At 45.7% G+C, this 114649-nt stretch overlaps 1 protein-coding gene across 3 annotated transcripts; it reads left to right on the top strand.

Annotated features, from left to right (window-relative positions):
* The first annotated feature begins 54795 nt into the window (after positions 1-54795).
* map3k1 (mitogen-activated protein kinase kinase kinase 1, E3 ubiquitin protein ligase) lies at positions 54796-114414 on the top strand. Of its 3 annotated transcripts, none has more exons than XM_046290550.1 (20): positions 54796-55308; positions 86277-86427; positions 87094-87312; positions 87533-87733; positions 91169-91285; positions 91692-91843; positions 95643-95767; positions 97140-97221; positions 99382-99550; positions 99758-100012; positions 101968-102089; positions 103091-103182; positions 103434-103626; positions 104709-106119; positions 107101-107253; positions 107608-107770; positions 108446-108577; positions 109742-109884; positions 110927-111058; positions 111429-114414. In XM_046290550.1, the coding sequence occupies exons 1-20, from the start codon at positions 54815-54817 to the stop codon at positions 111576-111578; spliced, it is 4656 nt and encodes a 1551-aa protein (XP_046146506.1). In that variant the 5' UTR covers positions 54796-54814; the 3' UTR covers positions 111579-114414. The 3 variants fall into 3 exon arrangements, with proteins under 3 accessions (XP_046146506.1, XP_046146507.1, XP_046146508.1); XM_046290551.1 differs by having other exon boundaries at positions 95646-95767; XM_046290552.1 differs by lacking the exon at positions 54796-55308 and adding an exon at positions 78247-78480.
* Positions 114415-114649: the final 235 nt, after the last annotated feature.

The raw sequence follows: 114649 nt of genomic DNA on the forward strand, positions 1-114649 counted from the left end.
CATCCCGTTCCATCGACCTGTTCACCTGAACCCTTTCATCCCCCTCCATCGACCTGTTCACCTGAACCCTTTCATCCCCCTCCATCGACCTGTTCACCTGAACCCTTTCATCCCCCTCCATCGACCTGTTCACCTGAACCCTTTCATTCCCCTCCATCGACCTGTTCACCTGGACCCTTTCATCCCCCTCCATCGACCTGTTCACCTGAACCCTTTCATCCCCTTCCATCGACCTGTTCACCTGGACCCTCGTTCCTTTGGAACTGCTTGACTGATGGAATCTGCTACTGATTAAAGAGCACTGAGGCCTTTTGTGTTAGTTTTTTTCTAATAGCCCTTCTGTATTCTAATAGTCCTTCTGTATTCTAATGGCTCTTCTGTATTCCAATGTCTCTTCTGTATTCTAATAGTCCTTCTGTATTCTAATAGCCTGTCTGTATTCTAATAACCCTTCTGTATTCTAATAGTCCTTCTGTATTCTAATTGGCCTTCTGTATTCTAATGTCTCTTCTGTATTCTAATGTCTCTTCTGTATTCTAATAGCCCTTCTGTATTTTAACAGGCCTTCTGTATTCTAATAGTCCTTCTGTATTCTAATGGACCTTCTGTATTCCAATAGTCATTCTGTATTCGAATGTCTCTCTTCTGTATTCTAATAGTCATTCTGTATTCTAATGGCCCTTCTGTATTCTAATGGCTCTTCTGTATTCTAATGGCTCTTCTGTATTCTAATAGTCCTTCTGTATTCTAATAGCCCTTCTGTATTCTAATAGCCCTTCTGTATTCTAATAGTCCTTCTGTATTCTAATGGTCTAATAGTCCTTCTGTATTCTAATGGGCCTTCTGTATTCTAATGGACATTCTGTATTCTAATAGTCCTTCTGTATTCTAATGTCTCTTCTGTATTCTAATAGTCTAATAGTCCTTCTGTATTCAAATCGCCCTTCTGTATTCCTTCTGTATTCTATAGTCCTAATAGTCCTTCTGTATTCTAATAGTCCTTCTGTATTCTGATAGTCCTGTATTCTATAGTTCTTCTGTATTCTAATAGTCCTTCTGTATTCAAATCGCCCTTCTGTATTCTAACAGCCCTTCCTCCCAAGACGAAGAAGAAATTGATGTACACTCGTTTTACATGACCTGAACCAAAGCTGCCATTTTTGTGATTTGTGAAGCCAGAGAAAGAGGGGGAGGGAGCGTGGGTGAGGCACGGGGGAGAAATAAAGGGGGAGGGAGTGTGGACAAGGCATGTAGGAGAAAGAAAGGGGGAGGGAGTGTGGACAAGGCATGGAGGAGAAAGAAAGTTGGAGGGAGTGTGGACGAGGCATGGAGGAGAAAGAAAGGGGGAGGGAGTGTGGACGAGGCATGGAGGAGAAAGAAAGGGGAGGGAGCGTGGACGAGGCATGGAGGAGAAAGAAAGGGGGAGGGAGCGTGGACGAGGCGTGGAGGAGAAAGAAAGGGGGAGGGAGTGTGGACGAGGCATGGAGGAGAAAGAAAGGGGGAGGGAGTGTGGACGAGGCATGGATGAGAAAGAAAGGGGGAGGGAGTGTGGACGAGGCATGGATGAGAAAGAAAGGGGGAGAGAGTGTGGACGAGGCATGGAGGAGAAAGAAAGGGGGAGGGAGCGTGGGTGAGGCATGGAGGAGAAAGAAAGGGAGAGAGAGTGTGGACGAGGCATGGAGGAGAAAGAAAGGGGGAGGGAGTGTGGACGAGGCATGGAGGAGAAAGAAAGGGGAGGGAGTGTGGACGCGGCATGGAGGAGAAAGAAAGGGGGAGGGAGCGTGGGTGAGGCATGGAGGAGAATGAAAGGGGGAGAGAGTGTGGACGAGGCATGGAGGAGAAAGAAATGGGGAGGGAGCGTGGACGAGGCATGGAGGAGAAAGAAAGGGGGAGAGAGTGTGGGTGAGGCATGGAGGAGAAAGAGAGGGAGAAAGAGTGTGGACGTGGCATGGAGGAGAAAGAAAGGGGGAGGGAGCGTGGGTGAGGCATGGAGGAGAAAGAAAGGCGAGAGAGTGTGGACGAGGCATGGAGGAGAAGGAAAAGGGGGAGGGAGCGTGGGTGAGGCATGGAGGAGAAGGAAAAGGGGGAGGGAGTGTGGGTGAGGCATGGAGGAGAAAGAAAGGGGGAGAGAGTGTGGACGAGGCATGGAGGAGAAAGAAAAGGGGGAGGGAGCGTGGGTGAGGCATGGAGGAGAAAGAAAGGGGGAGGGAGTGTGGATGAGGCATGGAGGAGAAACAGAGGGAGAAAGAGTGTGGACGCGGCATGGAGGAGAAAGAAAGGGGAGGGAGCGTGGGTGAGGCATGGAGGAGAAAGAAAGGGGGAGAGAGTGTGGACGAGGCATGGAGGAGAAGGAAAAGGGGGAGGGAGCGTGGGTGAGGCATGGAGGAGAAGGAAAAGGGGGAGGGAGCGTGGGTGAGACATGGAGGAGAAAGAAAGGGGGAGAGAGTGTGGACGAGGCATGGAGGAGAAAGAAAAGGGGGAGGGAGCGTGGGTGAGGCATGGAGGAGAAAGAAAGGGGGAGGGAGTGTGGACGAGGCATGGAGGAGAAAGAAAGGGGGAGAGAGTGTGGACGAGGCATGGAGGAGAAAGAAAGGGGGAGAGAGTGTTGTCGAGGCATGGAGGAGAAAGAAAGGTGGAGGGAGCGTGGGTGAGGCATGGAGGAGAAAGAAAGGGGGAGAGAGTGTGGACGAGGCATGGAGGAGAAAGAAAAGGGGGAGGGAGCGTGGGTGAGGCATGGAGGAGAAAGAAAGGGGGAGGGAGTGTGGACGAGGCATGGAGGAGAAAGAAAGGGGGAGAGAGTGTGGACGAGGCATGGAGGAGAAAGAAAGGGGGAGAGAGTGTTGTCGAGGCATGGAGGAGAAAGAAAGGTGGAGGGAGCGTGGGTGAGGCATGGAGGAAAAAGAAAGGGGGAGAGAGTGTGGACGAGGCATGGAGGAGAAAGAAAGGGGGAGGGAGCGTGGGTGAGGCATGGAGGAGAAAGAAAGGGGGAGGGAGTGTGGACGAGGCATGGAGGAGAAAGAAAGGGGGAGAGAGTGTGGACGAGGCATGGAGGAGAAAGAAAGGGGGAGAGAGTGTTGTCGAGGCATGGAGGAGAAAGAAAGGTGGAGGGAGCGTGGGTGAGGCATGGAGGAGAAAGAAAGGGGGAGAGAGTGTGGACGAGGCATGGAGGAGAAAGAAAGGGGGAGGGAGCGTGGGTGAGGCATGGAGGAGAAAGAAAGGGGGAGAGAGTGTGGACGAGGCATGGAGGAGAAAGAAAGGGGGAGAGAGTGTGGACGAGGCATGGAGGAGAAAGAAAGGGGGAGTGTGGACGCGGCATGGAGGAGAAAGAAAGGAAAATACAAAAGAGGGCCATTTTCCCTCTGCAGTAAACTTTGATTTGCAGTCATCAGAGGGTTGGACAAAGGCGGCATAGTGGAGAATAGAGTAGAGAGAGAGAGAGCAGAGAACAGAGAACAGAGAAAGAGAGAGAGAGAGAGAGAGAGAGCGGGGGAGAGAGAGAGAGAGAGCGAGAGAGAGAGAGAGAGAGAGAGAGAGAGAGAGAGAGAGAGAGAGAGAGAGAGAGAGAGAGAGAGAGAGAGAGAGAGAGAGAGAGAGAGAGAGAAATAGACAGACAGACAAATAGACAGACAGACAGACAGACAGACAGACAGACAGACAGACAGACAGACAGACAGACAGACAGACAGACAGACAGACAGACAGACAGACAGACAGACAGACAGACAGACAGACAGACAGACAGACAGACAGAGACACACACAGACAGAAAGACAGAGACAGAGACAGAGACAGACAGAGAGAGAGAGAGTGAGAGAGAGAAATAGACAGAGACAGAGAGACAGAGACAGAGAGAGAGACACACACAGACAGACAGATAGAGAGAGAGACACACAGACAGAGAGACAGAGAGAGAGAGAGAGAGAGAGAGAGAGAGAGAGAGAGAGAGAGAGAGAGAGAGAGAGTGAGAGAGAAATAGACAGAGAGACAGATAGAGACAACATCAACACAACATCAGTACAACATCAACACAACATCAGTACAACATCAGTACAACATCAACACAACATCAGTACAACATCAACACAACATCAACACAACATCAGCACAACATCAACACAACATCAACACAACATCAGCACAACATCAACACAACATCAGTACAACATCAACACAACATCAGTACAACATCAACACAACATCAACACAACATCAGTACAACATCAGCACAACATCAGTACAACATCAACACAACATCAGTACAACATCAGTACAACATCAGTACAACATCAGTACAACATCAGTACAACATCAGTACAACATCAGCACAACATCAGTACAACATCAGTACAACATCAACACAACATCAGTACAACATCAGTACAACATCAGCACAACATCAGTACAACATCAGTACAACATCAGCACAACATCAGTACAACATCAGTACAACATCAGCACAACATCAGTACAACATCAGTACAACATCAGCACAACATCAGTACAACATCAGTACAACATCAGCACAACATCAGCACAACATCAGTACAACATCAGTACAACATCAGCACAACATCAGTACAACATCAGTACAACATCAGTACAACATCAGCACAACATCAGTACAACATCAGTACAACATCAGCACAACATCAGTACAACATCAGTACAACATCAGCACAACATCAGTACAACATCAGTACAACATCAGCACAACATCAGTACAACATCAGTACAACATCAGCACAACATCAGCACAACATCAGTACAACATCAGTACAACATCAGCACAACATCAGTACAACATCAGTACAACATCAGCACAACATCAGTACAACATCAGCACAACATCAGTACAACATCAGTACAACATCAGCACAACATCAGCACAACATCAGTACAACATCAACACAACATCAGCACAACATCAGCACAACATCAGTACAACATACAACATCAGCACAACATCAGCACAACATCAGCACAACATCAGCACAACATCAGTACAACATCAACACAACATCAGCACAACATCAGCACAACATCAGTACAACATCAGCACAACATCAGCACATAGAGTAAATTCAAAACAATCAAAGATGACTCAAAAAAAGTCCATTGTGACTTTTCTATGGATGTTCACATCATTTATTTGCCATGATAATATAATCGTCTGGCATCCCATTAGTTCTCTATTGCCAGTCAGTCCTAAGGTGTGGTTTTTGTCTATGGTGTGACAGAACATGACTGGCTTCATCAGTGCCTGGTTCAATCCCAAATGGCACCCTATTCCCTATGTAGTGCACTACTTTTAACCAGTAGGAATTAGGGTGACGTTTGTGACCCACCCTGCTTGTCTATTATGCTGTAGCACGCATCCCCAAACACTCCAGTCTTATGGATAAGAGCCAATGTAAACAGTCAAACCAGTCTGCAAGCAAACAGTCTGATCTGGTAGAACGACAGGGACAAACCGCCCACGGCACTGTGGACACCTACGCCCAAAGTAGAAAAATACACAAATGGTGTCTGATGAAGACTCGCCAAGGCAATAACCACTTCTGATTGTCTTTTGTCTGGACTTGAGATGCCAATTTTAACAGACTTGGGTAAAGCCTAAAGTATATATTTGAATGAATGTGAACACAGCATGGATTTCGTAAAAGTGTTTGTTCCTACTGCTTTGCTTTATGTTTGCCTCAATGTCTAATATTATTATACTTGAGTATTGGGTTTTCCATATTAAATACTTTACAGCGTGCTGACAAATACTGACGTGGTTCAAGATAAACATTTGTATCATTTCAATGTTTGCCCCACCTGGTGGTCATGAACAGTACAGCAGTTTGTTGTGCACTTAATAGGATTTGTACCAATGCACTACTTAAGGTTGATAAGCTACCATGTTTTGACCTCAAAGGAAAATTGTCTTTAGACATTGACCTTTCAAGGTTCACCTCGAGAGAGGTTAAAGTTTTCGTAAAGATATACCGCCTAAAAAAAATGTAATTGTTTGATGGTTTATTCAGGTGGCATTTAGACACTTCTTTTATAAGCCAATTGTTATATTCTGGTGTCTGTTACTGTGTGTTGCCTTGTGTTCCCAGCCTCTATCATTAGAAACATTCTGTAACTGTGTGTTGCCTTGTGTTCCCAGCCTCTATCATTAGAAACATTCTGTTACTGTGTGTTGCCTTGTGTTCCCAGCCTCTATCATTAGAAACATTCTGTTACTGTGTGTTGCCTTGTGTTCCCAGCCTCTATCATTAGAAACATTCTGTAACTGTGTGTTGCCTTGTGTTCCCAGCCTCTATCATTAGAAACATTCTGTTACTGTGTGTTGCCTTGTGTTCCCAGCCTCTATCATTAGAAACATTCTGTTACTGTGTGTTGCCTTGTGTTCCCAGCCTCTATCATTAGAAACATTCTGTTACTGTGTGTTGCCTTGTGTTCCCAGCCTCTATCATTAGAAACATTCTGTTACTGTGTGTTGCCTTCTGTTCCAAGCCTCTATCATTAGAAACATTCTGTTACTGTGTGTTGCCTTGTGTTCCCAGACCTTTCACTCTGACCTCTCCTGACCTTTCACTCTGACCTCTCCTGACCATTCACTCTGACCTCTCCTGACCTTTAACTCTGACCTCTCCTGACCTTTCACTCTGGCCCTCTCCTGACCTTTCACTCTGACCTCTCCTGAACTTTCACTCTGACCTCTCCTGACCTTTCACTCTGGCCCTCTCCTGACCTTTCACTCTGACCCCTCCTGACCTTTCACTCTGGCCTCTCCTGACCTTTCACTCTGGCCCTCTCCTGACCTTTCACTCTGACCTCTCCTGACCTTTCACTCTGACCTCTCCTGACCTTTCACTCTGACCTCTCCTGACCTTTCACTCTGACCTCTCCTGATCTTTCACTCTGACCTCTCCTGACCTTTCACTCTGACCTCTCCTGAGCTTTCACTCTGGCCTCACCTGACCTTTCACTCTGGCCAGATCCCAAAAATATTAAACTTTTATTTTCTTATTTTTCTCTTGTTAATATGCAATGGTGGCTTGCTTCACAGCTGGACAAATAAGAGCGCTTTGTGTTCGGTGGGAACCCAGATTTTTCGCAGTTATTCATCAACATCCCATAAAACCAGGGCAGGTGTTGTGTTTCAGGCCGAGGGGTAACGACATGATTTTAATTTTCCTGTAATAGCAAAGTGGAAGCAAACATGTCAATCTTGAAAAAGCAATACCACTCCTGTGTCCCAAATGGCACCCTATTCCATATATAGTGCACTACTTTTGATCAGGGCCCACAGGGCTCCCATAGGTTTCTGGTCAAAAGTAGTGCACTACCTCCCATAGGGCTCTGGTCAAAAGTAGTGCACTGCCTCCCATAGGGCTCTGGTCAAAAGTAGTGCACTATACAGGGTATAGGGTTCCACTTGGGACTCATTCCAAAGCATATTATGGTCGGGCATTGGGCTGAATGAAAACAGAGACTGAATGAGGAGGTGATAACAGCTTTTTAACAGTCACTTGGACATACAGTAGCAATCACTGTTCATAGTTTTAATGAAAAATGAGGTCAAGTCTCTATGGGCTATAGTAGGGTAGTAGAGTAACCAGGCTGGGGAATTTTTTTTATTTTAACCTTTATTTTACTAGGCAAGTCAGTTAAAGAACAAATTCTTATTTTCAATGACAGCCTAGGGACAGTGGGTTAACTGCCTATTCAGGGGCAGAACGACATATTTTGTACCTTGTCAGCTCGGAGATTTGAACTTGCAACCTTCTGGATACTAGTCCAATGCTCTAACCACTAGGCTACGCTGCCGCCCCAGACGAGCGGCAGGGTAGCCTGGTTTCAAGGAGAAAACCAATAGCATACTACTGTACTAGTGTACTTGGTACAAAGTATCATTCCTGTCTGGCGGGTCGGAGATATCAGAGACCTTGGGAACGAGACACTGACCCTGAGCACAGTAGGAATCACAACACTGTCAGTGCACGTGATTTTGGCGGACACACAAACATGTGGCGAGACTTCTTTTCAAGCCTAATATTACTGCTCTACACAGAGAGGTGTTTACTCTTCTATCTAAAATTTTACAGATTATAAAAATTCAAGCTCAAATATGGAGCAGCAAACATATAGCCACTAGATATCACAGACTTCACTTTGAAGCACGACCACAGCTTGATATCTTGAGACATCCTGAGTACCGCTGGGGGCGGGGTGGTTGCAGCCCTCGTGGCACAGTGGCGTCGGATCATTTCCTGTGGGACTGGGGCACTAGGCATCAGCCTGGCTCCGATTGGCCGCTCTCTCCAGACAACTACCCGGGGCACATACTGAGGGCCAGATGGCACAACAACAGGGGAAAGAAGCGCAAACGTATCTCTTAACCCGTTGCTGGAGCAAACTTACTGGAAAACAGCTTTCGCCCTCTCTATAGGAAAGGCTTCTGCTCATCCCATAACAGACATGGGTTGAAATAGTGAAACAGTCAAACAGTGAAATCTTTCAGATACTTTAAGGGGTTGACTTGAGCCACCCCGGAGGGCGTGTTGGGCGTGTTTACACTTAGGGGACAATTCCATTGGTTCCATTTGCACCAGGCAAAACCAGTCAAGCAGCTTAAGTGTGGCATTATTATCTCAAAGTAGTGTGTACGTAAGCCTATTGTCTTGATGTATCTGGATACCCAGAGAGAGGAGAGTCACGCTGTCCAAAATACCTTTATTGAGCGATGGGCAAGTTGAATGATGCCTCACATTGGAGGTGGCTCTTCAAAGTACCATTTGAACATTGTTTACAGGTGTTGGGGGGGTAGAAGGAATGTGTTATATCGTGTTGGTGAGTCCACCATAGAGACAACAACGGCATGTTGTTTATGCTGAAGGGTAGGGAGGAGGATAACAGAAAGCACAGCCGTCTTTAGTGGTCTATGTGAAAGAGTTCAGGATCAAAGGATTTGTGTATCCTTTTTCAGAAATAATATGTTACCATGGAAACCCCTTCTTTTTAATAGGCCAAAGCATCTACAGGGTATGGCTGGGTCTCACATTACCATGACAGCCACTTGAACTAGGTATGTGGTGGAATTTTTATGAATAATAAGCTACTTGGAGAAACGTCGGAATGTGACATTTTGGTTGTTGGTATCCTTTTGGGTTTACTGTAAGATTATTATATTGGCTTCTAAATCAACCCACAATTGTGCACCATAATACATGTCGGATGTGCTTTTCAGTTATGTACCAAGTTGGTCCCTCAGGTCCTCTGGCACTGGTCTTTTAACCATCCCAAAGCCCAGGACCAAGAGGCATGGAGAGGCAGCCTTTAGTTACTATGCCTCCAGCCTCTGGAACAGCCTGCCAGAGAACCTGAGGGGGACCAAGAGGCATGGAGAGGCAGCCTTTAGTTACTATGCCTCCAGCCTCTGGAACAGCCTGCCAGAGAACCTGAGGGGGACCAAGAGGCATGGAGAGGCAGCCTTTAGTTACTATGCCTCCAGCCCTGGAATAGCCTGCCAGAGAACCTGAGGGGGGCCGAAACTGTAGACATATTTACAAGAGATCGTAAAGAGACCTTAAAACACACCTTCTTAGCTTTGCTTTTCCTTTTAGTTGTTCAGTTTTTGTCATTCTTTCATAAATCTTATGTTTGTTTGTTGTGTAGTAAATATTTCAGATTTTATTTTCATTGTTTTTTTATATTTTTCCTGTGAAGAACATTGTGTTTCATTCCATGTCTGAAATGTGCTGAATAAATAAAGCGTGATTTGATTTGATTAAACACATCCCGTTGAGGTTTGAACATACCCCAGGTAAGTAAGTCATGAGAAATCCTTGAATTGTCTGTTTTTTTTGTTGTTGTCTGTGTTACAGTGCATTCGGAAAGTATTCAGATCCCTTGACTTTTTCCACATTTTGTTACGTTAAAGACTTATTCTAAAATGGATTAAATAAATAAACATACTCATAAATCTACACACAATACACCATAATGTCAAAGCGAAAACAGGTTTTTAGACATTTTTGCAAATGTATTACAAATAAAAAACATAATTACATAAGTATTCAGACCCTTTGCTATGACACCCGAAATTGAGCTCAGGTGCATCCTGTTTCCATTGATCATCCTTGAGATGTTTCAACAACTTGATTGTAGTCCACCTGTGGTCAATTCAATTGATCAAACATGATTTGACAAGGCACACACATGTCTATATAAGGTCCCACAGTTGATAGTGCATGTCAAAAAACCAAGCCATGAGGTCAAAGGAAGTGACCGTAGAGCTCCGAGACAGGATTGTGTCAAGGCACAGATCTGGGGAAAGCTACCAAAACATTTTTGCAGCATCGAAGGTCCCCAAGAACACAGTGGCCTCCATCATTCTTAAATGGAAGAAGTTTGGAAACACCAAGACCAATTCTAGAGCTGGCCGCCCGGCCAAACTGAGCAATGGGGGAGAAGGGCCTTGGTCAGGGAGGTGACCAAGAACCCGGTTGTCACTCTGACAGAGCTCTGGTCTGACGAAACCAAGATTGAACTCTTTGGCCTGAATGCCAAGTGTCACGTCTGGAGGAAACCTGGCAGTATCCCTACAGTGAAGCATGGTAGTGTCAGCATCATGCTGTGGGGAGGTTTTTCAGTGGCAGGGACTGGAAGACAAGTCAGGTTTGAAGGAAAGATAAATGGAGTAAAGTACAGAGAGATCCTTGATGAAAACAGTCTCCAGAGTGCTCAGACTGGGGCGAAGGTTCACCTACCAACAGGACAACGACCCAAGGCACACAGCCAAGACAACGCAGGGATGGCTTCGGGACAAGTCTCTGAATGTCCTTGAGTGGCTCAGCCAGAGCCTGGACTTGGACCCAATCGAACACCCCATCCAATTTGCAGAGAAGAATGGGAGAAACTCCCCAAATACAGGTGTGCCAAGCTTGTAGCATCATACCCAAGAAGACTTGAGGCTGTAATCGCTGCCAAAGGTGCTTCAACAAAGTACTAAGTAAAGGGTCTGAATACTGTAAATGTGATATTTTAGTTTTTTTATATAAATGTCAAACATTTATAGCCACACTCTGTAGCATAATATAAAACAAAAAACATATTTCTTATTGGAAGTTCAGATAGTAGTACCTCCCCGTTTCACTCTATTCTGAACCGTTTCGTCCACTTTGTGCCTAATAAAGGCAGGGTGCTGGTTCAAGGCAGGATGCTGGTTCGAGGCAGGGTGCTGGTTCAAGGCAGGATGCTGGTTAGAGGCAGGGTGCTGGTTCAAGGCAGGGTGCTGGTTCAAGGCAGGGAGCTGGTTCAAGGCAGGTTGCTGGTTCAAGGCAGGGTGCTGGTTCAAGGCAGACTGCTGGTTCAAGGCAGGGTGCTGGTTCAAGGCAGGGTGCTGGTTCGAGGCAGGGTGCTGGTTCAAGACAGGGAGCTGGTTCAAGACAGGGAGGTGGTTCAAGGCAGGGAGCTGGTTCAAGGCAGGGTGCTGGTTCAAGACAGGGAGCTGGTTAAAGACAGGGAGCTGGTTCAAGGCATGGTGCTGATTCAAGGCAGGGTGCTGGTTCAAGACAGGGAGCTGGTTCAAGGCAGGATGCTGGTTCGAGGCAGGGAGCTGGTTCGAGACAGGATGCTGTTTCGAGGCAGGGTGCTGGTTCAAGGCAGGGTGCTGGTTCAAGACAGGGAGCTGGTTCAAGACAGGGAGGTGGTTCAAGGCAGGGTGCTGGTTCAAGACAGGGAGCTGGTTCAAGACAGGGAGCTGGTTCGAGGCATGATGCTGGTTCGAGGCAGGGAGCTGGTTCAAGGCAGGATGCTGTTTCGAGGCAGGGTGCTGGTTCAAGGCAGGGTGCTGGTTCAAGACAGGGAGCTGGTTCAAGGCAGGGAGGTAGTTCAAGACAGCGAGATGGTTCAAGACAGGGAGCTGGTTCAAGACAGGGAGCTGGTTCAAGGCAGGGAGCTGGTTCAAGGCAGGGTGCTGGTTCAAGGCAGGGAGCTGGTTCAAGGCAGGGTGCTGGTTCAAGGCAGGGTGCTGGTTCAAGGCATGGTGCTGGTTCAAAGCATGGTGCTGGTTCAAGGCAGGGTGCTGGTTCAAGGCAGGGTGCTGGTTCAAGATAGGGAGCTGGTTCAAGGCAGGGTGCTGGTTCAAGGCATGGTGCTGGTTCAAGGCATGGTGCTGGTTCGAGGCAGGGTGCTGGTTCAAGGCAGGGTGCTGGTTCAAGGCAGTGCTACTGTTCCTTCATGACCTTTATAATTACTAGACTGAGACTGAGAGAGAGAGAGAGAGAGAGAGAAAGACAGCGGGGGAGGGATAAAGGGGGGAGAGAGGGGGGAGAGGGAGGCAGAGAGAGAGAGTCACAACTCACAGCCACTCACCACCACACGAACTGCCAAGGCAGAACACACACAGATACTTGGCCACTACACAAAACAGCAAATGTGGAAGCTCCTGTGGTCTCAAGGGAACATGAAGCCCCAAATCAAAATTCACCATAGTCATGAGTCTTCCAACCATCTCCTACACTCAATGTTATGATCTCTTATGTATTTTTTTTCAGTATTTTCTTAAAACTGCATTGTTGGCTAAGAGCTTGTAAGTAAGTATTTCACTGTAAGGTGAACCTGTTGTATTCGGCACATGTGACAAATAAAATGTGATTTGATTTGATACGGTAATAGAATGGAATAATAGAATGCTCCAACACATACCATTGTTGGTTGGTGACAATGTTGTGGAGATCCGTTTGGAGCTAAATCTGTAGCTACTGCACCTATAAAATGTGTTTTACTTTCCCTACATTGTCAAAATAAAGCAGCAGGCCAGTGGCCAAAATTAGTCACGGGCTGTCATATTGACGTTATATTCAGGTTAACAAAAGGTTTTCTGGAAGTTAAGACGTCAGGTAACGAGTTTACAACCCTCATGATACCAGGGAAAGACGTATTTAGGTTATTAATCTGGTCAGAACAACCAGTTGGTCAGAACAACCAGTTGAAGAGGTCTTAAAAGAAAATCTAATGATGAAACGACCCGAGCTGATCATAAAATATGTCATAATGACGTCTTTTCAACCGGTTTTGCCTGCTGGGATTTGATCAATAACTAACTAACTGATAGACATTCTATTTGGTGCAGGATTTCCTAATAGAGAGGAAATGTGCATCGCTTCTGTCTGCCCCCTTTTTCCTGTGTCCAGGAAGAAATCAAAAGAGTGCGTGCGTCACTTATCCCCCCCCCCTCCACCCAGATGAAGCATTGAGGTCTGCTACCGGACATCTGGGAAGGCCACATGGTATGTTCAGACATCGCTGGGTTTCAAACATCCTCACTTGTGAAGACCTTTCTCCTCTCCTACGGAAAAGGACATCTACGACACAATCGCAACATACACTACTACTCACTTCCTGTTTTTTTTGTTTGAGGGATTTATCTTTACTACTTGATGAACGTTTGAAGTGAAGTTCTGCTAGGCTAGTTGATAGAAATTGAACTAGTTTTCTCAGAGTGGAGTCAAGCCAAGCTGCGCTGGTTAAGATTTGCATGAGACATCGATTTGTCAGCACTTTTATGCTGAGGGCTGTGCTCTTTTGCCACTTTGCCGAAATGAGAGACTTTTTTCTGACGAAAACACCTGTGAGAGAGGCATATTTGAGAGAATATACATGAAATTCGACAGTATTTAATCTTTAAAACTGAGCATGAACCCGTTCCTCCACTCATCCCCTGAAAGGACTCTATAAAGTCTAATCAAAATTCCCCTAGAAGGTGATAGACAAGATCTTTTCATAAATCAAGTCAACACATCTAGTGAGTAATACACCATCTTTGTATTGCCTGGATCTGGTAAACAATTTCCTGATATTATGATCCTCTCATCATTAGCCTGATCAGATCTGTTTGTGCTATCATGACTGTTTAGCGTGATAAGGAATCGACATGATATGACAAACATATCTGGGACCAGGCTAGTCATGCATGAGTGGACATTCAGAAACCCTGTCCAAAGCATGCCCGGGCAGATGACACCATAACTTGTTCAGCCACGTGTATTACCATTCTCCCCTTTCCTCTGTAATGATTATGTTTTTTGATATTAATATATCCCTAACCCATGTTGTTTTATTGGGAAAAAGCATTAATATTTTTTTTTTACATTGTTTACTCAGTTTTACACACAAATCACACACAATTAGACAACACTATATATATATATATATATATATATATATTATATACTCAACAAAAAAAATAACAAAAAAACAAGACAAAGCTATAATGATACCATACTTTAGACAAGTTAAATACACACTGAGCAGAAGTATACTGTTATGTTCCCCAGCAAGAACAGAAAGGGGAACTAACAAAGAGTCACTGACCAACAACCAAAGTGAAACAGGTGGGGTTTTAGGAGAGGTTCTGAAAGACACTCGTGGGGGTGTCCACTGAAAGTTGCCTAGCAACAGCAACTGGGACCTTAAAGACACCCACCATGAGACCCACTAAATTTACCCAAGAAGAGGCAAACAAAATTAAAACCCACACCAAACTTAAAGACAGGAAGCAAACAGACATGGTGGAGCAAAACAAAAACAGGGAAGATCAGACAAAGGAATGTTTTTCTAGAAATCAAGTAGGGAGAGCCAACTAAAGGTGTTGACTCTCCACATCTCTCAAGACAACTGGAGAACTCGGCCAGCCATTCTTAAATAGCATCTGGGCCAGCAGAGGTGATACACCTTCCCACTAACAACATGGCAACCAGCACTGGGGTAACACATATTGACTAACGAGGTGACACCAATCGGTGCACCCCATATGCTAACGTGCTAACATCCAACCTCAAAATATAAATGGAAAAACCAAAGCCTGTAACAGCACAAGGAATATTATAACATTCTAAAATGTTTTTAAACACATTTCTATTTCTTGAAAGGAAAATAAATGTATTCTATTTATAGGGTGATCCTCGTAGGAATATACCCACACTACCAAAACAACCCATCACTAAGGGTTGTCTACGGACACTGTACAATATGTCTTTGTCCACTGTATGTGTCTTTGAGATGACCCCTGACAACATCAACCCGGACCCCAGGGTTGGATGTTTGCACCTCAGCCACTCATGTGGCACAGTGGAGTGGTAGGGTGCCTCTTTTGAACCTCTGAAGAATAGATGGGCTTGATAGATGGTCTCATAAAGCTTGGATCCCCTGGGAACCAACAGATTGTAAAAAAAAGGAGGGAAAACCTACTCCGACTAGAGGAGACAGTGAGAGAATCAGAGAGACAGAGAAACAGACAGAGATAGAAAGGGAGAAAAAGAGCGAGAGTGAGAGAGTGATAGAATTAGAGAGAGAGAGAGACAGAGAGAGCGAGACAGAGACAGAGAGAGAGAGACAGCGAGAGAGGGACAGAGAGACAGAGAGAGAGAGACAGAGAGAGTGAGACAGAGAGAGAGAGAGAGAGAGAGAGAGAGAGAGTGAGAGAGGGACAGAGAGACAGACACAGAGAGAGCGAGACAGAGACAGAGACAGCGAGAGAGGGACAGAGAGACAGAGAGAGAGACAGAGAGACAGAGAGAGAGAGAGACAGAGAGAGAGAGACAGAGAGAGCGAGACAGCGAGAGAGGTACAGAGAGACAGAGAGAGAAAGAGAGAGAGAGAGAGACAGAGAGCAAAGTTCCTTCCTTATATGTACCAGAGTTGCATGAAGGCATGCTTGTGATGTAAGCTCCAACATGTTGCTGTGGCTAGACACTGGATTCTTAGTTTTCTTTGGAAATGTTGAGATTCCACAAAATAGGCCAAGTAGAGTGGCACACTCTGTTAAAGTCTTGCAGTCTACTGAGAAAAAACATTAGCCTCGTTTAATATAGCCACTACTAAGGAAACATGAGAGCACGCATGCACCCAAAATGGCACCCTATTCCCTAAATAGTACACTACTTTCGACTGGGGCCCTCTGGTCAAAAGTAGTGCACTATATAGGGAATAGGGTGCCATTTGGGATGCACACCAAATATCTGCCTATCTGTTATCTCTCTTTTTGGACTAGAATGACTTCCTGGATTCCCAGGACTTTGGTGCTGTGAACATTCTCAAACTCCAACTTTCCTACTTAGTCCAGGGAAAGACAGAAATGTTCCTTCCTTCATTGTGTAAATGACAGGAAATATTGCAGGATGGGTAGTTTCTGCTACGTGAGGTAATAGCTGTTTCAGTCTATGAAGGAAACAATGTTTTGAAGCCATTCTCATTGGGAGGAATCATTTTGGCAAACCATTAGATTAGATATAGAATGAACTGTTTCTTTTAAGCTCAATGTAATTATGACCTTGCAACTGTAATAGACGCCACGCTGCTTGCTTAACGTGTACCGCAGCCTACTGTGACCATGCAGCCTACTGTGACCATGCAGCCTACTGTGACCATGCAGCCTACTGTGACCATGCAGCCTTCTGTGACCATGCAACCTACTGTGACCATGCAACCTACTGTGACCATGCAACCTACTGTGGCCATGCAACCTACTGTGACCATGCAGCCTACTGTGACCATGCAACCTACTGTGACCATGCAGCCTACTGTGACCATGCAGCCTACTGTGACCATGCAGCCTACTGTGACCATGCAACCTACTGTGACCATGCAGCCTACTGTGACCATGCAACCTACTGTGACCATGCAACCTACTGTGACCATGCAGCCTACTGTGACCATGCAGCCTACTGTGACCATGCAGCCTTCTGTGACCATGCAACCTACTGTGACCATGCAACCTACTGTGACCATGCAACCTACTGTGACCATGCAGCCTACTGTGACCATGCAGCCTACTGTGGCCATGCAACCTACTGTGACCATGCAGCCTACTGTGACCATGCAACCTACTGTGACCATGCAGCCTACTGTGACCATGCAGCCTACTGTGACCATGCAGCCTACTGTGACCATGCAACCTACTGTGACCATGCAGCCTACTGTGACCATGCAACCTACTGTGACCATGCAACCTACTGTGACCATGCAGCCTACTGTGACCATGCAGCCTACTGTGACCATGTAGCCTACTGTGACCATGCAGCCTACTGTGACCATGCAGCCTACTGTGACCATGTAGCCTACTGTGACCATGTAGCCTACTGTGACCATGCAACCTACTGTGACCATGTAGCCTACTGTGACCATGCATACCATATTTCAGATGTTTTTCAAGGTATTGGTCTTATGCACTACAATTGGTCCCAGTCAATGGGTGGTTGTGGGATACATTATGTAAACTACCCCATATACTCTTAGAAAAAAGGGTTCAAATCCAATTGTATTTGTCACATGCACCGAATACAACAGGTGTAGACTGTACCGTGAAATGCTTACTTACCAGCCCTTAACCAACAAAAGTAATAAAAATAAAATAGGAAATAGTAAGACAATAAAATAACAATAACGAGGCTAAATACAAGTCAATGTGCAGGGGTAGGAGGTAGTTTGAGGAAATGAAGGTAATATGTACATGTAGGTAGGGGTAGAAGTGACTAGACAATCAGGATAGATAATAAACAGAGTAGCAGCAGTGTACGTGAAGAGCGTGAAAGAGTGGTAGTTTTATGACCAGTATCTCTAATTTGGCTTATTGTTGGAGGATCAAGCAAGGCATTTACTGTTACATTTTATAGTGGTCCGCACTCTGGATTAGAGAACTCTCTGGATTAGAGAACTCTGTGGATTAGAGAACTCTGTGGATTATAGAACTCTTTGGATTAGAGAACTCTGTGGATTAGAGAACTGTGGATTAGAGAACTCTGTGGATTATAGAACTCTGTGGGTTACAGAACTCTCTGGATTAGAGAACTCTGTGGATTATAGAACTGTGTGGATTATAGAACTGTGTGGGTTACAGAACTCTGTGGATTAGAGAAATATGTGGGTTACAGAACTCTCTGGATTAGAGAACTCTGTGGATTAGAGAACTCTGTGGGTTACAGAACTCTCTGGATTAGAGAACTCTGTGGATTAGAGAACTCTGTGGATTAGAGAACTCTGTGGATTATAGAACTGTGTGGGTTACAGAACTCTGTGGATTAGAGAACTCTGTGGGTTACAGAACTCTCTGGATTAGAGAACTCTGTGGATTAGAGAACTCTGTGGGTTACAGAACTCTCTGGATTAGAGAACTCTGTGGATTAGAGAACTCTGTGGATTAGAGAACTCTGTGGATTATAGAACTATTTGGGTTACAGAACTCTTTGGGTTTACAGGACTCTGTGGGTTACAGAACTCTATGGATTACAGAAATCTGCAGGTTACAGAACTATGTGCATTACAGAACTCAAGGAAAATACAAATCTTTAGTGGCATTAGATGCACAGGTACAAGCTCCACCACAGTGCAAACAAGTGATGATGTCATACAAAAAATGCCAATTTGGACCTTATTATAGCTCTGGAAAAATCCTTATTTTGCATCTCCGATGGCACCCTATTCCCTACATAGTGCATGGGTCCTGGTCAAAAGTAGTGCACTGCATAGGGAATAAAGTGCCATTTGGGACACAAATTAAGCTGTTGTTGGGGAGAAAACATAGCAGTTGAAGATTAGTTTGTCAGACTAATCGCCATGCAAAGCCCTCAGAGCCAGCCAAAACAACATGGTGTCTGTCTGAGGGGATGGAGTCTGAATCTGCATCCCAAATGGCACCCTATTCCCTATGCAGTGCACTATTCCCTCATTAGTGGTCAAAAGTAGCGCACTATATAGCGAATAGGATGCCATTTGGGCCGTATCCTGAGGATGGACAGGACTTGACTGACTGCTGGGTTTAAATCCTATTAATTGTTCTGCTGGGAATAAGGGCATTAGCTTTTAGTCCATTGGCTGACAAAACTCACATAGTCATGTGGTTGAGAAACGGCTTTTTGCAGAATAAGCACAACCTAATTCTGTAATGAGTCTGTTGCTCTCCCAGTCATGTTATTTTCATCAGTGCATGGCGGCTGGAGGTTTAGTCACCTTTCAGACAGGATTTGGAATATTCATTTCATTTGGTTTTAATAGAGAGCTGTGTTATACATCCTGTAACATTTGAAGGTACTTTATTTAGACTTTATTTGAAGTTGGACTCCACAGGACAGCCTAGTGGTTAGAACGTTTGACTAGTAATCCGGAAGGTTGCAAGTTCAAACCCCCGAGCTGACAAGGTACAAATCTGTCGTTCTGCCCCTGAACAGGCAGTTAACCCACTGTTCCTAGACCAGTTAACCCACTGTTCCTAGACCAGTTAACCCACTGTTCATAGACCAGTTAACCCACTGTTCCTAGACCAGTTAACCCACTGTTCCTAGACCAGTTAACCCACTGTTCCTAGACCAGTTAACCCACTGTTCCTAGGCCGTCATTAAAAATAAGAATTTGTTCTTGACTGACTTGCCTAGTTAAATAAAGGTCAAATAAATATAAATAAAAAATAACCCATAGGTTCAGCATTCATAATCAGTAGTACAATTTATGTCAATGATCGCAAGTTATTTTGGAAACACATTCTATGAAGGGAGTATATATGACACATTAATAACACCTTGACCTTCACCTGTCAACCTTTATAACATATATATGTAACATCCACGTCATATATGACATAAATGTAGAACCAGTGTGTCAGATTATTCATCATTTTCTTTCAAATTAAAGTCCCCCATTAAGCGCAAAAAAAAACAGATGATCACTAGCAAGCTCTAAGACAAAGGTCAGTTCCTGTTAGATATTTCTACGGTCTGGGGCTAAATCCGTTTCTATCTGCATGCTACCTCCCTTAGACAGTCGCTACATTCATGTCTGCCTGGTGAATACATTAAGGCTGACACAACATTTATGATGGTGTTATGAACTCTTTATGTCAGATGTTATGAATGTGTTATGTATAGCCATTTCAAACGTTTCCTTCACAGCTTCTACCCCCCTCCCCAAGCCATAAGACTGCTGAACGATTAATCCAATGACCACCCGGACTTTTGATTTACCCCCTCACCCCCCTCTTGTTTTTACACTGCTGCTACTTGCTGCTTATTATCTATGCATAGTCACTTTACCCCTGCCTGCATGTACAAATGACCTCAACTAACTTGGGGGGGGGGGGGGGTAGGCCAGATTATGAGTGTTTTGAGGAGTGAAGGAACCATGCTGTACTAGGCACCGGACTGCACCAAAAACCCCAGGTGGGAGGAGACACAAGCCAGTCTCTCTGACATTAGCCTCCCCTCACCTCCCCTCCCCTGCAGGATGCAGCCGGCGTCTCCCTCTTAGCAATTCAGCACTTTCCTCTTTCTACCCTACTTCCAACCTGGACTCAGGGGTAGACATAACAAATTAAGTGTTAAACCAGGTCACTCCATTTAGTATGATATGTATGTTATGTATTAATTTGAGGATGTCCATCATCCATTACATATGATATGTTACGGATTGCAGTTCGTACAATATATTATGAATTTGCAAAATGTATGAAATGTTACGAATACAAATGTGTTGTTACTAACGTTAGCTAAGCTAGGGGTTAGGGGTTAAGGTTTGGGTTAGGTGTTAGGATGAAATGGTTAAGGTTAAGGTTAGGGGAAGGGTTAGCTAACATGCTAAGTAGTTGTAAAGTAGCTAAAAAGTAGTAAGTAGTTGCAAAGTTAAGTTGCTAGATTGGGTTGCTAGACAAAACATTCTTGTTATGCACACACCCATCCAACCCAACCAACCACCTGTCACTGTCATGTATTGTCTTATATTGTCTTGTCATTTTGCTTTTCCCTCTGTTCGTTTTCCCCCTGCTGGTCTTTTTAGGTTCGTTCCCCTTTTTCTCTCTCCCTTCCTCTCTCTCTTCTCTCTATCGTTCCGTTCCTGCTCCCGGCTGTTCCTATTCCCCTAATCAATCATTTAGTCTTCCCACACCTGTTCCCTATCTTTTTCCCTGATTAGAGTCCCTATTTCTCCCCTTGTTTTCCGTTCCTGCCCTGTCGGATCCTTGTCTATTGTTCACCGTGCTGTGTCTGTGTATCGCCCTGTCGTGTCGTGTTTCCCTCAGATGCTGCGTGGTGAGCAGGTGTCTGAGTCTGCTACGTTCAAGTGCCTTCCCGAGGCAACCTGCAGTTCATGATCGAGTCTCCAGTCTGTTCTCGTCATTACGAGTGGAATTGTGCTTTATGATTGTATATTTACTTTACTGGATTAAAGACTCTGTTTTCGCCAAGTCGCTTTTGGGTCCTCATTCACCTGCATAACAGAAGGATCCGACCAAGAATGGACCCAGCGACTATGGATTCTCTCTACTCTACTCTCGAGTTCCAGGGAGCGATGCTCGGCAGACACGAGCAGGAATTGTCTGCTGCTCGGCATGCCGTTGAGACCCTGGCCGCTCAGGTCTCCGACCTCTCAGGACAGTATCAGAGTCTTCGTCTCGTGCCACCAGCTACTTCCGGGTCTTCCGAGCCTCCGGAACCTAGGGTTATAAACCCACCATGTTATTCTGGGCAGCCCACTGAGTGCCGCTCCTTTCTCACCCAGTGTGATATAGTGTTCTCTCTCCAACCCAACACATACTCAAGAGAGAGAGCTCGGATTGCCTACGTCATATCACTCCTTACTGGTCGGGCTCGGCAGTGGGGCACAGCTATCTGGGAGGCAAGCGCTGAGTGTACTAACAATTATCTGAACTTTAAAGAGGAGATGATAAGGGTTTTTGATCGCTCAGTTTTTGGGAAAGAAGCTTCCTGGTCCCTGTCTTCCCTATGTCAAGGTAATCGATCCATAACGGATTACTCTATAGAGTTTCGCACTCTTGCTGCCTCCAGTAACTGGAACGAGCAGGCGTTGCTCGCTCGTTTTCTGGAGGGACTCCACGCTAAGGTTAAGGATGAGATTCTCTCTCGGGAGGTTCCATCCAGCGTGGATTCTTTGATTGAACTCGCTATTCGCATTGAACGACGGGTAGATCTTCGTCACCGAGCTCATAGAAGAGAGCTCGCGTTAACTGTGTCTCCCCTCTCTCCGACACTACCGTCTTTCCCCACTGACTCAGGTGTTGAGCCCATGCAGCTGGGGGTATTCGCATCTCGACTAAGGAGAGGGAACGGAGAATCACCAACCGCCTCTGTCTCTATTGCGGTTCCGCTGGTCATTTTGTCATTTCATGTCCAGTTAAAGGCCAGAGCTCATCAGTAAGCGGAGGGCGACTGATAAGCGCTACTAGACGGTCCTCTCCGTCAAGTACCTGTACTACCTTACCGGTCCATCTACGCTGGACCGGATCGGCAGCTTCCTGCAGTGCATTAATAGACTCTGGGGCGGAGGGCTGTTTTATGGACGAAGTCTGGGCTCGGGAACATGACATTCCTCTCAGACAGTTAGGGGAGCCCACGGTCATGTTTGCCTTGGATGGTAGTCCTCTCCCCAGTATATTATATGAAACATTACCTTTAACCCTCACTGTATCTGGTAACCATAGTGAGACCATTTCTTTTTTGATTTTTTTGTTCACCTTTTACACCTGTTGTTTTGGGTCATCCCTGGCTAGTGTGTCATAATCCTTCTTTTGATTGGTCTAGTAATTCTATCCTTTCCTGGAACGTTTCTTGTCATGTGAAGTGTTTGTCTGCTATTTCTCCTGTTTGTTCTGTCCCCACTTCTCAGGAGGAACCTGGTGATTTGACAGGAGTGCCGGAGGAGTATCATGGTCTGCGCACGGTCTTCAGTCGGTCCGGAACCAACTCCCTTCCTCCTCACCGGTCGTATGATTGTTGTCCTGATCTCTTCAAGAAGCGTTTTGCATCCGCTCCTATCCTTGTTGCACCTGACGTCACTAAACCGTTTATTGTTGAGGTTGACGCGTCGGGGGTGGGCGTGGGAGCCATTCTGTCCCAGCGCTCCGATACTGACGATGGGGACAGTGCGTATTTTTCTCATCGCCTGTCACCGTCGGAACGTAACTATGATGTGGCTAACCGCGAACTGCTCGCCATCCGTTTAGCCCTAGGCAAATGGCGACAGTGGTTGGAGGGGGCGACCGTTCCTTTTGTCGTTTGGACTGACCAAAAGAACCTTGAGTACATCCGTTCTGCCAAACGACTGAATGCGCGTCATGCTCGTTGGGCGTTGTTTTTCGCTCGTTTCGAATTCGTTATTTCTTATTGCCCGGGTACTAAGAACACCAAGCCTCATGCTTTATCCCGTCTCTTTAGTTCTTCTGTGGCTTCTACCGATCCCGAGGGGATCCTTCCTGTTGGGCGTGTTGTCGGGTTGACTGTCTGGGGAATTGAGAGACAGGTTAAGCAAGCACTCACGCACACTGCGTCGCCGCGCGCTTGCCATAGTAACCTTCTTTTCGTTCCTGTTTCTACTCGTCTGGCTGTTCTTCAGTGGGCTCACTCTGCCAAGTTAGCTGGCCATCCCGGCGTTCGGGGTACGCTTGCTTCTATTCGCCAGCGGTTTTGGTGGCCTACTCAGGAGCGTGACATGCGCCGTTTCGTGGCTGCGTGTTCGGACTGCGCGCAGAAGAAGTCTGGTAATTTTTTTTCTGCTTCTGCTCCTGGTCTTGCTGGGTCTCAGTCTGTTCCCTGCCATCGCATCTCTCCTGTTCTTGTTCCTGCCCTTGCTGTGTCTCAGTCTGTCCCTAGTTGTTACTCTCCTGGCCTGTTTGGTCCTGTTTGCTCTAAAGCTTTCAGTTCTCTACCCGTGTCTCATTTTTTTTTTTAGAGTAGTACCCTAGTTTCCCTTTCGTTTTTCCGTTACGGTCCTGAGGAGAGGAGTTGGGTTCTTTCTCGGGACGTGCTGGACCGTTTGTGATCTATGATTTCCTCCGTTGCCGCCAGTGTTCCTCCTCGAGAGCGCCAGGAGGCGCTCGGTGAGTGGGGGGGTACTGTCATGTATTGTCTTATATTGTCTTGTCATTTTGCTTTTCCCTCTGTTCGTTTTCCCCCTGCTGGTCTTTTTAGGTTCGTTCCCCTTTTTCTCTCTCCCTTCCTCTCTCTCTTCTCTCTATCGTTCCGTTCCTGCTCCCAGCTGTTCCTATTCCCCTAATCAATCATTTAGTCTTCCCACACCTGTTCCCTATCTTTTTCCCTGATTAGAGTCCCTATTTCTCCCCTTGTTTTCCGTTCCTGCCCTGTCGGATCCTTGTCTATTGTTCACCGTGCTGTGTCTGTGTATCGCCCTGTCGTGTCGTGTTTCCCTCAGATGCTGCGTGGTGAGCAGGTGTCTGAGTCTGCTACGTTCAAGTGCCTTCCCGAGGCAACCTGCAGTTCATGATCGAGTCTCCAGTCTGTTCTCGTCATTACGAGTGGAATTGTGCTTTATGATTGTATATTTACTTTACTGGATTAAAGACTCTGTTTTCGCCAAGTCGCTTTTGGGTCCTCATTCACCTGCATAACAGTCACGCTTTGGTCTTAGTATTTTGTGTTTTATTTATTGATTTGGTCAGGCCAGGGTGTGACATGGGTTATTGTGGTGTGTTTTTGTCTTGGGGTTTTGTGGGGTGTCTAATTAGTCTATGGCTGCCTGAGGCGGTTCTCAATCAGAGTCAGGTGATTATCGTTGTCTCTGATTGGGAACCATATTTAGGCAGCCATATTCTGTGAGTGTTTCGTGGGTGATTGTTCCTGTCTTTGTGTTTGCACCAGATGGGGCTGTTTCGGTTTTCACTTTTCATTATTTTGTAGTTTCTGCTTGTATTGTTTTTTCCTTCATTAAAATTATATTATGAATCATCATCACGCTGCATTTTGATCCGATCCTTGTTCTACCTCTTCATCAGAGGAGGAGATAGAAGAACGCCGATACACCACCCTACTTTCATTTTTCCCTTAATCAACCTTCTGTCATATGTAACCATTCCAAACATAACATATCATAAGAATTTGAGTGTCCTGGATTTACATTACTATATTACGTCTAGTCTATGAGACCAGGCTGCTCCTTCACTTCTCTGGGAACAATACTCCCTGTTTACCATATACAGAAGCTACATTAGAATAATATGACCTGTTTACCACATAGAGTACATTTGAATAATGCTCTAGTATACCTCAATGTAGTTGTAAATGAGAACTTGTTCTCAACTAGCCTACCTGGTTAAATAAAGGTGAAATAAAATAAGTAGCTAAATTAGGACTGTAAATTTAAAACATTACTAGAAATGTATAATGATAATGTCATTGCAGCTCAAAGTGCTTTAACAAAAAGAAAACTGGAAAATGTAATAATCTAAACTGTTCAATAGACTTGATGGGTTGTAAAAAAAAATTAAAAGAAGCTTATTTGTCTTGTTAAATACCAGGTAAATAGCATCTGAAATATAATTGTGAAGTAAAACTTCTGGAACAGATCTAAGTTTCCTAGGCCCAGTACAGTGTGTAACCTCTGTGGAACAGAGAGGAGGTAGTGTAGTTTACCACTGAACCTATGAGGAACAGAGAGGAGGTAGTGTAGTTTACCACTGAACCTATGAGGAACAGAGAGGAGGTAGTGTAGTTTACCACTGAACCTCTGTGGAACAGAGAGGAGGTAGTGTAGTTTACCACTGAACCTCTGAGGAACAGAGAGGAGGTAGTGTAGTTTACCACTGAACCTCTGAGGAACAGAGAGGAGGTAGTGTAGTTTACCACTGAACCTCTGAGGAACAGAGAGGAGGTAGTGTAGTTTTACCACTGAACCTCTGAGGAACAGAGAGGAGGTAGTGTAGTTTACCACTGAACCTCTGAGGAACAGAGAGGAGGTAGTGTAGTTTACCACTGAACCAATGAGGAACAGAGAGGAGGTAGTGTAGTCTACCACTGAACCTCTGAGGAACAGAGAGGAGGTAGTGTGTGTTACTGCTGAACCTCTGAGGAACAGAGAGGAGGTAGTGTAGTTTACCACTGAACCTCTGAGGAACAGAGAGGAGGTAGTGTAGTTTACCACTGAACCTCTGAGGAACAGAGAGGAGGTAGTGTAGTTTACCACTGAACCTCTGAGGAACAGAGAGGAGGTAGTGTAGTTTACCACTGAACCTATGAGGAACAGAGAGGAGGTAGTGTAGTTTACCACTGAACCTCTGTGGAACAGAGAGGAGGTAGTGTAGTTTACCACTGAACCACTGAGGAACAGAGAGGAGGTAGTGTAGTTTACCACTGAACCTCTGAGGAACAGAGAGGAGGTAGTGAACCTCTAGTTTACCACTGAACCTCTGAGGAACAGAGAGGAGGTAGTGTAGTTTACCACTGAACCTCTGAGGAACAGAGAGGAGGTAGTGTAGTTTACCACTGAACCTCTGAGGAACAGAGAGGAGGTAGTGTAGTTTACCACTGAACCAATGAGGAACAGAGAGGAGGTAGTGTAGTCTACCACTGAACCTCTGAGGAACAGAGAGGAGGTAGTGTGTGTTACTGCTGAACCTCTGAGGAACAGAGAGGAGGTAGTGTAGTTTACCACTGAACCTCTGAGGAACAGAGAGGAGGTAGTGTAGTTTACCACTGAACCTCTGAGGAACAGAGAGGAGGTAGTGTAGTTTACCACTGAACCTCTGAGGAACAGAGAGAGGAGGTAGTGTAGTTTACCACTGAACCTCTGAGGAACAGAGAGGAGGTAGTGTAGTTTACCACTGAACCTCTGAGGAACAGAGAGGAGGTAGTGTAGTCTACCACTGAACCTCTGAAGAACAGAGAGGAGGTAGTGTAGTTTACCACTGAACCTCTGAGGAACAGAGAGGAGGTAGTGTAGTTTACCACTGAACCTCTGTGGAACAGAGAGGAGGTAGTGTAGTTTACCACTGAACCTCTGAGGAACAGAGAGGAGGTAGTGTAGTTTACCACTGAACCAATGAGGAACAGAGAGGAGGTAGTGTAGTCTACCACTGAACCTCTGAGGAACAGAGAGGAGGTAGTGTGTGTTACTGCTGAACCTCTGAGGAACAGAGAGGAGGTAGTGTAGTTTACCACTGAACCTCTGAGGAACAGAGAGGAGGTAGTGTAGTTTACCACTGAACCTCTGAGGAACAGAGAGGAGGTAGTGTAGTTTACCACTGAACCTCTGAGGAACAGAGGAGGTAGGTAGTAGTGTAGTTTACCACTGAACCTCTGAGGAACAGAGAGGAGGTAGTGTGTGTTACTGCTGAACCTCTGAGGAACAGAGAGGAGGTAGTGTAGTTTACCACTGAACCTCTGAGGAACAGAGAGGAGGTAGTGTAGTTTACCACTGAACCTCTGAGGAACAGAGAGGAGGTAGTGTAGTTTACCACTGAACCTCTGAGGAACAGAGAGGAGGTAGTGTGTGTTACTGCTGAACCTCTGAGGAACAGAGAGGAGGTAGTGTAGTTTACCACTGAACCTCTGAGGAACAGAGAGGAGGTAGTGTAGTAAGTTTACCACTGAACCTCTGAGGAACAGAGAGGAGGTAGTGTAGTTTACACACTGAACCTCTGAGGAACAGAGAGGAGGTAGTGTAGTTTACCACTGAACCAATGAGGAACAGAGAGGAGGTAGTGTAGTTTACCACTGAACCTCTGAGGAACAGAGAGGAGGTAATGTAGTTTACCACTGAACCTCTGTGGAACAGAGAGGAGGTAGTGTAGTTTACCACTGAACCTCTGAGGAACAGAGAGGAGGTAGTGTAGTTTACCACTGAACCTCTGAGGAACAGAGAGGAGGTAGTGTAGTTTACCACTGAACCAATGAGGAACAGAGAGGAGGTAGTGTAGTTTACCACTGAACCTCTGAAGAACAGAGAGGAGGTAGTGTAGTTTACCACTGAACCTCTGAGGAACAGAGAGGAGGTAGTGTAGTTTACCACTGAACCTCTGAGGAACAGAGAGGAGGTAGTGTAGTTTACCACTGAACCAATGAGGAACAGAGAGGAGGTAGTGTAGTTTACCACTGAACCTCTGAGGAACAGAGAGGAGGTAGTGTAGTTTACCACTGAACCTCTGAGGAACAGAGAGGAGGTAGTGTAGTTTACCACTGAACCTCTGAGGAACAGAGAGGAGTTAGTGTAGTTTACCACTGAACCTCTGAGGAACAGAGAGGAGGTAGTGTAGTTTACCACGGAAGGAGATCAATACTACAATCATACGACGGTGAGGAGGAAGGGAGTTGGCTCGACCGACTGAAGACCGTGCGCAGATCATGATATTCCTCCGGCACTCCTGAACCTCTGAGGAACAGAGAGGAGGTAGTGTGTGTTACTGCTGAACCTCTGAGGAACAGAGAGGAGGTAGTGTGTGTTACTGCTGAACCTCTGAGGAACAGAGAGGAGGTAGTGTAGTTTACCACTGAACCTCTGAGGAACAGAGAGGAGGTAGTGTAGTTTACCACTGAACCTCTGAGGAACAGAGAGGAGGTAGTGTAGTTTACCACTGAACCTCTGAGGAAGAGAGAGGAGGTAGTGTAGTTTACCACTGAACCTCTGAGGAACAGAGAGGATGTACAGTCGTGACCAAAAGTTTTGAGAATGAAATATTAATTTCCACAAAGTTTGCTGCTTCAGTGTCTTTAGATATTTTTGTCAGATGTTACTATGGAATACTGAAATATAATTACAAGCATTTCATAAGTGTCAAAGGCTTTTATTGACAATTACATGAAGTTGATACAAAGAGTCAATACTTGCAGTGTTGACCCTTCTTTTTCAGGACCTCTGCAATCCACCCTGGCATGCTGTCAATTAACTTCTGGGTCACATCCTGACTGATGGCAGCCCATTCTTGTATAATCAATGCTTGGAGTTTGTCAGAATTTGTGGGGTTTTGTTTGTCCACTCTCCTCTTGAGGATTGACCACAAGTTCTCAATGGGATTAAGGTCTGGGGAGTTTCTTGGCCATGGACCCAAAATATTGATGTTTTGTTCCCCCAGCCACTTAGTTATCACTTTTGCCTTATGGCAAGGTGCTTCATCATGCTGGAAAAGCCATTGTTCATCACCAAACTGTTCCTGGATGGTTGGGAGAAGTTGCTCTCGGAGGATGTGTTGGTACCATTCTTTATTCATGGCTGTGTGCTTAGGCAAAGTTGTGAGTGAGCCCACTCCCTTGGCTGAAAAGCAACCCCACACATGAATGGTCTCAGGATGCTTTACTGTTGGCATGACACAGGACTGATGGTAGTGCTCACCTTGTCTTACATTTACATTTACATTTAAGTCATTTAGCAGACGCTCTTATCCAGAGCGACTTACAAATTGGTGCATTCACCTTATGACATCCAGTGGGACAGTCACTTAACAATAGTGCATCTAAAACTTAGGGGGGGTGAGAGGGATTACTTATCCTATCCTAGGTATTCCTTAAAGAGGTGGGGTTTCAGGTGTCTCCGGAAGGTGGTGATTGACTCCGCTGTCCTGGCGTCGTGAGGGAGTTTGTTCCACCATTGGGGGGCCAGGGCGGCGAACAGTTTTGACTGGGCTGAGCGGGAGCTGTACTTCCTCAGTGGTAGGGAGGCGAGCAGGCCAGAGGTGGATGAACGCAGTGCCCTTGTTTGGGTGTAGGGCCTGATCAGAGCCTGGAGGTACTGAGGTGCCGTTCCCCTCACAGCTCCGTAGGCAAGCACCATGGTCTTGTAGCGGATGCGAGCTTCAACTGGAAGCCAGTGGAGAGAACGGAGGAGCGGGGTGACGTGAGAGAACTTGGGAAGGTTGAACACCAGACGGGCTGCGGCGTTCTGGATGAGTTGAAGGGGTTTAATGGCACAGGCAGGGAGCCCAGCCAACAGCGAGTTGCAGTAATCCAGACGGGAGATGACAAGTGCCTGGATTAGGACCTGCGCCGCTTCCTGTGTGAGGCAGGGTCGTACTCTGCGGATGTTGTAGAGCATGAACCTACAGGAACGGGCCACCGCCTTGATGTTGGTTGAGAACGACAGGGTGTTGTCCAGGATCACGCCAAGGTTCTTGGCGCTCTGGGAGGAGGACACAATGGAGTTGTCAACCGTGATGGCGAGATCATGGAACGGGCAGTCCTTCCCCGGGAGGAAGAGCAGCTCCGTCTTGCCGAGGTTCAGCTTGAGGTGGTGATCCGTCATCCACACTGATATGTCTGCCAGACATGCAGAGATGCGATTCGCCACCTGGTCATCAGAAGGGGGAAAGGAGAAGATTAATTGTGTGTCGTCTGCATAGCAATGATAAGAGAGACCATGTGAGGTTATGACAGAGCCAAGTGACTTGGTGTATAGCGAGAATAGGAGAGGGCCAAGAACAGAGCCCTGGGGGACACCAGTGGTGAGAGCGCGTGGTGAGGAGACAGATTCTCGCCACGCCACCTGGTAGGAGCGACCTGTCAGGTAGGACGCAATCCAAGCGTGAGCCGCGCCGGAGATGCCCAACTCGGAGAGGGTGGAGAGGAGGATCTGATGGTTCACAGTATCGAAGGCAGCCGACAGATCTAGAAGGATGAGAGCAGAGGAGAGAGAGTTAGCTTTAGCAGTGCGGAGCGCCTCCGTGATACAGAGGAGAGCAGTCTCAGTTGAATGACTAGTCTTGAAACCTGACTGATTTGGATCAAGAAGGTCATTCAGAGAGAGATAGCGGGAGAGCTGGCCAAGGACGGCACGTTCAAGAGTTTTGGAGAGAAAAGAAAGAAGGGATACTGGTCTGTAATTGTTGACATCGGAGGGATCGAGTGTAGGTTTTTTCAGAAGGGGTGCAACTCTCGCTCTCTTGAAGACGGAAGGGACGTAGCCAGCGGTCAGGGATGAGTTGATGAGCGAGGTGAGGTAAGGGAGAAGGTCTCCGGAAATGGTCTGGAGAAGAGAGGAGGGGATAGGGTCAAGCGGGCAGGTTGTTGGGCGGCCGGCCGTCACAAGACGCGAGATTTCATCTGGAGAGAGGGGAGAAAGAGGTCAGAGCACAGGGTAGGGCAGTGTGAGCAGAACCAGCGGTGTCGTTTGACTTAGCAAACGAGGATCGGATGTCGTCGACCTTCTTTTCAAAATGGTTGACGAAGTCATCTGCAGAGAGGGAGGAGGGGGGAGGGGGCGGAGGATTCAGGAGGGAGGAGAAGGTGGCAAAGAGCTTCCTAGGGTTAGAGGCAGATGCTTGGAATTTAGCGTGGTAGAAAGTGGCTTTAGCAGCAGAGACAGAGGAGGAAAATGTAGAGAGGAGGGAGTGAAAGGATGCCAGGTCCGCAGGGAGGCGAGTTTTCCTCCATTTCCGCTCGGCTGCCCGGAGCCCTGTTCTGTGAGCTCGCAATGAGTCATCGAGCCACGGAGCGGGAGGGGAGGACCGAGCCGGCCTGGAGGATAGGGGACATAGAGAGTCAAGGGATGCAGAGAGGGAGGAGAGGAGGGTTGAGGAGGCAGAATCAGGAGATAGGTGGGAGAAGGTTTGAGCGGAGGGAAGAGATGATAGGATGGAAGAGGAGAGAGTAGCGGGGGAGAGAGAGCGAAGGTTGGGACGGCGCGATACCATCCGAGTAGGGGCAGTGTGGGAGGTGTTGGATGAGAGCGAGAGGGAAAAGGATACAAGGCAGTGGTCGGAGACTTGGAGGGGAGTTGCAATGAGGTTAGTGGAAGAACAGCATCTAGTAAAGATGAGGTCGAGCGTATTGCCTGCCTTGTGAGTAGGGGGGAAGGTGAGAGGGTGAGGTCAAAAGAGGAGAGGAGTGGAAAGAAGGAGGCAGAGAGGAAAGAGTCAAAGGTAGACGTGGGGAGGTTAAAGTCGCCCAGAACTGTGAGAGGTGAGCCGTCCTCAGGAAAGGAGCTTATCAAGGCATCAAGCTCATCGATGAACTCTCCGAGGGAACCTGGAGGGCGATAAATGATAAGGATGTTAAGCTTGAAAGGGCTAGTAACTGTGACAGCATGGAATTCAAAGGAGGCGATAGACAGATGGGTAAGGGGAGAGAGAGAGAATGACCACTTGGGAGAGATGAGGATCCCGGTGCCACCACCCCGCTGACCAGACGCTCTCGGGGTGTGCGAGAGCACGTGGGCGGACGAAGAGAGAGCAGTAGGAGTAGCAGTGTTGTCTGTGGTGATCCATGTTTCCGTCAGTGCCAAGAAGTCGAGGGACTGGAGGGAGGCATAGGCTGAGATGAACTCTGCCTTGTTGACCGCAGATTGGCAGTTCCAGAGGCTACCGGAGACCTGGACCTGGAGACCTGGAACTCCACGTGGGTCGTGCGCGCTGGGACCACCAGAGTAGGGTGGCCGCGGCCAAGCTTTTATCCGGAGAAGATAAAATCAAATGGTTGATTTAGGTGCAATCTTACTGGCAGCAATATCCTTGCCTGTGAAGCCCTTTTTGTGTAAAGCAATGATGACGGCATGTGTTTCCTTGCAGGTAACCATGGCTGACAGAGGAAGAAAAATTATTCCAAGCACCACCCTCCTTTTGAATCTTCCAGTCTGTTATTCAAACTCAATCAGCATGACAGAGTGATCTCCAACCTTGTCCTCGTCAACACTCACGCCTGTGTTAATGAGAGAATCACTGACATGATGGTCAGCTGGTCCTTTTGTGGCAGGGCTGAAATGCAGTGGAAATATTTTTGGGGGATTCAGTTCATATTCAAATTGCCATCATACAAACTGAGGCAGCAGACTTAGTGAAAATGAATACTTGTGTCATTCTCAAAACTTTTGGCCAAGACTGTAGTCTAGTCTACCACTGAACCCAAACATGATTAATATACTAACCCAGTAATATTCTACATAAACAGGTTCAGGTTCTAACCAAGTTAGTCTGTAACGATTGTATCCAACCTTTGTCAAATCAAAATCAAATCAAGCTTTATTTATTCAGCACATGTCAGACACGGAATGCAACACAATGTGCCTCACATGGAAAAACAAATAAAAAACTCTGAAAATAAAAGGGGAAATATTTACTACACAACAAACATAAGATAAATGACAAAATGCACTAACCTGAATAGAAACCCAATAATTACACCACTAATTGGATAGTGTTCTCCTCCAAGCATTATTCTTGGCCAGAAATCAAGGAGGCGGATCGTTTTTCATCTTTTTTTTTGGCTCCCCGTTCACTTATCCTGATGAAGGAGAGCAGCTGTATCTAGGAGCAGCTGTACCCACCCCCCTGCCCATAACCCTCTTGTTGAGACGGGGATTGGAGCATACAGTTAACGCTCTCTCTTTCACAACTCTCCTTCTCTAGTCTTTCATCGTGGGTTTGGTTCAAAAACCCACAGAGCCCCAACAATATATATCCACTACTCACTGTGAAATTAAAAGCACTGGGATTTGTCTTTGGGGAGTTAAAGTACCCAACGTTGCCGTGGTGATAGCCGGTTCTGCGTTCAGGCTTTTAGTGTTTACATTTGGGGATGATGATGTTGGTCTGGTGGGGCCAGGGTGTTTACCCCCTCAGTGTTGTGGCTATAGGGCCTAATGCATAGTGCTTGATGGAGTAGTGGACCACACAAGCTCAGCAGTTGAAGAGTTAAATGTTAAAGGGGACAACTTGTGGTTGCACTGCACAGAGACTTTAACACGAAGTGTTAACACGCTCACAAACGTGTTACAATTCTCACCTCACAAAGGGTGCGACAGCACAAATTCTTTTTGTTAAGTGAGAAGCACTTGTATCTTAAGAGGGAAGATTAATATTCATCTTGTGGGCCATGTTGATTGCACCATGACTCACCTTTGTTTTGAAATGCATTCCATTGGAGCCTCCGTTTGACGGTTAGGTGTGTTGGAAAAATGGCAGACAAGCCAAAGCTTGTGTGGGTTACACAAAGACGGCAAAGAAGCTGAAATGAGTGGCATTGTACCTGCCCTTACTGGCTGCCAGGAACAGTGAGAGGCTTATATCGAGGAACCAAACACACATATCCCATTTACTGAATTTGCACATGAGTTCTCAGTATGTGAAAAGTAGAACCAATTCCTGACGAGTACACTGTTTAGGATATCAATGACATGCATCGGTATGCTCTTCCTTGGAAAGACATTGACATGTCTCGACAAAATCCTCTTTCAAAATCAACAGCTCTGTAGTTTTTCATGATATAATGTTGTCGTGACAATCTGTACTAGCAGGGAATGACTCACAGCTGAATAAGTGTGATTCATTCAAGACCCGGCTTATCTCATAATATATATATCATAACGTAAAGTTATTTTAGACATGGTAGAACACTTATAGCAGGTGAACAGAGTGGGAGAGTGGGTGAAATGAATTGTGGGAAGAGTGGGAAATCCCAAACGGTTGTAAGTTGATTTAAGAGACCTTGGCAAAGGCTAGCAATTAGAAACATTATTCTTTTTCACCATCTGTCTTTGCTATCTATGTAGGCCTACGTCTTCCTCCGTAAGACAACATGTTGTATGAGAATAAACACAGCAAATGAGACTCTGCAGACAGATGATATGGGGTGTTGACAACATCCTCTCTATCCAGGCCACACTGCTTTCACTCACAGAGCAGCACAGCCACATCAGCACGACAGCAGAACATCTTCAATTATTTGTCAGAAAATAATGTTATGAGTTTTAGGACGGTTTTGTCACACTTTGTCATACGCCCGTTTTAATTTTTAGCGTCTTAAATAGAAACACTGAACAATAAGCTCATAATGTTTCAACAAGTCAGCAGAAAACCAGCAACAATCTGCAACCATCTTGATATAGTACATTAATGACCATTTTTGTGAGACATGGACATTTGTCTTCTGTCTCAATCTCAAATACAGCACCAACATTCCCTAAATAATTGTTCTGCTGTGGTGGTGATGTGGTTGTATTTGGGCTGTACTGCTGTGTGGGTGAAAGCAGTGTGGCCTGGATAAAGAGGATATTGTCTGCAGACAGACAGAGGCTCTGGGACTTTGTAGGCCATCAGTCTGACCTCTGACCTTTAGGAAAGCTAAAACAGGAAGCAACTATCCGGGCAGCTCTTAACAGTATCAGAAGGGAAGCTAGAGCCACTGACAGTGGAGTGAAGTCAAATGATAATGGCTCTGTGGCTCTCTGTCTCTCTGCAGTTGATAAAACACACCATTATCAGAACATCCCATGAGTTTCCATGTACTGTGGCTATATGAGTAGCTAGCTATGTTATGTAGTTATCAAAATAGCTATCCATAAACAGCTTCTGCTGCTGTTAGTCAAATCACTGTCAGAGAGCCTCACTCAAAGAAAGTCTGAATTTAATGCCAAAACCTATTTTTGAATGTGTAATTTGGTGGATTCTTTTTTATTTTTTTGGAAGGGGGGGGGGTGACATTTTTGGTAGTGTGTCTCTTGAATTAAAAACAATTGGTTGTTTCGCCAAAAAAAACATGGCCGCTTTCCACTGCTTCCTTTCCATGTTGGAAACTCCATCCCCTCGCTGCCCGCGGCCGCAGTCCCTGAATCCCTCACTGATAGATAAACATGCCTGAGGAAGAGCCCACACATGGAAACCAAATGAATAAATACATTTTTTCCCCTTTTTTCATGCTGATGCGAGGAGGAGAGGAGGCCAGCTTCCATGTTTAGGTAAGGGCAGGAAACAGCTTGGTGGAGAGATTTCATTGTTCCCCATCAATGAAAGGATAAGTCTGAAGAGGAGAACTGTGATTTAATCTCTCATTGTGCTCATGCATTGCTGCAAGAGAGGTGTATTCCTGGATGGGTTCCCTTTCAGTGTCCCATTGCAAGTGGGGAGACTAAGGGGTAAATGGAATTGAAGGTACTATGCTGTAATGACTATATCGTGCATGAGATAGATAGGAATATAATTTGCTTGTGTGTGTGTGTGTGTGTGTGTGTGTGTGTGTGTGTGTGTGTGTGTGTGTGTGTGTGTGTGTGTGTGTGTGTGTGTGTGTGTGTGTGTGTGTGTGTGTGTGTGCGTGCGTGCGTGCGTGCGTGTGTGTGTGTGTTGATTGGTTCTTCTATTGTTGTGGAGATGTAAAATCCCCAAAATTCCCCACAAGGATAGTAAAACAAGTCAAATTCTCCCTCGTGGGGATATTTCCCACGTGCGTGCGTGCGTGTGTGTGTGTGTGTGTGTGTGTGTGTGTGTGTGTGTGTGTGTGTGTGTGTGTGTGTGTGTGTGTGTGTGTGTGTGTGTGTGTGTGTGTGTGTGTGTGTGTGTGTGTGTGTGTGTGTGTGCATATCTCTGTGTGTATTTTGGTGTTTTTAGGTGTGTTTGGGGTTCTGAATTGCCCTCATCAGTAGTAGTAGCACACACACACATGCACATGTGCGCACGTACACGCAAACACGCACGCACACACACACACAGAGAGGAGGTGAGTCATGGTAGGTGGAAGAACTGTATACAGGTTCCGTCCCTAATGGCATCCTATTCCCTTTAGAGCCCTGGTCAAAAGTAGCGCCCTATGTAGGGAATAAGGAGCATTTAGGGACACAGCCACAGTCTATTGGAACAAGCCCCGCTTTTTGATAATGTAGCTCTGTTGTAAATCAAAGTGTAGAAAAGAGAGATGAAGTCATTTGTTTTGATAATGTAGCTCTGTTGTAAATCAAAGTGTAGAAGAGACAGACTAACCAGTCTGTTTTGATAATGTAGCTCTGTTGTAAATCAGTGTAGAATTACCGTCGTAGCTCATCCAGCTCCCATCAGGTGAGCACTAACGGGACAAAGTGGTTATTGCTATTGTTTGGAGCTGTGCTTTCTCTGAAGTCAGGATTTATACACTGTCTCCTAAATGGCGCCCTAATGCCTATATACGTAGTACACTACTGTTGTGCACTATATAGGGAATAGGGTGCCATTTGGGATGAACCCCAGGATTCAAACACTGTCTTTGCGGACTCAGAAACATGAATTATCTAGAGCCCTTCAGAGTTTCCTGTGGTGTGTGTTGCTGTGTTATGATTGGAGATGGCGGATATTTAAGCCACTTTATAGAAGAAGAACCAGTATTTACTTTTTTAGGGGGGAGGGATGTCACATGATTGTGAAGAAAAAATTGTACAAACAAAACACAGTCCTTTCATCTAGATTTTTTCTTCTTCAAAGTATTATGTATATTTCAACATTTCTTTGACTGTTCACAATTCCGTATTCTCAGCTCTGCACTTAAGACGTATAATGCCTTTCTAGCCTACTTGAGTCGTATAGATAGTAAATCAACCCCTGGGTTAAGAAAGCAAGTTGGCCTCCTTTTCTGTCTCTCGCTTTCTCTCCTTCTGTTCTCATTTCCCTCTGTCTCGAACACAAACAAAGATACAATGGTGGATTTGAAATGCTTTTGGTGGGAAAGACTGGACCTTTCAACTCTACATACTGGGAAGATGTGTATATGTTTCACTATCACAGTGGATTTGTTTACTACTGGCAAGAAAATACAAAAAGAGAGTGTTCAGAAAGGAATATGTAGTCATGATTAAAAGAAAGAATTTTAGAGCCCCTAAAAGAATGTTTTCTTTTTTTGAGGGGGAGAATGTGTCACAAGTTAGTTCAGCGTACGTGCAGAACAGTAAAGTATTTGAAATTCCAGCCTAATACAAATGGCCATTTTATACACATTCTAACCTAAAACATTTCCAAGTAAACACACACATATATATATATATATATATATATACTTATTTTCCACCATAATTTGCAATTAAATTCACTTAAAATCCTACAATGTGATTTTCTGGATTTTTTCCCCTCATTTTCTTTGTCATAGTTGAGGTGTATCTATGATGAAAATTACAGGTATCTCTCATCTTTTTAAGTGGGAGAACTTGCACAATTGGTGGCTGACTAAATAATTATTTGCCCCACTGTATATACATGTCTTTACAAAACAGAAATACATTTACAGCTCAACTGCACTTTATATTTTTATATACAATTGCATGTCAATTTAATTTCAAATCAATTACATTTTTATTTGTCACATACACCAAAAACAAAACATTACTGTGAAATGCTTACTCACAAGCCCTTAACCAACAATGCCGTTTTTAAGAAAAATAAGAGTTAAGAAAAAGATTTACTAAATAAAATGAAGTAAAAAATAAAAGAGCAACAATAAAATAACAATAACGAGGCTATGTGCTCCTTGTTATAAACTGGGTGGTTCGAGCCCTGAATGCTGATTGGCTGAAAGCCGTTGTATATCAGACCGTATACCACGGGTATGACAAAGCATGTATTTTTACTGCTCTAATTACATTGGTAACCAGTTTATAACAGCAATAAGGCACCTCGGGGGTTTGTGGTATATTGCCAATATACCACGGCTAAGGGCTGTGTCCTAGCACTCTGCATTGCGTCGTGCATAAGAACAGCCCTTAGCTGTAGTATATTGACCACACCCCCTTGCTTATTTGTCTTAATTGCACTGAGTGATTAGTGATTTAGTGTTTTCTTCACATCTGCCGCTGTCACTTCTTAAGCAATGACAGGCTGAGACATTTAACATTTGAGATGAAATGCGGGGGCTTGGAGAGGGTGAAAAAGGTAGTGTCCAATGACCTACAGAGGAGTCTTCCTGGAAGTGAAAGTGCCAGGGAGAGTAATGTGATCTGATATCTGAGTCTTCCCAACAGGGGTTCACGTTTGGAAATAGGCAAAGACAATTTAAAGATGCCTCAAACACACGCAAAGACACACAAAGACACATTGAAGACAGGCAAAGACACTTTAAAGACACACAAAGACACATTAAAGACAGGCAAACACAAACAAAGACACACAAAGACACCTTAAAGACAGGTAAAGACACACAAAGACAGGCAAAAACATGCAAAGACACTCAAAGTGAAATACAGCCATGGGTGTTTGTGTTGTCATAACGTAGGGATCATGTGACTACTAGGCTTACACATGGACAGACTGTGGACTGCTCTGGATCAGGGTTCAAAATCTTTCATAAACTTTTGAGTGTTTGCTAGAGCCTACCTGATGGGTGGTGTTTGTACTTTTGGAACCCTTCTATTGGTTTCATTGCGCCAGGGAAGCTCAATCAAGAGCATCTAAAGTACTTAGAAGACATCGAAAACTATTTGAGCCGATGTGTCTTTTGGGCACAGCCAGACTTCCTGGATAGAACGGGCTCCTGTAGCCTCTTGAGATGTTTGTGGGGGGGGGGGGGGGGGGATCACAGGGATTTTGGACACAGCCAGACTTCCTGGATAGAACGGGCCCCTGTAGCCTCTTGAGATGTGTGTGGGGGGGTGGGGGGGTCACAGGGATTTTGGACACAGCCAGACTTCCTGGATAGAACGGGCCCATGTTATGACTTGAGCGGGGGGGTCCCAGTGATTTTGGACACAGCCCGACTTCCTGGATAGATATGGGCCCATGCCCTCCAATCCAACACCAGACGAAGATCAGAGCGTTCCTAGCACCATTAACTTGATTACCAGATCATAATACACCAGGCTTGGCATGGGATTTCATATTACAGGGACGACAAAAAATAGCCAATGAAATATGATCATTTGATCCCGTTAACATGCAGAGTGCCCTGTCTCCATAGGGCTTAGTGTTAGCCTTGAAAAGGAGCGTGGCCAAGGGGGGCTTGGCAGAGAGACAGAGAGGCAGGGATAGAGCGCCGAAGTGGCCGAGGGAAGCTCGGCAGAGAGAGAGGCAGGGATAGAGAGCCGAAGTGGCCGAGGGAAGCTCGGCAGAGAGAGAGGCAGGGATACAGAGCTGAAGTGGCCGAGGGAAGCTCGGCAGAGGAAGAGGCAGGGATAGAGCGTTGAAGTCGCTGAGAGAAGTTCGGCAGAGGAAGAGGCAGGGATAGAGCGCCGAAGTGGCCGAGGGAAGCTCGGCAGAGAGAGAGGCAGGGATACAGAGCTGAAGTGGCCGAGGGAAGCTCGGCAGAGGACGAGGCAGGGATAGAGCGCCGAAGTGGCCGAGGGAAGCTCGGCAGAGAGAGAGGCAGGGATACAGAGCTGAAGTGGCCGAGGGAAGCTCGGCAGAGGACGAGGCAGGGATAGAGCGCCGAAGTGGCCGAGGGAAGCTCGGCAGAGAGAGAGGCAGGGATACAGAGCTGAAGTGGCCGAGGGAAGCTCGGCAGAGAGAGAGGCAGGGATAGAGCGTTGAAGTCGCTGAGGGAAGCTCGGCAGAGAGAGAGGCAGAGACAGAAAGCCGAAGCTCTTGCCACACAACAGGGGATCCTTTTCACAAAAGATAACCTTTGATTGTGGATGACATTTAGCAATTATACACACATGAAGTTGTGATGAATGTTTGTTTGATTTGTCACTGACAGCGACACGTAGACTAGTTGATGGGCTTCCCCCTCCAGGATTGACACAGCTAACCAGTGCCACTGTGTGAACACACATTCTGGAGCTTTCCAAAGGGTTTCATATCAAGCTGCACAGCAGTGGAGTAGGATAGTGTAGGGGTGGAAATTACACATTCTTGAGGACATGAAACCTTGAGCTTCAGAATGCCTCTGTTTGAAGAACGTATGCACCTACCAGGCTCCAAAAGTAGTGGGTGGGGCATTGGGGGGCTCGGGTCCCACAAACAAAAGCTATTCCCACACTCCCCACCCCAACTGAATCTGACAGATTCTGGGCCGGGGTCCCAAACCCGGTCGGACAGATGCCGCATCCGCATGCAAGAGCTTAATACGCCCAGCGTGAGTTGTTCCTTGGGACAGAATAATTGGGATTTGGATTTTATGGGGAATCAGTGCATAGTTGAACATGACCAGAAAGCATTCATCAAGAGGCCATCACGCAAATTGAGTGCATTTGACACACAGAGGTTAAAGACATTTGTGTGGTTGTCAGGCCAGCGCACTGGTGTGAAATCAATGCCAAATCACATGGAATGAGTGGCATGTCTTTAGGGAAAAGCCGTTGCTCAACACAATGAAAATGGTGAAACATTTTTTGGGACATTGGCATTGGGTTTGGTGTTTCTCAGAGAAGGGCGATGACGGGGTGTCGGCTGTTGCACAGTATAGAACTTCAATTACTTTCTGAACCCCAAATAAACCTCAATGTTGAGGCTTGTCACCAGAGAAAGGAGGAGAAATGTATCATGAAGCTATAAAAATTTGCTGATGATGTACAATGCGTGACACAGGGTCTGCAAAATGTATATAGCTACTGCGCTAATAGCATTTTCCCACCAAAAACCAATGTACACCAAAGTAGCTGCAGCATTCTTTACATTTCAGGCTGGGAGTAGACAGACCTACATTGATTTTCATTGGATTTCGGCTAGAAAATACAAATATTTAGAGTTGGTGACAGCTTAGATTTTAGATAAACAAACTCAAAGTGTGGAGATTGCAATCTCTATTTTTTCCATAGACTGTGTTCAAGCTAAGGAAACATTCAAAATGTATTTTGAAATTTGGGTGAACTATCCCTTTAAATAAATTATTATCTGCATTGAATCTTGATTGGTCTAAATTCGTTCAGTCATACTGTGTGTAGTGTAAACACAAATGTCACTTGACAGTTGTGCAATTGACCTTTTATGAACATGTTCCTAAACTTTAATGTTTGGTGGTATATTAGTTACAGGAAACAAACCTGACAAAGGAAGGTAGAGAATGCAGGATCTCAAACAGTCCCACAAACCTTCCAACTGTATGCCGGTTATGTGGTAGTAGTGTGGTTTTGCCCTACCTCAGGACAATGTGGTCACGTTCATTAGTCACCAAATGGAAGAAAGTGGACTAAAATAGGCAAGGACTGCCTGGATTTGCAATGTTTGTTTTCCACTGCAAATCAAATTGGATCAAATCTCACTTGTCACATGCGCCGAATACAACAGGTGTAGACCTTAAAGTGAAATGCTTACTTACAAGCCCTTGCAGTTTTTAGAAAAATAAGTGGTAAGTAAAAAATAATAATTAATTAAAGAGGAGCAGTAAAATAACAGTAGCGAGGCTATATACAGGGGGTACCGGTACAGAGTCAATGTGGAGGCTATATACAGGGGGTACCGGTACAGAGTCAATGTGGAGGCTATATACAGGGGGTACCGGTACAGAGTCAATGTGGAGGCTATATACAGGGGGTACCGGTACAGAGTCAATGTGGAGGCTATATACAGGGGGTACCGGTACAGAGTCAATGTGGAGGCTATATACAGGGGGTACCGGTACAGAGTCAATGTGGAGGCTATATACAGGGGGTACCGGTACAGAGTCAATGTGGAGGCTATATACATGGGGTACCGGTACAGAGTCAATGTGGAGGCTATATACAGGGGGTACCGGTACACAGTCAATGTGGAGGCTATATACAGGGGGTACCGGTACACAGTCAATGTGGAGGCTATATACAGGGGGTACCGGTACACAGTCAATGTGGAGGCTATATACAGGGGGTACCGATACAGAGTCAATGTGGAGGCTATATACAGGGGGTACCGGTACAGAGTCAATGTGGAGGCTATATACAGGGGGTACCGGTACAGAGTCAATGTGGAGGCTATATATACAGAGTCATGTGGAGGTACCGGTACACAGTCAATGTGGAGGCTATATACAGGGGTACCGGTACAGAGTCAATGTGGAGGCTATATACAGGGGGTACCGGTACAGAGTCAATGTGGAGGCTATATACAGGGGGTACCGGTACAGAGTCAATGTGGAGGCTATATACAGGGGGTACCGGTACAGAGTCAATGTGGAGGCTATATACAGGGGGTACCGGTACAGAGTCAATGTGGAGGCTATATACAGGGGGTACCAGGGGGTACAGAGTCAATTTGGAGACTATATACAGGGGGTACCGATACAGAGTCAATGTGGAGGCTATATACAGGGGGTACCGGTACAGAGTCAGTGTGGAGGCTATATACAGGGGGTACCGGTACAGAGTCAATGTGGAGGCTATATACAGGGGGTACCGGTACAGAGTCAATGTGGAGACTATATACAGGGGGTACCAGTACAGAGTCAATGTGGAGACTATATACAGGAGGTACCGGTACAGAGTCAATGTGGAGACTATATACAGGGGGGTACCGATACAGAGTCAGTGTGGAGGCTATATACAGGGAGTACCGGTACAGAGTCAATGTGGAGGCTATATACAGGGGGTACCAGTACAGAGTCAATGTGGAGACTATATACAGGGGGGGTGGAGGCCGATACAGAGTCAGTGTGGAGACGGTACAGAGTATACAGGGGGTACTGGTACAGAGTCAATGTGGAGACTATATACAGGGGTACCGGTACAGAGTCAATGTGGAGACTATATACAGGGGGTACCGATACAGAGTCAGTGTGGAGGCTATATACAGGGGGTACCGGTACAGAGTCAATGTGGAGGCTATATACAGGGGGGGTACAGAGTCAATGTGGAGACTATATACAGGGGGTACTGGTACAGAGTCAATGTGGAGACTATATACAGGGGGTACAGAGTCAATGTGGACTATATACAGGGGAGATACAGAGTCAATGTGGAGGCTATATACAGGGGGTACCGGTACAGAGTCAATGTGGAGACTATATACAGGGGGTACCGGTACAGAGTCAATGTGGAGACTATATACAGGGGGTACCGGTACAGAGTCAATGTGGAGGCTATATACAAGGGGGTACCGATACAGAGTCAATGTGGAGGCTATATACAGGGGTACCAGTACAGAGTCAATGTGGAGACTATATACAGGGGTACCGGTACAGAGTCAATGTGGAGACTATTTACAGGGGTACTGGTACAGAGTCAATGTGGAGACTATATATAGGGGGTACCGGTACAGAGTCAATGTGGAGGCTATATACAAGGGGTACCGATACAGAGTCAATGTGGAGGCTATATACAGGGGGTACTGGTACAGAGTCAATGTGGAGACAATATACAGGGGGTACTGGTACAGTGTCAATGTAGAGACTCTATACAGGGGGTACCAGTACAGAGTCAATGTGGAGACTATATACAGGAGGTACCGGTACAGAGTCAATGTGGAGACTATATACAGGGGGGTACCGATACAGAGTCAGTGTGGAGGCTATATACAGGGAGTACCGGTACAGAGTCAATGTGGAGGCTATATACAGGGGGTACCAGTACAGAGTCAATGTGGAGACTATATACAGGGGGTACCGATACAGAGTCAGTGTGGAGGCTATATACAGAGGGTACCGGTACAGAGTCAATGTGGAGGCTATATACAGGGGGTACCGGTACACAGTCAATGTGGAGACTATATACAGGGGGTACCGATACAGAGTCAATGTGGAGGCTATATACAGGGGGTACTGGTACAGAGTCAATGTGGAGACAATATACAGGGGGTATTGGTACAGTGTCAATGTAGAGACTATATACAGGGGGTACCAATACAGAGTCAATGTGGAGGCTATATACAGGGGGTACCGATACAGAGTCAATGTGGAGACTATATACAGGGGGTACCAATACAGAGTCAATGTGGAGGCTATATACAGGGGGTACCGATACAGAGTCAATGTGGAGGCTATATACAGGGGGTACCGATACAGAGTCAATGTGTGGGGGCACTGGTTAGTCGAGGAAATTGAGGTGACATGTACATGTAGGTAGAGTTAAAGTGACCATGCGTAGATAATAAACAAAGAGTTGCAGCAGCGTAAAAGAGGGGCCTGGGCAGATGGCCATTTGATTAGCTGTTCAGGAGTCTTATGGCTTGGGGGTAGAAGCTGTTAAGAAGCCTTTTGGACCTAGACTTGGCGCTCCAGTACCGCTTGCCATGCTGTAGTAGAGAAAACAGTCTATGACTAGGGTGGATGGAGTCTTTGGCCATTTTTAGGGCCTTCCTCTGACACCGCCTGGTATAGAGGTACTGGCAGGAAGCTTAGCCCCAGTTAAGTACTGGGCCATACGCACTACCCTCTGTAGTGCCTTGCAGTCGGAGGCCGAGCAGTTGCCATTCTAGGCAGTGATGCAACGATACTCTCGATGGTGCAGCTGTAGAACTTTTTAAGGATCTGATGACCCATGACAAATCTTTTCAGTCTCCTGAGGGGGAATAGGTTTTGTCGTGCTCTCTTCACGACCGTCTTAGTTTGGACCATGATAGTGTGTTGGTGATGTGGACAACAAGGAACTTGAAGCTCTCAACCTGCTCCACTACAGCCTCGGTCCTCCTTTTCCTGTAGTCCATAATGATCTCCTTTGTCTTGATCATGTTGAGGGAGAGGTTGTTATCCAGGCACCACACGGCCAGGTCTCTGACCTCCTCCCTATATGCTGTCTCATCGTTTTCTGTGATCAGGCCTACCACTGCTGTGTTGTCTGCAAACTTAATGATGGTGTTGGAGTCGTGCCTGGCCATGCAGTCATGGGTGAACAGGGAGTACATGAGGGGACTGAGCATGCACCCCTGAGAGGCCCTGTGTTGAGGATCAGGGTAGCAGATGTATTGTTACCTACCATCACCACATGGGGGTGGCCCATCGGGAAGTCCAGTATCCAGTTGCAGAGGTAGGTGTTTAGTCCCAGGGTCCTTAGCTTAGTGATGAATGCTGACCTGTAGTCAGTGAATAACATTCTCACGTAACTGGGAAAGGGCAGTGTGGTGTGCAATAGAGATTGCATCATCAGTGGATCTATTGGGGTGGTATGCAAATTGGAGTGGGTCTAGGGTTTGTGGGATAATGGTGTTGATGTGAGCCATGACCAGCCTTGCAAAGCACTTCATGGCTACAGACGTTAGTGCTACGGGTCGGTAGTCATTTAGGCAGGTTACCTTAGTGTTCTTGGGCACAGGGACTATGGTGGTCTGGTTAAAACATGGTGGTATTGCAGACTCAATCAGGGACATGTTGAGAATGTCAGTGAAGACACCTGCCAGTTGGTCAGCGCATGCCCAGAGTACATGTCCTGGTAATCCATCTGGCCCTGCGGCCTTGTGAATGTTGACCTGTTTAAAGGTCTTACTCACATCGGCTACGGAGAGCGTGATCACACAGTCATCTGGAACAGCTGATGCTCTCATGCATGCTTCAGTGTTGCTTGCCTCGAAGCGAGCATAGAAGTAATTTAGCTCGTCTGATTGGCTCGTGTCACTAGGCAGCTTGTGGCTTTGCTTCCCTTTGTCATCTGTAATAGTTTGCAAGCCCTGCCACATCCGATGAGCGTCGGAGCCGGTGTAGAACGATTCAGTCTGAGTCCTGTATTGACGCTTTGCCTGTTTGATGGTTCGTCGGAGGGCATAGTGGGATTTCTTATAAGCGTCTGGGTTAGAGTCCGCTCCTTGAAAGCGGCAGCTGTACCCTTTAGCTCAGTGTGGATGTTACCTGTAATCCATGGCTTCTGGTTGGGGTATGTACGTACAGTCACTGTGGGGACGATATCGTCGATGCACTTATTGATGAAGTCAGTGGCTGATGTGGTGTAATTCTCACTGCCCTCAGAAGTATCCCGGAACATATTCCAGTCTGTGCTAGCAAAACAGTCCTTCCTGTAGCTTAGCATCTGATTCATCTGACCACTACTTCAACTGACCACTTTTGCTTGTAAGCAGGAATCAGGAGGATAGAATTATGGTCAGATTTGCCAAATGGAGGGCGAGGGAGAGCTTTGTATGCGTCTCTGTGTGTGGAGTAAAGCTGGTCTAGAGGTTTTATCTTCTGGTTGCACATTTAACATGCTGGTAGAAATGAGGTAAAACGGATTTAAGTTTCCCTGCAGTAATATCCCCAGCCACTAGGAGCGCCGCCTCTGGATGAGTGTTTTCCTGTTTGCTTATGGCCTTATATAGCTTATTGACTGTGGTCTTAGTGCCAGCATCGGTTTGTGTTGGTAAATAGACAGCTACGAAAAATATAGACAAAAACTCTCTTGATAAATAGTGTGGTCTACAGCTTATCATGAGATACTCTACCTCAGGCGAGCAAAACCTTGAGACTTGCTTAATATGAGATTTTGTGCACCAGCTGTTGTTTACAAATATACACAGACCACTACCCCAGGCGGCTGTTCTATCTTGCCGATGCAGCGTAAAACCCGCCAGCTGTATGTTATCCATGTCGTCGATCAGCCACGACTTGTTGAAGCATAATATATTACAGTTTTTAATGTCCCGTTGGTAGGATATTCGCGATCGTAACTTGTCTATTTACTTATCCAATGATTGTACGTTGGCTAATAGGACTGATGGTCGAGGCAGTCTGATCCTTACAACGCACCCCGACCTACGTCCCCTATGTCTCCGTCTCTTTCTCATGCGAATGACGGGATTTGGGCCTTGTCGGATGTCTGAAGTAAATCCTTTGCGTCCGACTCGTTAAAGAAAAATTATTTGTCCAGTACGAGGTGAGTTATCGATGTCCTGATTTCCAGAAGCTCTTTTCGGTCATAAGAGACAGTGGCAGAAATATTATGTCTAAAATAAGTTACAAATAACGCGAAAAAAAAACACACACAATAGCACAACTGGTTGTGAGCCTGTAAAACAGCAGCCATCTCCTCAGGCGCCATCCATTTTCTGTTGCGTGCCCTAATGTACATGACCGTCTTGTTTGCGCTTGGAAACCTTTGGCTTGACTACACCCCAAAGTATTTGGTCCCAGATTGAAGCAGCAACCGTGGGACTGAAGAAGATACAGTATGTGTGGTTGGTGATATGGTGTGGCAAACTAATAGACAAAACCTGTTGCATTTGTACCTTTTGTGAACCACTGGCTGATGAAGAATGACAGTGAGGGTGACCATGGTCGCTGTGGCCCAGTCTTTTTTTAATACAAGTAATTTGTCGCTAAAGGATGCCAAGTTAGTGTTTAATCTGGTTCTCCCCTAACTGAACCAACATTGTACTGTACCTGTAACTTGGTCCTTATCCAGTAGGATGAAAACGTTCTGAAGCGGGAGGCTACATCAACTTGTCAAAAAAACAACAACAACACAGATTTCTGCTTTATGCTGTGTTTTGAGTGAGTTGTTACATTCCAGGGCCTGGTATTAATACCATACCCAACCGTAGTGAGAAAGGTAATTGTGAGGCATTTCACAGGATTTACAAATGTCCAGGGCCCGGTTTCTTAAGGGTAAATTCGTCATTAGAACCATAGGAATCGATATGGCTCTAAAATGAGCGTAGCCTTAAGATACTTTTTCTTGAGTTTGTACTTCAGACTAGAAAAGCCTTTGTCATTTGAGGGTTGTTGTTAGTAATTGTCTGAGGGTACAGTTTTACAGTTATTTTTCAAATCGCATCTGACAATATAATGGTAAACATCAAAATTCCATCTTTAGAAAAGTTAGCGGTCATACGCACATCCTTAATTAGGTGCTGGTGAAAAATAAGGTTAGGGTTGTAGAGAATCGAAGGACCATGAATGTAATAAGAAACCTTAGGTGCTGGCTAAACCAGCTACAGAATGTCTGCTCAGAAGAAGGATGAGGCGGTTGTCCAGATTAGGGGGAGTTCAATGGAAGAAGATGTCCACATTCACACATCACACACACATCTGGCCACTCACGGTTCAGATAACTGAGAGTCATTCCCAGTGAGAACTGACATTAACTATGGTTCTGAAAGGAAAGAGGAGAAAGAAAACTATAGCACTTCTATGTTATGAATGACATGGCTGTATAAACTAGCACAGGTAAGTATATAACAGCAAGAGCTATATACTACAGCAGGTATGTAAAAGGCCTAGTCACATGGTACCATGTTTCAGGTAAGACCCAAAAGCAGACTGTTTTGAAGTAACAATGCATATAACAGGAACAGGGGCAGGCTAATGACAGGTCAAGGCAGGCAGGGGTCGATAATCCAGAGTAGTGGGGCAAAGGTAAAAGACGACAGGCAGACTCAGGTCAGACAGAGGTTGGTAATCCAGAGTAGTGGGGCAAAGGTACAGGACGTCAGGCAAGGCAGGCTCAGGGTCAAGGCGGGCAGAAAAGGTCAGAACTGAGAAAAACAGGAAGAATCAATAGACAGGAACAGAGGGAAAAGCGCTGGTAGGCTTGACAAAACAAAACCAACTGGCAACAGACAAACAGAGAACACAGGTATAAGTACACAGGGGATAATGGAGGTAATGGGTGACAGCTGGAGGGGGGTGGAGACAAGCACAAGGACAGGCGAAACAGATCAGGGCGTGACACATGGCAATAGACTGAACAGCCTACGGGACTTCTAAACCTGAAACTCTGGCAAATGTGCTCAAATAAACATTACAGTAATGTTCAAATATATACATAATATAATTACAATGAACATGAGTGATATATATATATATATATTATATATATATATATATATATATATATATATATATATATATATATATATATATATATATATATATATATAGAATAGAAAACTGCCTAGCACCATAAATGAGCAATGCTTAGAATATGGTAATCACTAACAGTCATTCAAAAATGCTCATTCATTCCAATGTAAAATGCTAACGGTACTGCTAACGCTAGTCGGAGCGCGAGCTAGCTAACAAGCTATAAAATAAACCACAAAACTTAGCTCCACTTAACATGACAGAGATCTCAAAGCACTTACGTTTAGATGAACGCACAATTAAACATGAGACATACAGGGATTCAGTCCACAGGAGGAAAAGTTCAGCAGGAGGGAAAACTGTGGAAGTGTCACGCCCTGACTTTAGAGAGCCTTTTTATGTATCTATTTGGTTTGGTCAGGGTGTTATTTGGGGTGGGCATTCTATGTTTTGTTTTCTATGATTTTGTGTTTCTATGTTTTGGCCGGGTATGGTTCTCAATCAGGGACAGCTGTCTAAATCAAATCAAATCAAATTTATTTATATAACCCTTTGTACATCAGCTGATATCTCAAAGTCCTGTACAGAAACCCAGCCTAAAACCCCAAACAGCAAGCAATGCAGGTGTAGAAGCACAGTGGCTAGGGAAAACTCCCTAGAAAGGCCAAAACCTAGGAAGAAACCTAGAGAGGAACCAGGCTATGCGGGGTGGCCAGTCCTCTTCTGGCTGTGCCGGGTGGAGATTATAACAGAAAATGGCCAAGATGTTCAAATGTTCATAAATGACCAGCATGATCAAATAATAATAATCACAGGCAGAACAGTTGAAACTGGAGCAGCAGCACGGCCAGATGGACTGGGGACAGCAAGGAGTCATCATGTCAGGTAGTCCTGAGGCATGATCTGAGGGCTCAGGTCCTCCGAGAGAGAGAAAGAAAGAGAGAAAGAGAGAATTAGAGAATTTAAATTCACAGGATACCGGATAGACAGGAGACAGATATAACAAACTGACCCTAGCCCCCCGACACATAAACTACTGCAGCATAAATACTGGAGGCTGAGAGAGGAGGGGTCAGGAGACACTGTGGCCCCATCCGATGATTGGACAGGGCAAAACAGGAAGGATATAACCCCACCCACTTTGCCAAAGCACAGCCTCCACACCACTAGAGGGATATCTTCAACCACCAACTTACCATCCTGAGACAAGGCCGAGTATAGCCCACAAAGATCTCCGCCATGGCACAATCCAAGGGGGGCGCCAGCCCAGACAGGAAGATCACATCAGTGACTCAACCCACTCAAGTGACGCACCCCTCCTAGGGACGGTATGAAAGAGCCCTAGTAAGCCAGTGACTCAGCCCCTGTAATAGGGTTAGAGGCAGAGAATCCCAGTGGAAAGAGGGGAACCGGCCAGGCAGTTGTCTCTGATTGGGAACCATACTTAGGTAGCCCTTTTTCCCTCCTTTCGTTGTGGGTAGTTAACTTTGTTTGTGGCACTAATACCCTGTACACGTCACGGTTGTTTTTTTGTTTGTTGTTTTGTTGCCGACATTTTGAAATAAAAAGGAAAATGTACTCTCACCACGCTGCACCTTGGTCTTCTTTCAGCAATGGCCGTGACAGAACTACCCACCACCAAAGGATCAAGCAGCGTGGTAAAGAGGACTCCTGGACATGGGAGGAGATCCTAGACGGAAAGGGTATCGCCGACCGAGGGAGGAGATGCGGGCAGCTAAGGCGGAGCGGTGGCGATATGAGGAGGCAAGTCAACGAAGCAGGCACGAGAGGCAGTCCCCAAATTTGGGGGGGACACGGGAAGATTGGCATAGTCGGAGGTTATACCTGAGCCAACTCCCTGTGCTTACCGTGGGGAGCATGTGACGGGTCAGGCACTGTGTTATGGGGTGATGCGCACGGTGTCTCGAGTGAGCATTCACAGGCCGGTGTGCTCTGTGCCAACATCCCGCATTTGCCAGGTGGAAGTGGGCATCCAGCCAGAACAGGTTGTGCCAGCTCTGCGCTCGAGACTGCCAGTGAGCCTTCACGGCCCAGTGTATCCGATGCCCGCCCCACGCACCAGTCCTCCTGAGTGTCTCTCCAGCCCGGTGAGTCCTGTGCCTGCGCCCAGGTAGAAGCCTCCAGTGATGATCCATGGCAAGAAGAGGTGCCACCAGAGTGGGGTGAGCCAGTGGTGGAGCGGGGTCTGCGTCCCGCACCTGAGCCGCCACCGTGGATAGATGCCCACCCAGACCCTCCCCTATAGGTTCAGGTTTTGCAGCCGGAGTCCGCACCTTTGGGGGGGGGGGGGGGTTACTGTCACTCGCTGACCTTAGAGAGCCTTTGTCTCTATTTGGTTTGGTCAGGGTGTGATATGGGGTGGGCATTCTATGTTTTGTTTTCTATGATTTTGTGTTTCTATGTTTTGGCTGGGTATGGTTCTCAATCAGGGACAGTCAACAGTCTTTAGAAATTGGTTGATGTTTTTCTTTAGAGAAATTGAGAAGTATGGCTATTCAGAACAAGGGGTCTATCATTGTCTCTGATTGGGAACCATACTTAGGTAGCCCTTTTTCCCTCCTTTCGTTGTGGGTAGTTAACTTTGTTTGTGGCACTAATGCCCTGTAAGTTTCACTGTTGTTTTTTGTTGTTTTGCTGACGACATTTTGAAGTAAAAAGGAAAATGTACGCTCACCACGCTGCCCCTTGGTCTTCTTCCAGCAGCGGCCGTGACAGGAAGTACTCATCAGGATGGGGAAAGCACGTTTCTGACCACACAGCGTGCTTTGAAATCAACAACAAAGGACAGCAAGGGTAGACGGTCACTGAGAGGAATGACGTGAATACATGTGGTCCTCCAGATAGGAAATCATGTAGAACAGAAGGCCTGTCTTTTGGTTTACCGGCCGCCCCGTCACAAAAGGTGCTTGAGGTTACCAGATCAAGGTGAATGATACTGTGGAGGCCAGTGCAGGCTGTGAAGCAGCGCTGGATGAGGGGAGCCAACAAGATGCGGTGGTGGATCCGGTGATGGCTGCCCCCTCTGCCTAGGAACAGGCAACAGTAGTACCTCAATGGTGAAGGCTTTTAAGACCCCCGGGGGAGGAGCAGGAGTCCTATTGACCCCTGGCAAGGTGTCAGCTGAAGACTGCAGAGCCACAGCGGCAGATATCATTACAGTGACCTAAACATCAATACTACGAAATTCATTATTATGTTTCTCATAAACATATAAGTTAAATTGTCATGTTTATTTAGTATGTTCACTGTATAAAGTTCTTAAGAAGTTGAAGCACCTGTTGAACAAATTAAAATAAAGGTAAATGAACACAAATGCATCAAGGTAACCTGCCTAAATTAACATCGCCCCGTAGCACTCACATCATTAATTCTAAGGTATTAACATGGTCCACACAGTTGTGAAAAAGGCATGACAACTCCTAGACTGTTCTCTCTGCTACCGCACAGCAAGCAGTACCAGTGCACCAGGTCTGGAACCAACAGGACCCTGAAAAGATACCCCCCAAGCCATAAGACTGCTACCGCTTACACATAGACTGGTACCCACACACATAACATGCTCACACACACACACACACACACACACACACACACACACACACACACACACACACACACACACACACACACACACACACACACACACACACACACACACACACACACACACACACACACATGTTACTTTTACTCGTTATTGTTATTCATTATTTATTGTGTATTTATTCCTCATGTGACTATTTATATTTTATATGTTTTCTCTTTAACTCTGCATTGCTGGAAAAGGACCCGTAAGTAAGCATTTCATTGTTAGTCAACACCTGTTGTTTACAAAGCATGTGAAAAAATAACGTTTCATTTGATTCTACCCTGTCAATGATCAAACGATGACACCTTTGTAAGCCTTAATGACCAAAGCAACCCTGGTATAAATGACCATGAGTGAGGAGGTGTGTGGTCATGTTTCATGTGTTCAGGCCCACGTGAGCAGGACGTGTAGAAGCTACAGGAAGTCTGAGTGGCTATGAATAGCGCTTGGTGATGGATTGAATCCACATTGACAGGAAATTGTTTTCTCCCCAGGGCTCAAAGATCCACTCTGCTCTCAGTTTTTTTAGAAAGAAAATAACCTGCTTGCCCAACTACCGGTTTCTGGGAAAACAAACTTTTTTTTTGCTGAGTTTGCACGCTCAAAATCACAGTCTGAAATGGTCCATATTCAAGAGTTTCTGATTGTTATATCAAGATAGCTCGGCATTGACTTTCATGTTTGTGGAGATAATGTTTTGAGGGGGAATTTGATACAGAATTTTATACAACAGAACACTGAATAAGGAGTACTCATCTATGTGTTATATTTGACACCAATCCCTGAATACCATGCACTACAGCTCATAATAGCACATACTATTCATACATAAAATCATTTGGTGTAACCTACATGTAATGTGCTCTGAATAAAGAAGAACAATCCCTTTATATCAAGAGGAAAACCATATCAACGGTTTCATTTGAGGGCTGATATTTTCAACAATGTACATGACATTGATACAGTGTAGGGAAGAGTACTGTATTTCCAAATAAGAATGTACTTCACATGATGTTGGTCTGTGTTGAAGCCTTCAAGCCCAATCGTTATTTGCTGTTAGGATCTTAAACTCAATTGTGCCATTATATAACTTGAATAACAAAAGATAGATTCAGGGGGACATGCAATTTGCAGGTTCACAAAGCTGACACTCTGCCCAGACCAACGGTTGCCCTAGAAAAAGAGGAACACACTGAACTGGTTGGTCATGGCCAGAGACCTCCCTAGTGCTTTGGGACAATCTCTGCAGTTTATACTGATAAGTAAATATCAGAACAGAATACTAATGTATTCAAAAGATAAGTAATTATTTTACTAGTTATAAATTCTGTTTTCTGTTTTCTGTTCATTTATGTAGGCCTTACCATATAACAACAATAAGAATCCTATACATCTTTATTCAAAGTATTTATGTATTCAATGTAGACCTATGTTTGTTTTACTCAGTCATTTATGAAACTTCCAGTTAGTAGGCCTAATTTCCCATCCGTTTACAACCTTTACAAGCACGTGTTCATTAAGTGTTTCTTGTTTTCTATTGGTTGAGATTATTGGTGGCCAATAGACATGTGTTGTTACTGCGCCAAATAGCTAATTTAAAATAGAGCCGTGTTGTTTAAACAGGCAGCACAATTCTGATATTTTTGCCTAATGTTTGGCAAAAGAGCAGATCTGATTAGTCAAAAGACCAATTAGTACAAAAACGCTCAGAATTGAGTTGCCTGTGTAAATGCAGCATTCTTGTGTCAGTTTTGTGTTGTGTTTCATGTATTTTAACCTGAGTGTTCCCTGGGTGTGTTTTCAGCTACCAATGGTTTGTAGTTATGTATGGTTTAACTTTCTCTGCAGTTTTTTAAATACATCTAAAATAAAACTAATAACTTTATTCTGATTCATCATTTTAAGCGTTTTGAGGTGGTATCACGTGCTGCCTGTAACAGGAGTCACGTATAATTTATTGTCAATCTTATTTTGAGTGATTTGGAATTTGCGTAAAGTTGCGCAAAATACGCCAACTGAAGCGCCTTTTACGGTCGAATGTAAACACCACGGTTCTCTCGCTCCTCCCTCCCGACCATCCCCCAATGCCCTCCACTCCCTCTTCATAGAACCTAATAAGTGATAAACTCCGGGACTGAAAATGGCGACGGCGGGGAGCCGGACCTCGTCGTCGGGAATATACGAGTCGAATAACAGCACAAACGTTGAAAGCTGTCTTCAAGGAAATTCAAGCACCCCTAGTCTTCCAAGCAGTCACGGTAAGGCGAAGAGTAGTACAGGGGAAAACTCACAATGGAGACGTAAAGATCTACGCAAAGTCCGAAGTGTGGATCTGGATAAACCTGAGTCGCTGCTCCTATCTCCTGAGACTGGGACGGCTCCGATATCCGCGCAGCTTCACTTCTTGTCCATTTCCTCGCCTGGTGCGGTCCAGGCTACTTTATTACAGAAAACAGCCCATATTCAGCAGAGCAACTCACTAACTGATCACCCTCTCTCGGATAAAACGACTAATAGTTTGTCTACAGCCGCTCAGGAATTGTTGAAAACTTCTTTCAAAAACAGCAGCGACCATCTCAGTCCGGATAATGGTGCAACCGTAACTTCAATAGAAGTTAATACTACACAAAATAGGTAAGCTGTACATACAAGATTGACTCACTGCAAGGAATGTTTGATAATCGTTATACTTTTTTATCTTGTTGGTTGGATTCTGTCAGTTGCAGAGTTCTATATTAATTTGTGAGATTTCCTCATCTTGGCGCACGTTTCTATCCGTTTTTGAAACTTGCAATAGCGATTTATGAAATGCAAGTGCGTGTTTACTGTAAGCATTGTTTTTATGACAATAACACGTTTTTATTGGTTTATAAATAATTAATAATGGTGGTTTATAAATAATTAATAATGGTTCGGGGTCTTTTATGTAGGCTTTTTCAAAAGCATATGTCAAAATATCAAAGACATATGTCAAAATATCAAAGACAAGAGAATTCAAGGTCGGTAATTGTCCAACTTGTATCAAATTGTAATTGTCACATGCTCCGAATACAACAGGTGTAGTAGACCTTACCGTGAAATGCTTACTTACAAGCTCTCATGTAGAAGGACCATTTGTGTAGGCTATGTGTATTTTGGAAGTAGAGGCTAAAGTGTCTATTTACAGATGTGCCACGGTCAGCAGCACTAGTTTGCACTACCAATAGGTTTTTTGAGAGTAAGACATTTCAATGTCATCACGGTACACACAGAAAAACATAGCTAATGTTTTAACGGAATTGTTTATTATTAAAAAGTTAATTGTGAAATAAATTCTGTGTGACAACCTTTACAGTAGGTCAAGTGCTTTAAGCAGGTATCCCGTTCTGCAGTTTTTCCATTTATAGAACATCCTTTGTTATGCAATGTTCTACAATTCAAATGAATTTGTCCTGTGTACTGTGATCACACACAGTTCTGTGATGGTTGCTATTAAAAATCAGCCAACTTCTATACATTTCCTTTTGTGAGTAGTGTTTAACAATCAACATCTTAGTGTCCATTATTTTTATTTAACCTTTATTTAACCAGGCAAATCAGTTAAGAACAAATTGTTATTTACAATGACGGTCTACCGGGAAACAGTGGGTTAACTGCCTTGTTCAGGGGCAGAACGACAGATTTTTACCTTGTCAGCTCAGGGATTCGATCCACCAACCTTCTAAGCGCTAGGCTACCTGGTTCATGGTGGGGTGGGAATTCTCCTAAACTAACATGGAATTGTTTTAAGATTGTCATACCATGGATCATTTAGCTATTTGATTTATAATTTTAGGAGCCCTGTAAGTATCAAACAAAATATTTAAAATGCTTTTGATAAAATATTGAATTTGGCGTTTATTGCTATAGCCCATAGAAATGAATTGAACAACACATTCATAAATGGCAAAACAGACACTCATACGGATTTGAAGTGTCTGTCCTATGTCTAGGAGATTCTAGAAAGCTCAGCAAATATTTGAGTTTTTTGGACACTCATTTATACCACCATCGTGTTCGTGAGAGTCTTCCCTTTCCATAGTGGAGTCATATTAGTTTGGACGCTACAGACAGAAGATCACACATTTACATTTAAGTCATTTAGCAGACGCTCTTATCCAGAGCGACTTACAAATTGGTGCATTCACCTTATGACATCCAGTAGAACAGTCACTTTACAATAGTGCATCTAAATCTTAAAGGGGGGGGTGAGAAGGATTACTTATCCTATCCTAGGTATTCCTTAAAGAGGTGGGGTTTCAGGTGTCTCCGGAAGGTGGTGATTGACTCCGCTGTCCTGGCGTCGTGAGGGAGTTTGTTCCACCATTGGGGGGCCAGAGCAGCGAACAGTTTTGACTGGGCTGAGCGGGAACTGTACTTCCTCAGTGGTAGGGAGGCGAGCAGGCCAGAGGTAGGGAGGCGAGCAGGCCACGTTGGCGGTACCAACTTCAGACAAGTCCTGTGGGGTTTGTGGGAGTTGTAGAGCAGAATGGAGGACCCCATCGTGGTGGTCATAGTTAGTAGACCAAACCATTCAGATGTTAGACATTTTTCGTGATGTCCCCTGGTCTGACAAACAGCACTGTTAAAACTAGCAGATTTTGATGGAGATTTTTGTATTATGTTTGCTGCACGGGTGCGTCAATAGACTCTTAAGGGTTAATGAGTGACATAGGTGTATTAACAGGCAGCCCAATTCTGATATTTTCAGATCTTTTCACATCCGCTCTTTTTCAGAGCTGAACTGATTGGTCAAAAGACCTATTAGTGAAAAAAAAATATCAGACTTGGGCTTCCTTTCTCAACACAGCCATATAACGTAAAGATCAGCCCGGGATGAATGACAGCTTTTTAGAAAGGAAAGATTGTGAGATGAGAATTTGTTGCAACATGAGACATTGGCTTTTGGAACGGTACAGATAATGAAAGATGAATAGGACGTTGAAAGCTAAAGAAATGGATGGAAAGAGAGCTGGATCCCATTGTGGTGTTTCTTGTCCGGGATAATGGGCTAAGGCAAACCATCAGTATCCCCTCACCGCACAAAGGTAAAATTCCAACAAACTCAACTCCACTGTTGGACCTCAGAGGCCCAAGCCCTTTTCTGCACACAATAGTTTACTGGTTGAACTTTAGTCCTCTCTCTACTGATCCTTGGGCCAATGAAATATAGAGACAATAATGAATGTTAAGTATATATTATACCCTTTTTTTCATTTAGTAGAGCAAGACATCACAAGCTAAACCCATAATTGGCATGTTTTATTTAGTGAGGCATCATTGTGTCAATAGCTTGCAGGGACTTGCATTACAGAAAGCATAGCAGTAAACACAATCCCATATCAGATATTTTATTACACTTAAAAGCTGAAGATGTTGAGGGAAATATCTTAGTCATGGGTTTGTCAGAGTTTGCATAGACATGCACTACATGACCAAAAGTGTGTGGACATCTGCTCATCGAACATCTCATTACGAAATCATGGGCATTAATATGGAGTTGGTTCCCATTGCTGTTATAACAGCCTCCACTCCTTTGGGAAGGCTTTCCACTAGATGTTGGAACATTGCTGTGGGGACTTGCTTCCTTTCAGCCACAAGAGCATTAGTGAGTTTGGGCACTGATGTTGTGCGATTAGTCCTGGCTCGCAGTCAGCGTTCCAATTCATCCCAAAGGTGTTCGATGGGCTCTGTGCAGGACAGTCAAGTTCTTCCACACTGATCTCGACAAACCATTTCTGTATGGACCTCGCTTTGTGCACAGGAGCATTGTCATGCTGAAACAGGAAAGGGAGTTCCCCAAACTGTTGCCATAAAGTTGGTAGCACAGAATCGCCTAGAATGTCATTGATGCGGTAGCGTTCAGATTTCCCTCCACTGGAACGAAGGGGCCTAGCCCGAACAATGGGAAAACAGCCCCAGACCAATATTCCTCCTCCACCAAACTTTAAACTTGGCACAATGCATTGCTGCAAGTAGCGTTCTCTTGGCATCTGCCAAACCCAGATTAGTCTGTCGAACTTGGCAATGGAAACCGATTTCATGAAGCTTCTTGACGAACAGTTCTTGTGCTGACGTTGCTTCCAGAGGCAGTTTGGAACTCGGTAGTGTTCCAACTGAGGACAGACAATTTATTTTGGCTTCCCGTTCTGTGAGCTTGTGTGGCCTACCACTTCACAGCTGAGCCGACCCTTCCACTTAACAACAGTTTACCGAGGTAGCTCTAGCAGGGCAGAAATCTGACTAACTGACTTGCTGGAAAGGTGCCATCCTATGACGGTGACACGTTGAAAGTCACTGAGCTCTTCAGTAAGGCCATTCTACTGCTTATGTTTGTCTATGGAGATTGCATAGATGTGTGCTCGAATTTTATACACCTGTCAGCAACAGGTGTGGCTGAATCCACTAATTTGAAGGGGTGTTCACATACTTTTGGGTACATAGTGTAGTTTCAATATTAGACATAATTAGGCTAATGCTCAGGCAAATGCCTTTAGGCTTCCACATCCTATTGAAATGCTCTAGCTGGACATGTTGTGTGCTTTCAAGGACGGCTGGTGTGTTGTACTCCACCACAGCACTCACACATTGTAGAATCTACATTGTGATTTTGAGTCAGATAAAGCGAAACGCCTCGGTTTGCGTCTGCAAACTGAATCACTCACTGAGATGTTGCCTCAGGAATATCAAAGAGTTTTGTGGAGCTATTCGTAGCTGTTTTGTCCTCCCTGAACAACCCTTGCTGGTAGAAGATGAGCCATCCGACAGGTGTTGCCGACGTTTCAAAAAGCAGGTGTGTTAAGTCAGAATCTCGTTGACTACTCGTAAACTACAGTTGTCTTACTGATGAGAGATCAAAAGAGAATTTAGTCAAACGTCTCTTTCTCCTCTGGCTGACACAGTTTCTTAGGATTTAAATAATTCAAAGGCCTGGATTGCTTCTTCCCTTGCTATCTACAGTGACGGTTACACATTAAGGTCAGGCGTTTCTTTGAACTCTATTCGTATGCTTCACACTAACTACAGGGAAGACTCGATTGGGCACACTGAATGTCTCATGTCTCGCAAGGTCCCTTATTTAAAGATGCACTATGCAGAAATCGCTCCGCCATTTCCTGGTTGCAAAAATTCTAATAGTTCACTTAATTTCAGTTTGTGACAAAAACCAAACAATATTTAGTGTAGAGAATCATTGTACCATCTAAACCACTGTGAAGTATATTTTCCATAACCAAAACTATTGTTTTCAGCTATTTGAAGCTGGTGTACAAGAAGCAAAAACAAAACTTAAGAACCGAAGCATATAAATAGTGCACATAGAACATATCTACCGCTTCTTAGACTTGCTTTCAATGAGACTGAATGATCTATAACTCACATTTCTATGTGAGTTTTGGTCGGGTCACCCTAAAAAAGTTCCATACTGCAGCTTTAATTCATAGAGGTCTAATCAAAGTTTAGTATTTGAGGGAGATGATGTAATGGTAGGTACGATACATTATGTGGCCGACCTTTTTTGGAGAAGTTTCATGGCTTCACCGTGTATGTTGATTTATTTATCCAGTTGGTGCCCTACATATCTTGTCTACATTGTGAGGTTGAGGTCTAATGGAAGAGAGAAGCTATCACTTGCACTGCCTCGGGCCAGAACATCCCCAACCACGTCCTCAACCGGTCACTCAAACAAGAAAAGCTGCACCTTCATTGGCCTTTCGTCCATATTTTCTCTGCTTGGCCATTTTAAGTTATTGGAGCTCTTGCTTGGCTCTGTGGTATGTTTACAATGAAACTGGACACAATTGACCAGGGCCTTCACCTCAACTGACCAGTTGGCACTTGAAAGGCTGATCGTAGTGGAACCTGACTATTGTGCTTTTTGCTTCTGAAGGACAGAAGTTTCCGTTGGAAAAGAAGCTGGTATGTGGCCAATGGGTGTTCCCTACCCACGGGGTCGCAATTAATTTGTTTGCATTTCCAGCGGATGTGGCAGGAGTTCTGACGTTGTGGTTTACAGTAGACCGACACTCTGATGCAGGATAAGATATGCCCTCCTCTGGAAAAGTGTATGCCCTACCATCATGTGTCCAAGCACTCTGCGTTGCGTCGTGCATAAGGACTTAAATATACCTCGGCTGTCATCCACTCAGCATTCAGGGCTCGACTAACCCAGTTTATAAAGTAGCCTACATCTTGTACTGTGGTTGTGTTTGTACACCTCGTTTAAACTCCTCATAACCTTGGCTGGTAGCTTGTATTCTTAACTGCACAAACTCCTTGCTATTATCGGCAGTCTCATCAGACCAGAGGTAATTTGTGAAGTACACTTCCTTTGGACTACACCCTTCCAAAAATCACCAAGTAGACATTTCTGGGAAAAAAAGACAAAGTCCCCTCTGCGCATTGCTTAGGATCCATAATTGAGAGTTTCCTGAAGTAATTTCATCTCACATTTTATTTAGCTGATGCTGTTCAGGGCTTAGGTTTCAAACACCGCTTGACTCAATTGTCAAGCTGGTGGCGATGTTGAAGATTTCAAGAAATATTTGGGCTTAAGTCATGTTTGTCTGCAGTCGTTTTCGGGGGGGGGAGGCAGGCATCATGTCATTAACGTTTTGTTATCCTGTCATCGTGATAGAATGAGTCATCGTGGCTCCAACACTGGGATGGTTACTGAACAGCTGGGGGGAGCGGCTGTTTTGGAGTCAGATTAGTAGCTGGTTAACATCTGGATGCCCAATGACTCCATGGGTGAAGTAGAGGGAAAGCCTATGAAGAACAAACCCCATGGCCCTTCAAAGAGTATCACCTCACGTCATCTCAAAGACTGTGGGTGTCAGTGAAGTCATATGGAAAAATGATACCAGCATTGGTGTGATTTCTAGAAAGACCTGCAAATGTTCACTTCAGACTGTTAACCTATACAGAAAGTCAGGTCAATGATCATCAACCAAAGTTCTAGATAGGGCTGGGATGGTACCAGGTGTTGCGATATGTTATCCATGTCAGAAATGAAAACACGAAGCAGATCCAGCTCTTTGGTCCTCTAAAAACCTGCGGTATATAAAATATTGTGTGTTATAGCTTGGAAAATAAATACATGTGACTCAGGATGACAACACAATGATGTTTGTTTCCAACGTCAGGACTGTTTTCCTAAAGAAGTTACATCTGCTTCGTGTTTTGTTTCCTTGCCACATTACTAAGGAGTGTATGGTGATACTGGTATCGTCCCGGCGCTAGTTCTAGATCTTCCAAAGTCATGAAACGTCGTGGAGAGTGGTCCTATGGATCAGATGTTGTTAACGTCAGCTCCTATGACATTGACCAGACCAGAGAATCTTCTCTGTACTCGCTTACTGTCCAGTGTTCAATGCAGGGTCGGCAAGTAGCGTTTGAGTGTAAAATGAGGCACTTTACTTCTCGGGGATAGTATGGAGCCGTTGGAGTCTAGGGGAGCCACCGATCTCCTCCCACCGAATCACATGACTACTGCGGAGTGCTTTGATCTGGTCATCCAGAACTGGTTTGACCACAGCCCCTATGTCCACTGCCAACTCCACCATCAAGGTATGTTAAAAGGCGCTATGTTTATGTTTTGTGGAGGAGATGGCCGCAGACAGATCGGTTTTCAATGACTCAGCGTAGCTTTCAACATTTTTAGTTTTTACTGAATCATTTTAATTCAAGGATTGGGATTTTCCAGACAGATTTTTTTGCAGAGAGGATTGGTTTTACGAGTATTTCTTTGACAAATATTCACATTCAATATATTGCTCTGTTTACACTCCTCCTTCTAGTATCTAGTGGGAAACACGTCTGTTTTTCAGGGTTTGATTCAGAGCTGTTCCAACCTCTACATTTTATAGTGATGGACGTGACATGTTTTAAAATCACACAAACAACGCAACTTTGAGTCAGACACTGTTATTGAAAAGTAGCTCTCACCGTTATCCATTCCATAAAACTCCTGGCCAAGGTTCAAGACTTGCCTGGGTAAATGCAAAGCTTTTATAAAGACAACATGGCAATGTTTATAACGAGCAGTCCCTTCAAGACTGGAGCATCTGAAATGCACTGTTGCTAGGCAGACCAGGGGCTGGAATGCTCTCAAATTCTATTCTTCACATGGGGGGGGGGTCAGAAGCCAGCTTTTGTCCTTCTCCACTCTCCAACTCGTTCTGAAAAAGCCTAATGCTATATGTGGTAATTGGTATATGATTTAAGACTGGGGAGCCAATACTGTGTTCACTGAAAACACATGTCTCACGCTCGACGTGTGCGGCGCTACAGCATCATCAGCATGAACGACGATTGCTGGATAATGTTTGACTGTGGTTTTGGAACAGAAGGGATGTTCTTAGAAGCCCATGTTAATGTATCATCTTTTAAATGGATTTTGGGGCAAATGTCTTTCGTTTTAATGGCTATCTTTTAACCAAGACCTTACCTGATAGCTGTTGGGTTTCCGATGGTAATGTGTTGTTGAGAGAGAGGCCTAGTTGTAGGTCTGTTTTCTATGGCCCTGCCCCAGTGGGTTGTGGGTTGGCCCTGGACTCCAGAGGGTTGGAGGCTGAGTTTGACTGTTTTGTCTAACCAGCCTGCCTGGGCCTCTCCACGTTCACCAGAACTGGCTGTTTAAAGCCCGGGGTTAGCTCAACACTCAGAGCTAGAGGCCGCTAACAAAAGGCCCGGATATTTCCATCCCCATTAGGCGTGTGAGCAGGCCTAGGGGTCCCCTCCCAGATTCTGTTTAGTTAGCAGCAGGACGAGGCAAGCTGGAGATTACATGTGAAAAGTAAACACATGGGTCCCTGCCTAATCAGGGCCAGATTACCAGTTAAAACAACGGGTCTCCTGCAGGCCCTCCGTAGGCCCTCCGTATATGCATTCAACACACAGCCAACATACACACAGACATCGACGTGTACATACACACACACACACACACACACTTTCACATGACATGTTCTGAAAACAGATCTCCAAAAATTATGTCGCTAACACTACACACGGCTTCAAACTTGAAGCAGCAAGTAAGTATACACTGCTATGATATACACCGAACAAAAATATAAACGCAACATGTAAACTATTGGTCCCATGTTTCATGAACTGAAATAAAGGTCCCAGAAATTGTCCACACGCACAAAGCTTATTTCGCTACAATTTTGTACACAAATTTGTTTGCATCCCTGTTAGTGAGTATTTTCTCCTTTGCCAAGATAATCCATCCACCTCACAGGTCTGGCATATCAAGAAGCTGCCCAGTACACAGGTGCACCTTGTGCTGGGGACAAAAGGCCACTCTAAAATGTACAGTTTTGTCACACCACACAATGCCACAGATGTCTCAAGTTTTGAGGGAGCGTGCAACTGGCATGGTGACTGCAGGAATGTTCACCAGATTTGTTGCCAAATAATTTGATGTTAATTTCTCTACCATGAGTATTTCTGTCTGTAATAAAGCTTTTAAAAATGTCTTTTTAGGGAAAACCTCATTCTGATTGGTTAGATCAGGGCCTAATTTATTTATTTCAATAGACTGATTTCCTTCTATGAGCCGTAACTCTGTAAAGTTGTTGAAATTGTTGCATGATGTGTTATATTATTGGTGTGTTCTAGAGGCTTACAGGGGGGAGAAGGGCAATCTTGAATGCTGATAAAGAATGCATGGCTTGTAGTTTTGGTTTAATATTTTCCAGAAGGTGGGGTCAAGGACAGCTAAATATTGACCAGTGCCTCTGACGATTAGCTGCCAAGCTTCTAACAACATTCTGTTCATGTGTTGCTCCACTTCTTTCTTCTGCTGATGTGCTAATGTATAGTGGCAGAGAAACAAGCAAGTTGTGCAATCTCTGTTTCTCCCAACGCAGTTTACATGTCCATTTATGCGTTGTATGAGGACCTTGCTTTGAATTTGCTGTGTTAAAATAACGGCCCCTGGCTGGCGTGTTCGGCCCTGCCCATTTGTTACAGTCAAAGCTGTTTTTGGAAAGGCTTAGAAATGTTTACTTAGCCACGCCTTTCTTCCACCGTGCGTTCATCCGGGCAGCTGCCTTGGCCTCCACACACTCCCCTAGGGTCACTGTTCCACACTTGTTTTCCTTTTTTGTCTTTCTTTGTGCTTTTCAGGTCAAGTTGTTTTTGTTTCAAGCCATGTTTCCTCAAGCAGCTGAAAATGCTGGCTTGTGCCTGGCTGAATACAGCCGTATTCAACTTTTTGCCCTCATCGGAGTATCCCTGCCCTTCGACCACAGAGATGGTAGCACTTTTCTTCAACTATCCACGAGCCAGTTTGAATGAGTCTCGGTAGAGATTACGTCAGTGGAGGCTGCTGAGGGGGAGGACGGAACTGAGCGAATGGACTGGCATCAAACACATGGAAACCATGTGTTTGGTGCATTTGATACCATTCCACAGATTCCGCTCCAGCCATTAACCATGTGCCTTTTCACCCCAATTAAGGTGTCACCAACCTCCTGTGGACTACATGTGTTGTCGGAGGCTCTTGTTAGCATCTCGCAATCTTGAAGGTCGGGAACCTGTCTGACCCCCTCTCCCGTGACGGTCAGGAACCTGTCTGACCCTCGTGACGGTCAGGAACCTGTCTGACCCTCGTGACGGTCAGGAACCTGTCTGACCCTCGTGACGGTCAGGAACCTGTCTGACCCTCGTGACGGTCAGGAACCTGTCTGACCCTCGTGACGGTCAGGAACCTGTCTGACCCTCGTGACGGTTAACTCCACAGCTTTCGTTCAACATGCTGATCTGACTTCACTGACGTGATTCGTTTGCTCTGTTTTAATGTCTACAGTCTCAGACTTAAAGTTGTGGCCATGCCGAAGCTCACCTTTCCTGGAACTAACTGTCTAAATGCCAACGCTGAAAGCGACGTCCAACTGATATTTTGCAATGATGTTCTTAGTTAGGCACGAGGGCTATTTGATCACCGAATAAAAATACTTCAGCGCCGTGCATCTATAAAAGTATGAGCTAAATGTGATTGCATGAAAATATCCAAGGCAAGAATAGCCAGATGCACTTTCTAGTGTCCTAGACGTCGCCAAGAAACATAATGGATGGAGAGAACTAGGCTGTTCTACTACAGTGCCAACTTTGCATATTTCTCGCGTGCGCTCTCTCTCTCTCCTTCACTCCCTACCTGTCAGTGGTGCACGAGGAGAGGCCATGCATGTGATTCTCTGGGCAGATTTGGACTCGAGTCGCTTTCACATGTGACTGGGGAGGGCCCGCAGAAACCCTGTGAATTGCGCTGTTGCCTCTGCTCACAGCGGGGACGGATGAGTTGAGCAAGAGAGAACGTAAGAAAGAGGGATATTTAGAGGGCGGGGAGAAGGGGGGTGCAGACCCCTGCCACCCTTGACCTGAGAGGGGCTCCCATGGGCTTCTATCTTTTTGTGTTAAGAATTATAAAAAAAAATTTTTAGAGGGAGAGGTGCTTTCATCGTGTACCCACTATGGGCAGTGTGATTCATGACACGCGGGGGGGTATACCATGAATCACACGACCCACGGGGGTATACCATGAATCACACGACACGCGGGGGGGTATACCGTGTGATTCATGGTATATCCCCCCCCCCCCCCCCGTGGGTCGTGTGATTCATGGTATACCCCCCCGTGGGTCCGTGTGATCATGGTGTACCCCCGTGTCTGTGATTCATGGCATACCCCCCACCCCCCGTGGGTGTGTGATTCATGGTATACCCCCCCTCCCCTCGTGGGTTGTGTGATTCATGGTATACCCCCCCGTGGGTCCGTGTGATCATGGTATACTCCCCTGTGGGTCGTATGATTCATGGTATACCCCCCCCCGTGGGTCCGTGTGGTTTAAGGTGTCAGCTTGCATCGCCAGTGAAAGATCCTGCTGTGTACGAAGACAGCGGCTCCAAACATCAGATCTCTGCTCATGACTGCAGCAGCCAGTATCTCAGGCGAAGTCATGGACAGTTCATGAACTATATTCTACAGACTCCCATGCTAGCTACACTGCTGTCCATCTCCAGTCTAAGAGTACTCTAACTGTAATATCCTAGGCAACAGGGTCCTAGGCAACAGGAACAGTGTCCTAGAGAGCAGTGCTGGGGCTGGAAAGGGCACCACCTTGGTTTAACTTGCTGAGACTGTGATACTACCACACTTGGATGTGAAGGTTGTAAATGGTCGACGCATGGGCTGTTTTTACGGTATGAGCAATGTGTCATTTTGAGTTGGACTGGCAATGTTCTGCAAACTGTAAACCTGATATAACAGCTGGCCAGATGGTTGGAGAGTTACGGTCAAAGTCGGACCATTAAACACAAAAGTCCAATAAGAAAACGGCAATAAAAAATCTCCTTTTGATATTCGCAGAACACTGCATGTGTTTTTACGAACTTTGTTCCACTTGTGTCTGGTGAAAATATTGATTAACTTGGGTAAATCACCTGTCTAAGTTTCCACTCAACTCTATGTTCTGAGACAGCAGAGTGAATATTTAACACCTTCCTTTGCCTACTTCAACTCCAGTGGGAAAGAGCGATACCCAGTCAGTTGTTTAACTGAAATGTGTTTTCCTCCATTTAACCCAACCCCTCTGAATTCGAGAGGTGGGGGGGTGCCTTAAACGACATCCACGTCTTCGGTGCCCGGAGACTCGCAGCAGAGGAAGCTATGATGCTTCTCATTAACCCAAGGTTAATTTAAAGACAATTTCACAAACAAAACATAACACCCAAATACATAAATGCATTGTTTTTGAACACTTTAGACCAAGGTTGGCCTCCAGTACAGGTTTCTATGGTGGTTCTGTTTATCTTTGTCTAGAATGTTCCGGAGACCTTGAGATTTGGCATCTTTTAGCATCGGAGAAGTAACATCAGTTGAGAGATCTGATGGTGTCATGGCTCATAGTTGTCAGATGCTTGGGTTTCTGTATATTCTATGTCATCAGGAGACTCATTGAATGATTTTCCAGGGAATGACTACTTTTCATAGAACCTCTCTTCGCGGCTGCCGTAGGGATGTGTTCCATACCTGCGTTTGACAAGTGCTTTGGGATTGGCCAAGCCACGGTTGAAAAGGGAGAGCGATATTAAGCTCGCCGCTCCTCCTAAAACCAGTGTTCATCCTGCCTCACCGCTCCTCCTAAAACCAGTGTTCATCCTGCCTCACCGCTCCTCCTAAAACCAGTGTTCATCCTGCCTCACCGCTCCTCCTAAAACCAGTGTTCATCCTGCCTCCTAAAACCAGTGTTCATCCTGCCTCCTAAAACCAGTGTTCATCCTGCCTCACCGCTCCTCCTAAAACCAGTGTTCATCCTGCCTCACCGCTCCTCCTAAAACCAGTGTTCATCCTGCCTCACCGCTCCTCCTAAAACCAGTGTTCATCCTGCCTCACCGCTCCTCCTAAAACCAGTGTTCATCCTGCCTCACCGCTCCTCCTAAAACCAGTGTTCATCCTGCCTCACCGCTCCTCCTAAAACCAGTGTTCATCCTCTGCCTCACCGCTCCACCTAAAACCAGTGTTCATCCTGCCTCATGATTCCCCCTTTTCTCCTCCTCCCTCCCGGAGGCCATGTTCCACTAACAACATGTTGGCCAGTGGGACATTAATGGAGTGTCTGCTCGTTGGGGTACTGTGCACAATCACACTGACACGCTGAGGGGGGGGACACCTCATCCACATCAATTCTCACCAAGCAACCAAGCCTTTTCAGCTCCATGATGATTCATGCTGCAGAAGTTAAGCTTTTTTTTTTCCTCCCTGAAAGTTATTTTATCATCACTGAAAGTAGTCTGGTTTGGGATGAGGTGTGTGTGTGTGTGTGTGTGTGTGTGTGTGTGTGTGTGTGTGTGTGTGTGAGGCACCAGCAGTACTATTGGTCTGGTTTGTGACTTGATGAGAGAGCTGAGGGCTCCCGGGAGAGGTTAATGGGGCTTCCCCTGCCCAGAGGGAAGATGGGGAGATGGTGGGGTCCTGACCTCTTCCAAATACCCCCATCACAGTGGGGGCCAAGCGCTCTGAATAACTCTGGGTGGGAGGAATTTCTCTGCATTCCATCTACATTCCATAGCCAAGCAGTGGGCACTGAACTAAATGACACGCACACACATTGTTCACACACATGCACACAACACTCCCACTTGCCATCAGCAACTGCTATAGTGGTATGAAACAAACTGATTGTGTAGCTACTTTTGTGACTTTAAATTGTTTATCAGACATGTATATAGCAGGCGAGACCATGGTATGTTGCCTCTACTAGCACTCGGCCTAAATTCAGCACTCGGCCTAAATTCAGCACTCGGCCTAAATTCAGCACTCGGCCTAAATTCAGCACTCGGCCTAAATTCAGCACTCGGCCTAAATTCAGCACTCGGCCTAAATTCAGCACTCGGCCTAAATTCAGCACTCGGCCTATATTTAGAAGCTGGCTGCACTAAAACGACGGCTTCAGATGACCTGCAAAAAAAGATCTCTATTCAGACATGTCCTGTTTTGGAAGGTATCCTGTAAGATTCATTTGAATGAGGTCAAGAAAATGTTATGGTAATGCAGGAAGACTGGTTCGAACATGTTTAAACGAGTCTTCCTCCATAGGCCAAAATTCTAATGTGGAGAATGTGAATAGCTAGTGCGTTTAGTTAGTCAGCGGCCTACATCCTGTATGTGATCATCACACGTTATTATGAACTAGATAGACATTTCAAAGTCAGGGCATCCCAGCTTTAGTCCGTTTGATACATTTCTACTCTTATTTGTTTAAAATAAAAGCTAGAGAACTTCGCTACCAAACTGTTGGCAAACTAACTTAATTGCAATTAAATTGGTAGACCTGCCATTGTTCAAACGTAATTGGGCATAAACTCTCAACTGTGAATTGAACATGTTTTCTTGTCCAATGACGCGATACTGAAGTTTTCCATCTAGGGATGTTCAATTGCCGTAAACTATTCCCCAGAAATGACCTTATTGGACAGAGGCACACCTCCCAAAAGGGCGCTCTGAATGGTACACCAGAGTCCAGTTTCCTGTGTTGCGTAACATTCGTCATGAACTTTTATCTCTTACATGGTGACCCAGTTATCCTCCAATCAGGAATGGGATTTGGACCTAAACCTCTTCAGGCAAGCAAACCAAACAGCAGGTTGGAGAGGGACAAAGCGAGAGTCTGTGCAGATGTCCTGCCACACAGGTCCCGTGTAACTCAGTTGGGAGAGCATGGCACCAGGGTTGCGGGTTCAATTCCCATGGGGGGGGGGGGCAGTATGGAAATGTATGCACTCATTACTGTAAGTCGCTCTGGAAAAGAGTTTCTGCTAAATGTCTCGAATGTTAAATATAATGTCCAACTGACTCTCTGATCCGACATCTTTAAGGTTAGGGTCTTCATAGTGGTGGCTGTGTTTGTTACCTTTTTAGAAATCAACTCATGTGACTACCAGTGGTATTTCTACCCAATGACACCACCACTGTCTGGTTTAACAAAAAAAAGCTCACAGGCAGAGAGCTGATTTCCTTTCTTTGCATCGGGCTGCTATTGAGGCTCTGATAGTCTTTCCTCTTCCTTTCTGACCAACCCTTTATCTGAATTGACAGGTGGTGGTAGGTTTCAGACCGCCAACTTGCGAAATGCATATTTTCTAAATCTTGCGAAACATCCCAGGTCGTGCTGTTGTTTTATTTCCCCCCTCGCCTGCCCACATGATCTGAAACCGAAATGGGGAACTTCTCCTCTTGGTGGACCAGTTTCCGTCCGGCCGGCACATGTGGCGGATATCTGCTCGGAATCTAATTTCTCCTCTCCGACCATAAGCTGCTGGTTTGTTTGCTTGCCTGAGAGGAAGTTCACGCCAAAGACGCAGAAACTTCAACACAACTAGTGACTTGTCCCTTCAGCTCAGGTTTATTACAGTGGATGATAATTCTCATGTTCGTCTAGGTCAGGTGGGTCGTTTTTGTTTCTGTTGGAATGAATAAGAATGATAGGGCTTCCTTTTCCCCTCCCATTTTTCTTTTTAATCAATATGTCAACGAGATTGTTCCCTGGCCCTCTTGTTTCCCTAGAGAAAGTGATGGATACTCCCTTCCACCCCACACACAGTCCCAGGCAGCTCTAGATGGAGGGGAATGTGTCAGCACTGGGCAAGGCTACCTGATGCTGAAGCTAACATTCAGTGTAGGGTCGGGGCAATACCAGTATCGCCATACTCGTTAGTATCTTGGCAAGGAAACAAAACACGAAGCGGATTTGACTTCTTTAGGAAAACATCCCTAATGTTGGAAACAAGTATAATTTATGTTTTCATCAAAATTCACATAATTTATTTTCTATAGCACACAATATTTAACATTCAGCAGGGTTTACAAAGGACCAAAGAGGGTAGTCTGCTTCATGTTATCATTTTTGCAGTGGAAAAACTATTGCGGTACTGGTATTCTTGCCAATGTCCAGTCTCTTGACAACAAGGTTGACGAAATCCGAGCAAGGGTGGCATTCCAGAGGGACATCAGAGACTGCAACGTTCTCTGCTTCACGGAAACATGGCTTACTGGGAAGACGCTATCCGATTGGGTTACAGCCAACGGGTTTCTCCACGCATCGTGCCGACAGAAACAAACATCTCTCTGGTAAGAAGAATGGCGGGGTCGTATGCCTCATGACTAACGGGACATGGTGTGATGAAGGAAACATACAGGAACTCAAATCCTTCTGTTCACCTGATTTAGAATTCCTCACAATCAAATGTAGACCGCATTATCTTCCAAGAGAATTCTCTTCGATTATAATCACAGCCGTATATATCCCCCCCAAGCAGACACATCGATGGCTCTGAACGAACTTTATTTAACTCTTTGCAAACTGGAAACCATTTATCCGGAGGCTGCATTCATTGTAGCTGGGGATTTTAACAAAGCTAATCTGAAAACAAGACTCCCTAAATTTTATCAGCATATCGATTGCGCAACCAGGGGTGGTAAAAACCTTGGATCATTGTTACTCTAACTTCCGCGACGCATATAAGGCCCTGCCCCGCCCCCCTTTCGGGAAAGCTGACCACGACTCCATTTTGTTGATCCCTGCCTACAGGCAGAAGCTAAAACAAGAGGCTCCCACGCTGAGGTCTGTCCAACGCTGGTCAGACCAAGCTACACTCCAAGACTGCTTCCATCACGTGGACTGGGACATGTTTCGTATTGCGTCAGATGGAAATATTGACGAATACGCTGATTCGGTGTGCGAGTTCATTAGAACGTGCGTCGACGATGTCGTTCCCATAGCAACGATAAAAACATTCCCAAACCAGAAACCGTGGATTGATGGCAGCATTCGTGTGAAACTGAAAGCGCGAACCACTGCTTTTAATCAGGGCAAGGTGTCTGGTAACATGTCCGAATATAAACAATGCAGCTATTCCCTCCGCAAGGCTATTAAACAAGCTAAGCGTCAGTACAGAGACAAAGTGGAATCTCAATTCAATGGCTCAGACACAAGAGGCATGTGGCAGGGTCTACAGTCAATCACGGACTACAAGAAGAAACCCAGCCCAGTCACGGACCAGGATGTCTTGCTCCCAGGCACACTAAATAACTTTTTTGCCCGCTTTGAGGACAATACAGTGCCACTGACACGGCCTGCAACGAAAACATGCGGTCTCTCCTTCACTGCAGCCGAGGTGAGTAAGACATTTAAACGTGTTAACCCTCGCAAGGCTGCAGGCCCAGACGGCATCCCCAGCCGCGCCCTCGGAGCATGCGCAGACCAGCTGGCCGGTGTGTTTACGGACATATTCAATCAATCCCTATACCAGTCTGCTGTTCCCACATGCTTCAAGAGGGCCACCATTGTTCCTGTTCCCAAGAAAGCTAAGGTAACTGAGCTAAACGACTACCGCCCCGTAGCACTCACTTCCGTCATCATGAAGTGCTTTGAGAGACTAGTCAAGAACCATATCACCTCCACCCTACCTGACACCCTAGACCCACTCCAATTTGCTTACCGCCCAAATAGGTCCACAGACGATGCAATCTCAACCACACTGCACACTGCCCTAACCCACCTGGACAAGAGGAATACCTATGTGAGAATGCTGTTCATCGACTACAGCTCGGCATTCAACACCATAGTACCCTCCAAGCTCATCATCAAGCTCGAGACCCTGGGTCTCGACCCCGCCCTGTGCAACTGGGTACTGGACTTCCTGACGGGCCGCCCCCAGGTGGTGAGGGTAGGCAACAACATCTCCTCCCCGCTGATCCTCAACACGGGGGCCCCACAAGGGTGCGTTCTGAGCCTTCTCCTGTACTCCCTGTTCACCCACGACTGCTTGGCCACGCACGCCTCCAACTCAATCATCAAGTTTGCGGACGACACAACAGTGGTAGGCTTGATTACCAACAACGACGAGACGGCCTACAGGGAGGAGGTGAGGGCCCTCGGGAGTGTGGTGTCAGGAAAATAACCTCACACTCAACGTCAACAAAACAAAGGAGATGATTGTGGACTTCAGGAAACAGCAGAGGGAACACCCCCCTATCCACATCGATGGAACAGTAGTGGAGAGGGTAGCTAGTTTTAAGTTCCTCGGCATACACATCACAGACCAACTGAATTGGTCCACTCACACTGACAGCGTCGTGAAGAAGGCGCAGCAGGGCCTCTTCAACCTCAGGAGGCTGAAGAAATTCGGCTTGTCACCAAAAGCACTCACAAACTTCTACAGATGCACAATCGAGAGCATCCTGGCGGGCTGTATCACCGCCTGGTACGGCAACTGCTCCGCCCTCAACCGTAAGGCTCTCCAGAGGGTAGTGAGGACTGCACAACGCATCACCGGGGGCAAACTACCTGCCCTCCAGGACACCTACACCACCCGATGTTACAGGAAGGCCATAAAGATCATCAAGGACATCAACCACCCGAACCACTGCCTGTTCACCCCGCTATCATCCAGAAGGCGAGGTCAGTACAGGTGCATCAAAGCTGGGACCGAGAGACTGAAAAACAGCTTCTATCTCAAGGCTATCAGACTGTTAAACAGCCACCACTAACATTGAGTGGCTGCTGCCAACACACTGTCATTGACACTGACCCAACTCCAGCCACTTTAAATAATGGGAATTGTTGGGAAATGATGTAAATATATCACTAGCCACTTTAAACAATGCTACCTTATATAATGTTACTTACCCTACATTATTAATCTCATATGCATATGTATATACTGTACTCTACATCATCGACTGCATCCTTATGTAATACATGTATCACTAGCCACTTTAACTATGCCACTTTTTACTTTGTCTACACACTCATCTCATATGTATATACTGTACTCGATACCATCTACTGTATGCTGCTCTGTACCATCACTCATTCATATATCCTTATGTACATACTCCTTATCCCCTTACACTGTGTATAAGACAGTAGTTTTGGAATTGTTAGTTAGATTACTTGTTGGTTATCACTGCATTGTCGGAACTAGAAGCACAAGCATTTCGCTACACTCGCATTAACATCTGCTAACCATGTGTATGTGACAAATAACATTTGATTTTTATTGTCACAGCCCTAATTCAGTGCAGAAGAATTCCCCCCTGGATGTTTCTGTGGGTACTGTCGCCTCTCCGGACCCATGTTTCTATTGGGAGTACTGCAGCACTTTGTCTAAATACTTCTTCCATGGTTGGTTCTCTCATAGAGGGAAACATTTGATTTCTCTGGCTGTTTACAGGCAGCAGTGGCTGCACTTTGAATCCGCATTAATACGACTAAGGGGTTTCAAAGCTGCCAGATTCATCAGGCAAATGGCTTAAATAACATTGATTTGAAAGCGCTCATTTAAAACGTCATTCCCATTTGATTTACACTTAAAATTCCTCCGTCAGGTTGCTTAGTCTCATGACTTGGCAAGTTCTTGTGAGGATTGCCTTTTTCACTTCTGTGTCTGCCATCTAACCGGTTCACTTCTGTGTCTGCCATCTAACCGGTTCACTTCTGTGTCTGCCATCTAACCGGTTCACTTCTGTGTCTGCCATCTAACCGGTTCACTTCTGTGTCTGCCATCTAACCGGTTCACTTCTGTGTCTGCCATCTAACCGGTTCACTTCTGTGTCTGCCATCTAACCGGTTCACTTCTGTGTCTGCCATCTAACCGGTTCACTTCTGTGTCTGCCATCTAACCGGTTCACTTCTGTGTCTGCCATCTAACCGGTTCACTTCTGTGTCTGCCATCTAACCGGTTCACTTCTGTGTCTGCCATCTAACCGGTTCACTTCTGTTGGTTCCTAATAGTAGAACTATTGTCTCAAATCTCTTGTCAACTTTTATTGGTCTGTCGGAGATTTCTCCCGGGATTAGTTGACCATCGGTTGTTCGCTTTGGGGGTCTCTCAGGGGGTCTCTTGGGTCCGTGGAGTTAGATCATCAAACTCATGGTCATGATTCAAGCCGGTTGTAATAAGGTTTCATTTAAGCTACCCCCTTCCCTCCAAGTCACTGGGGGGCTGAGCCAGAGAGTTACAGAGAGATGGCCGTCACAGCATTAGTGATTATTAGTTTCATGTCAGCATTAGATTCCACTCACTATTTAGAGGTGCTGAATCTCATTGTGTCATTGATTAATTTGGTTACAGAGAGCTGGCTCTTTCCATATGTTAGTCAGAGCAGTTGACCTTTTTGTTTTGTTGGTTAGTCATGTGGATATGTTTCTTTCCCTTTTTTAAATGTTACCGTTTATTTTGTCAGGAGAAATTCAACTGCTGCCTTTTTGTATTGCCTGAAAGGTTAGCAATGCTGTGTCTGTTTTTTGAAGTTGTTTATGGTTGTTGCTGAGTCTGCTCAGCCTTGTTTCGACCAGAAACACCAGGCTCCGTCTGTCATTATACACTGTTGAGCAGCCCTGGCTCCTCTGTTCCCTCCAGCAGAGGCAGGGATTGTGTGAACCGGTAACCTGAGTTTTTGGGAGCATTGAAGCCCATGAGAAAGGGTGTGTGCCCAGCGAGCCTGGCTGTGTGTGTGTGTGTGTGAGACGCAGTCTCTGCTTACGTGGAGGTTTGAAATGGACTCCCAGCCTGCCGGCCCTTCCAGGTCCCACCTGCACAGCCCCACAATGCCCTTTTGTTCCCAGCCCACGGCCCTGTGGGATAGCTGTTATTTAAGAGGTGAGGGGACGGCAACACCACTGACTCTTTATTCAGAGGAAAGATGGTAAACTCCTATCTGGTTCCATTGTCAGTGGGGACTGAATAGGCGGCCTCTGTCTCTGCCAGTGGGGACTGAATAGGCGGCCTCGGTCTCTGCCAGTGGGGACTGAATAGGCGGCCTCGGTCTCTGCCAGTGGGGACTGAATAGGCGGCCTCTGTCTCTGCCAGTGGGGACTGAATAGGCGGCCTCTGTCTCTGCCAGTGGGGACTGAATAGGCGGCCTCGGGTCTCAGCCAACGGGGACTGAATAGGCGGCCTCGGTCTCTGCCAACGGGGATTGAATAGGCGGCCTCGGTCTCTGCCAGTGGGGACTGAATAGGCGGCCTCGGGTCTCAGCCAACGGGGACTGAATAGGCGGCCTCTGCCTCGGTCTCTGGGGACTGCCAGTGGGGACTGAATAGGCGTCTCTGCCCGGGGATTGAATAGGCGGTCGGTCTCTGCCAGTGGGGATTGAATAGGCGGCCTCTGTCTCAGCCAACGGGGACTGAATAGGCGGCCTCGGTCTCTGCCAGTGGGGACCAGGCGGCCTCGGGGCCAACGGGGATTGAATAGGCGGCCTCTGTCTCTGCCAGTGGGGACTGAATAGGCGGCCTCGGTCTCTGCCAGTGGGGACTGAATAGGCGGCCTCGGTCTCTGCCAGTGGGGACTGAATAGGCGGTCTCTGCCAGTGGGGACTGAATAGGCGGCCTCGGTCTCTGCCAGTGGGGACTGAATAGGCGGCCTCTGTCTCTGCCAGTGGGGACTGAATAGGCGGCCTCGGTCTCTGCCAGTGGGGACTGAATAGGCGGCCTCGGTCTCTGCCAACAGTGGGGACTGAATAGGCGGCCTCGGTCTCTGCCAGTGGGGACTGAATAGGCGGCCTCGGTCTCTGCCAGTGGGGACTGAATAGGCGGCCTCGGTCTCTGCCAGTGGGGACTGAATAGGCGGCCTCGGTCTCTGCCAGTGGGGACTGAATAGGCGGCCTCGGTCTCTGCCAGTGGGGACTGAATAGGCGGCCTCGGTCTCTGCCAGTGGGGACTGAATAGGCGGCCTCTGTCTCTGCCAGTGGGGACTGAATAGGCGGCCTCGGTCTCTGCCAGTGGGGACTGAATAGGCGGCCTCGGTCTCTGCCAACGGGGATTGAATAGGCGGCCTCGGTCTCTGCCAGTGGGGACTGAATAGGCGGCCTCGGTCTCTGCCAGTGGGGACTGAATAGGCGGCCTCGGTCTCTGCCAGTGGGGACTGAATAGGCGGCCTCGGTCTCTGCCAGTGGGGACTGAATAGGCGGCCTCGGTCTCTGCCAGTGGGGACTGAATAGGCGGCCGCTCCAGTTGTTTTTAACTGACTTTCACACTGTGCTCATTGACACAAGTCTATTTTGGAAGGTTTGAGATCTGTAAAAATGAAGCAGTTGAGCTACATTGACTTCTCTTTTCATTTGCTAGCTTGACAGAACATGGCGTGTAGCTAGGAACTATGGTGCCCAAATTTGTATATTTCTTCTCCTTAGTGAAGCTGAAGGCACTTACTTACGCTATGCTAACGATCACTTATACAGTACAAGGACATTTTGGAGACATGCACTATGATCATTTTCAAAGAGCATGCCGCAGAACAGCATTGCTATCAGAGTTAATCACAGACAGTTTAAACTTGAAGGAAAATCTACTGAAGGATGTTATATGTAACATTTTAAGTTAATTCTCAGAAAATAACTTGTTTTGAGAGTACTCCTAATGAACAACAAGTCCTCCCACTAGCCCATAGGAAGCCCACTAGCCCTCCCACTAGCCCATGGGAAGCCCACTAGCCCTCTCACTAGCCCATGGGAAGCCCACTAGCCCTCTCACTAGCCCATGGGAAGCCCACTAGCCATCTCACTAGCCCATGGGAAGCCCACTAGCCCTTGGGAAGCACACTTGAGCCCCCCTCTGTTTGTAGCCAACACATCATCCACAGAGGAAAAGTCTAAACACATGGTAGCTAAGCTGACATTAAGTATTTGATTTTACCAGGTAAGTTGACAGAGAACACATTCTCAGTTACAGCAACGACCTGGGGAATAGTTACAGGGGAGAGGAATGAGCCAATTGGAAGCTGGGGATGATTGTATCCATGATGGTATGAGGGGCAGTTTGGGAATTTAACCAGGACACTGGGCTAAACACCTCTTCTCACCTCTAGAGAAAGTCAGGACAGCCGATTGACGTCCCATCTGAAAGACGACAAGACAGGGCAATGGTCCCAATCACATTAAATCATTCCACCAATGATTACAAAGCATCAACCCCACATAAACGTTACCCTGTAATGTTGACTTAAACCCCAGTCTACTTCCTAGTTGCTACATATTACGCTTCAAATGGCTCTTCAGTTCTCAGAACAGGAAGACGCCTCTCTTCCTGTTCCCCCAACCAACCCAACCACTTGTTATTGTCGAACTGACAGCGTTCGTTAGCCGCAGCAAGTCGAGCCTCCTATTCAATCGACCAACGGAAAAGGCTTGAAGGGGGTAGAAGCATTGATCACAGCATCAATTAAAAATGTCTGGTTTCCACAGCTGGCCCTTGCCTGCATGTGACTCCCATCGGCCCGCCGGGTGAGTTCTTTTCAGGCCCGTATATAGGAAACAGGGTGCCATTTGGGATGCAGTGAGGTCTGCTAAACAACTATATATCCAGTAGAGGAATCTTTCCTCTCAGAGGTTGATATAATTGTTGTAAGGAGGTCTTTCACCCTCCGACTTGAATCTTCTGACTGACGACCATAAGGGCACAGACACACCAATAGCTTTTGCTGGTCGAGAGTATCTAGCCCCTCTGAATGTACTTTGCGAACTGAGTGCTCACTGACTTTTTACATGTAGAATCTAGTGAAGAATGTCAACAGTCAGACATCTACAGTGGGTGGTCCCTAAAACACAGCGCGCTGAATGATCGGCAGGCATGCTAGATCCATTCGATGCGACGTGTGCAATTCTTAAGATAGGTTTTGTAGGAGACTTTTTGAAGTTCAGTTCAGCACCCGGTTGTATTCGCATGATGTTTAAGCTAGTTGTGGTATTTTTTTTTGTCTGGCGATATTGATATTGTAGTCTTCAGATCTTTGTAAGTTGGAGGTCTTGAATGGTAACCAAAGTTATTTCGTTTCAAGGACTTTGTAGTTCTATGGACTTTATAGTCCTTTTTCACTTTTTCTATGACTCATCAAACTGAGAATATACCTTTTTATTGAAGTGTAAGATTTGTGAAAATAGTTAATGAACTCTATCCTTTGATAAGAGCAAGCTTCATGCACAGTTGACTGGTGAGCAGCCCCCAACTCCAAGTCCAGCCAATGGAAAAAGACTCCAAGGTTGTTGTAGTGAAGCGATGAATTGACCTGACCACAGCACTCTGAGGTCTGACTAGAGGGGTTTGTAGGCAAAACATTTTTTTTAAAGGCAAAGTGTTTGGGAGCTGAAAGGAGAGGCTCATTCACAAAGCAGCATTGCGAGGGCAGCGAACAAGGCTGTCAGTTCCCATTTGTATGATGTACTGGAACTCTAACGGGCTCAGACTGCTGCCTCCTTATCATAACATCCTCTCGTGTGAGGCGGAATATTTGTTCTGAAGCACTCTGATCCGACAGCCTTAAACACAGACTGGCCAGGGGTGGGAGGAGGATTTGTTTGCTCTCGGGTTGTATGGTGCAGTATACAGAAGATTCTGGAGCCCCAGAGATCACAAGATCCATGTTTAAATGCTCTTCAGATTTCCTATGAATTAAATAATGTGCAGATTGTCAATATATGAAGTGTAAATAATATGGTTGTATGATTTCTAAATACTGTTCAAATTTCCAATTAATTAAATAAAAATGCCACTTGTCTATCACCTACAATACAGTTCTAATATGTGAATTGCCATTAAATATGGAGAAAAACATAATGGCTCCTGGGTGGCGCAGTGGTCTAAGGTGCTGCATCTCAGTGCTAGAGGTGAAACTACAGACCCCGGTTCTGTATCACAACCGGCTGTGATTGGGAGTCCCATAGGACGGCGCACAAGTGGCCCAGCCTCGTCCGGTTTAGGGTTTAGCCGGGGTAGGCCGTCATTTTGTAAATAATAATTTGCTCTTAACTGACTTGCCTTGTTAAATAAATTTAAAATGTTCCAATCTGCTTTCTTATGCTTTTATTTGCATGCTGATAATGTTGTGGTAATATTAGGTAAAACTTCAAATATAACATTGTCAATGTCCTTGAAGTGTTCTGTAGACCTGTTAGACGAGGTGAAATGTATATTGCGTGAACATCAATGGAATATTATGTTCAACCTTAAACAGATATGCTATGAATGTCATGAAAACATCCTTATTTCATTCTTACCACATTAAGGGAATGTCCTGTGCAACCTAACATAAACATTGCCTGAATGACATCACAACTGAGCATATTTTGTGTTTTGGGAACTTCTCTTTTAATGTACTCTCACTGTTCCCACAACCTAATTATAGTTGAAGTCGGAAGTTTGCATACACCTTAGCCAAAAACATTTAAACTAAAGTTTTCACAATTCCTAACATTTGATCCTAGTAAAAGCTCCCTGTCTTAGGTCAGTTGGGATCACCACTTTATTTTAAGAATGTGAAATGTCAGAATAATAGTAGAGAACTATTTATTTCAGCTTTTATTTATTTCATCACATTCCCAGTGAGTCAGAAGTTTACATACACTCAATTAGTATAGTGTACCAATAGTATTTGGTAGCATTGCTTTTAAATTGTTTAACTTGGGTAACATGTTTCAGGAAGCCTTCCACAAGCTTCCAACAATAAGTTGGGTGAGGTTTTGGCCCATTCCTCCTGACAGAGCTTGTGTAACTGAGTCAGGTTTGTAGGCCTCCTTGCTCGCACAGGCTTTTTCAGTTCTGCCCACAAATCTATAGGATTGAGGTCAGGGCTTTGTGATGGCCACTCCAGTACCTTGGCTTTGATGTCCTTAAGCCAATTTGCCACAACTTTGGAAGTATGCTTGGGGTCATTATCCGTTTAGAAGACCCATTTGTGACCGAGCTTTAACTTCCTGACTGTCTTGAGATGTTGCTTCAATATATCCAAATAATTTTCCTACCTCATGAAGCCGTCTATTTTGTGAAGTGCACCAGTCTCCCCTGCAGCAAAGCACCCCCACAACATGATGCTGTCACCCCCGTGCTTCACGGTTGGGATGGTGTTCTTCGGCTTGCAAGCCTCCCCCTTTTTTCCTCTAAACATAACGATGGTCATTATGGCCAAACAGTTCTATTTTTGTTTCATCAGACCAGAGGACATTTCTCCAAAATGTATGATCTTTGTCCCCATGTGCAATTGCAAACCGTAGTGTGGCTTTTTTTTATGGCGGTTTTGGAGCAGTGGCTTCTTCCTTGCTGAGTGGCCTTTCAGGTTATGTCGATATAGGACTAGTTTTACTGTGGATATAAATACTTTAGTACATGTTTCCTCCAGCATCTTCACAAGGCTGTTGTTCTGGGATTGATTTGCACTTTTCGCACCAGAGTAGGTTAATCGCTAGGAGACAGAACGTGTCTCCTTCTTGAGCGGTATGACGGCTGCATGTTCCCATGGTGTTTATACGTGTGTACTATTGTTTGTACAGATGAATGTGGTACCTTCAGGCGTTTGGAAATTGCTCCCAAGGATGAACCAGACTTGTGGAGGTCTACAATTTTCTTTCTGAGGTCTTGGCTGATTTCTTTTGATTTTCTCATGATATAAAGCAGAGGCACTGAGTTGAAAGGCAGGTCTTGAAATACATCCACAGGTACACCTCTAAACCAGCTTCACTTGGAATGTTTTTCCAACAGTCTTGAATGAGTTCCCACATATGCTAAGCACTTATTGGCTACTTTTCCTTCTCTGTGGCCCGACTCATCCCAAACCATCTTAATTGGGTTGAGGTCGGGTGATTGTGGAGGCCAGGTAATCTGTTGCAGCACTCCATCACTCCTTCTTGGTCAAATAGCCCTTACACAGCCTGGGGGTGTGTTGGGTCATTGTCCTGTTGAAAACAAATGAGCGTACCACTAAGCACAAACCAGGTGGGATGGCGTATCGCTGCAGAATGCTGTGGTAGCCATGCTGGTTAAGTGTGCCTTGAATTGTAAATAAATCACGACAGTGTCACCAGCAAAGCACCCCCCCCCCATGCTTCACGGTGGGAAATACACATGCCGAGATCATCCATTCACCCACACCACGTCTCACAAAGACACAGCAGTTGGAACCAAAAATCTCCAATTTGGACTCATCAGCCCAAAGGACAAATTTCCATCGGTCTAATGTTCATTGCCCGAGCAAGTCTCTTCTTATTGATGTCCTTAGTAGTGGTTTCTTTGCAGAAATTTGACCATGAAGGCCTGATTCACGTGGTCTCCTGAACAGTTGTTGTTAAAATGTGTCTGTTGAGGTAAAATGGCGCCAGAAGAAATGGCAGCAGTTTTACGGGCGCCCAACCAATTGTGCTATTATTGTTTTGTTTTTTCGCGTTATTTGTAACTTATTTTGTACATAATGTTTCGGCAACTGTATCTTATGGCAAAAAAGAGCTTCTGGATATCAGGACAACAATCACTCACCTCAGTTTAGACAAATTATTTTTTTCTTCAACAAGCAGGACATTCTCCGAACACCTGACAAGGCCAACATCTCAGTTATTTGTAAGAGGAAGAGACGCAGGTACAGAGGACACAGCAGGGTGCCTCATAAGGATACGCAGAAGGCTAGTGGAGGCTAGTGGAAAAGCTTCCGTTACCGTCAATATTACTCGCCAACCTGCAATCATTGGACAATAAATTAGACGAGGTATGATCACGAATATCCTACCAACGGGACATCAAAAACTGTAATATCCTATGTTTCACGGAATCGTGGCTGAATGATGACATGGATATTCAGCTAGTGGGATATACGCTGCACCGGCAAGATGGAACAGCACACTCCGGTAAGACTAGGGGGGCGGTCTGTGCATATTTGTAAACAGCTGGTGCACGAAATCAAAGGAAGTCTCTAGATTTTGCCCGCCTGAAGTAGAGTATCTTGTGATAAAATGCAGACCACACTATTTGCCTTAGAGTTCTCAGCTATACTTTTCGTGGCTGTTTCTTTACCACCAGACGGATGCTGACACTAAGACCGCACTCAGTTAGCTGTATAAGCAAACAGGGAACCGCTCACCCAGAGGTGGCGCTCCTAGTGGTCGGAGACTTTAATGCAGGGAACTTAAATCAGTTCTACCTCATTTCTATCAACATGTTAAATGTGTAACCAGAGGGTAAAAAAGTATAGATCACCTGTACTCCACACACAGAGACGCGTAAAGAACTCTCCCTCGCCCTCCATTTGGTAATTCCGACCACAATGATATCCTCCTCATTCCTGCTTACAAGTAAAAATTAAAGCAGGAAGCACCAGTGACTCGCTCTATAAAAAAATTGGTCAGGTGAAGCAGATGCTATACCTCAGGACTGTTTTGCTATCAGACTGGAACATGTTCCGGGATTCTTCCGATTGCATTGAGGAATACACCACATCACTCACTGACTTTATCAATAAGTGCATCGAGGACGTCGCCCCCACAGCGACTGTACGTACAGACCCAAACCAGAAGCCATGGATTACAGGCAACATTCGCTAAAGAGATAAAGGGTAGAGCTGCCGCTTTCAAGGTGCGGGACTCTAAACCCGGAAACTTATAAGAAATCCTGCTATGCCTTCTGACGAACCATCAAACAGGCAAACGCGTCAATACAGGGCTAAGATTGAATCGTACTACACCGGCTCTGACGCTCGTCTTATGTGGCAAAGGGAAGCACAAAGGGAAGCACAGCCGCAAGCTGCCCAGTGACACGAGCCTATCAGATGAGCTAAATCACTTCTATGCTCGCGGCTATCTGCATAGCTAACCAGGCTATCTGCATAGCTAACCAGGCTTATCTGCATTGTGTCCCGCTACCCGCCAAACCCTCTTTTACGCTACTGCTACTCTTTGTCTATCATATATGCATAGTCACTTTAACCATATCTACATGTACATACTACCTCAATCAGCCTGACTAACCGGTGTAATTTTTACTGTTTTTATTTTTTTACTTACTTATTCTTCACCTAATACCTTTTTTGCACTGTTGGTTAGAGTCTAAGTAAGCATTTCATTTCACTTTCATTTCATTTCTGGGCACGTGACATATACAATTGTATTTGATTACTTGAATTCTGAAGCATTTATTTGGACTGCTATTTCTGAGGCTGGTAACTCTAATGAACTTATCGTCTCCAGCAGAGGTAACTCCGGGGTCTTCCATTCCTGTGGCTGTCCTCATGAGAGCCAGTTTCATCATAGCACTTGGATGGTTTTTGCGACTGCACTTGAAGAAACTTTCAAAGGTCTTGAAATGTTCCGTATTTACTGACCTTCATGTCTTAAAGTAATTGCCATATATGGACTTGGTCTTTTACCAAGTAAGGCCATTTTCTGTATACCACCCCTACCTTGTCACAAAACAAATGATTGGCTCAAATGCATTAAGAAGGAAATAAATTCCACAAATTAACTGTAGACAAGGCACACCTGTTAATTGAAATGCATTCCAGGTGACTACCTCATGAAGCTGGTTGAGAGAATTCCAAGCGTGTGCAAAGCTGTCATCAAGGCAAAGGGTGGCTATTTGTAGAATCTCAAATCTAAAATACATTTGGATTTGTTTAACACTCTTTTGGTTACTAAATGATTCCATATGAGTTATTTCATAGTTTTGATGTCTTCACTATTATTCTACTATGTAGTAAAAATAAAGAAAAACCCTTGACTGTGTAAGTGTTCTAAAACTTTTGACCGGTAGGGTATCTTTTGTCATGTCCCCACAATGTTCTCACCAGACTGGTCCCACAACCTTATGAAACATCCTGGTAACCTTTTAAAATGTTTTATAGTAACATTTTTGCAACAATATCAAATATTTTATACAAACCTTCTATAATCATCACCAGGAGTGTGTGTTATGAGGACATTTGCCGTGACCTAAAGAATGTTCTGGGAACTTTCACAGAACCAATTTTGGTTTGCTGGGAAAACATTACTGGTACATTATTATTATTATTACATTACCTGGAAACCCAATGATAACTTTTGGGGGAATGTTCTGTGGTGGTTTTTATAATCTTGTGCACAATATTTTAGTGAATGTTAAACATAAAGATGTTATTAAAAACATCCTCTGAATGTTTATCAACCTAATGTAAGAGAGAACCCTAACTAGAACATCATGGGAATCTTGGATACTGTTCTGGGAATGTTTCTAGTTTGCTGGGTATGGTCAACCAAATCTACATTTGTAGACAAAGTGAAACTTACTGATGGGCCCTTCCCAACAATGCAGAGAAATAATAGAAAAATAATAACACAAGGAATAAATACACAATGATTAACTTGGCTATATGGCAGGGTCTAAAATGAACACACGCCACCTGCCAAGTATGAGCACATTTACAGCTAAATAAATGCTGCAGTAGCTGTTTTCAATGTGTTTCTGTTGTTTTGGTTCATAGCTTGTAGCTAATCACACAAAGAACTAGGACTTTTATATCTATCCATCCCGTGACACACAGCAACACCTGGCTGGGGAGCTGTACACACTGAGATGGAAGTCATTTTGGAAGTGCTGCGCACAGGCATTACAGTTGGTCTAATTTACTCAAGTCTACTAAAGTGAGACTTTGTCCTTCTGTGTCTTGACTATGTACATTGTTTTGTTCACGAGCTATAGGTTGTTTTTCAATGTTTGATTTTTGCTTCAACTGAAGGCACCGGCTACTAGTCAGATTCTGTGTCACTAACAACTTGAGCAGCTAGTGCCCCCGTTGCCATGGTAACCTCCCGCCCTTGAAGGGAGTAGCTGAACATTTGTCTCTAATATTTTGGTTCAAATGTAAACATTTAGCTATCTACCACTTTTTACTAGTACTTGGACTTACTGACAAATTCTCTAAAATGATGTTGGAGGCAGCTTATGGTAGAGAAATTAACATTAAATTCTCTGGCAACAGCTCTGGTGGACATTCCTGCAGTTAGCATGCCAATTTCACACTCCCTCAACTTGAGACATCTGTGGCAATATGTTGCACATTTTAAAGTGGCCTTTTATTGTCCCCAGCACAAGGTGCACATGTGTAATGATCATGCTGTTTAATCAGCCTGTTATGTTTCCTTTTGAAACCGCCTGGTATAGAGATCCTGGATGTCAGGTAGCTTAGCCCCAGTGATGTACTGGGCCGTAAGCACTATCCTTTGTAGTGCTTTGCGGTCAGATGCCAAGCAGTTGCCATTGTCTAACTCCTCCCCCTCTGGTTTCTCTGTAGTCGCGACATGGAGAGTAAGGATACCCTGCGGGGTCTGCAGAAGATGGAAGACCGGCCCGAGGAGCGGATGATCCGGGAGAAGCTCAAGGCCACCTGCATGCCCACCTGGAAGCACGAGTGGCTGGAGAGACGTAGCAGGAGGGGCCCGGTGGTGAGCTGCTGCAGCCTGACACACATGGACACAGAAACAAACACGTGCACACACGGCTATAATACTATATAAACATGTAGGTCTATACATACACACACAGAACACCACATGTGTGTGCACTTAGCTTACTGTGCCATGCTTAACATCCAAGCAACTCGTAAATATTCACTACTCTAAAGATTGATTTGATACTGTTAATGCTTTGAAATAAAGTTTGTTTTCATGACTGAAATCGAGCAGAATTGGACATGTCCAACCCTGGGCATTGCACCATTATGTTGCACCTAGTCTTTCACAGCACACACACATGCTGACCTTAAGCCCCCTGACCTCTAGCCCCCGACCTCTAGTCTTAGCACTCTTCTGAGAGGATTAGATGGATATATGTATTATGGTAATATCGCTACATCATGCCTTCCGATTGGCTGCGTGGAAATGTCAATGCTTCCACCAGATCTACAGACCCGTGTTCAGTTGACCAAAGCCGCAGATAGAAAAGCCATGGATAGAGCTGATATGATTCCTTGTTCTACATGTCAGAGAAGCATGCTTGTTCTACATAACAAATGTCTGTCTGAACGTTCCACTGTAAAGGGACTCTACTGTCATTTGGGTCTCATTTGGCCTACCCCAACCGCATATTAACCCCCTCCTTCTCTCCCTCAGGTGGTGAAGCCCGTCCCCCTGCGACCGGACGGGAGCGAGGCGGGCTGCAAAGGGGCAGAGGTCGGAGCCGACACACCCACCAGCTCCTCCCCCCAGCAGAGCAGAGGCCGCCGCAGCCCCTCCCCTGGACCCCCCTCTTCCTCCTCCTCTTCCTCTGGCAGGGCCGGTGGGAAGCCTGAGTCCCCCGGGGTGCGCAGGAAGAGGGCCTCACCTGTGCCGGTGATTAGCCATACACAGACGTAGCGCGCACACAAAGCACAGGCATAAAAACATTTTGATAATATAACATTGATTAGATATCAAGCCTCTTCACTTGGGGTTGAAATAATTGTAAAAACTATTATGGCAATATAAAGTCCTAAGTGACTATTTGGTGACAGTATAATATACCCATGTAACTATTGTTCTGAGGCTGTCTTGATCTGATGTTGTTGTGTAGTTTCAGAGTGGCAGGGTGACGCCCCCTCGCCGGGCGCCCTCCCCAGACGGCTTCTCCCCCTACAGTCCTGAGGAGACCAGTCGCCGTGTCAACAAGGTCATGAGGGCTCGCCTCTACCTACTACAGCAGATAGGCCCCAACTCCTTTCTGATTGGAGGAGACAGCCCCGACAACAAATACAGGGTGTTCATTGGTCCACAGGTAGGAAGTGCTGGAAGTCCACTCAGACCAATGAAGATTTAAACAGAATCTAGACTTATTTTCAAATCGACTCCCTCTACCCTCCTATGTACTTGTGTAGATATTAAAAGGATTAGATGGGTGTCATCAGCTATTATACCGATACAGACATTTTAAACATATACAAGTGTCTAGACTTGGGGTTGATTGGGAATTGATTAAGCTGATGGAAGTTTGTCAGATTCCAACTGGCAGGCTAGATTGAGGCTTGGCTGTACAACGGCTCCAGCTTTTACCAAATTGTGTTAACAGCAATGGGGGTAGAGTAACTGTTCATTTGAAAATCTCACTTTTAAAAGTTTGTATTATGTTCACTCATACCCAAATACCAGTAGCGTGCCGTGGTTCTGGGGCCTGGGCCTTCAGTGAAGTCCTACACAGTCCCACCCGAATTAATCCACCTCTTATTACCATCATTATGATGCCATGGCTCTAGACACTATACATTTAGACAGAAACGCAGTATAACCAGGCATTGCGTCACCTTGAAATTTACATTTTTATTCAGAGAATTGCAGGGGAAGAGTACAATACCTTTTCATTGTGCAGCTTCGTTGCCCTGTGCGCTTGTTCGTTGAGCTGTAGATCCACTCGGGTGTCCCAAAAAGTTTTCAAAAGCACCATTGCTTGTAAGTGCCCAGCCGTACTTTGGTGTCTCGTTGCTGCCTTGGTTAGACAACTCAGGTTTGCAAAGCCAGTGTGGCTCCAAACACTAAATCAATCACTTGCAAATAATAGGCATTCCCAGTACAGTTGCAGTGCTTCTCGGAGCCCGTGAGTCATTCATAGTTGAAAGTGGCGAACAAACTCCTTTCCCGCCTGTGACAGGCTTTGTAGCGTCGGCGTCTACCTCTCCTGACAATGTCTAACTTTTCTTGAAAAGTTTGTCTTGAGAATGGCGCTATAATTATATCCTTGACCAAGTCGATATCTTCTCCTTCCGCCATTGTGGGTTGAAAAAACAGCTTAGTAGTACGCAAATTAATTCGTTGATCAATTTCAGTTTCCTAGTTCTGAGACCTGCCAATATAGGACCTGCCTCTCAATATTGGTAATCCAATCAAAAGACGTGCACACACTACGCCTGCTATCTGGCTCCTGTGTAACACTGGAGCCAGTCAGCAGACATACAATAGCCAACTCTAAAGCTGATTGGTTGACACTAAATTTAAATTTCCATTCACTTTAAGCTACAAGCGCCCGCACTGTGGATTCTGAAGGCCTGAGGGCAGATTTTAGACCCCTGGCAACACATGATGGCTGAATATGATTGAATAAAAGATCTAACATAAAGACCAGCCCTCCAAATCTCAACCTGGGGCTGGAAGCAGTGCAACCAAGAGGAACGCTATGAAATGAAGAGTGTAACTCTTACTCTGGGGAATAATTTAATACATATTTGTGGGAAAATATATTTCAAAAATATATATATTCTGATGATGTTTAGGCCAGCAGAGAAGGCCTTGCTGGCCCTGACGGCCCACCACTGCCAAATACTGTTGTTGACCCATCTTATACTCGTATTTGTGGCCAAAGCATAAATTGGAGAAATAATAGGGCTGGGAATTGCCAGGGACCTCACGATACGATATTGTCATGATCCTTAGGGGCCGATATGTGTTGCAATTCGATACTGTGATTTTATTGCGATTCAATTTTCTTCCCCTACAGTCCTGAGGAGACTAGTGCAAAAAAATATTACAATATTGTCAAAATGATATAATACTATATATCATAAAAAAATAATATCCCCATATGTAGTTGTACTAAGAAAAAAAGCAGTTAAAAAAACCACACCTCAAACTTGTATCTCAACAAGAACGCTTGCTATTTTCTCAGAGTATGACGTCATACTCCTGAAGAGGATGAGCTGGCTTATCAGCGGTCTAAAGGAGGATGAGCTGGCCAATCAGCAGTCTACTCGCATTAATATTTTTATGACCAATATATGCCCACACTATTCTGTTGCTTTTTAACATACAAAACTTAATTATCATTTTTTTTGGAAGGAAAACCATTTTACTCGTAAGTTTTGAAATATGACCTATAATTAATCTGGAAACACTGGACAGTTACTTTAACAATTTGCTTCACTTGTACATTGGCAGGCTCTTTTTGTTTACCCCGCCATTTGCTACTGTAGCGATGGAGTGATTACCCAGCCATTTACTACTGGAGCGTTACCCGGCCATTTACTACTGGAGCGATTTATTGTTTGTAAATGGCTAGGTAATCGCACCATCGCTACAGTAGCAAATGGCCGGGTAATCGCTACAGTAGCAAATGGCCGGGTAATCGCTACAGTAGCAAATGGCTGGGTAATCGCACCATCAGCAAATGGCTGGGTAATCGCACCATCAGCAAATGGCTGGGTAATCGCACCATCGCTACAGTAGCAAATGGCCGGGAAATCGCACGATCGCTACAGTAGCAAATGGCCGGGAAATCGCACGATCGCTACAGTAGCAAATGGCTGGGTAATCGCTACAGTAGCAAATGGCCGGGTAATCGCTACAGTAGCAAATGGCCGGGTAATCGCTACAGTAGCAAATGGCCGGGTAATCGCTACAGTAGCAAATGGCCGGGTAATCGCTACAGTAGCAAATGGCGGGGTAATCGCACCATCGCTACAGTAGCAAATGGCCGGGTAATCGCTACAGTAGCAAATGGCCGGGTAATCGCTACAGTAGCAAATGGCCGGGTAATCGCACCATTGCTACAGTAGCAAATGGCCGGGTAATCGCACCATTGCTACAGTAGCAAATGGCCGGGTAATCGCACCATTGCTACAGTAGCAAATGACCGGGTAATCGCACCATTGCTACAGTAGCAAATGGCCGGGTAATCGCACCATTGCTACAGTAGCAAATGGCCGGGTAATCGCACCATTGCTACAGTAGCAAATGGCCGGGTAATCGCACCATTGCTACAGTAGCAAATGGCCGGGTAATTGCACCATTGCTACAGTAGCAAATGGCCGGGTAATCGCACCATTGCTACAGTAGCAAATGGCCGGGTAATTGCACCATTGCTACAGTAGCAAATGGCCGGGTAATCGCACCATCGCTACAGTAGCAAATGGCTGGGTAATCGCTACAGTAGCAAATGGCTGGGTAAACGCTCCATCGCTAATGTAGAGATGGAGCGATGTAGAGCTTCCTCTTACTAAAGGCTTCTGTCCCAAATGGCACTACTTTTGACCAGAGCGTTGTCCAATGTGGGGGAATAGGGTACTATTTGGGACAGATGGTTCAGCAGGTCTGTATCGGTCTGTGTGACCATTTCTGGCCATCTGTGTGTGCCTGCGCGTGTGTTTGTGAGTGCGGTGTTGGTATGTATATACACACACACGTGAGTAACCCCCCGGTCTGCTGTCCTCCTCTCCATTCACTGTAGACCTGTAGCTGTGGCCGAGGGGCGTTCTGTATCCACGTCCTCTTCGTCATGCTCCGTGTCTTCCAGCTGGAGCCCTCAGACCCCCTGCTCTGGAGGAAAACCCTCAAAAACTTTGAGGTAACCTTCCAGCAACCAACCGACATGCCCTGTAACCAATCTGTGTAATTCCCCTTTCTCCCTACTGAGCTGAGCAAACTGAGCTGTACCGTGCTGGCCTGTTTAAGGATCCACCATAGTTGCTGAAACAAGCACAGTATGCTTCAGGTCGAAACAATAGTTTGAGAAGGGCATACATGATTAGCTAAACCCATTTTGTAATGGCCAATTTCCAAAGAAACTTCAAAGCTAGAATATTTCTAATTTATGTTAACTTTCAATAACTTGCACCATCTTGAATGCACGTTAGATATGCACTTGAATACGTAGATACTTTACCATTAGTAGAGAGAATGCCAATCTGACCCAAGATCAGCGTCTAGGGCAAATTTCTCCCTACGACTGCTAACTGTGGCACTGTCTCCAGGTGGAGAGCTTGTTCCAGAAGTACCACAATCGCCGCAGCTCGCGCATCAAGGCGCCGTCGCGCAACACCATTCAGAAGTTTGTGTCGCGCATGTCCAACCCCCACACGTCCTGTCCGTCCAGCAACTCTGGCGCCTCGAGCAACGACAGCAGGTAGTGTACACACACACAGGGTACAGATGTTGTATTGTAAAACATTATGCAAGAAGGGCCTTGAATACCAAGTTGCATAAACATAAGTGGTGTCAAATTTTTGATTTTGATGTGAACGAGGGTCAAGCATTGGTTTAACACATTGGTCCAGCATCCATTTCTCTTTCCCTTTCTGCCCTGGCCGTTATTTTTATATATACAGTGGGGAGAACAAGTATTTGATACACGGACGATTTTACAGGTTTTCCTACTTACAAAGCATGTAGAGGTCTGTAATTTCTTATCATACTGTGAGAGACGGAATCTAAAACAAAAATCCAGAAAATCACATTGTATGGTTTTTAAAGTAATTCATTTGCATTTTATTGCATGACATAAGTATTTGATACATCAGAAAAGCAGAACTTAATATTTGGTACAGAAACCTTTATTTACAATTACAGAGATCATACATTTCCTGTAGTTCTTGACTAGGTTTGCACACTCTGCAAGCAGGAATTATGGCCCACTCCTCCATACAGACCTTCTCCAGATCCTTCAGGTTTCGGGGCTGTCGCTGGGCAATACGGACTTTCAGCTCCCTCCAAAGATTTTCTTTTGGGTTCAGGTCTGGAGACTGGCTAGGCCACTCCAGGACCTTGAGATGCTTCTTTCGGAGCCACTCCTTAGTTGCCCTGGCTGTGTGTTTCGGGTCGTTGTCATGCTGAAAGACCCAGCCACAGCCCTTCTTCAATGCTCTTACTGACGGAAGGAGGTTGTTGGCCAATCTGCCAATGACCTCCAGCAGGCCACAAATGTGCATGTGTCTGCTCAAACGGTCAGGAACAGACTCCATGAGGGTGGTATGAGGGCCCGACATCCACAGGTGGGGGTTGTGCTTACAGCCCAACACCGTGCAGGATGTTTGGCATTTGCCAGAGAACACCAAAATTGGCAAATTCGCCACTGGCGCCCTGTGCTCTTCACAGATGAAAGCAGGTTCACACTGAGCACGTGACAGATGTGACAGAGTCTGGAGACGCCGTGGAGAACGTTCTGCTGCCTGCAACATCCTCCAGCATGACCGGTTTGGCGGTGGGTCAGTCATGGTGTAGGGGGGCATTTCTTTGTGGGTCGCACAGCCCTCCATGTGCTCGCCAGAGGTAACCTGACTGCCATTAGGTACTGAGATGAGATCCTCAGACCCCTTGTGAGACCATATGCTGGTGCGGTTGGCCTTGGGTTCCTCCTAATGCAAGACAATGCTAGACCTCATGTGGCTGGAGTGTGTCAGCAGTTCCTGCAAGAGGAAGGCATTGATGCTATGGACTGGCCCGCCCGTTCCCAGACCTGAATCCAATTGAGCACATCTGGGACATCATGTCTCGCTCCATCCACCAACGCCATGTTGCACCACAGACTGTCCAGGTCTGGAAGGAGATCCCTCAGGAGACCATCTGCCACCTCATCAGGAGCTTGCCCAGGTGTTGTAGGGAGGTCATACAGGCACGTGGAGGCCACACACACTACTGAGCCTAATTTTGACTTGTTTTAAGGACATTACATCCAAGTTGGATCAGCCTGTGGTGTGGTTTTCCACTTTAATTTAGAGTGTGACTCCAAATCCAGACCCCCATGGTTTGATAAATTTGATTTCCATTGATAATTTTTGTGTGATTTTGTCATCAGCACATTCAAGTATGTAAAGAAAAAAGTATTTAATAATATTTCATTCATTCAGATCTAGGATGTGTTATTTTAGTGTTCCCTTAATTTTTTTTGAGCAGTGTGTATGTATATATATGTATATGTCCTTTATTTTTCTCTTCCCCATCTCTCTCTGCATCCCACTCTCTGTGTCTCTCTTTCTCTCTCTGCCCCCTTCTCTCTCTCTCTTTCTCTCTCTGACCCCTTCTCTCTCTCTCTTTCTCTCTCTGACCCCTTCTCTCTCTCTCTTTCTCTCTCTGACCCCTTCTCTCTCTCTCTTTCTCTCTCTGACCCCTTCTCTCTCTCTCTTTCTCTCTCTGACCCCTTCTCTCTCTCTCTTTCTCTCTCTGACCCCTTCTCTCTCTCTCTTTCTCTCTCTGACCCCTTCTCTCTCTCTCTCTTTCTCTCTCTGACCCCTTCTCTCTCTCTCTCTCTTTCTCTCTCTGACCCCTTCTCTCTCTCTCTCTCTTTCTCTCTCTGACCCCTTCTCTCTCTCTCTCTCTTTCTTTCTCTCTCTGACCCCTTCTCTCTCTCTCTCTCTTTCTCTCTCTGACCCCTTCTCTCTCTCTCTCTCTTTCTCTCTCTGACCCCTTCTCTCTCTCTCTCTCTTTCTCTCTCTGACCCCTGTCTCTGTGTCTCTCTTTCTCTCTCTGACCCCTTGTCTCTCTCTGTGTCTCTCTGTCTCTCTCTGTGTCTCTCTTTCTCTCTCTGACCCCTTCTCTCTCTCTCTTTCTCTCTCTGCCCACTTCTCTCTCTCTCTTTCTCTCTCTGCCCACTTCTCCCTCTCTCTTTCTCTCTCTGACTCCTTGTCTCTCTCTGTGTCTCTCTTTCTCTCTCTGACCCCTTGTCTCTCTCTGTGTCTCTCTGTCTCTCTCTGCCCCCTTCTCTCTCTCTCTTTCTCTCTCTGACCCCTTCTCTCTCTCTCTTTCTCTCTCTGACCCCTTCTCTCTCTCTCTTTCTCTCTCTGACCCCTTCTCTCTCTCTCTTTCTCTCTCTGACCCCTTCTCTCTCTCTCTTTCTCTCTCTGACCCCTTCTCTCTCTCTCTTTCTCTCTCTGACCCCTTCTCTCTCTCTCTCTTTCTCTCTCTGACCCCTTCTCTCTCTCTCTCTCTTTCTCTCTCTGACCCCTTCTCTCTCTCTCTCTCTTTCTCTCTCTGACCCCTTCTCTCTCTCTCTCTCTTTCTCTCTCTGACCCCTTCTCTCTCTCTCTCTCTTTCTCTCTCTGACCCCTTCTCTCTCTCTCTCTTTCTCTCTCTGACCCCTTTCTCTCTCTCTCTTTCTCTCTCTGACCCCTTGTCTCTGTGTCTCTCCTTTCTCTCTCTGACCCCTTGTCTCTCTCTGTGTCTCTCTGTCTCTCTCTGTGTCTCTCTTTCTCTCTCTGACCCCTTGTCTCTCTCTCTCTCTCTTTCTCTCTCTGACCCCTTCTCTCTCTCTCTTTCTCTCTCTGCCCACTTCTCCCTCTCTCTTTCTCTCTCTGACCCCTTGTCTCTCTCTGTGTCTCTCTTTCTCTCTCTGACCCCTTGTCTCTCTCTGTGTCTCTCTGTCTCTCTCTGTGTCTCTCTTTCTCTCTCTGACCCCTTGTCTCTCTCTCTTTCTCTCTCTGACCCCTTGTCTCTGTGTCTCTCTTTCTCTCTCTGACCCCTTGTCTCTCTCTGTGTCTCTCTGTCTCTCTCTGTGTCTCTCTTTCTCTCTCTGACCCCTTGTCTCTCTCTCTCTTTCTCTCTCTGACCCCTTCTCTCTCTCTCTTTCTCTCTCTGCCCACTTCTCCCTCTCTCTTTCTCTCTCTGACCCCTTGTCTCTCTCTGTGTCTCTCTTTCTCTCTCTGACCCCTTGTCTCTCTCTGTGTCTCTCTGTCTCTCTCTGTGTCTCTCTTTCTCTCTCTGACCCCTTGTCTCTCTCTCTTTCTCTCTCTGACCCCTTCTCTCTCTCTCTTTCTCTCTCTGCCCACTTCTCTCTCTCTCTTTCTCTCTCTGCCCACTTCTCCCTCTCTCTTTCTCTCTCTGACCCCTTGTCTCTCTCTGTGTCTCTCTTTCTCTCTCTGCCCCCTTCTCTCTCTATCTTTCTCTCTCTCTCTCTTTCTCTCTCTGACCCCTTCTCTTTCTCTCTCTGTCAGTAGTCTGAAGGATGAAGAGGAGCAGATGTGTCCTATCTGTCTGTTGGACATGCTGGATGAGGAGAGTCTGACTGTGTGTGAGGAAGGCTGCAGGAACAAGCTGCATCACCACTGCATGTCTATCTGTGAGTACTACAGTACGCTATCAAAAGACTGCATGTCTGTGAGTACTACAGTACGCTATCAAAAGACTGCATGTCTGTGAGTACTACAGTATGCTATCAAAAGACTGCATATCTGTGAGTACTACGGTTCGCTATCAGAAGATGCATGTCTATCTGTGAGTACTACAGTACGCTATCAACGCTATCAGAAGATGCATGTCTATCTGTGAGTACTACAGTACGCTATCAGAAGATGCATGTCTATCTGTGAGTACGAGAGTACGCTATAAGAAGATGCATGTCTATCTGTGAGTACGAGAGTATGCTATCAGAAGATGCATGTCTATCTGTGAGTACTAGAGTACGCTATCAGAAGACTGCATGTCTATCTGTGAGTACTAGAGTACTCTATCAGAAGATGCATGTCGATCCGTGAGTACTAGAGTACGCTATCAGAAGTTCAACTCATTTAAACTTTTGACGCGTGTACAGTGTAATATGGTTCCTGTCATCTAAGCCAAGGTGAGCTCTGACATTGTCAAAATAGTTTTACCCCAGTAACACTTAGGGTTAGTTCATAAGGCAGGTATTGAAATCTGACTCTACGAGGTCCTGAGTACTGCTGGTTTTTTGTTCTACCAGATAATTAATTGCACTCACCTGGTGTCCCAGGTCTAAATCTGTCCCTGATTTTAGAGGGGAAGAATACTTTTAAAAAAGCAGTTACTAAACTGGCATCAAGGTCCAGATTTTTCTATTTGCGGGGCATATGGTATTCTGTTGTAGTTGCTTTTAGGAACACTATGCACATATATATCCATTATGGCACTACCACTGTACACTAACTACTTCAACTGGTGAAGAAAAGCACTGAGTGAAAACAAGACTTTCAGAGCTTCTACTCAGTCTATTTTAGTGCCATTTCACTGTATCAGCTTCTCTCAAAATACATGTTTATTCACCCCACACCTCGTCAAACAGAGGCTGACTCTGTGAAGGGGGAAATTCTAATAGGCTCCGAGCCGTTAGCGACCTCCCCTAACATCGACCGACTGACTGCTTAAGACCTGGGTCTCTGTGGCCCGGCCTCAGACATGGACTCGTCTGACATTTAGTGACTCCATGCAGTCATCCATGAAGGTTTTATAGTCCAGCAAGCACCACCACAGGCCACTCCACTTACTCCCATTACACACACAGCCCTATACAGCCCTCTCGATAGTCTGCCACGTTCGTGCCGAGGCCTTAGCCCTCTTCTCTCTCTCTAAACTCCAGTCTAATTGTTGCTCCATTTTATTGGGGCATTGACTTCCTTGACAGCCAGTCAGTGCATTGTCCTTTTTTCTAAACTGGGGGAGAGCTAATTCTGTTGGGCCGTCTTTCTGTCTCGCAGGGGCTGAGGAATGCCGGCGGAACCACGAGACGCTCATCTGCCCCCTCTGTAGAGCCAAGTGGAAGTCCCATGATTTTTACAGGTAATTTTAACATGCGTTTGTGTGGGCTAGGAACTAGTAACTCCTGGAAAGACTCCTGGGATGGGGGAGGGGGAATGATTTGACAGCGCACCAGCTGGTATCTGGTATTGTTGTGTGAAAGACGGGGGAAGCGGCTTCACTATATTTGTGTCTGAGAGGAAAGGAAACACCTGCCTCGTCTGAGATGACAGAACAGCTGTGGAGCTTCACAAATCTCACGCAAGCTGAATGCGAGTTATGGTTAACTAACAGTTAGCTAAAAATTGAATGGTTTATAAGCTGTTTATAAGCTCATAAAGTGTTAGGGATTTGGAACTGCACAATGAGTCTGTGGATTCATTGCAGGCTACGTCACAGGCTACGCTACAGTGCATTCGGGAAAGTATTCAGGCCCTTTCCCCTTTTCCACATTTTGTTACGTTACTGCCTTATTCTAAAATTGATTAAATCGTGTTTCCCCCTCAATCTACCCACAATACACCATAATGGCAAAACAAAAGCAGGTTTTTAGACATTTAAATAAAAAAACTGATGTTACATTTCCATAACTATTCAGTACCTTTACTCAGTACTTTGCTGAAGCACCTTTGGCAGCGATTACAGCCTCAAGTCTTCTTGGGTATGACGCTACAAGCTTGGCACACCTGTAATTGGGGAGTTTCTCCCCTTCTTCTCTGCAGATCCCCTCAAGCTCAGTCAGGTTTGATGGCGAGCGTTGCTGCGCAGCTATTTTCAGGTCTCTCCAGAGATCGGATTCAATTCCGGGCTCTGGCTGGGCCACTCAAGGACTTGTCCCGAAGCCACTCCTGCGTTGTCTTGGCTGTGTGCTGAGGGCCGTTGTCCTGTTGGAAGGTCAACCTTCTGAGATCCTGAGCACTCTGGAGCAGGTTTTCATCAGGGACCTCTCTGTACTTTGCTCCGTTCATCTTTGCCTTGATCCCGACTAGTCTCCCATTAGCATGTTAGTGGTGCTATATCATTCTAGGTCAAACAGGGCTACGCTAACGCAGTGTGCCAGAGCCATCACATTAGCGGTACGCTAGGCTATATCATTCTAGGTCAAACAGGGCTACGCTAACGCAGTGTGCCAGAACATCACATTAGCATGTTAGTGGTGCGCTAGGCTATATCATGCTAGGTCAAACAGGGCTACGCTAACGCAGTGTGCCAGAGCCATTCCACTTAAAGCTTAATAGAAGCCAACAACTGAGCCCAGGTTGGGAGTTCAGGAATACCAGTGTCAACAGCCCCATCATATATACCCCCCCACACATCACCATTCGAAACGCAGCCCCCTCCACACACACACACACACACACACACACACACACACACACACACACACACACACACACACACACACACACACACACACACACACACACACCACCATTCCCTTAGCTCTCAACTCTTACAACCAGCCACTGTAAAGCATTATAGAACTAAAAACTATAGACATTTTAATGTCTCCACAATGTTTATCTGAATGCTCTAGTGGTGTATAATGTTACTTACCCCTGAATGAGCCCATGTCGTACCATAAGTACATGCTAAATACACTAGCCTCAAGAACTTCTTTGAACTTGGTGCCATGTGTGTGAGTATGCACACGTATGTTAGTGTGCGCACCTGTGTTCGTAGGTTTGTCGTGAGCTCGATCCCCTCCACAGTGCGGTTATGTGAGCCAGACAGCCAGGCACCAGCCCTTGTTTTGTGCATCTGCCTGGGAATGAAATGATAGCTGTTGTTGTTTTCCCCCCCTTAAGACATGAATACTGTCAGAACGTATCTGTTACCCCCTCCGCCCTGAAATTGTACCCAGTTGTTTTTCTAAGTTTTTTTGTTGTTTGTTTGCAATTATGATGACCCGCTATCTAATTTTCCGGTTTTGCTGGGTTGATTCCTGGTGTCTTTAGAATATGATTCCCCCCACCTCCCCCTATTGACAATCCCCCCCCCTTCCATTTCATTATATTCTGAAAGTATACTCCTGAATCCTGACCAAGCCTGAATCAGCATATTCGTGGCCATTCTTGATTGTAATATCAAATGCTCAGAACTACAATTCAAACTTAGTCTAGTTACCTGTCTACCACCACCATTTTGAGTCCCCCAAAAGTCGCTAAAAGCTCAGACTGACTTTGACTTCTTTCTCGGCAGCCATGACCCCTCATCTGTCTCCATGGAGAATGCGGCAGCGTCATCGTCCCACAGTGAAGGGGGTTCAAGAGGGGGGTCATCGTCCCAGGAGGGGGACTTCACCCTGCCCCAATATGGGGTCCAGCAGATCCCCCAGACCTACAAAGAACTTGCTGAGCCTTGGATAAAGGTGAGAGGGGTGGGAAGATGGACGTGGGGGGTCTATAATGTAGGGATCCTGTCTTATACTTTCAAATTCTTGAATAACCTTTTGAGCTTGCATTTTTGGGACTATTCCTTTCCCTTTTCCTACAAAGAGGGGTTTACGTGTACTCTATCTCTATCCGATCAGTGCCATATTCTTTTCAGACTAATTTACTGTCTCTGTCCTCCCAAGGTGTTTGGCATGGAGGTGGTGGGTTGTCTGTTCTCCAGGAACTGGAACATCAGGGAGATGGCCCTGCGGCGGCTGTCGCATGACGTCAGCGGCGCGCTCCTCCTGGCCAATGGCGAACGCTCCTGGCCGGGGGCGGGGCTAGGGGCCGGGGCGGGCTGCTCTGAGGTGTCAGGTGACGTGGTGGTGGAGTCATGCTGTAGTGTCCTCTCCATGGTGTGTGCTGACCCTGTCTACAAGGTCTACGTGGCTGCACTGGTGAGACTCAACATTTAGTCATTTAGCAGATGGTCTTATCCAGAGCCACTTAACAGTTCCTGCATTCATCTTAAGATAGCTCGGTGGGACAACCACATATCACAGACATAGCTGATAATTAAATAGTTATCAGCAAAGTTGGTGCTAGTAAAAAAGAGCAGTGTGAGTGTTTTAGTACCTTATTTTCTTAGATATGACTGTACCATACTCCAGCTGTCAAGGAAAGCATTTTGGCCCCATAAAGTCTGAAGCCCCGACCATAAACAGCGCTTCCAAAACGTTTGTCTTCCAGGAATCACCATCACTTCAAAGACAAATGATACACTGTACTGCAGTGATTGCAATGCATAGGGTCAAGTAACTTCAGCTCATTGCCATGAACCCGGTGCTGAACACATGAACCGTATTGTTAACGGTACTCAGGAATTAATTAGTTGGCCCTACCCGATCTCCGCTTTCACCCCTTGGCCTGTCTCTCTCACACCACAGGTCTTGAATTGTCCTAAAGTCCACTTCAACAACAAGCTAGCCTGGCTAGTCCTGAAGTCAAACCAGCAGGGATTCTCCAGGGACAGACTGAGCGTCTCTTTTTTTCACTCCTCCGAGCCAAATTTCTTCTACTTCGTCTCTTTTAGAGAACAATATTTATTGGTGGCAAAAAAAAAAAACACACAAAAAAAAAAAACTGCAGAACCTCTGGGGAGCTTGACATTTCCCCCCGCGGCACTTTGCTTCAGCAGAGCTGCGGTTATGGAAAACAAAAAGGGTTCTGTCTCCTCTTGGGGCTTTCCAGCGTGTTTAGCAGCAGACAGACTTTTGGCGTCTGTTGTATTCTTCGTTTAAGACAAAGCAGGGGATGTTGGTAATGGCGGGGAGTGGACTAAAAATACCATGAGCACAACCAGAGTTGGAAGAGTGGGACAAAAATCGACTTAAATTGCCGTTTTGAAAAGCCTACTTTGTTTGAGGCAGCCTTAGTCGTTAGCTACGTGCACACTACCTAGGGCCTTGTAACGAGTGAAAATGCCAGAGCCACCATTACAAAACTTTGATGGGGGTCCTATTTTCTTGCCTTGTCATACCATGTGACGTGGCTTCCCCTTTGGAAGTTTTGTTTATTTTGCTAAAATGCTTGTTTATTGATATGATCCGTCTCTCCTGAGAGTAGAGTAGGCTGAGGAGAATGTAGTAATGGAGGTTGAGGGAGAGGGAGGGACTGCGTGCGTGTATGTAGTGCTGTGTTTGAGTGATTTGTGAGTGAGTGGGATGAGGTGGTTGGAGGAAGGAGTAGCCTTGTCTGCCTGAGGGAGGGAGGGGGAGAAAGAGAGAAAGGGACTCAGACTATCGGTCTCTGGGCAGCATTCCAATGCAACGCTCTATCAGTCACCACTCCCCACACCTCTTCTCTCTCTGGGAGTAAGGGTCACGCTGCACCGCCTGTAACCCAGCACCTCTACCCCTCTCCTGGGAGAAGCACCACCAAGTGCACTCCACCTCCAGCCGAGGCCACAGAGGGTCTCTTATGACCTTGTGGTCAGGCCCAGGTGGACATATTCTCACAGGAATAGACGGGGTCGTAACTCGACTGGGTCGAAAGCGCAATTTCCCCAACCGCCTTATTAGTGTTACATTTGGGCTCCAAGAGGTCTTGTGTTGCGCATTTATTTTTTAATTTGAATTGTTTTTACGCAACTTTCAGTCTCATCATTTCCCGTGTTTGGTTTAGTCATGTAGGGCCCAATTTTTTTTTGGGGGGCCTTTATATAAAGTATTTAAAACTCATAGTTGATAGTAAGTTATTATACTTTAGACTGGATGATATTGTTGTCACATTCACTATCACTGTTCTTGTATTTACCCATGTTCCACACACAGGACTAGGGATAGTGTTTGTAGTACTGACTGTATGTTTAAAGTGTTAATGTGAACCCTGGCCTCTCACCCCCTTGTTGTAGAAAACCTTGCGGGCCATGCTGGTGTACACGCCCTGCCACTCTGTGTCTGAACGCTCGCGCCTGCAGCAGCTGCTCCGGTCCGTGGTGGAGACCATCCTGGTCAAATGTGCCGACGCCAACAGGTAAAGTCGGTCTGAAACTTCAGAGTGGGATAGATATGGGAGCCTGACGACAACTGCTTGTAGCTAGTGCCCTCAGGTGGAGAATACAGGACTTGTTAGGTTTCTCCCAGTATGATCAGTGGTGAGTTCTATTGGGAATATTCACATCTGAGCCTGAAGGTCTGGAGTGCTGCTAGTTTTCTGTTCTACCTGATAATTAATTGCACCCACTTGGTGTCCCAGGTCTAAATCAGTCCCTGATCAGAGGGGAATCACCCACTTGGTGTCCCAGGTCTAAATCAGTCCCTGATCAGAGGGGAATCACCCACTTGGTGTCCCAGGTCTAAATCAGTCCCTGATCAGAGGGGAATCACCCACTTGGTGTCCCAGGTCTAAATCAGTCCCTGATCAGAGGGGAATCACCCACTTGGTGTCCCAGGTCTAAATCAGTCCCTGATCAGAGGGGAATCACCCACTTGGTGTCCCAGGTCTAAATCAGTCCCTGATCAGAGGGGAATCACCCACTTGGTGTCCCAGGTCTAAATCAGTCCCTGATCAGAGGGGAATCACCCACTTGGTGTCCCAGGTCTAAATCAGTCCCTGATCAGAGGGGAATCACCCACTTGGTGTCCCAGGTCTAAATCAGTCCCTGATCAGAGGGGAACAATGAAAATCAGCAGTGGAAATGGCTTCCAGGTCCAGATATGAATTTCCATGATATACTGTATATCTCCAAGAACGGACTCAAATATGGGAACCTTTACTTGTGGTATAATAATACTGTTAGTCAACTGATTTCCATGATTCCTGTCTCATTTCAGTAGGTCTATGTTGCACACTGTATAATGTTGTTTAAGGCAGAACTAAAATGTTGCTTAATTTGGTCAGAATGTTAACGTAGTCTGTCCACAAGAGATAACATACTGTATAAAAGTATGAGTATGAATGATGGCCATTAGCAGTCTAGCATGGACATTCATTCTGTGTGTCGTTCCTCTTTGTCGATTCTGTGGCGTGTCCAGTCGTACCAGCCAGCTGTCGGTGTCCACACTACTGGAGCTGTGTAAAGGCCAGCTGGGAGAGCTGGCTGTAGGTAGAGAGATCCTCAAAGCAGGTAAGAGCTACAAATAACCCTCTGGGTTATCAGTGGAAATGTTGGTCCCCATATCACACACTCACCAGAATTTATATATGAGACTTTAACTATCTGATGTCTTCAGTGTTTTTTTACCCTTCCCAACAACAGTAAATATGCCTCTTGTTTAATACTCAATATCCATCTGGCCATTAATGCCCAGGTGCCTCAGTCCTCGACATCCAACTGGCAACTCACTGTAAGCGTCTCTTCCTATCCATCTCTCTCAGGGTCCATTGGTATTGGCGGGGTGGACTATGTCCTGAACTGCATCCTGGGGCCCCAGACGGAGGCCAATAACTGGCAGGCCCTGCTGGGCCGTCTGTGTCTGATTGACAGGCTCCTGCTGGAGTTCCCTGCTGAGTTCTACCCACACATCGTCTCTGGAGGGGACTGGCACCAGTCTCAGACCCTGGGGGATAGGTACGAAATCTTATTGTCTTATAGACTTGTTCTTGTATAGCCTGATTCACCAAGCTGCTGACTCGAGTCTGACTCCCTGGTAGAGGTAGAGGAGTGCCACAGGGATGAGTGTTGTGCCCAGTGATATTTCCCTGACTTAGTAGTTTGGATCTTGTAGTCACGTAGCCTTGAGCTCACAGCATTGAGATGCTGACCTTGTCCTAGTATAGCCTCGATCACCTAGACGAAGTCAAAACCTTGTATGTTTGAGTGCGTAGCCTTGGATACATAACGAAGGTCCAGAGCCAGGCCCATTACTCTGAATGCTTGGGAAGTTCATTAAGGCGCCTAATGTGCTATTATGGATTCTTTGGACATTGCTATTAATAAACACTACAAACTTTATTAAAAATGGTGTTCTGGTTTGTAGCTTGTACTTCAGTAGTTTGGTCTGTTTTTTTACCTCCTTTTTCTCCCCAATTTTGTGGTATCCAATTGTTAGTCGTTACTGTCGTGTCTCATCGCTACAACTCCCGCACGGACTCAGGAGAGGCGAAGGTCGAGAGACATGCGTCGTCCAAAACACAACCCAACCAAGCCGCACTGATTCTTAACACAGCGTGCATCCAACCCGGAAGCCAGCCGCACCAATGTGTCGGATGTTTTCACTGTACACCTAGCGACCTGGTCAGCGTACACTGCGCCTGGCCCGCCACAGGAGTTGCTAGTGTGCGATGAGACAATCCCTGCCGGCCAAACCCTCCCTAATCCGGACGATGCTAGGCCAATTGTGCGCCGCCCAATGGGGCTTCCGGTCGTGGCCGGCCGAGACAGAGGCTGGGCTCGAACCCAGAGTCTCTGGTGGCGGTGCAGTGCCTTAGACCACTGCGCCACCCGGGAGGCCATTTTGGTCTGTTTTTAATGTTGCTGATATTATGGTAATTAAAATATGGAGACTCGTGATGACCACACTCTGGTCTCGATAACACTTCCTTGAATCATGTCTTTATATCTCACACAGTGATTTTATTGCAAGAGAGTGTACTATAGGGAATAGGAAGCTACAGCCTTTTAAGTTGTTCTTCTCATGTTCCTCTGTCCAGGTATCAGAAGCTGCTCCCCCTACTGAGCTTCTCGCTGCAGTCCATCGACAACTCCCACTCTATGGTGGGCAAGCTGTCTCGCCGCGTGTTCCTGAGCGCCGCGCGCATGGTGGCCCGCGTGCCGCACGTCTTCGTCAAGCTCCTGGACATGCTAAGCGTCACCAGCTCCACGCACTACGCCCGCATGCGCCGCCGCCTGCTCGCCATCGCCGAGGAGATGGACATCCTGGACGCCATCAACCTGGGCCTGGAGAGCATGGAGCACAGCGCCAGCGAGGCGCACCAACGGGCCAACGCCGCCTTCCTTGAGCCCTCCGCACCTCAGAACTCGCCCAACGTGACCGAGAGCAACACCCCGACGCATACGGTCCAGATGACCAGTGGGAAGGGAGGGAGAGGTTTCTCCGGCAACGTGGGAGCGAGTCCTGAGGATATAAGTGAGAGGTTAGCGGCCATCTCCACTAGCGCTGGGCGTCCCAATATGGCCACTTCCACGTGTGGTGGGGCCCTGGCCGAGCACCAAAAGCCCCCCGTTCAGGCGCGTAACCGCCCCCTCAGCCAGTGCCTGAACTCTACGCCTACCAGCCAAGCCCCCAGCCTCCCCTCGCCCTCCGCCTCCCACCCTCCCCCCTCCTTCCCAGGACCTGACAGCAGTACCAAACCCCGGCCCCAGAGCTTCGTCCCCAGCAAGCTAGCATCAACTGCCCCCTCTGCTTCCTCCTGCTCTCCAGGCTCCCAGCGCAGGTTTCCCCAGCAGAAGCCCTTCAGCAACAAGGACCCAGAGAAGCAGCTCCCCTCCCCCTGTTTCACCCAGGCCCGACCCCTCCCCTCCAGCCAGATCCACAGACCAAAGCCCTCCCGACCCACCCCCTCCGAGGGGGCCAAGACCCTCTGCACCTCGCCCACTCCAAGAGCCTCCAAGATGGGCATGAAGCTGGACCTCCAAGGGGAAAAGCCCAGCCTCTCCACCAGCGCCTCCGGAGGTGAAGGCCCCTCCACAGGGGGCCACATGGGGGGTGCCACCACCCTCATCAGCAGCGAGGACAGCTGCTTCACCCCGGTGGAAGAGAAGTTCCGTGGACTGGACGCCTCTGCTGAGCTCAACTCCTCCATGGAAGACCTCCTGGAAGCATCTTTGCCCGTTGCCGGCGACGCCACCACCGTCACGTTCCAGTCGGAGGTGGCCGTGCTGTCGCCGGAGCGGGCTGGGGACGGTCCGGGAGGAGGGGGAGAGGTGGGAATGTACAGCGAGGACGTGACGCAACACCAGAAGTGCAAGGAGAAGATGGAGGCGGAGGAGGAGGCGGCGCTGGCTGTAGTTATGGCCATGTCCGAGTCGCAGGATGCGCTGCCCGTCATCCCCCAGCTGCAGGTGGATAAAGACCAGGACATCATCATCATCCAGGCAGATGTGAGTCAACGTGCACCTTCAGGAACATATGTCCCTACAAGACTTTAGACATCCTCAGTGTTCCCTAAACAAAAGGGCAGTTTCCCAGACACAGACAAATATTATTATTATTATAAGCCTTATGTTTCTCCATTGAGCTTCCTTTTTTCTCCAGGACTAGGCTTAATTTGTGCCCAGGAAGCTGCTCCAGTAACTGGCTTAATAACTAACATATAAGTAGAGAACATTGTCACAACCAAGGTCAGAGAATACATGGGAATAATCATTCATATCAACCTGCCAATGTTGACTGAAGCCCTAAATGTAACCCACAGTGTGTGTGTGGTACTAGGTCTATTGCCTATACACATGCTGGCTGTGGGATGCCTACCACTTCACGGCTGAACTGTTGTTGCTCCTAGACGTTTCCACTTCACAATAACAGCACTCACAGTTGACCGGGGCAGCACTAGTAGGGCAGAAATTGACGGTGCCACGTTGAAAGTCACTGATCTCTTCAGTAAGGGCCATTTTACTGCCAATGTTTCTCTATGGAGATGGCATGGCTGTGTGCTTGATTTTATACACCTGTCAGCAACGGTGTGGCTGAAATAGTCGAATCCACTCATTTGAAGGGGTGTAAACATACACGTGTGTGTGTATAAATATGTGTGTGTGTGTATAAATATGTGTGTGTGTGTATAAATATGTGTGTGTGTATAAATATGTGTGTGTGTATAAATATGTGTGTGTGTACAGTTGAAGTCGAAGTTTAAATACACTTAGGTTGGAGTCATTAAAACTCGTTGTTCAACCACTGCACAAATTTCTTGTTACAAACTATCGTTTTGGCAAGGTGTGTGTGTGTGTGTGTGTGTGTGTGTGTGTGTGTGTGTGTGTGTGTGTGTGTGTGTGTGTGTGTGTGTGTGTGTGTGTGTGTATGTGTGTGTGTGTGTGTGTGTGTGTGTCATACTGACATGTTGTCATCCCATGCTTCCCCAGACTCCAGAGACTCTGCCTGGCCATACCAAAGCCAAGCAGCCCTACAGGGAGGGCCAGGAGTGGTTGAAGGGCCAGCAGATCGGCCTGGGGGCCTTCTCCTCCTGCTACCAGGCCCAGGACGTGGGCACTGGCACCTTGATGGCAGTCAAACAGGTGAGAAGACTGACGCATGGCAACCACAGATGTCTGCCCTGATAAACACCTATTGTCAGAGAAATAGATGGTTATAAAAATGAGTCCTAGCCAGTCAGAGCTCTTACCATAGTGCCTATACCTATTCAATGCTTTCCCATCTACAGGAGTGTTTAGGGAATAAGGGCTAGGTGTTGTTGCTAGGTGGGGCCTATGGGTCTCTTGTGTCCCCTGGTGCAGAAACTCTGGGGATTCCATGTCAGAGTTGTGACTTTATTTTAGCTAGTGACCTCAAACTGAGATGTTGCCCTGAAAGAGAATGTCCAGCTCTCTTCCCCTGGTAACCCTGTGTATGCATGTCCTCCCCGACTATAGGTGACCTACGTCAGGAACACATCGTCGGAGCAAGAGGAGGTGGTGACTGCTCTGAGGGAGGAGATCCGGATGATGGCCCACCTCAACCACCCCAACATCATCCGTATGCTGGGGGCCACCTGCGAGAAGAGCAACTATAACCTGATGGTGGAGTGGATGGCAGGTAAGGACCACTCCTCTACTGATGATGATGATGATGATGATGATATCCCACGTTGAAAAAGCCTTAATTGACTTTTGGATGTTTGTTTTTTTGTTTCCTGATTTCCTCATTTGTTCAATTTAATGAGAAAAAAATTGATACAAAAACAAAATGAAATTTGATACGTTTTCTTGCTTATCTTTGGCGTGATAATTCATTATTTTGTATTTATTCAACTTTTCAGAACTTGGTACATAAAATAGTATTACTTGAACCTTTAATGAGTGAATATGTATCAGTTAACTTCCTGTATGTAAATAAGACGAGTCATGTCCAATTGGAACTAACCAGAAGTTGAACTTGATAGTAGATATTGTAACACTTGACCCCATCCCTACTATAAACTATTGTCCTTCCTCCTATAATAATATAATATATAATAATATATGCCATTTAGCAGACGCTTTTATCCAAAGCGACTTACAGTCATGTGTGCATACATTCTACGTATGGGTGGTCCCGGGGATCGAACCCACTACCCTGGCGTTACAAGTGTCATGCTCTACCAACTGAGCTACAGAAGGACCATAGAAGACAATCACATATGTTGCCCCTGTAGAAATATAAGAACTGGGTGTATTATTAATAGGATAAATAGTCATTATTTCATGGGTTGATCCTCTCTGTTGTGTCCAGGTGGCAGTGTGTCCCATCTCCTGAACAAGTATGGTGCCTTCAAGGAGGCTGTGATCATCAACTACACGGAGCAGCTGCTCCGAGGCCTGGCCTACCTCCACGAGAACCAGATCATCCACAGAGACATCAAAGGTGAGGGCACACACATACATGCCCTCTAGCACACAGGAAGTCCCTGCTGCTATTGAGCTGCCTGTCACAGGGTTCAAGGTGGACTCTCAGGGAAACACTCATTCCTTGTGTTTCACCTTTTAGGGGTGGAACTTTGGAGACTGTGAGTGGTAACGAACTGCTGCTGCACTAATTGTAAGTCGCTCTGCAGAAGAGCGTCTGCTAAATGACAAATGTAGTGTAACAATAAGAAACTATAATAAGGGCTTGTGATTTGTACTGGACAGGTCAGGAATAATTAACTAGAGACTGACTACTGGGTTTGTACTGGACAGGTCAGGAATAATTAACTAGACTGACTACTGGGTTTGTACTGGACAGGTCAGGAATAATTAACTAGACTGACTACTGGGTTTGTACTGGACTGGTCAGGAATAATTAACGAGACTAACTACTGGGTTTGTACTGGACTGGTCAGGAATAATTAACTAGACTGACTACTGGGTTTGTACTGGACTGGTCAGGAATAATTAACGAGACTGACTACTGGGTTTGTACTGGACAGGTCAGGAATAATTAACTAGAGACTGACTACTGGGTTTGTACTGGACAGGTCAGGAATAATTAACTAGACTGACTACTGGGTTTGTACTGGACTGGTCAGGAATAATTAACGAGACTAACTACTGGGTTTGTACTGGACAGGTCAGGAATAATTAACTAGACTGACTACTGGGTTTGTACTGGACAGGTCAGGAATAATTAACTAGAGACTGACTACTGGGTTTGTACTGGACAGGTCAGGAATAATTAACTAGACTGACTACTGGGTTTGTACTGGACTGGTCAGGAATAATTAACGAGACTAACTACTGGGTTTGTACTGGACAGGTCAGGAATAATTAACTAGACTGACTACTGGGTTTGTACTGGACAGGTCAGGAATAATTAACTAGACTAACTACTGGGTTTGTACTGGACAGGTCAGGAATAATTAACTAGACTGACTACTGGGTTTGTACTGGACAGGTCAGGAATAATTAACTAGACTAACTACTGGGTTTGTACTGGACAGGTCAGGAATAATTAACTAGAGACTGACTACTGGGTCCTAGTCAGAACACACCTCACCCTACCTCACCTGTTATGGCATACACTCACCTTCTCTCCCCCTGTCTCCTCCAGGTGCCAACCTGCTGATTGACAGCACAGGTCAGAGGCTGAGGATAGCTGACTTCGGTGCTGCAGCCAGACTGGCCTCCAAGGGCACTGGAGCAGGGGAGTTCCAGGGCCAACTCCTGGGAACCATTGCCTTCATGGCCCCAGAGGTGCGCATGGATGAAAGGGAGAGAGAGTAAATCTGTGTTTAGAATTAGCGTTCTGTTCCCGGCCTTTATAGTGCAATCATTTTGACTGGAGCCATTTCAGACACACACACACACACACACACACACACACACACACACACACACACACACACACACACACACACACGTACAAGTGATGGCTCGCATAAAACTAGTAAATTCCGCCACTTAAACCAATGTCTTAAGATCAAAACCCCCCCAGTCCTCTGTATCCTCTTTGTGGAGAGGGCCTGAAAGAGGTAGAAGCCGAAGCATTAGCCTTCTGTGGGGGCTGTTCGTTTTGAAGAGAGCCCTGATCATGCTGGTATTAAACTGGGCTGTCATGCTGTGGGAGGCCTGGGTAGTTGAACTCCCCCCTAATTAAACAAGGTTTTTGGAACCATTACAATAACAAGACATTAAGGGGTCGGCCTCCATTGTGGAGGTCTTCTCTTTCAAAGGGGATTAAAATGCTCTTGCATTTGGGAGTTACTGAGAAATCTAAATCCACTTTATTTCAGTTCTGTAGCAAACAAGTGACTGAATGACCAGCATAATGGCGGTTGGGTTTCACTGCCGGAAAAAAAGCTTTGTCGGAAGCAAACGGAAGCAAATTTTAAATGGCCTTCCCCAAATGTACGAAAGCAAGATTTGGCCTGGGAATAAATTTAAGCCATAGTCATGTGACAAATGTAGAAACAGGGCAACTAAATAAGACACAAAACATAATGGCAGTCTATGGGAGGATCCGTAATACATTGAACTCCTTTTGGTTTGACGTGTCCATCCACCAAAAAGTAGTCTGCTGTGTAACTATGCCACTCCTCAACAACGCCCAGGCAAGTGCTATAAAATAATGACTTGCTATTTCAGTCCTTTCTGCTGCTATTTGCAAATGCTAGACTATGAATGGAGTAGAGTTAAGTGTGTGTGTAGTCGGAGAGTGCAGTAAAGGCTTCAATTCAATAAACGTCACGCAGTTGTCCATATGTTGATACCCTTTTGTGTACGGTTGACTCTGTAGGTGCTGCGTGGACAGCAGTACGGCCGGAGCTGTGACGTGTGGAGTGTGGGCTGTGCCATCATCGAGATGTCGTGTGCCAAGCCCCCCTGGAACGCAGAGAAACACTCCAACCACCTCGCTCTCATATTCAAGGTGCCACCAATACAAGCACAGCCACAAAGTTAGATTATTAAGGAAACCATGTCTGTTCAGTTAGATAAGTGATAAATACATTTTATAAAAATAAACAAATGTGATCCATTTGTCTTCACGACCAGAAATATTCTATACCTAGAAATGTTATTAGTACTCTTTACCATTACCGTTGAATATGTGACCCACTGAAAACCACAGTCACTGTTTTACATCACTAGATGGAATTGGCACAACACTTACTGTTTTAGGATTGATGTACACGTATAGCTGTAAAATACATATACCTGAAAAAGCACTCTATTGGCCTGTTTCATCCAAAGGTTGATTGGGTTTCAACAGTAGCATGACCTCACCCTCCCTCCCCCAGATTGCGAGTGCCACCACGGCGCCCTCCATCCCTCCCCAACTGACCCCTGGCCTGAGGGACGTCACCCTGCGCTGCCTTGAGCTCCAGCCTGCCGACCGGCCCCCATCCAGAGAACTCCTGAAGCACCCAGTCTTCCGCCTCAACTGGTAGTCCCCAACATCCTCCCACAGTCCCCAACATCCTCCCACAGTCCCCAACATCCTCCCACAGTCCCCAACATCCTCCCACAGTCCCCTAGCCTGCCTATCCCATAGTGTCTACTACTGAAGGCCCAGCCAGCCTGCTTTTCTCTCCTCCTCCCACCGCTGACAATCAGACCAGCCTCCATAACAAGACCAGCCTCCCTAACCCTAGACCGCCCTCCATCCACCACCGACCAGCCTCCCTAACCCTAGACCGACCTCCATCCACCCCAGACCAGCCTTCCTAACCCTAGAACGACCTCCATCCACCCCAGACCAGCCTTCCTAACCCTAGAACGACCTCCATCCACCACCGACCAGCCTCCCTAACCCCAGACCGCCCTCCATCCACCACCGACCAGTCTCCCTAACCCCAGACCGCCCTCCATCCACACCAAGCTGCCCCCAGTCATGAGTGGAGAGCCTGGGATGGATGGGATACCTGGGTAATACCCTCCCGTTCCACTACTATGGCCTCAAACTGCTGTACCTTTAGCACAAAATGCAAAAAGCGAGTCGCAAAAGTTCTACTACGAAAACGGTGCTTTCTTAGTTAGTGCCATGTTGGTATACTGTAGTCTGTATTGCTCTGTTTTATCAAGCCTCTGTTCTGGTAAAGAAATGGTTCCTTTAGCACTTTGGTAGCCATTTTGCAATGGTTTCGAGAAGTTCCTCTTCCCATTTTAACCCCCCGTGAGTCAACAAATAAGTCCTTAGAACCGCAATCTGGAGACGACGGAGTAAAATGGTTTTTATCACTGTTATATTGTAACGTCGGGTCATAAGTTTCCGACTCGGTTTTTGTTTTTAGAGTATCCTATGTGTAGAAGAAAGGCATAATGAAGCTGTTTTAATCGATTGAATTTGTGCATAACTGCATTTCTATAAAGATGCGTTTAAGATGTGCATTTTACTGTTGGGCCATAAAGCTTAGTCGAATAATCATGAAGATGACTTAAGTATTTCAGGGAGCGGTGATTTATCTAACAGAAACATTGCTAGTTTGGCTAGCATAACGCTGAATGTGAATGCTTATGATGCCCGCATCGTCTCAAATGTTATTTTGTTCTGTGATTATTTTATTTTTTTGAGATAAAGATCCCATGTATGAAGTTATGATTTTTTTATATATACAATAACAGCCCAAAAAGATATTCATATCTTTTTTTGGTGTTATTGTATATTCAAAGCTATCCTTAAGAGATTGAGACATTTATTGTGTATGGGCGTAAGTTTTCCAAACACTTTGATGTCGTATCACACTGTTAAAATGAAAACACCCTGTTGGTCTCTTAACTCTCGCTGTTACAATTGAGCCATGTGCATCGCACATATTTTAGCCTTTTTAAAATAATTGTATGAGCCCTAAATGCTGTGTCCATACATTAAAAACCGCTATATTCATTATAGATCTACCCTTCTTCTGGTGCTGTTCCTTTGTAGAATGTCACGCTACAATTCAACAATTACATTTTTTATTATTTTTTTTATCTTGGCTCTATTTTTAAAACAAATTGTTATAAAATCCATGTACATCTGAGGTTTTCTATGACTCTTCTATTTTCCATTGTGGATACTCTATATAATGAATATAAATGCTGTACAATTTTTTATTTTTTTTTGGTGGAGGGATAGTTCTGATTTAAGGCTGACTTTTCTGCTTAAATGTTTTACCATCTCTTTTTGATTAGAATTCTCAAACATGTTCCTAAATGGTGTTAATTTATTAACTCTAACTCTCCAAGCGGTGGTGTTCTGGTTGTAATCCATTAAAGTAAAAGGATGATAATTAAGATGTGGAATGTTTCCAAAGTCAACCTTTTTTAAATGGGGAATATGCATTTAATTGCTATTTTTATTTGGAATCCCTTAATGGCAAGGGGTTTGAGACAATGAAAAAATATATATATAATTAAGCAGAAAATGTAATCTATTTAAAACAAATCCTATTCTTTACATGGAGTACAATCTGATCAAGCTTGAAGAGTTAAATGTAAATACATGTGAAGTTTGGTAGCTAAAATGATTGTACTTGACTGTATTTTTATACCACACTCTTTTCCATTTTATTTTTTTGTTCCTGCTTCGGGTTATTTTTCTTATGCCTTTTTAAAAGCTTTAAAGTTATGCACTCTGGTCTTTTTTATATACTGGAAGAAACATCTTTTTCTGTCATTCATAAAAGCTAATCAGTATTACTTCAATTTGTCATGTCTATAATTCTTACCAATCTCTTAATGCCTTCTGAATCCTCTTGTCCACCTGTGTCTCAGCCAGCTTGCTGGTCTTTATCTATTTTGTCTTATTTTATGCTGATGTGATGTAATCTTATGTGCTTTTTTTGGATCTAAGCTGGACTGAAATTTGTGTGAAATTGTTTCCTGTTTCCTGTGTCACTTGGTGGTACTTTTTTTTTATTTGTAAAGAACATCTTGCTGTTTTATTCCAGTCTCTACTACCTCAGGTGTCCTATAGAGTCTCTTCTACCAAAGTTCACTTTCTCTCTCTATATATATATTTATATATATATAAATATAATCTTTTTTTTTGACTTTGTTTTTTTTTCAAAGATTTTCAGGGCTTAAGGGCTAACTTATATTAGCACCTTTACTGTGCAAATAAACTCATGAAATCTCTGGATTAATTAAAAAAAATGGCTTAAGCTGTATCCTGTAAGTTAAAATGTATCAAGATATTGTAATTATTACAATTTTTACCCCATTCTAAGCATTTTATTGCATAAATTGGAACTTATTTTGGTGTCTGTCTTTATGGTAAATAAACAAAAAATTGGGAAAAAGGTTTCTTGTTCCTCCTGTCAATTCTTTGTCAAATCCAGAAGAACTACAACTACTGTGTTCAATTTATCAATGGGCATACAGACAAGTATCATTGACTTTACTACGAGTTAGAACAACCTCTACTTCAGAATGCCGGTGCTGTTCAGTCCAACCTATGTCTTCCCTTTTAAAATATAGGTTAACTAAACCCTGGTCATCTGAGATGGATCCTTAACAGGTAGCCTAGTGGTTAGAGCGT

Source organism: Oncorhynchus gorbuscha, linkage group LG11 (assembly GCF_021184085.1).
Source record: "Oncorhynchus gorbuscha isolate QuinsamMale2020 ecotype Even-year linkage group LG11, OgorEven_v1.0, whole genome shotgun sequence".
Taxonomy (NCBI): domain Eukaryota; kingdom Metazoa; phylum Chordata; class Actinopteri; order Salmoniformes; family Salmonidae; genus Oncorhynchus; species Oncorhynchus gorbuscha.

Bases quoted from the DNA above. Each gene is read 5' to 3' on its own strand.
- map3k1 (XM_046290550.1), top strand. From the start codon at position 54,815: ATGGCGACGGCGGGGAGCCGGACCTCGTCGTCGGGAATATACGAGTCG. The intron at 106,120-107,100 runs GTGAGTCAACGT...ATGCTTCCCCAG, and splicing joins TCATCATCATCCAGGCAGAT to ACTCCAGAGACTCTGCCTGG. The intron at 109,885-110,926 runs GTGCGCATGGAT...TTGACTCTGTAG, and splicing joins TTGCCTTCATGGCCCCAGAG to GTGCTGCGTGGACAGCAGTA.